This window comes from Musca autumnalis, unplaced genomic scaffold (assembly GCF_047663935.1).
Source record: "Musca autumnalis isolate F117 unplaced genomic scaffold, ASM4766393v1 scaffold_1, whole genome shotgun sequence".
In the NCBI taxonomy this organism is placed as follows: domain Eukaryota; kingdom Metazoa; phylum Arthropoda; class Insecta; order Diptera; family Muscidae; genus Musca; species Musca autumnalis.
Window position 1 is genome coordinate 283,980,748 of NW_027411644.1, and position 131,277 is coordinate 284,112,024.

The 131,277-nt window shown below is 35.8% G+C and overlaps 6 protein-coding genes, 1 long non-coding RNA gene and 1 pseudogene across 7 annotated transcripts; 4 read left to right on the forward strand and 4 right to left on the reverse strand.

Moving 5' to 3' along the window:
* Positions 1-20,674: 20,674 nt before the first annotated feature.
* LOC141391317 (heat shock protein 70) lies at positions 20,675-22,943 on the reverse strand. Its single transcript, XM_073964231.1, has one exon. The coding sequence runs from the start codon at positions 22,761-22,763 to the stop codon at positions 20,859-20,861; it is 1,905 nt and encodes a 634-aa protein (XP_073820332.1). The 5' UTR covers positions 22,764-22,943; the 3' UTR covers positions 20,675-20,858.
* A 12,428-nt stretch (positions 22,944-35,371) lies between these two features.
* LOC141391318 (heat shock protein 70-like) lies at positions 35,372-37,680 on the forward strand (annotated as a pseudogene).
* Positions 37,681-46,819: 9,139 nt separating this feature from the next.
* LOC141391319 (uncharacterized) lies at positions 46,820-47,645 on the reverse strand. Its single transcript, XR_012409619.1, has 3 exons — positions 47,578-47,645; positions 47,208-47,432; positions 46,820-47,138 (listed from the first exon to the last, which is right to left on the reverse strand). It is a non-coding gene; the product is annotated as an uncharacterized lncRNA (long non-coding RNA).
* Positions 47,646-53,285: 5,640 nt separating this feature from the next.
* LOC141389648 (LMBR1 domain-containing protein 2 homolog) lies at positions 53,286-65,199 on the forward strand. Its single transcript, XM_073961486.1, has 3 exons — positions 53,286-54,426; positions 54,502-55,030; positions 62,781-65,199. Exons 1-3 carry the CDS (start codon positions 54,256-54,258, stop codon positions 64,400-64,402), a joined length of 2,322 nt encoding a protein of 773 aa, XP_073817587.1. The 5' UTR covers positions 53,286-54,255; the 3' UTR covers positions 64,403-65,199.
* Positions 53,751-54,014, forward strand: BBIP1 (BBSome interacting protein 1). The gene has a single exon (XM_073961488.1). It carries the CDS (start codon positions 53,751-53,753, stop codon positions 54,012-54,014), a length of 264 nt encoding a protein of 87 aa, XP_073817589.1.
* An 8,116-nt stretch (positions 65,200-73,315) lies between the features above and the next one.
* On the reverse strand, positions 73,316-85,709 carry Task7 (TWIK-related acid-sensitive K[+] channel 7). The gene is made up of 4 exons (XM_073961489.1): positions 85,582-85,709; positions 77,127-77,648; positions 76,657-77,057; positions 73,316-73,967 (listed from the first exon to the last, which is right to left on the reverse strand). The coding sequence occupies exons 2-4, from the start codon at positions 77,523-77,525 to the stop codon at positions 73,691-73,693; spliced, it is 1,077 nt and encodes a 358-aa protein (XP_073817590.1). The 5' UTR covers positions 77,526-77,648; positions 85,582-85,709; the 3' UTR covers positions 73,316-73,690.
* A 321-nt stretch (positions 85,710-86,030) lies between these two features.
* Positions 86,031-87,567, forward strand: LOC141389651 (ras-related protein Rab6-like). The gene has a single exon (XM_073961490.1). It carries the CDS (start codon positions 86,031-86,033, stop codon positions 86,694-86,696), a length of 666 nt encoding a protein of 221 aa, XP_073817591.1. The 3' UTR covers positions 86,697-87,567.
* A 12,516-nt stretch (positions 87,568-100,083) lies between these two features.
* LOC141391320 (uncharacterized) lies at positions 100,084-110,259 on the reverse strand. Its single transcript, XM_073964232.1, has 4 exons — positions 110,060-110,259; positions 109,847-109,992; positions 109,114-109,785; positions 100,084-106,373 (listed from the first exon to the last, which is right to left on the reverse strand). The coding sequence occupies exons 1-4, from the start codon at positions 110,163-110,165 to the stop codon at positions 100,245-100,247; spliced, it is 7,053 nt and encodes a 2,350-aa protein (XP_073820333.1). The 5' UTR covers positions 110,166-110,259; the 3' UTR covers positions 100,084-100,244.
* Between the last annotated feature and the right edge of the window lie 21,018 nt (positions 110,260-131,277).

The following is a 131,277-nucleotide window of genomic DNA, read 5'->3' on the forward strand; positions in this document are numbered from 1 at the left end:
AGTACAATTTGGATTTGGGTGAACGGATAGAGCTGGAATACAGACATTTGGAATGAGGGTCACTGATGAAGAGTAAAAATGAAAGGTTTTTGGAAATTCGAACTGTAAGGGTACGAAAAGTACTAAATGGTACTAAATTTAGTACAATTTTGATTTCGGTGAACGGATTGAGCTGGAATACAGACATTTGGAATGAAGAGTAACAATGAACGGTTTTTGTAAATTCGAACTATAAAGGTACGAAAAGTACTAAATGGTACTAAATTTATTACAATTTGAGTTTGGGTGAACGAATAGAGCAGGAATCCTGAAATTTGGAATGAAGGTCACTGATGGAGAGTAAAAAAGAAAGGTTTTTGGAAATTCGAACCATAAGTGCACGCAGAGTATTAAATGGTACTAAATTTAGTACAATTCGGATTTGGGTGAACGGATAGAGCTGGAATCCTGAAATTTGGAATGAGGATCACCGATGAAGAGTAACAAAGAAAGGTTTTTGGAAATTCGAACTATAAGTATACGAAAAGTAATAAATGGTACTAAATTTAGTACAATTTGGGTTTGGGTGAACGAACAGAGCTGGAATCCTGAAATTTGGAATGAAGGCCACTGATGAAGAGTAAAAAAGAAAGGTTTTTGGAAATTCGAATTACAAGGGTACGAAAAGTACTAAATGGTACTAAATTTAGTACAATTTTGATTTGGGTGAACGGATTGAGCTGGAATACAGACATTTGGAACGAGGGTCACTGATGAAGAGTAACAATGAAAGGTTTTTGGAAATTCGAACTATAAGGGTACGAAAAGTACTAAATGGTACTAAATTTAGTACAATTTGGATTTGGGTGAACGGATGGAGCTAGAATCCTGAAATTTGAAAATAGGGTCCCTGGTGGAGAGTAAGAAAGAAAGGTTTTTGGAAATTCGAATTAAAAGTGCACGAAAAGTTCTAAATTGTACTAAATTTAGTACAATTTGGATTTGGGTGAACGGATTGAGCTGGAATCCTGAAATTTGTAATGAGGGTCACTGATGGAGAGTAACAAAGAAATGTTTTTAGAAATTAGAACTAAAAGTGCACGAAAAGTACTAAATGGTACTAAATTTAGTACAATTTGGATTTGGGTGAACGGATAGAGCTGGAATCCTGAAATTAGGAATTAGGATCACTGATGAAGAGTAAAAATGAAAGGTTTTTGGAATTCGAACTATTAGTGTACGAAAAGTAATAAATGGTAGTAAATTTAATACAATTTGGGTTTGGGTGAACGGATAGAGCTGGAATCTTGAAATTTGGAATAAAGGTCACTGATGGAGAGTAAAAAAGAAAGGTTTTTGGAAATTCGAATTAAAATTATACGAAAAATACTAAATGGTACTAAATATAGTACAATTTGGGTATGGGTTGACGAATAGGGCCGGAATCCTGAAATTTGGAATGGGGGTCACTCATGAAGAGTAAGAAAGATGTACCAAAGGTCGAAAAGTCCTAAATGGTAGTGAGTTTAGTATGATTTGGATTTGAAGAGCTAGAATCCTGAAATTTGGAATTAAGATTACTGTTGGAATATAGAATTGAGATATGGAGGTAGCTTTGGAAAATCGTACTAATGTGCACGAAGTAGTACTAAATGGTACGAAATTCGCTATAATTTGTATTTGCGTGAACAGATTACTGTTGGAGTGTAGGATTGAGGTAGTTTTGGAAATTCGTACTTATGGAAAAGTGCTAAATGGAACTACATTGGCTATATTTTGGGTTTAGGTGAACGGATAGAGCTGAGATATGAAAGTACATTTTGGAAAATCGTGTACGAAAAGTGCTAAATGGTACAAAATTTGGTAACTTTTGGTATTTGCTATATGGTATAGAATTTTGTACAATTTGTGATTTTGTAAAGGGTAGAACTGGAATTTTGAAATTCGGTATTAGATTAGCAATTGGTGTTTAGAGTGGAGGTAGGGAGGAGGTTTTGAAAATTCGTACTTATTTATACAAAAACTACTAAATAGTCCTCAAATGGGTTTCAGGGGAACTGGAAAACTGAATTGGGGTTAGGATATATGTTGAATATAAGGAAGTAATTTTTGAAACGTTTACATATGTGTAGGAAAAGTTTGGTAACATGTTGATACCAAAACCATTTTAAATAGTTAAGGTACTAAATTTGGTGTTGGGTGTAGGAACAAAGCTGGGATTATATAATTTAAAAATATGCTATTTGTACAAAAAAATACGAAATGGAAAAATATTTGTTATGAAGATCGCTTTAAAGTTTGAGACAAAGTTCTGAGTTTGAAAAATTGTACTGAATATTGTCCCATTGATTTGATGTTAACGCCAAGGAGTTTCTAAATAATGTACTGAAATTAAGTAGTCAAACGTGAAGTTTCTTTTCAAAAAATGTTTTTTGTCTGACCGCTTTGGTATGTAAATTTGAAAACGTGGTTCAATGCGACAATTTTGTTAACTAGAAGTTATTTACCCCCTGATATTAAAAAATCCTAAATTGAAATGCCTTCAAAAAATTTGCCGTTATATACGGTTGACATACCGGTGCACATTAAGTACAATTTTTTGTAAAGAAGTTTTCTAACCTTTCATGCCACAAATTCCGAATTTCGGTTGGAAAATGTGCAGAAGATCTTCAAAATACTCTAAACCTTCAAAATATCTCTTCTAATAAACGTGGATTGAAGTGGAGATTTTTTAAATTAAACTTCTATATCCTCTGAGTATTCAAGGTCCAACTTTAAAGAAAATTGGACAATAAACATTTGTTCTTCTTTAAAAATACACTAAGTCGAGAGGTACCGTTATATGGGGATATACGAAAACGTGGCCGAAAATTTAACGGACCTATTCGGGTTCTGGGCGAAACCGCTAAAGCTAGAACCTTGAATTGTGAATGTGCGTGATTGTTGTTGTGAAGGGGTGAGATAAAGTTTAGTGTTTGGAAATTCGTACTGGAAGAGAATGCTGTGTTAGTGAAGGGGTAAAACCAGGAGTCAAATCTGAAATTTGCAATATGATACGTAGTTTTGGAAATTCGAAATAAAAAATATGGTAGCTGTGTAGGGATGCGATACGGCAATTTTTATACCCTATACCACAATGTGGAAAAGGGTATAATAAGTTTGTTTTCCCAAAAATTCATGTAACGCCGCGAAATATTCGTCGTAGACCCCTCATGTGGTATACCAAACTTCATATCTCGACGAGATAAAGCGATTTAGCGATGTGTGTCCGTCCGTCCGTCTGTCCGTCCATTAAAAATTGTAATCAAGCTAGAGGCCGCAATTATGGACCGATTGTCACGAAATTTAGTATGGAGGTCGGGTTTGGACCAGAATAGAACTGATTAGTTTTTGGCGATGATCGTGAAATGTTAAAGGGATGAAATGGACCAAAAACAAAATTTTTGCTCGATTTTGTAGCCGCTCTGTAGGTCGCAATAATAGTCCGATCGGCGCGAAATTTTAAACGTAGTTTTGGTTTGAGATGAAGAAGTAGCGTGCAAGTCAACGGTATGATCGGATAATATTTAGCGGGTTAAATTGATCAAAACTTTTGTGTGAAAATTGGTAAAATTTCTAATGCACATCTTATAACAGCTAGCCCGGAAAGCTAGTGCACAGGGATAGTGGTATAGGGTATCACATGGTCGGCCCCGTCCGACTATAGTCTGTTCTTACTTGTTTTTTTTTAAATTCTGACTACAATCGAAAAAATATTGGTAATAAAAATAGGTCTAGGTTTGGAAATTCGAAATAAAAAATATGGTAGCTGTGTAGGGATGCGATACGGCATTTTTTTTTTTAACTTCTGACTACAATCGAAAAAATATTGGTAATAAAAATAGGTCTTAGTACAACAGAATCTCCAGTATTCACCATTCCCGTATTAAATATTGTTTATATATATTTCGTTTTCTTTCCGCATACGAAGTAGCGGGCATTTGCTAGTATATATATATAAACAATATTTAATACGGGAATGGTGAATACTGGAGATTCTGTTGTACTAAGACCTATTTTTATTACCAATATTTTTTCGATTGTAGTCAGAATTTAAAAAAAAAATTGCCGTATCGCATCCCTACACAGCTACCATATTTTTTATTTCGAATTTCCATTTCATATAGCAAATTTCAGATTTGACTCGTGGTTTTACCCCTTCACTAACACAGCATTCTCTTCCAGTACGAATTTCCAAACACTAAACTTTATCTCACCCCTTCACAACAACAATCACGCACATTCACAATTCAAGGTTCTAGCTTTTGCGGTTTCGCCCAGAACCCGAATAGGTCCGTTAAATTTTCGGCCACGTTTTCGTATATCCTCATATAACGGTACCTCTCGACTTAGGGTATTTTTAAATATATTAATTATATTGTCCAATTTTCTTTAAATTTGGACCTTGAATACTCAGAGGATATAGAAGTTTAATTTAAAAAATCTCCACTTCAATCCACGTTTATTAGAAGAGATATTTTGAAGATTTAGAGTATTTTGAAGATCTTCAGCACATTTTCCAACCGAAATTCGGAATTTGTGGCATGAAAGGTTAGAAAACTTCTTTACAAAAAATTGTACTTAATGTGCACCGGTATGTCAACCGTATATAACGGAACATTTTTTGAAGGCATTTCAATTTAGGATTTTTTAATATCAGGGGTAAATACCTTCTAGTTAACAAAATTGTCGCATTGGACCACGTTTTCAAATTTACATACCAAAGCGGTCATAACAAAAAACATTTTTTGAAAAGAAACTTCACGTTTGACTTCTTAATTTCAGTACATTATTTAGAAACTCCTTGGCGTTAACATCAAATCAATGGGGCAATATTCAGTACAATTTTTCAAACTCAGAACTTTGTCTCAAACTTTAGAGCGAACTTCATAACAAATATTTTTCCATTTCGTATTTTTTGTACAAATAGCGTATTTTTAAATTATATAATCCCAGCTTTGTTCCTACACCCAACACCAAATTTAGTACCTTAACTATTTAAAATGGTTTAGGTATCAACATGTTACCCAACTTTTCCTACACATAGGTAAACGTTTCAAAAATTACTTGCTTATATTCAACATATATCCTAACCCCAATTCAGTTTTCCAGTTTTACCAGTTCCCCTGAAACCCATTTGAGGACTATTTATTAGATTTTGTATAAATAAGTACGAATTTTCAAAACCTCCTCCCTACCTCCACTCTAAACACCAATTGTTAATCAAAATCACAAATTGTACAAAATTCTATACCATATAGCAAATACCAAAAGGTACCAAATTTTGTACCATTTAGCACTTTTCGTACACGATTTTCCAAAATGTACTTTCATATCTCAGCTCTATCCGTTCACCTAAACCCAAATTATAGCCAATGTAGTTCCATTTAGCACTTTTCCATAAGTACGTATTTCCAAAACTACCTCAATCCTAAACTCCAACAATAATCTGTTCACGCAAATACAAGTTATAGCAAATTTCGTACCATTTAGTACTACTTCGTGCACATTAGTACGATTTTCCAAAGCTACCTCTATATCTCAATTCTATATTCCAACAGTAATCTTAATTCCAAATTTCAGGATTCCAGTTCTTCAAATCCAAATCATACTAAACTCACTACCATTTAGGACTTTAAATTTGAAAACGTGGTTCAATGCGACAATTTTGTTAACTAGAAGTTATTTACCCCCTGATATTAAAAAATCCTAAATTGAAATGCCTTCAAAAAATTTGCCGTTATATACGGTTGACATACCGGTGCACATTAAGTACAATTTTTTGTAAAGAAGTTTTCTAACCTTTCATGCCACAAATTCCGAATTTCGGTTGGAAAATGTGCAGAAGATCTTCAAAATACTCTAAACCTTCAAAATATCTCTTCTAATAAACGTGGATTGAAGTGGAGATTTTTTAAATTAAACTTCTATATCCTCTGAGTATTCAAGGTCCAACTTTAAAGAAAATTGGACAATAAACATTTGTTCTTCTTTAAAAATACACTAAGTCGAGAGGTACCGTTATATGGGGATATACGAAAACGTGGCCGAAAATTTAACGGACCTATTCGGGTTCTGGGCGAAACCGCTAAAGCTAGAACCTTGAATTGTGAATGTGCGTGATTGTTGTTGTGAAGGGGTGAGATAAAGTTTAGTGTTTGGAAATTCGTACTGGAAGAGAATGCTGTGTTAGTGAAGGGGTAAAACCAGGAGTCAAATCTGAAATTTGCAATATGATACGTAGTTTTGGAAATTCGAAATAAAAAATATGGTAGCTGTGTAGGGATGCGATACGGCAATTTTTATACCCTATACCACAATGTGGAAAAGGGTATAATAAGTTTGTTTTCCCAAAAATTCATGTAACGCCGCGAAATATTCGTCGTAGACCCCTCATGTGGTATACCAAACTTCATATCTCGACGAGATAAAGCGATTTAGCGATGTGTGTCCGTCCGTCCGTCTGTCCGTCCATTAAAAATTGTAATCAAGCTAGAGGCCGCAATTATGGACCGATTGTCACGAAATTTAGTATGGAGGTCGGGTTTGGACCAGAATAGAACTGATTAGTTTTTGGCGATGATCGTGAAATGTTAAAGGGATGAAATGGACCAAAAACAAAATTTTTGCTCGATTTTGTAGCCGCTCTGTAGGTCGCAATAATAGTCCGATCGGCGCGAAATTTTAAACGTAGTTTTGGTTTGAGATGAAGAAGTAGCGTGCAAGTCAACGGTATGATCGGATAATATTTAGCGGGTTAAATTGATCAAAACTTTTGTGTGAAAATTGGTAAAATTTCTAATGCACATCTTATAACAGCTAGCCCGGAAAGCTAGTGCACAGGGATAGTGGTATAGGGTATCACATGGTCGGCCCCGTCCGACTATAGTCTGTTCTTACTTGTTTTTTTTTAAATTCTGACTACAATCGAAAAAATATTGGTAATAAAAATAGGTCTAGGTTTGGAAATTCGAAATAAAAAATATGGTAGCTGTGTAGGGATGCGATACGGCATTTTTTTTTTTAACTTCTGACTACAATCGAAAAAATATTGGTAATAAAAATAGGTCTTAGTACAACAGAATCTCCAGTATTCACCATTCCCGTATTAAATATTGTTTATATATATTTCGTTTTCTTTCCGCATACGAAGTAGCGGGCATTTGCTAGTATATATATATAAACAATATTTAATACGGGAATGGTGAATACTGGAGATTCTGTTGTACTAAGACCTATTTTTATTACCAATATTTTTTCGATTGTAGTCAGAATTTAAAAAAAAAATTGCCGTATCGCATCCCTACACAGCTACCATATTTTTTATTTCGAATTTCCATTTCATATAGCAAATTTCAGATTTGACTCGTGGTTTTACCCCTTCACTAACACAGCATTCTCTTCCAGTACGAATTTCCAAACACTAAACTTTATCTCACCCCTTCACAACAACAATCACGCACATTCACAATTCAAGGTTCTAGCTTTTGCGGTTTCGCCCAGAACCCGAATAGGTCCGTTAAATTTTCGGCCACGTTTTCGTATATCCTCATATAACGGTACCTCTCGACTTAGGGTATTTTTAAATATATTAATTATATTGTCCAATTTTCTTTAAATTTGGACCTTGAATACTCAGAGGATATAGAAGTTTAATTTAAAAAATCTCCACTTCAATCCACGTTTATTAGAAGAGATATTTTGAAGATTTAGAGTATTTTGAAGATCTTCAGCACATTTTCCAACCGAAATTCGGAATTTGTGGCATGAAAGGTTAGAAAACTTCTTTACAAAAAATTGTACTTAATGTGCACCGGTATGTCAACCGTATATAACGGAACATTTTTTGAAGGCATTTCAATTTAGGATTTTTTAATATCAGGGGTAAATACCTTCTAGTTAACAAAATTGTCGCATTGGACCACGTTTTCAAATTTACATACCAAAGCGGTCATAACAAAAAACATTTTTTGAAAAGAAACTTCACGTTTGACTTCTTAATTTCAGTACATTATTTAGAAACTCCTTGGCGTTAACATCAAATCAATGGGGCAATATTCAGTACAATTTTTCAAACTCAGAACTTTGTCTCAAACTTTAGAGCGAACTTCATAACAAATATTTTTCCATTTCGTATTTTTTGTACAAATAGCGTATTTTTAAATTATATAATCCCAGCTTTGTTCCTACACCCAACACCAAATTTAGTACCTTAACTATTTAAAATGGTTTAGGTATCAACATGTTACCCAACTTTTCCTACACATAGGTAAACGTTTCAAAAATTACTTGCTTATATTCAACATATATCCTAACCCCAATTCAGTTTTCCAGTTTTACCAGTTCCCCTGAAACCCATTTGAGGACTATTTATTAGATTTTGTATAAATAAGTACGAATTTTCAAAACCTCCTCCCTACCTCCACTCTAAACACCAATTGTTAATCAAAATCACAAATTGTACAAAATTCTATACCATATAGCAAATACCAAAAGGTACCAAATTTTGTACCATTTAGCACTTTTCGTACACGATTTTCCAAAATGTACTTTCATATCTCAGCTCTATCCGTTCACCTAAACCCAAATTATAGCCAATGTAGTTCCATTTAGCACTTTTCCATAAGTACGTATTTCCAAAACTACCTCAATCCTAAACTCCAACAATAATCTGTTCACGCAAATACAAGTTATAGCAAATTTCGTACCATTTAGTACTACTTCGTGCACATTAGTACGATTTTCCAAAGCTACCTCTATATCTCAATTCTATATTCCAACAGTAATCTTAATTCCAAATTTCAGGATTCCAGTTCTTCAAATCCAAATCATACTAAACTCACTACCATTTAGGACTTTTCGAATTTTGGTACATCTTTCTTACTCTTCATCAGTGACCCCCATTCCAAATTTCAGGATTACGGCCCTATTCGTTAACCCATACCCAAATTGTACTATATTTAGTACCATTTAGTATTTTCCGTATAATTTTAATTCGAATTTCCAAAAACCTTTCTTTTTTATTTTCCATCAGTGACCTTCATTCCAAATTTCAAGATTCCAGCTCCATCCGTTCACCCAAACCCAAATTGTACTAAATTTACTACCATTTATTACTTTTCGTACACTTATAGTTCGAATTCCAAAAACCTTTCATTTTTACTCTTCATCAGTGATCCTCATTCCAAATTTCAGGATTCCATCTCTATACGTTCACCCAAATCCAAATTGTACTAAATTTAGTACCATTTAGTACTTTTCGTGCACTTTTAGTTCTAATTTCTAAAAACCTTTCTTTGTTACTCTCCATCAGTGACCCTCGTTACAAATTTCAGGATTCCAGCTCCATCCGTTCACCCAAACCCAAATTGTACTAAATTTACTGCCATTTATTACTTTTCGTACACTTATAGTTCGAATTCCAAAAACCTTTCATTTTTACCCTTCATCAGTGATCCTCATTCCAAATTTCAGGATTCTAGCTCTATTCGTTCACCCAAACCCAAATTGTACAAAATTTAGTACCATTTATTACTTTTCGTATACTTATAGTTCGAATTCCAAAAACCTTTCATTTTTACTCTTCATCAGTGATCCTCATTCCAAATTTCAGGATTCCAGCTCTATCCGTTCACCCAAATCCGAATTGTACTAAATTTAGTACCATTTAATACTTTGCGTGCACTTATGGTTCGAATTTCCAAAAACCTTTCTTTTTTACTCTCCATCAGTGACTTTCATTCCAAATTGCAGGATTCCAGCTCTATTCGTTCCCCCAAACCCAAATTGTACTAAATTTAGTACCATTTAGTACTTTCCGTACCTTTATAGTTCGAATTTACAAAAGCCTTTCATTGTTACTCTTCATCAGTGACCCTCATTCCAAATGTCTGTATTCCAGCTCAATCCGTTCACCCAAATCAAAATTGTACTAAATTTAGTATCATTTAGTACTTTTCGTACCCTTACAGTTCGAATTTTCAAAAACCTTTCATTACTACTCTTCATCAGTGACCCTCATTCCAAATGCCTGTATTCCAGCTCTATCCGTTCACTCAAATCCAGATTGTACTAAATTTAGTACCATTTAGTACTATTCGTGCACTTATAGTTCGAATTTCCAAAAACCTTTCTTTGTTAGTCTCCACAATTGCTCCTAATTTCAAATTTCAGAATTCCAGCTCTATCCGTTCACACAAACCAAATTGTACTAAATTTAGTACCATTTAGTACTTTTCGTACCCTTGTAGTTCGAATTTCCAAAAACCCTTTGGTACATCTTTCTAACTCTCCATCAGTTACCCTCATTCCAAATTTCAGAATTCTAGCTCTTCCCGTTTGCCTAATACCAAGGGTACCATATTTAGTACCTTTTAGTACTTTTCGTACACTTCTAGGTCGAATTTCCAAAAACCCAGCCTTATCTCACCCCTACACACCAACAGCAACCTACACACAAAATTTCAAGTTTCTAGCTTCAGCCGTTTCGTCTGGGCGTTGATGAATCAGTCAGTCAATCAGTCAGTCACTCACCTCACTACTCTTTTATATAAGTTAGACCTACGAGAGCTTAGGTCTGAAAAAAAATTAAGATCGTCTAGATCCTAATTAAGATCTTCTAGATCTTGTACGCGTTACTTTGTCGAAAAGGAACGCGGACCCTTTTAAACCCGGAGTTCAATTATCAAAATTGAACTTAAGTGACACTTATCAAAAGTTTCGCCGCTCCCGAATTAAAAAACCGTTTGTTGATTTAAGACGACTTTATTCACTGACAGTTGGTAAAAGAGTGAAGTTAATGTTGTATTACGATCATAAATAGATTACAAATATTTGCTTATTTGACATTATGATTTTCCATGAAATCATGTCACTTAGCTTTTAATAATTTGTTGTTACCAAATTCTATTAAATTTGTCTGCACGCGTCGAGCATTGCATTGGTTGACCGGAAATTGCATTTCTTGGGTTTATTGAAATCGGACAGACGAAATGTTCTGCAAAGCAGTTTCATTGGGTTGGCTGCTTTTGCAACGGAAGTGTATTTTCTGATTTATTAAAATAATTAATTGGAATTTAATATTTGGGGCAGATGAATGTCTGCAATGTGCTTTTGCAACGGAAGTGTATTTTCTGATTTATTAAAATAATTAATTGGAATTTAATATTTGGGGCAGATGAATGTCTGCAATGTAGTTTAATTGGAATTGAGTTTAACAGAGTATGCAACTTTATTGTTGCTGAGCTTTAGTTTTATTAGGTAAAACAACATATTATGTGTTAACTCCTCCCCCTTTAAAAACGATTGTCCTCAATCGTTAGAAATATGGTAGGTCATCCACTTTTTGTGGCCCTGGTACTTGAACTTTGTTTTGAGTGATTGGGAGGATCTGTGTTAACCCGTGACTAGGGGCAATTGTATGAAAGACTACGTTTTGTCGTTTTTTCATGAAAAACCCAGTTATCAATAGACATATAGCAAAAATTGAAAATAGAGAGAAAATTGTATATTTGGTAACAACTGCTTCTGACTTGAGTTCATGGATGGACTTAGTATTATTAATATGCAAATGGTTTAACATTTCCAATGATAAAAGATTTATAAATTCATCTTCGACAGGCGTTTGTTGTATTGCTGGTGGATTAATTCTTGATAATGGAGCTTCTAAATTTTTGTACAATTTGTCATTAATGCGTAACGTTGCATTGTGGAATTCTATCAAAAATGTTCCATTTAAAGTCTTGTTATTTACTGTTCCACTGAAATCATTAAGAAAAATGACACCGGGTGAAATATTTTCTATCGGAGGAATATGATACGCGTTAGTTATTGGACAGGATGAATTCGATCCGTGTAGTAACGGTGGGATGCAAGTATCGTTGGAAATATTTACCAATTGGTCATTTTGACAAAATTTTACATGTTTTGTTACAACGCATTTGCTTTTTACGCCAAATATACTGTTATTATTTTTTATAATTTCATTAAACTTAGTACTTATAATTCTATTATTTCTTTTTACAGGTCTGATTAAAAAATTATGGAATATTTCTTTGCTAGTTAGAGGGATTACAATAATATATAAAAGTTTTTTCTGATTGTACAATACTTTAATTATTGCAAATTCTAGGGCTTCTTCTATTGATGTCATAGTTAGTATCTTGTTTTTATTTCGTGCGTAAGGAGTGGGAAAAAAAGGATTGGATTTAGGTATGGCTTGTGTTATTTTCCATTGTATGTCATTAACGAGGTTCCTGTATCTGTCTATGTCTATGATGTGGATAATGTAGAGGTGCAAAGAAATGCTAGGGTTCTGTAAAAAGAAATATAAAGAAGGTCTCAGTTTTTAATGTTGCTTTTATGTACTACTTTTCCTGATTCTGTAAGAATAGTTGTAGAATGGTTTTCTTTTACTATCTCTTTTTTAAATCTTGGAGACAATTTGGTCCCTAGACGCTTATGGATTTTTACATAAATTTCGTCACCTGGGTCAAATTGTTTGATTGGTTCCCAATTTTTATTATGGGTTTTAAGGTCAGCTACCTGTTTGTCTCGTAATCTTTGGATATTATCTTGTCTTGCTTTATCATACATTTCGGGGTCTATGCTAACTCGTCGTCCGAAAAATACCTCGAGTGGTCTTTGTCCTGTTGTGCTATGTATAGTATAATTGTATTCGTAAATTGCTCTGTCCAATAGTTCAAGAAACGTAGGGTATGTCCATTCAGTTCGAAGGCAACGCATAATTTCAGCTAGGGTTGAGTGAAATCGCTCAACCTGACCGTTCACGACACTCGCGTATGGTGGAGCTTTGTAGATTTCTATTTCCAATTGGTCTTGTAACATAAAAATTATTGATGCCGAATTAAAGGATTTCTCATTGTCAAAAACTATAATTTTTGGAACACCGAATAAAAATACTAATTCTCGTAAAGGTTCTCTTATATCTTCAATGGCTCTTGACTTAATAATTCTACCCTGCGCGTATTTTGAAAATTTATCCAATGCTGTGAGGACAAGTTTATTCTCCGTTTTGAAAATATCAATGTGAAGGATTTCTCCAGGATATGAAGGTATTGGTGTTTCCCTTAGTTCAGGCTTCGGTGGATGCCTGTCGTATTTGTTTTCTTTGCAAACAGTACATTGTTTTACGATCTTGTTAATTTTATTGTTCATACTGGGAAAATAATATTTTTCGAGAATCTGTATTTTATTTTCTCTGGCATTTCTATGAGCTCTTTTGTGTGTGCTTATAATTATTTCATCCTGTTGGTTACTATCTTTAATATCTTCAACTTGGAGGTTCGTAAATCTAATGCGGTATTTTGCAAAGTGCTGTGGGAAAATTTCTTGAATTTTTCCCATTAATGTCTCGGGTGCTTTGATGCCATTGAGTACAGAGGGATTTAAGTAATTTTTCAGAATTTGGATTAACTGATCAGAGGTATAATCTATTCCTGGAAGTATATGCCTGTGGATGGTTGGGAATACTATATCGAACTGATAGGAGTTTGTTGCACTAGGGTCAAAGATTATCTGATTCTTAAAAACGTTTATTGGTGCTTCGACACTATAAATAAGGTTATGTGAGGAACTATCGTCACTATGTGTCATTTCCGACATAGAATTAACTTGCGATACTTCAGGCACTCTGGATAGGGCATCTGCCACTACGTTACTTTTTCCTGGTTTATAAAAAAGCTCGTAGTCGTATTCTTCCAATATGGCTTTCCATCGCTTCATCTTGTTATTATTATTTTTATTACTGAGAGCGTAGGTGAGTGGCTGGTGGTCTGTGTATATTTTTACTTTTGCTGTTCCATATAAAAAATTCCTAAGACTGTCAAGGGCCCAGACGATAGCAAGCATTTCCTTTTCGTTCGCCGCGTAATGCTCTTCTGCCTTATGCAGAGTTCTTGATATAAAGGTAATGGGCTTGTCTCCTTGAGACAAAACTGCTCCGAGAGCATAATCTGACGCATCAGTTGTTAGCTCGAAGGGATTGTCATAATTTGGATAGCACAACAACGTATCTCTTGATAGTAGAGAATTTTTTATCTTTGTAAATGCTTCCTCCTCTTCGGTATTAAATTTTATAGAAATTTTAGACGACTGTTTTTTTGATATTCGACCCTCTTCACCTCTCAAAAGTGACGTCAGTGGTTTTGCCAATTTTGCAAAATCTCTTATAAAACGGCGATAATATCCCGCAAGGCCTAGGAAGGATCGAAGTTCTTTAATAGTTCTGGGTTGGGGAAAGTTTGCAATGGCTTCAACTTTTTTTGGGTTTGTTTTTATACCTGCCTCGGATATTATAAATCCGAGAAATTCCACTTCTTGTTTAAAAAAATGACACTTGTCCAATTGGACTTTCATATTTGCTTCTTCTAATGTTTTGAAAACATTATGAATATCACGAATATGGTCCTCTTCGGATTTGCTGTATATAACTATGTCATCGATATATACGTAGCATATTCTCCCTATATGTTCGCGGAGAATATCATCGAGAGCTCGTTGAAATATCGACGGGGCATTTTTTAAACCAAATGGTAAGCGAGTGAACTCGTATTTGCCATTATTAATAGAAAATGCAGTTTTTTCCACATCAGAGTCTTTTAACGGAATTTGATGGAAGCCGCTTTTTAAATCCAACACAGAAAAGAATTTGCTATTTCCTAACTTCCCTAAAATATCGGATATTTCAGGAATCGGATATCTATCTGAGATTGTGACAGAATTTAGTTTCCTATAGTCTATTACCATCCTGTATTGTTTATTCCCTTGGGAGTCAGGCTTTTTATCAACTATCCATACAGGTGAATTGTATGGTGATCTTGATGGTTGTATGATTCTATCGTTTAGCAACTTTTCCACTTGCATCTCGACTTCACGTTTTAATGAAGCCGGATAAGGGTAAAATTTGGTATACACTGGAGAATCATTTGATGTACGGATCTCTCCAACTACCTTAGTTGTGTAGGTTAATTTCTCGTCTGGCTCTGCGAAGAGCTTAGAGAATTTATCTATTAAGAGATTCATGGCTTCCATTTTCCTAGGGTTCATATGGTCGTCAAGTAATTTTATAGCATTTACACTTTGGCTAACATGTTGTTTAAGTCGAACCTTGGTATGCTGGCGAACGATCATATAATTTTTATTTGTGTAAATGACTGCGTCTAAGGCTTTTAGACTGTCATTACCTAGAATGCCATGGAAAGATTTTAGACTAGGCATTAAGTAGAATTTAAGTTTATCATCTAATTTGAAAAGGTTTATGTACGTGTGTGATATAATTTTTACATCGCCTGCTACAGATTTTGCGAAAAACGGAATTTTGTTTGGGATTATTTTTTTTACTAAGTCCGGTTGGATGTAATTTTTACTAGATCCTGTGTCAATTAAAATTTTTAAGATTTTTCCGCTCTCCGTTCGACATTCAAAATATGGAAGCGAAGAGCTTGTCATTCTAAAAAATGAATGTCATCAAGCTCCGAATCTGTTTCATTGTCTGGTATATTACTTTCAGAATAAGGGTCATAGGAATAGTTTTCCTGATCTTGGTCGTAATTTTGTGACGTTTCTTGTTCTGTAAAATAATCCTCATAACTAATGTTGTCGGGCTCGAACGTATCTGGTGTATCTGTATTTATATGGAATGTTCGTTGTGCCTTCGGTGGACTAACGTTATGGTTTGACGATGGATTAGGGGGTCTTTTACCGAGGAATTGATGTTGATGTGGTCTATTTGAATAATTGATTTGCTGTGAACGAATACTACGATCGACATCCATTGGTTCCGCTGGCTTTGGTGCCGTTGGGCGTGGTGGAGGCTGTTTCGGGTGGCCGAAACTTGGTGTACCAATTTTGTAATTATTGTTCATTTTAGGAAGATTATGTGGGTTAGGTATGTAGGCTATGCTTGGGTGGAACTCTTGTTTGTTCTTTTGAAAATTATATTTCTGGGTCGGAGATGTTTGATGATGGCTTTTTTTAATTGGCTGAATATTTTGATTTTGGGCATGATTAGTGCGGAATTTTTGGTTTTCCAGTTTGAGGCACAAATGAAGAGCCTGGGGTAAATCCGCAGGTTCTCTCATTCCTAGCAATCTTGGTAGATCCCCATTTAATCCTCTTACAAATGTATCGAGGGCTTTGTTTCGATAAGTTTGTGTTAGTAGACTTAGAGCCTCATTTCCAGCCTCTAATCCTCCTAGTTTGTTTAGTATCAAAGATAAATGTGAATAAACTGCCTGATAAAATTCTTGAACCGTTGAGTTTCCTTGAATTAGACCTGTCATTTGGTATTCTAACGTTGATACATCTCGTTTGTCGGCGTAGTGTAAGGTAAGGCACTTGGAAATTGCTGGCCAATCTAAAGGAGTGTTGTACGACTCTAGTGCTATGTCTGCATTACCTACAATTTTATTCCTAATTACGTTCAAAATACCATAGTATTTCGGAGTACCTTTCAGATTTTCATAGATTTTTAAAATTCTTTCCACACTTTTTCTCCAGGAGTTGAACTCTCCTGGTTTTCCCGAGAATTCCCTTAGACATTTAACAATGTCAGGGATTTTGTCTAAATCTCCTATATTGCCTAAATGTTCCGCGTCGATAGATTGGTCTACCGTGCTTGTATGAATGGCGTGCGGGTTTAACGCAGCCTGTATCTGGTTATTAACAATTTCGAGAATAAGATTTTTAAGGTCTGTCAAGTTTATTTGTCCTTCGTTCCTGTTAGGTTGTGTTGGGGGATGTGAAGGATTTGGCGGGGGGACATTTAGGATGGGTGGTCGCACTAAATTATTGGGATTTGCCATCTTGATAAGAAGCTAATTTTGCCAAGTACAAATTTAGGATATTTCACAGAGATTTTTATTGTTTATTTTAAGATGAATCGACTATTTTCTTTTTCTTATTTTTTCAGAGAGGACTTGAGATTGTATTAATTCAAATATATATGGTTTCTATTTCTATATCTATTATTGTAAATAGTAATTATATCTTACGATAATAACAGCAAAGTTGTCATCTTGGGACTGTGGGTATATAGTGGGTTTCGCTTCAATATCTCGGCTTCTTAGATTTCTTCCTTCCTTCAATATTTGGCTTATTGTGGCACTGCCTCGTTTTAATATCTCGGCTTATTAGATTTCTTTTCACTTTTTAATAGTTGGCTTATTGTGGCACTGCCTCGCTTCAATGTCTCGGCTTTTTAATATTTCGATTATTGTGGCACTTTAGATTTGTTTCCACTTTTTACTTTTTAGTTTAGGTTTTTGTTTTCAATGTTTTTGTTCCTTAAAACATTTACTTTTTTGCACTTTTTTTATTTTTACTTTTTAATAAAGGTTTTTCAATGTGTTTATTTATTAGATTTTTTTTTTCTCTTAAGTGTTCACTTTTTTGCACTTTTTGTACTTTTTAGTGAAGGTTTTGCTTTTTCAAAGTTTTTTTCTAATTATTAGATGTTTTCTTTTTAATGTTCACTATCATTTATTTTCACTGGTGAAGCGGCTTGCGTTCAACGCGTCCCTTTTCTTAAGTACTCGGGGGCCTCTTTCTTCACACTTTTTTTTTAATTTTGCTCGGGCGCCAGTTAGACCTACGAGAGCTTAGGTCTGAAAAAAAATTAAGATCGTCTAGATCCTAATTAAGATCTTCTAGATCTTGTACGCGTTACTTTGTCGAAAAGGAACGCGGACCCTTTTAAACCCGGAGTTCAATTATCAAAATTGAACTTAAGTGACACTTATCAAAAGTTTCGCCGCTCCCGAATTAAAAAACCGTTTGTTGATTTAAGACGACTTTATTCACTGACAGTTGGTAAAAGAGTGAAGTTAATGTTGTATTACGATCATAAATAGATTACAAATATTTGCTTATTTGACATTATGATTTTCCATGAAATCATGTCACTTAGCTTTTAATAATTTGTTGTTACCAAATTCTATTAAATTTGTCTGCACGCGTCGAGCATTGCATTGGTTGACCGGAAATTGCATTTCTTGGGTTTATTGAAATCGGACAGACGAAATGTTCTGCAAAGCAGTTTCATTGGGTTGGCTGCTTTTGCAACGGAAGTGTATTTTCTGATTTATTAAAATAATTAATTGGAATTTAATATTTGGGGCAGATGAATGTCTGCAATGTGCTTTTGCAACGGAAGTGTATTTTCTGATTTATTAAAATAATTAATTGGAATTTAATATTTGGGGCAGATGAATGTCTGCAATGTAGTTTAATTGGAATTGAGTTTAACAGAGTATGCAACTTTATTGTTGCTGAGCTTTAGTTTTATTAGGTAAAACAACATATTATGTGTTAACTTATATATAGATTTTGAAACTCAAAGTGAAATTTTGTGTAGAATTTTTCATCCATTGACACTTTTCACCTATACCCAAGTTTTATATTACTTCCATGTATCAACTCGAAAAAGAAGGAAAAATTTTCATAAAAAAAAAATTGGGAAATATTTTCATGTTTTTTCAGCAAAATTGATACTGATATTTTCATGATATAGAATGTAAATAGACATTTCATTTCTTTAGTGACCTATAGTGAAATTTGACGAAGAATATTTTTGTCTCTGACATCATCTCTCTAAAATTATGTTTTGTGGGACAATTTTGAATAAACTCAGATGAAGTCCGACTTTAACCCTAAAACGTGTTTTTCATTTTTAGAGATTCCTGGTGATTAGACAAGAGTTACAGATTTGTGGGCCGATTCCGTACAGCGAGGCGAGTCGTGTCGCGTTGCCAGTTGCAATTTTTCCATTACGTATGGCAAAAGTCGCACGACGACGTCAAATTTTGTCGCCGTAATGTTCATTTTCCGGCGACAACAAATTAGCCTTCGCCGTTCATTGTTACTAACGAATAAAAATAAAATAAAAAAAAATAACTTGTTGTTGGCGTTTTTTTTTTATTGTTGGACTGCAGAATTTTACATCTTTGTGTTTATTTCAGCTCTAGTCCATATTTTGTTGTATTCAAGTATTTGAATAACAACAAAATGTTTTACAGTGGATATGAAATTGATTAGTTGCGGGCGGAGGGTGGGGAATACTATAGTTTCAGTTGTCACCAAATAACTTCATCAGTTCCCTTTTCCGCCGACTCTGTATCGATAAACAGGTCAATAAGCCCATCCAGCAAATTAAACAAAATGAGAAAATTGCTGTATGGCCCTAAAGCTGATTACCCTACAATTTGAGTCGAACTAAAGAATTTCATATCCACCACTGTTTTTATGTCGTCTTTGCTTTGCAAAGAATGCGAACATATGAGTGTTGCTTCAATAAGCGGGGGTAAAACAACGAGAAAGTTGTTGTTTTTGCATTACGCATTGATCAACAAGGCCGTGCTGATGCCTATTATTGTTGTTGGCGTTTTTTTATTGTTGGACTGCAGAATTTTACATCTTTGTGTTTATTTCAGCTCTAGTCCATATTTTGTTGTATTCAAGTATTTGAATAACAACAAAATGTTTTACAGTGGATATGAAATTGATTAGTTGCGGGCGGAGGGTGGGGAATACTATAGTTTCAGTTGTCACCAAATAACTTCATCAGTTCCCTTTTCCGCCGACTCTGTATCGATAAACAGGTCAATAAGCCCATCCAGCAAATTAAACAAAATGAGAAAATTGCTGTATGGCCCTAAAGCTGATTACCCTACAATTTGAGTCGAACTAAAGAATTTCATATCCACCACTGTTTTTATGTCGTCTTTGCTTTGCAAAGAATGCGAACATATGAGTGTTGCTTCAATAAGCGGGGGTAAAACCACCCTCCGCCCGCAACTAATCAATTTCATATCCACTGTAAAACATTTTGTTGTTATTCAAATACTTGAATACAACAAAATATGGACTAGAGCTGAAATAAACACAAAGATGTAAAAAAATAACTTGTTATCGACGATTATTTCCTATCGCTGTACGTAGTGCATTTTTTAAATTTTGTCGCAGAGACGATAGACGACGCGACATGACTCGCCTCGCTGTATGGAATCGGCCCATTGGTGTATTCAATTTTGTAGAATATTCGGATTTGATACGATCACATTTTTAATGAGTTTGTGAAAGATTTTCGAAAAAAGGACAAAAAAGACCCCTTTGATGAACCGCATGAAGGGTAAAATTTTTAACAAAAATATTTCCCAAACCCTCCTAAGTAAAGTTGCCAAAGACACTATATACCTGAAATGCAAGGATTCCAAGATATCTAAACTCGAATATTTCGAAAAATTTAAAAATGGGCGGAACTTGCCCCGCCTATTTTGGTTACTTTCCGACGTAAACTTTAAAAGCGCCGATACACGTGTCTCATATTTTTAGCTCTACTTTCATAATCTACTCGATTTTCCTTGTCATTTTTTTTGTTGTCGCACAGTGTTATAAGGTAAAGTGTGAGAAGAAAAAAAAACCATCTCCCGCAAATTTAGAAGGGGGTTGCTTATGGATTATATGATTGGAGTCTTGCTCTGTTCAATTTTGAAAAAATTCCTTGCAGGTTGTAGAACTGAACATGTATAAAATATAAAATGTTTACCTCTGTCCAGACCTAAATCCAATAAACCCTTATACATATGTACATATGTATATTTTCCCAGTACATTAAATAACGAGACTTAATTAAGTTTGAAATAGATCATGCTATTTTATTTATTCATTTTTATTTTATTTTTATTTTTTGTAAAAGATATAAATTTGTTATTCTACCTATCCTATCCTAGTATTACAACTTAGGTTCTATTATGGACGTGGATGATACTTTTTACAATGGCAATGCTACTTCTTATTCTAAATTATTGTTTTGGCATTTTTATTTAGTCTACTTCTTCAACAGTGGGTCCACTTCTGCCACCACCAAAGCCGCCGGCTTGTTGGCCACACGAAGGTCCAGCTCCATGAAGTTTAGTCATGATGGGTGTGCATAGCTTGGTTAGATCCTTCATTTTGTCTTCATATTCCTCCTTTTCAGCCAAGGTATTGGCGTCGAGCCATTTAATGGTATCCTCACACGCTCTCAATGCTTCACTCTTTTCTTGTTCTGTGACCTTGTCACTGCCAGCTTGATCCAAAGCCTGTTTCACCCCAAAGACATAACTTTCCAAATTATTACGGGCGGCAATTTTACTTCTCTGCTTTTCATCTTCAGCTGCATATTTCTCGGCCTCATTGACCATACGATCAATTTCCGCCTGTGACAGACGTCCTTTGTCGTTCTTAATGGTAATATTTTTGGCATTACCCGAACTCATTTCCTTGGCCGAAACATTTAGAATACCATTGGCATCCAAATCAAATGTCACTTCAATCTGGGGTACACCACGAGGAGCTGGAGGAATACCGGACAAATCAAAGGTACCCAATCTGTTGTTATCCTTGGTCATAACACGTTCACCTTCAAACACCTGGATGGTGACACCAGTTTGATTATCCGAATAAGTGGAGAATGTCTGCGTTTGCTTGCATGGAATGCGAGTGTTGCGTTCAATAATCTTCGCCATTACACCACCAGCAGTTTCAATACCCAAGGACAATGGTGCAACATCGACCAGCAGGACATCTTGGATTTCACTGCTCTTATCACCACTGAGAATGGCAGCTTGAATGGCGGCACCATAGGCAACAGCTTCATCGGGATTAATGGACAAATTCAAGCTCTTGCCACAGAAGAATTGTTGCAGCAAATTCTGGACTTTAGGAATTCTGGTAGAACCACCAACCAAGACGATGTCATGAATATCATTCTTGTCCATTTTGGCATCGTTGAGAGCCTTCTCCACAGGCTGTAATGTTTGGCGGAAGAGATCGGCACACAGTTCCTCAAAACGGGCACGACTTACTTTCGTGTAGAAATCGATACCCTCAAACAAGGCATCTATCTCGATTGTGGCTTCAGTGCTCGATGACAATGTGCGCTTGGCTCGTTCGGCAGCAGTTCTCAGGCGGCGCAATGCTCTGGGATTCGAACGTAGATCTTTTTTGTATTTCCTCTTGAATTCGTCAGCCAAATGATTGACCAGTCGATTATCGAAATCTTCACCACCCAAGTGTGTATCACCAGCAGTTGAACGTACTTCAAAGAGAGAACCTTCGTCGATTGTAAGAATGGAGACATCAAAGGTACCACCACCCAAATCGAAGATCAATACATTGCGTTCTCCTTTCAGGTTCTTGTCGAGACCATATGCCAAAGCGGCAGCTGTGGGTTCATTGATAATTCTGAGAACATTTAAGCCTGCAATTCGTCCAGCATCTTTTGTCGCCTGTCTCTGTGAATCATTGAAGTAGGCTGGCACTGTGATGACTGCATCGCTGACTGATTTACCCAAGTAGGCTTCGGCTGTTTCCTTCATCTTTGTCAACACCATGGAACTGATTTCTTCGGGGGCAAAACGTTTCGATTCTCCCTTGAATTCCACACAAATTTTGGGTTTTCCACTGTCGCTGACCACCTTGAAGGGCCAGTGTTTGATATCTTCCATAATTTTGGGATCATCGTATTTGCGACCAATCAAACGTTTGGCATCGAAAACTGTGTTCTTTGGATTCATGGCCACTTGGTTCTTGGCTGCATCACCAATCAGCCTCTCTGTGTCTGTGAAGGCAACATAACTGGGTGTTGTGCGATTGCCCTGGTCATTGGCGATAATTTCCACTTTGCCATGTTGGAAGACACCAACGCAGGAGTATGTTGTACCCAAATCAATACCAATTGCTACCATTTTGTTTGTGTTTTGTTTCTCTGTTGCTTTTCGCGATGAAATTTAAAATTATTTTATTTTCAACTTTTAAACAAATACTTTTTTAAACTTTTCTTCTGCTGTTTGTAACGTTTATTTCACTTTTAAAAATATTCGCCTCGTAATTTTTTCTTGTTTACTCGCTTTGTGTCTACTCTTTGACTGTTTGTACTGAACTAATGCCGAAGAGAAATTCGCTGCTGCTATTTATACTGAGAATGCCTACCACAGAATTATCGAGATTCTCTTACGAGAACAGTGTGGAAATTTCTAGATAAGTTGAGAAGAGAATTGAACAATGTCGAAGAGGATATTGTGTTGTTTATTAAAATTCTCTCTTTCTTTTCACAATGGGGGCATTTAGTTGGGCGTGTGTACGTTTGTGTGCAACATGAACAGACCCATTGACAAAAGCATCTTCTTTAATCATAGATGGTCAAAATTACTCTTAAATACGTTTTAAGGGAAAAATTAAAACAGCGTTTTTGTTAGAATTTTTTTACTTTTTAAATATTTTTAAGAAACGGGTGGCATCTTAAACATTTTAAAAAACAATTTTATTAAAAACACAATAACAAAACAATCCGTAAATGTTTATTTATGTTGTTACAACGAAAAAGAGAAACAAACCACAGCAACGCTGGCGTGCGAGAAAGCCCATCTATGGCTTTAATTATTAAAGTTTAATACACCTTTTAGTATATTGTATCTCAGAGAAATACTATCTATAACAAATGTGTTCTTCTTTGACACGGCGGTGCCGATGATTTTCAGCAATTTACACACACACGACCCGAATGCACAGAAAGAGCGTACAAAAGAGAACAAATGTTTTGATTTGTTATTGTTTTATAGCTTGCGTGAATACAAACTTACTAACACACTGTTATAAGTTGCCAATATTTTGAATTTTCTCCGGTCTCTTTTTGGTCATGTCTGATCTATAATCGGGAAATTTCTTGATTGTTATTTTGTTGATTTTGTTGTTAACAATTGTTTTAGCATACCTAAGAGTGCGATTATAATAACACTTATTAACATGAGAAACATCTTCCTTATTATTTTACATAAAATGTCATACATTTTCATTATAATGATTATGAGCGCTAGAGTATAGCTATAGCGGCTTTTACATCTAACATGCTAGTATGTCTAAAAGCTGCTTAAATTCCCAAAACACATGTTTTAATGCAAGTGCAAAATGTACTTAAGTGTCATTGTCATACAAATATGTGGATTAATTTCAACATACAGCCAATCTACGCTAGAAATACACATTACGTTTTTATAAAAAAAACGTATTTGTCAATGGTTCTATTCTATGGCTAAGTACACACACACGCCAGTTGTAGAGGTAGGTCAGGTATTTCTTAAAGAGTAAACACCGACAGACTTGGGGATAGAGAATGTTCGCCCACGAGAGAGCGTATCTGCAAATAATACTTTATTTTTGTAAATTGATTTTTGAGAGTGTTTAAATTGTGGACCAGCAACTGAATCATGTTTTGTTTTGGTTTTCCGACAGCATAATAAAGCTAATCCAATTGATAAGCATAATTAACAAATGCCTCAGAAAACGTGTTGCTAATTATAAAAGTATGTATGTATGTATTTATGGACATACACGTGAGGTTAAATGTTCCACCCACTGATTCTAACCAGTGAATCACTGTTTTTATAAAAAGGGGAAGGCGCTTCTGCTCTCGCCATGTACTGCTTATTAATTATGTAAATAATTTCATGAAATTAGCCGTTCTAAAATCTAGTTCCCCACTACAGCAATTTCATAAAACTACTTTATTATGGAATTCGATATAATTTTGTGAAATTTATTTATTTATATTTAAAACAACTAACAAATTTACAAAGACAACATTGTTGTTATTGAAAATTAAATATCAAAGAAAATATTGAATAATGGGGTCGTTCTAAAAATGTTCTCTAAATCCACTAAAATAGAACAAATTTGAATCAAAATGTGAATATAAAGCATTCTGAACTGTCGTACAAGTTTAGGATGAAAATAAGTATTTTATGGTAGCAAATCTCAAAGTTTTAAATTTCTTAAGTAGACCCTATTACATTTTGAAATCCAAATTAACAAAAAAAGTAAAAATACAGGTATTACATTTGAAAACCATTACATTTTGAAAACTAAATTAACAAAAAAATTCAGCTGATTGTCACTTCTACCTTCTATAAAGGCCTGGGTACATAAGCAACCTCGCCTGTTTCATTTCTGTTATAATAAAAATAAAAGACTAAAGAAGGCCGAGCAAATTTCGAACTGGGTTGCCCTTTTCTTTTTTATTATTTTTACAGAAACAAGCAAGGCAAACAGGCGAGGCAGCTTATGTACGCAGCCCTTAAATGTGCCTTGATATCATTAATTTATGGCCTAAATGTGGAGCATGGTACTATTGCCAAGGTAGTGGTATCACACCAGCTGTTCGAATATGAATTGTCAAATCACTTCCCATGCTCCACACCATGGTTTTAAGATTGTCAAAGTTTGAGTACAATCCATGGCACAATTACCAAAGTAGTGGCATCGTAAAATTTTGAATATGTTATGTCAAAATTCTCTTTATGTTGTTGGGGAAATTATAACAAAAATAATTTTTTATAAAGGGATTTGACAATTCATATTCGAACAGCTGGCGTGATACCACTGCCTGGGTAATTGTGCCATGGGTGTGGAGTGTGGAAAATTTGTTTGATTGAAAAAACAAATGAAGCCATTTTTTTAAACTGAAGTTTGGTAGTAGTTCGAACGAATTTGAATTCAAATCGTCTTAATGAAGCAGGCCCCTTGCGCCACTCCATGCATACGTCACTGACAAAAGGATACTAGTGGAACTATACTCCTATCAGGAAACCATTTAGAAGTGACGAAAGCAAAGTACTTGATCAAAATAGTATTTGGGATTTCAGAATTAAAAATGTTGCCTATGGGCAAGATGTTCGTTTCTTAAGCCTTTGTAATATATAGTTCTATAGTTTTCTTTCAAAACCAAGAGCTGCATAGTAGTCAAGGCACATTTATGTATATAAGGTAGATGCATGAATTACAACAACTAACAAATTTACAAAAACAACATTGTTGTTATTGAAAATTAAATGTCAAAGAAAATATTGAATGAATATTAAATGTCAAGGAAATCGTTCTAAAAATTGCGTTCAAAATAATAGAAGTGCCCATACAAAACAAGGAACTGGTCAAAAACATTTTTAAACTTATCCAGTTTGGCTTATTTTGTTATTATTTAACATTAGGTATGTTCGTTTACTCAATAACAGGTCAAGTAACTTCTTGTTAACGACCAAGGTCTGTTGTATTGTACTGTAAAATGAACGAACAACGTCCCGTAATAATTTGTAAAAATTTTGAGTAAACGAACACAGATATTGTTGACATCCCAACTGTTAATTCATTAGCAGAAATGTTGCAATTTATTTTAAATTATTTGCTGTTTACGCCAACATTATAAATCGTCTTCAAATCTTTTGTTCAAAAATATTTTTAGTTGAGTATAAGTTTAAAATTGTCAATATTTTAATTGACAGTAGTACAGTCGAACTTCTCTATAACGCAGCTGTTGGGGACCGACAAATTACTACGTTATATAGAAAACTCGTTATAGAGAAATCGGGGAAAATGGTTTAATTTGACATACATACATGAGGAAAAAATAAACAAAGAAGTATTTGTATATGAATAAATTGAATTTTTGTTTGGCACTGAAATTTTCATTTGGCACAAAAATGTCATTTCATTTGATTTTGCAACTTGTTTTTATCACAAAGTATTAATAATGAGCAATGGAAGAAAGAATATGATCAAGGACATTGTGTGATACTCCAAAATGGTCTTACCATCTTCAACGATAACTGTAACTGGGAATATAAGGACAATTCCGATTCATCATCCTTCGAATCTAAACAAAAAATGCATAAACATACCGTTATCTATTATTATCTTATGCTAATACTTTTAACTTTGAAGATTATTTACTTCAATATCAGCGTCTAATTTCCGAGAAACTATGCATAATAGTCATTGAAGATGTATTATTTTATTATTATTTTTTTTTTATTATTTTAAGAGTTTTATATCTCTTTTTTAGTGCAAAACTTCAATAAACAGAGAGTTGATCAATAATTTTTTTTCTGTATATTGTGTAAACTTTATTGAAAACTAGCAAATGCCCGCTACTTCGTATGCGGAAAGAAAACGAAATATATATAAACAATATTTAATACGGGAATGGTGAATACTGGAGATTCTGTTGTACTAAGACCTATTTTTATTACCAATATTTTTTCGATTGTAGTCAGAAGTTAAAAAAAAAATGCCGTATCGCATCCCTACACAGCTACCATATTTTTTATTTCGAATTTCCAAACCTAGACCTATTTTTATTACCAATATTTTTTCGATTGTAGTCAGAATTTAAAAAAAAACAAGTAAGAACAGACTATAGTCGGACGGGGCCGACCATGTGATACCCTATACCACTATCCCTGTGCACTAGCTTTCCGGGCTAGCTGTTATAAGATGTGCATTAGAAATTTTACCAATTTTCACACAAAAGTTTTGATCAATTTAACCCGCTAAATATTATCCGATCATACCGTTGACTTGCACGCTACTTCTTCATCTCAAACCAAAACTACGTTTAAAATTTCGCGCCGATCGGACTATTATTGCGACCTACAGAGCGGCTACAAAATCGAGCAAAAATTTTGTTTTTGGTCCATTTCATCCCTTTAACATTTCACGATCATCGCCAAAAACTAATCAGTTCTATTCTGGTCCAAACCCGACCTCCATACTAAATTTCGTGACAATCGGTCCATAATTGCGGCCTCTAGCTTGATTACAATTTTTAATGGACGGACAGACGGACGGACGGACACACATCGCTAAATCGCTTTATCTCGTCGAGATATGAAGTTTGGTATACCACATGAGGGGTCTACGACGAATATTTCGCGGCGTTACATGAATTTTTGGGAAAACAAACTTATTATACCCTTTTCCACATTGTGGTATAGGGTATAAAAATTGCCGTATCGCATCCCTACACAGCTACCATATTTTTTATTTCGAATTTCCAAAACTACGTATCATATTGCAAATTTCAGATTTGACTCCTGGTTTTACCCCTTCACTAACACAGCATTCTCTTCCAGTACGAATTTCCAAACACTAAACTTTATCTCACCCCTTCACAACAACAATCACGCACATTCACAATTCAAGGTTCTAGCTTTAGCGGTTTCGCCCAGAACCCGAATAGGTCCGTTAAATTTTCGGCCACGTTTTCGTATATCCCCATATAACGGTACCTCTCGACTTAGTGTATTTTTAAAGAAGAACAAATGTTTATTGTCCAATTTTCTTTAAAGTTGGACCTTGAATACTCAGAGGATATAGAAGTTTAATTTAAAAAATCTCCACTTCAATCCACGTTTATTAGAAGAGATATTTTGAAGGTTTAGAGTATTTTGAAGATCTTCTGCACATTTTCCAACCGAAATTCGGAATTTGTGGCATGAAAGGTTAGAAAACTTCTTTACAAAAAATTGTACTTAATGTGCACCGGTATGTCAACCGTATATAACGGCAAATTTTTTGAAGGCATTTCAATTTAGGATTTTTTAATATCAGGGGGTAAATAACTTCTAGTTAACAAAATTGTCGCATTGAACCACGTTTTCAAATTTACATACCAAAGCGGTCAGACAAAAAACATTTTTTGAAAAGAAACTTCACGTTTGACTACTTAATTTCAGTACATTATTTAGAAACTCCTTGGCGTTAACATCAAATCAATGGGACAATATTCAGTACAATTTTTCAAACTCAGAACTTTGTCTCAAACTTTAAAGCGATCTTCATAACAAATATTTTTCCATTTCGTATTTTTTTGTACAAATAGCATATTTTTAAATTATATAATCCCAGCTTTGTTCCTACACCCAACACCAAATTTAGTACCTTAACTATTTAAAATGGTTTTGGTATCAACATGTTACCAAACTTTTCCTACACATATGTAAACGTTTCAAAAATTACTTCCTTATATTCAACATATATCCTAACCCCAATTCAGTTTTCCAGTTCCCCTGAAACCCATTTGAGGACTATTTAGTAGTTTTTGTATAAATAAGTACGAATTTTCAAAACCTCCTCCCTACCTCCACTCTAAACACCAATTGCTAATCTAATACCGAATTTCAAAATTCCAGTTCTACCCTTTACAAAATCACAAATTGTACAAAATTCTATACCATATAGCAAATACCAAAAGTTACCAAATTTTGTACCATTTAGCACTTTTCGTACACGATTTTCCAAAATGTACTTTCATATCTCAGCTCTATCCGTTCACCTAAACCCAAAATATAGCCAATGTAGTTCCATTTAGCACTTTTCCATAAGTACGAATTTCCAAAACTACCTCAATCCTACACTCCAACAGTAATCTGTTCACGCAAATACAAATTATAGCGAATTTCGTACCATTTAGTACTACTTCGTGCACATTAGTACGATTTTCCAAAGCTACCTCCATATCTCAATTCTATATTCCAACAGTAATCTTAATTCCAAATTTCAGGATTCTAGCTCTTCAAATCCAAATCATACTAAACTCACTACCATTTAGGACTTTTCGACCTTTGGTACATCTTTCTTACTCTTCATGAGTGACCCCCATTCCAAATTTCAGGATTCCGGCCCTATTCGTCAACCCATACCCAAATTGTACTATATTTAGTACCATTTAGTATTTTTCGTATAATTTTAATTCGAATTTCCAAAAACCTTTCTTTTTTACTCTCCATCAGTGACCTTTATTCCAAATTTCAAGATTCCAGCTCTATCCGTTCACCCAAACCCAAATTGTATTAAATTTACTACCATTTATTACTTTTCGTACACTAATAGTTCGAATTCCAAAAACCTTTCATTTTTACTCTTCATCAGTGATCCTAATTCCTAATTTCAGGATTCCAGCTCTATCCGTTCACCCAAATCCAAATTGTACTAAATTTAGTACCATTTAGTACTTTTCGTGCACTTTTAGTTCTAATTTCTAAAAACATTTCTTTGTTACTCTCCATCAGTGACCCTCATTACAAATTTCAGGATTCCAGCTCAATCCGTTCACCCAAATCCAAATTGTACTAAATTTAGTACAATTTAGAACTTTTCGTGCACTTTTAATTCGAATTTGCAAAAACCTTTCTTTCTTACTCTCCACCAGGGACCCTATTTTCAAATTTCAGGATTCTAGCTCCATCCGTTCACCCAAATCCAAATTGTACTAAATTTAGTACCATTTAGTACTTTTCGTACCCTTATAGTTCGAATTTCCAAAAACCTTTCATTGTTACTCTTCATCAGTGACCCTCGTTCCAAATGTCTGTATTCCAGCTCAATCCGTTCACCCAAATCAAAATTGTACTAAATTTAGTACCATTTAGTACTTTTCGTACCCTTGTAATTCGAATTTCCAAAAACCTTTCTTTTTTACTCTTCATCAGTGGCCTTCATTCCAAATTTCAGGATTCCAGCTCTGTTCGTTCACCCAAACCCAAATTGTACTAAATTTAGTACCATTTATTACTTTTCGTATACTTATAGTTCGAATTTCCAAAAACCTTTCTTTGTTACTCTTCATCGGTGATCCTCATTCCAAATTTCAGGATTCCAGCTCTATCCGTTCACCCAAATCCGAATTGTACTAAATTTAGTACCATTTAATACTCTGCGTGCACTTATGGTTCGAATTTCCAAAAACCTTTCTTTTTTACTCTCCATCAGTGACCTTCATTCCAAATTTCAGGATTCCTGCTCTATTCGTTCACCCAAACTCAAATTGTAATAAATTTAGTACCATTTAGTACTTTTCGTACCTTTATAGTTCGAATTTACAAAAACCGTTCATTGTTACTCTTCATTCCAAATGTCTGTATTCCAGCTCAATCCGTTCACCGAAATCAAAATTGTACTAAATTTAGTACCATTTACAGTTCGAATTTCCAAAAACCTTTCATTTTTACTCTTCATCAGTGACCCTCATTCCAAATGTCTGTATTCCAGCTCTATCCGTTCACCCAAATCCAAATTGTACTAAATTTAGTACCATTTAGTACTATTCGTGCACTTATAGTTCGAATTTCCAAAAACCTTTCTTTGTTACTCTCCACAACTTACCCTAATTTCAAATTTCAGGATTCCAGCTCTATCCGTTCACACAAATCCAAATTGTACTAAATTTAGTACCATTTAGTACTTTTCGTACCCTTGTAGTTCGAATTTCCAAAAACCCTTTGGTACATCTTTCTAGCTCTCCATCAGTTACCCTCATTCCAAATTTCAGAATTCTAGCTCTTACCGTTTGCCTAATACAAAGGGTACCATATTTAGTACCTTTTAGTACTTTTCGTACGCTTCTAGGTCGAATTTCCAAAAACCCAGCCTTATCTCACCCCTTCACACCAACAGCAACCTACACCCAAAATTTCAAGTTTCTAGCTTCAGCGGTTTCGTCTGGGCGCTGATGAATCAGTCAGTCAGTCAGTCACTCACCTCACTACTCTTTTATATATATAGACAAATTTACCAAAAATTCGTTATAGAGAGGTTATTTTGTATGAGAATTTCCACTTGAGCCTTAAAATTAATTCGTTATAAAGAAGTTTTCGTTATAGGGAAGTTCGATATAGAGGGGTTAAAATAGGAGTTCGACTGTAATTCCAATCGATTTGATGGATGTTTGAAAACAAAAGTCAATAAATCAATAAAAGTCGTTTGGAGGTAGCCAAAAAACAGGCGATTGTCTTGCAGCGATTTTCCCCATAAATCGAGCACTTATTGGGCAACTCAATGGATTTTGAAGACAAAAGCTTTAATGATTAGAGTTCTTTGACGCTATGGCTATTGTCTCGAACAATATACTGTATTTTGTATTTTGATGCTCGAGCCAAGTTTAAGCCAGTTTACATTATCCCTTTATATAAGGATCGGCAAAAAGCGTATCTATAAGGCATTTATTCCTGGACCAAATAATATTTGGAAGTCCTCAGGATGTTAACTTTATATCTTTAAAGTTTGCTTCCTAACAAAGCGTGTAGAAAAATGTATTATATCTGCCAAACATCCAAATTTTCAAATATGAACAAAATAATTGCTTTTTTGACCGATCCTTACATAAAGGGCTAATGGAAACTGACTATAATAACTTGGCTCAAAGATCATAATACACAAATTACTGGGATACCAAACATTATTTTTCGAGAAAACAGCCAAAGCATCATAGAACTCTAATCCCAATGGTTTTGTGAAAATTCGCCTTTGGTCCCCCTGTAAAGCACAGAGGAGACTCTGTTGTGGTATGGCGTTGTATGAGTGCTTCCGGTGTAGGAAATGATTAGAGTTTTGTAGTTCGCAAACGAACTAGTTCAATTGAACGACTCACCTCAAAGAACGACTGAACTAGATCACTCGAAGTCGTTCTTTATAGTTCAGTAGTTCAGTAAAAGAACGAAAGAAATGTCAGCTGTTTCAGCCGGCGTTTGCACCATACAATTTGTCTTCAAACTCTGATTTACTAACACATATGTACATACATTTGTCAGCTGTCCATCATTTTTTCACAGACAGTAGGGTTAACAAATTTTTGACATTTTTGTAAAACAAGTGAGATAATAATTGAAATGTGTTGAAAACAAAAGAACATGAACAAAAACAAAATATGTGAACGGAAAACAAAAACAAATCGACGATTTTTATTCATAATTTGACAACTGTTTTTGCAGTCGTCTAGACGCCTACGTCACACAGGCAAGTTTTGGGTTTTTGACAATTAATACATGTACTCAACTGTCCTGTCATGTGTAAACGCAGGGTAAGACAATTAAATTTTGCTAGTTTTTCTCAATCGAAGAGTGCAAATTTGTTCTTAGAAAGTCGATGGTCAGACTAGCACGATTTCAACATGGCGACGTCAAGTTTATAGGCGAGGGGTATGAAGTAGTGAAACCCGTGTACATGGTTTTCTGTGTTTGTGGTGTTGCCTCTTCTTGTTATTCGTTGCAAGTTTTTTCCTTCCATTTTCTTTCATTTTTATTTTCTCAAGCAAACGTTAACAACAAATAAACATAAAAAGATTTAATAAAAACATTTGATTAATGAAAGAGTCAACATTTAACTATTAATATTAATTTAATTATTGATGTTAATTATATTGTGTTGTTTTTTAGTTCATTTATGTTTGTTTGGTTTTTATTGGTATGAGAAACATAACAAACGCGAAGGGTAAAATAAAGAGGAGAGGCAAAAATCTGAAATTTCACGTTAACGTGTGTGGACACTAACGAAACTTGAAAAGAAACTTTAACGAAATTGGTTTCAAGAAACCTTGCTAGTCTGACCATCGACTAAGTAATATGTCTGAAAACAGAAAATATTGTGGAATTTGGATGCATTTTAAGGAAAATGAATCTAAAAGAGCGACATGCAAGTATTGCCCCACATCCTTGAGTACTGCTGGAGGGTACATTGGCAATTTAAGTAGACACATGAAGACAAAGCATCATCTTATTCCTTTGGTGATGAAAAGGCAGTAACCGCCTCTTGAAACGGCAGCAAACACACAGGACTCTCAACATCCGGAGACCGCCTCCTATGAAAAAGCTTGAAGAAATTGATAGGCAAAATGGTAGCAAAAGGTCATCATGCGCTACACATAGTTGATGAGCCAGAATTCAAAAAAAATAATAGAACTTGTGTCACACTGTCCTGGGTATACTCTACCAACGAGAAAAACACTCTCCCAATTCATTATCAACAGTTTATAGGATCTTCGGTCAACTATATGGTAATGTGCAACATTTAGAGATTTTTATTGTAAAGTGCTTGCTGAACGACGAACTGAACTACTGAACTAAAAGAACGAACTAGTTTAATCAAAAGACCTGAACTAAAAAGATCGATCAGCTAAACGAACTAGAAAGCACAACTCTAGAAATGATGTGTTTATCGAAAAAATGTTTGCATCATTGGCACTTCCACTGCATAAAGCTGGCCACAGCAGTGTCAGAAAAGCAAAAAATAAGATAATTAGTAATACCAGTAAATAATAGCAACATACATTTAAGAGCTTTCTAGAAATCATATTCATACATACACATGTATGTACATATGTACTAACTATGTGTGTATTTTTGCGTCAAAACATTTGCCGTCAAAATACAGAAGAAGAAATGCCGGCTATACTCAATACAACACAGAAAGATACAACAACAAATGTATGGCGAAATTTCGAGATACAAATCAGCCGCTCTTCCCCTTAGGTATTCTAAAAAATAAGTAGTAGTGGCAACAGCAATGGTGCACAAGAAGAGAATGCTATTTTAGGTTTTTGTATGGAAAAGAGAGTTGTAGTTAACTTTTTCGTAAAGACGCGTGCATGGCTGGGCAACAGACACTAGAGTTGTATAGTTCATGAACGAACTAGTTCAATTGAACGATTCATTGAAAATAGCGTATGAACTAGATCAGTCGATATAGTTCATTATAGTTCACTGAACTATAATCAGTCGGTGACCGTACGATCAACGAACGATTCCCAATCTAGTTCAACATTTCGTTCACAAATACATAAAGTGACGGCGTCGTCTATGTTAAGGGATGCCTTCGTAATGTGATCAGTTTGTTTATGTTTTGGATCAAGGTACATGAAATAGCTGTCCGAAAATGACGATTTCTACAAAAACATAGAGACAGAACATATTACAATATGTCGAATCGATTACCTAATGAATCTGCCTTTTTGGATAGAAAAACAGGAAAACATAAAAAGAAACACACACGCACAAAGCTTTTTCGCAATGACAATTTCTACACACATACACACACAACATACGATTTTTTTGCCAGCCACCTAAATGAAGGATGTTTTTTTTTTCTAAAATTAATTAATCTTTCTTTAAGAATGCAATAAAACTATGCAAATGTAATATTTTTTTGTGAAGTATGTAGTTAAATTATTTTAGTCTTTTGTTTGTTTGTATTTGGTGTATGTATACGTTTTCATCTAACGACCGATTAGGAGCTGGTGAACGATTTTTATCCGAATGATTGAACTGGACAGTGAACTATGAACTAGATTACTGACCTAGTTCAGTTTAAAGAGCTGAGCTATTGAACTAGATCTTTCAAATGAACTAGATTGTACAACTCTAACAGACACTCCATCCAGAAAATCCACAACAATCCTACAAAATCAAAACAAAACATTGACTGCAACAACCACCGCACACCGCAGTGTATCATGAAATTTTCAATTCAACAATACTACTGCTGTGTCAGTATCGTATAATGAGTATAGCCAGTATTTATAAGGGTGAGTAGTTCAATTCATTCTCTTCGTCATATAAACACTCTCTTCTCAACTTATCTAGAAATTTCCACACTGTTCTCGTAAGAGAATCTGGATAATTCTGTGGTAGGCATTCTCAGTATAAATAGCAGCAGCGAATTTCTCTTCGGCATTATTTCAGTACAAACAGTCAAAGAGTAAACACAAAGCGAGTAAACAAGAAAAAAATTACGAGGCGAATATTTTTAAAAGTGAAATAAACGTTACAAACAGCAGAAGAAAAGTTCAAAAAAAGTATTTGTTTAAAATTTGAAAATAAAATAATTATAAATTTCATCGTTCGCGAAAAGCAACAGAGAAACACACAAAACAAACAAAATGGTAGCAATTGGTATTGATTTGGGTACAACATACTCCTGCGTTGGTGTCTTCCAACATGGCAAAGTGGAAATTATCGCCAATGACCAGGGCAATCGCACAACACCCAGTTATGTTGCCTTCACAGACACAGAGAGGCTGATTGGTGATGCGGCCAAGAACCAAGTGGCCATGAATCCAAAGAACACAGTTTTCGATGCCAAACGTTTGATTGGTCGCAAATACGATGATCCCAAAATTATGGAAGATATCAAACACTGGCCCTTCAAGGTGGTCAGCGACAGTGGAAAACCGAAAATTTGTGTGGAATTCAAGGAGAATCGAAACGTTTTGCCCCCGAAGAAATCAGTTCCATGGTGTTGACAAAGATGAAGGAAACAGCCGAAGCCTACTTGGGTAAATCAGTCAGCGATGCAGTCATCACAGTGCCAGCCTACTTCAATGATTCACAGAGACAGGCGACAAAAGATGCTGGTCGAATTGCAGGCTTAAATGTTCTCAGAATTATCAATGAACCCACAGCTGCCGCCTTGGCCTATGGTCTCGACAAGAACCTGAAAGGAGAACGCAATGTATTGATCTTCGATTTGGGTGGTGGTACCTTCGATGTGTCCATTCTAACAATCGATGAAGGTTCTCTCTTTGAAGTACGTTCAACTGCTGGTGATACACACTTGGGTGGTGAAGATTTCGACAATCGCCTGGTCAATCATTTGGCTGACGAATTCAAGAGGAAATACAAAAAAGATCTACGTTCGAATCCCAGAGCATTGCGCCGCCTGAGAACTGCTGCCGAACGAGCCAAGCGCACATTGTCATCGAGCACTGAAGCCACAATTTGAGATAGATGCCTTGTTTGAGGGTATCGATTTCTACACGAAAGTAAGTCGTGCCCGTTTTGAGGAACTGTGTGCCGATCTCTTCCGCCAAACATTACAGCCTGTGGAGAAGGCTCTCAACGATGCCAAAATGGACAAGAATGATAATTCATGACATCGTATTGGTTGGTGGTTCTACCAGAATTCCTAAGGTCCAGAATTTGCTGCAACAATTCTTCTGTGGCAAGAGCTTGAATTTGTCCATTAATCCCGATGAAGCTGTTGCCTATGGTGCCGCCATTCAAGCTGCCATTCTCAGTGGTGATAAGAGCAGTGAAATCCAAGATGTCCTGCTGGTCGATGTGGCACCATTGTCTTTGGGTATTGAAACTGCTGGTGGTGTAATGGCGAAGATTATTGAACGCAACACTCGCATTCCATGCAAGCAAACGCAGACATTCTCCACCTATTCGGATAATCAAACTGGTGTCACCATCCAGGTGTTTGAAGGTGAACGTGTTATGACCAAGGATAACAACAGATTGGGTACCTTTGATTTGTCCGGTATTCCTCCAGCTCCTCGTGGTGTACCCCAGATTGAAGTGACATTTGATTTGGATGCCAATGGTATTCTAAATGTTTCGGCCAAGGAAATGAGTTCGGGTAATGCCAAAAATATTACCATTAAGAACGACAAAGGACGTCTGTCACAGGCGGAAATTGATCGTATGGTCAATGAGGCCGAGAAATATGCAGCTGAAGATGAAAAGCAGAGAAGTAAAATTGCCGCCCGTAATAATTTGGAAAGTTATGTCTTTGGGGTGAAACAGGCTTTGGATCAAGCTGGCAGTGACAAGGTCACAGAACAAGAAAAGAGTGAAGCATTGAGAGCGTGTGAGGATACCATTAAATGGCTCGACGCCAATACCTTGGCTGAAAAGGAGGAATATGAAGACAAAATGAAAGATCTAACCAAGCTATGCACACCCATCATGACTAAACTGCATGGAGCTGGACCTTCGTGTGGCCAACAAGCAGGCGGTTTCGGTGGTGGCAGAAGTGGACCCACCGTTGAAGAAGTAGACTAAACAAGAACAGACTGACTGATTATTCCATAAGTAGTAATTGGATAAGTTCGCACAACCATTGTACAAATTGTAACTCATTTTCATTTTAAAGCTTAAGTTCATCAGGCTAAAGTAGTTCGCATGTAGAATAAGTAGTGGAATTTTGTTAAAGATATACCTACGTGGAAGAGACAGTATTTGGAATCGAATAAAATAAATAATTATTTATTTAAAAAGTAAATGTAATGTTTTGGTTTTATTTGGGGATGACATACTGTTGGAGATAGCTCTTAGGAACAGAAGGGCTTGAAAGTAAAGTCCTCAAACTTTAAATTCTACTTCAAATATGTACTACCTATACTGAACATGAAAGCGTTCTCTTAAGATGTTTTTGAAATCTTTTTTTCGATTGTTTGAGTGGAGTATTCCCCCATTGGCTCAACTTCATTTATTACCCTCTATTACAGAGAGTAATGTTTTTCAAAACGAACTGACAGTGTTGCAAAATTTTACTGATCGCTACCAATATCATGATTTCATCCCGGCGAAGGGAATTATCAATTGGCTTCTCAGTTTTTGAAATGACGCCTTTTTAGCGAAAAACCGAACTCTTTAAGTGTCTAGTATTCTCATATGAATGAGAATCACACTCACTTTTCGGCTTTTCCAAAGAAACACCAAAATCAAAATATTTTGCAACATGTCAGCACGTATCAACTAAGAATTCTTCGAATTCTGTGAGTTGAAAAGAACACCAACACAGTTGCCTGTGAGGTTGTTTATTGGAATTTTGTTTTTATGTTTTTAACAAAGCTCCAATTCGCCCGTGCCTCGGCTGTTTTTTGTTTGTTTTGTTTATTGTTGAAGTTCAATCTCATTTTCGATTGTTTGAGTGGAGTATTCCCCCATTGGCTCAACTTCATTTATTACCCTCTATTACAGAGAGTAATGTTTTTCAAAACGAACTGACAGTGTTGCAAAATTTTACTGATCGCTACCAATATCATGATTTCATCCCGGCGAAGGGAATTATCAATTGTTTTTGAAATCTTTATCACACGTAGATCAGGTCCCCCTGCCGTTGAAATCATAAGAACAAGAAAATCACCCTTATTACGGTTGGCGTTGTCGTATCCAAAATTGCAAGCTGACGTGTCGTAACGTCTAATTGGTATTATGTATGTTTCTGAACAAAAAAGCAAAAATTTCAATTTTTAAAGAATTCTTTTTGTAACAAACATAATTAGAATTATTAGTAGATCATTTTTAAACTTTTAATTCAGAAGAAAAACTAACCCTATAGTTTTTACAATCAAAATAAGTGTTTGGCGTAGACGTTTTTGTGGTGGTTGGCGTAGTCGTTGTCGTAGGGATATTTTTTGGTACCACGTAACATTTACGACAACGACAATTTTTTTCTCATACAAAATTTAAAAAATATATATTTTTTTAATTGTAAAACTATTTGTTTGAAATCATCTTTTGAGCAAGAACTAAGAAATTTACATTGCATCAATCGTTATATGAGGACTCTAACAGATTTTCAATAGAAAGTTTGTCATCTGATAAAGACACGAAATTTATCTTATGCAAATGAATCAAAGTAGTAATATTTGTATTTATTATAGTTATTTTCCAATATATTTTAATAATCATTGCCAAAAAATTCTTTTGAAATTAATTTGTTTTTATTTTTATATGCTGTCGTTTACAAAATCGGTCACGACTCTTTCCTCGTATTTCAACGCCATACGTAATACCAATTTGTCGTGTTACGCCATACGTAATACCGATTTGTCGTATAAAAAAAAGATAAATGTTGTATTTAAACCAAGAAATGCGTTCTGGGAATTACAAATGTATTTCTTTCGATTTTTTAAGGATATAAAATGCTATAAAAGACAAAAAAATGTCGTTGTATATAATTGTTCATCATATAAAAATGTATCTTACGACTACGCCAACGTCTACGCCTACGACAACGTCTACGTCACTTGAACGTCTACGACTACGCCAACCGTAATAAGGGTGAATAATGAAGTATTGAGAGCAGGGCTGAGCACGACTGTGTGCTAGCACATGAACTTCGGAATAACCTCCTCTGGACCTTCGAACTTCGGAACAACCTCCTCTGGTCCTCCGACCCCCTCCTCCAAACTTCGGAACAATCTCCTCTGGACCTCCGCCCACCCTCCTCCGAACTTCGGAACAACCTCCTCTATAAATTTATTTGTCTATCGGGTATGTGATGAAAACCGAATCGACTCGATTTGCAGAATCGAAATGGTATATAATCGGAGCGCCGTTGATGATATTTATAGTTCTGCTTTGCAAAAGCCCCTTATTTTAATAATATTTTTAAAATCCATTTTCAATTTCATTAAAATATTCACCGAAACTAGAGATATACGATTTCGATTTATGGCGAAACGAGTCGAATCGTTTTCCATCACATACCCGTATGGCTCTGGTTGGTTCCTTCGGGCATGGACAAATAAATTTATAGACGAAGGAATACTCAATTTTGCGCCGTCAAGCTACTCAAACACAAAACTCAAAAAAGTTCGAAGACGATTTTTACGGAAAATGACAATATTTCCTTGGATAATTTTGTCTAAGGATATTGTCCCCATCAAAAACTAACCCCATGTAGCCTTTTACCAGAACAAAATATTTATTAACTTGTATTTTTTGGCATTTTATTTTGAGTTGCGTTTTCAGCATCAGGGATGCCAGATAAGTTTGGTCGAAAATCGGCACTTTTCGGGTGCCAAAATCGGTAAAAAATTTTCAAAATCGGCAAAAAATCGGCAAATTAAAAAAACATTTATTTCAGTTCAAATTATCGCTTTATTTAAAAAGCATAAGTTTAAAAAATAACATTTTAAGTACAACAAAACAATTAACAATTCATAAACCAAGGCAATAATTCAAAATATGTATGAAAATAAATGGTTTTACCATATGCATATGTAGTATATATTTATAAGTACTTGTATATATGAGATCAATATATTTTCAATTCAGTCAAGCTAAACAAAACGTATACAAATATTGTCTTAAAAGGATAATTAATAAGGTGATTGTTTTTATACCCTCAGCATTTATGCTATGAAGGGTATATAAACTTTCATACGGGCAAAATGTGCCTCATCGAAATAATGGTTTTAGACCCAAGTATGTTTGGACGAAATGTGTTTCCGACAATTTGGAGTTGATCTAGCCATGTCCGTCCGTCCGTCCGTCTGTCTCTCTGGCTGACTGGTGCGAACGATAACTCTCGAACGGATGAGCCGATTTTTTCAAAAGTTTGGCTTTCGTAATATTTTGTCCAAACTTAGTTTAACTTCGAAGATGGGCATTATCGGTCCACTCCTTCCGGTACCTCCCCCACAAAAGTTCGAAAATGTTCGGAAAATTTGTGCGCACGATAACTCTTGCAGGGAGTAACCGATTTGGTCAATACTTTGCCCATCGTAAAATGTGTACCAAGCTTAGATAATGTTTTAATATAGACTTAATCGGCCCACTCCTTCGGGTACCTCCCACACAAAATTTCGGAAAAGTTCAGTTTAGGGCCATCTCTCGAATCTCTCTGATTTTTGTTTTAGCAACTTGTATTCACTGCCCTCCATACGACGGTACAAGTTTCATTAGGGGCAAGTCCATACTTCCTGAGAAAATAGTCTGAAAGTTGCAAAAAAACTCTATGACACCGCGTGAGGTGGTTGGAGCGCAAGATAACTCTAGAACGGATCTGTCGATTCGGTCCAAAATTTGGCCTTAGTAATATTTTGTCCAAACACAGTTTAAGTTTGAAGATAAGCCATATCGGTCCACTCCTTCAGGTACCTCCACCTCAAAAGTTCAAAAATGTTCGGAAAGTTTGTTCATACGGTAACTCTTGAAGGGAGGTTCAAATATGGACTACATTTGTCCACTCCATCCGGTACCTCCCACACACAATTTCGGATAAGTTAACTTTAAGACCTGCTATCGAATCACTTTGATTTTTGTTGAAGCAACTTGCATTTGCTGCCTCAACTACGATGGTAAAAGTTTTTTAAGGGGCAAATCCACACTTCTTGAGCAAACAGCCCGAAGGTTATAAAAACCCCATATGGCACCTTATGTAGTGGCTGGAGATCCACTTCCATAATGGTCAATGTCGATCCATTCCTTTAAGTATTTCCTCCGCAAAACTTTTGCTCTTTAATCCTAATCAACATTTTTGTCGTTTTATACGCCCAAAATTTTTAAAACCCTCTAAATATATACGTTTTTTGAGAAAAAAAAAACTGTTTCAATATACACAGGCTGAGGGTATATCTCTGTCGGCCAAGCCGACTGATACTTTTTTACTTGTTTTTATTTAAATTTACTTGGCTAGAAACTCTTTCTCTTTCTGGCAAAACTAAAATATGTTTAATAAATTTGGACAAAATAGGAAATAGTGGTTCAGAATTTGCACATATTAATTCACACACTGTTTTCCAAAATTCTAGCAACTCTACGTTTTTATCTTTAAACAAATTTCTGTAATTTAAACGTGAAAGTTCGCGTGATACTTGATTTTCGTTTATGTTTATAAAGCATTCGTATTCCTTTATAATGTCGAAAAATGAATCTTCTGTGCCATTTATTATAAAACTTTGATTTACTGAACCTAGGCACTTAAGTTTATTTTCTAAATTAAACCGCTTCAAAATCTGACAACAAAGTTCAATATAAAAGTTTGTGCAGTTTTTAATTATTTCCACTAACCCACTTTTCGACAATTTCGTTTTTTGAACAATTTCCGTGGCGTATATACTGAAGTACACGTTTTGGTAATCAAGAAAATTCAAACTGTTTTTATAATATGTTAAAAAATTTTATTATTATTAATCAAACTACTCTTTACGATATAGTTGTCTTTGTTATTGTACCAAATTAGTTCTAGCAAGCACAATTTTTATACAAAACGGAAATTTTATGTGAACAAGTTGCCTTAACTAAAAATCGGCATTTTAGGGGTAAAAATCGGCAAATCGGCATTTCTATTTTTTGGACTAAAAATCGGCAAAATGCCGATAAATCGGCAAATCTGGCATCACTGTTCAGCATACTCAATTCGAACATACTCAGTGAGAGCATTCCGTCGTCTATCTTTTCATTAGTCTATGTCATTAGCATAGACTCATAGACTAATAAATTTATAGACATTTATTTGCTCTCAGCATTTATCTTCGAAATTTTCGAAAATTGGTAGATGGCGTTAGTAGTTTTACTTAAAGTTACTATAGATTTTAAACTATTTATTCTGATAAAAGACAAAATATGGTTAATCTTTGGCCAGATCTACATCCTCATATAAACAAATCCAAACAAATATTGTAATTTACCCCAAAACATTGTGCAATTGAATGAAAAGATTAGGCACTTTGCATACGGGCGACACCTACAAAAAGAGAAGACACTACAATCTCTTTGTCTATACGATTTATTAGTCTATGTCTATGATTCAGACGGGTTGGCATATCGCGGAAAAATGGACTTCCCTCATAAGTCCATCTTTGGTAAAAATTTCAAAGAAATCACAGGGCAGCGGCTAAACCCTACTTGACCCCAAAATTTCTTATAAACAGTGCAGGTGCAAAAGTCGGCTGCGCAAACTAATTTTTCATATCAATTATAAGTTTGCCCCAATAGACGGTCTTCTAACTAATAATATTGGCCAAGAAATGCAGTTGAAATTCTTTCAAATTATACATTTTGCTAGTTACATCCCGCGATCTCATGCGACATACCAAAATGTCGTTTTTTTAAAATTACATTTTATCTTAACAGTAAAAAATTAATTTTTAAAATATTTGCAATGAAAAATGCTAACTCACCTTTTTCATGCGACGAAAGTTAATATCCTTTATTTACACAAAATTTACGGAATACATAAACACAGCAAAAATGTGTATATTAATTAATATTTACAATTTTCGCACAACAAACTCCGGAGCAAGTTGAGTTTAAGCATTAAGCTCGGATAAAATTATAATTTTTTCTATATAGCCGGCCTTTGGCTGGGGATTTAAGACTTTCTGCTATGGACAGGAGCCAATCTAGGGAACGGGAACAACATTTTCTTTTAAATTAAAATTTTTCTCTAGGTAGCCAACATTTAACAAGGGAATATTCGGAACTTCGGAGGCCCATATCTCGGGAAGTATGGACGTCCGCAATAACTGTTATATATATTTGTGATCAGGGTGACGAGACCTACCTGTGACACAAATTTGGTCCCGATCCGAGCTTAATGAAAACATTCAGCTTATGCCCAAACTCCTTTAAGGAACATCAATAACACGAAGCAAAACTATACACACGCACGTACACAAGGATACAAAAAACACGGAAATTATTTGTCAAAATATAATTTTTTTAACTTCTTTTATAGATCACAAATTAAATTGTTAATTCCTATTAAGCGTTTTAATTTGTTTTTATTGAATTTAACAATTTTGGCAATTTACAACAGCGACAGGAACAGTTTGTCGAAAATCGTAACGTTTGAGCTGCGGCGGAACGATCAGCGGGGTACACACGATCAGTTTTGACTGTCGATTTTTCGGAATTATCGAGAAACTGAGAAAACGAATACTTTTCATGCATTAATTACTAAAAAATGACAAATATGGCCTGTTCCCGTACTTTATAAAGTGGTAAAAGTCGTAAAAGTTGTAAAAGTCGTAAATGATTTCCATATAAATTTTGTGTACGGGAACGCAAAATGTGTAAAAGTGGTAAAAATTGTAAAAACTTTTTAGTTCTGGAACAGAGCTATAGTTGTGATAAAAATGTCGGGTTTTTTGCAAAAATTAGTTGGTCGACTTATTTAAGACCAAAATGAATGGATAGATAAAAAACCTAACCCTCTTATGGGTACTTTACACGATATGTATTTTACATATGGGTTGTCACTTTCTATATACAAAATGTATACGCAAAGTGACAACCCATATGTAAAATACATATCGTGTAAAGTACCCATTAAGGCCTGCGTACATAAGCTGCCTTGCCTGCTTATGGGTACTGTTTGTGTAGAGCGATGGGGGGAAAGAAAGATAAATAAAACAAGCGGTATCAGTTCTTTTAATAATAAATAAATTTGCTGGTTTATTGAATGCTGTGTATATTTGTATATCTTTTCAACAATAAGTATACCTTTTTTCTATGATGCTTAGTGGCGTCAGAGGCCTTGATGGTTGCAGTGACAAAAGCAAGTGAACGCTGAGGTTCTGAGTGATCGCTGAGGATCTCATGTCTTTTACTAATACAGTTACATATAATTTAAATGAGAGTTAAATGTACTAGTGTACCAAGGTGAGCAAACCTACAACAACCACTGCCCAGCGGCGATCCGCACACTACAATATCCGTCAAGGGAGGTGTAGAGGAGATGCCAGTGCGCCAATCAGCATCCGTGATTGATCGAGCTAGGGAAGTTGAGGGACAAAGTATCTAACTTATACAGGTACTTTACACGGTATGTTTTTTACATATGAGTTGTCACTTCTCCAATACAAAATGTATATGCAAAGTGACAACTCATATGTAAAAAACATATCGTGTAAAGTACCCATTACCTTGCTTACTTCTGATAAAAGAATAAAAAAGAAAAGGGCAACCCAGTTCGAAATTTCCTCGGCCTTCTTTATTCTTTTATTTTTATTATGTCAAAAATGAAGCAGGAAAGCAAGGTTATCAGGCAGAGCAGCTTATGTACGCAGGCCTTTAGTTCAACAATAATAACCAAAAGAATAATTAGCATGTAATGCAAGGTGCCAAGAAAGTGTTTTCAAAATGTAATTGAGGTTCCAAAATACCCCATGTTTTCGGTAAATGTTATATGCCATTTAGATATGACGCCATTAGCCGGATTTAGCGCATTATCAGGTTTTATTTGCTAAATCCAGCCAAAATCTACCAGATTTCCCATACAAAAATAAATCCTCCTATTGAGTGGATTTGTTTTAAATCTGGCATAAATCCTCGTATACAACTCTGTTTTTAGCAACATGTTGCTAGAAAATACAAAAAGTTGCAAGCTGGCACAAGAAACAAGGTAGATGCATCGGTGAATTGCTACACTAAAAATAATTTAAAATGTAAAAATTTGTAAACAAGGCGGACAAATTAAATTTGTTTTGATGTACAAAGTTGATTTTAATCAACCAAGACTAATATTTATGATGTCTAAACGATAAAGTAATTCGTTTATTTATTTTAAATGGGCAAACTGCGATAAAAAATAATTTATTTGCTCTTTAGTTAGCATCATAGTACAACAAGAAAGGTAATTTCATGCTACCGTATGATTAAAATTTTTTTCAAATTTTGAATTTGAAGTACATTCATTGTCAAAGTGAATTTGACAGAAAATATTTATGTACATATGTATGTATGTGTGTACATGTTTACAAATGTCAGTATTTATTAAACTTTCATTTGATTTTTTTATTAAATAAGAAAACGGCGTAAAAATTAGCTTTCTTTGTACATCTACGATATTAATCAATCTGTTAAAAGATTCCTTATTGCTGTGATGATTCGAACAATGTCTATGCTGCGCAAAATCGACAGGGAGGCAAGCTCCGAGATAGTGGTGCTATTTCGTTAACGTGGTGCTTCACCAATAACACGGCAGCGGATTCATTGAATTGACCTGAAACCAAAAGCGTTTCGGCCAGCAGGTGCCTATGCTGCTACAACAACAATGGTGACTCGGAAGTAGCAAGTCGCTGCCCGCAGCTTTTGGGTGTTGACGAACAAACACTTTATAAAGCTATAGGCCGGTCTGTGGTATGCTATGTGACTCCAGTGTCGTATGCGAATATACGCGCTGAACAGTGGAAGAACTTTACAACTTGCCAGGTGGCTCCTCATGACACAAGTGGACCATATTCACGAGGAGACGAAGAAGGATCGCAACAATATGTCGATACACTGAGTACTTGCTTGGGTGTTGCCAACATATAGTGGGCACACTGATGTAGTTGCGCAGGCAGCACAGAGGTACAGTGGTTTTAGCCCAGTTAAGATAGATGATTTGAAATTGATGGCACAATAACCAACATAGGCACTTTATGAGGATTGGGCCCACACTCAATTTGCATTTGTTTAATTGCCCCGGTAAATCAACTGACCTATCTCCTGGACGCTGCTCCAGAGCAGTTTGCAGAACCAAATAACAGAAATGTACGAACGAACATATTTGCAACAACAAACGTGACCAAAATATAAATAAGTATAATAGATTTAAAAAGAGTAACATTTTTAATGTCTCAAGAAGCATTTATTAATAAAAATTATAAAAAATTAAAAATTAAGATCTTTTTTCATCTTCAAGGGTATGGGAATTGTATTTTTCAATTCAGTGTATTCTTAAAATAACAGTTCATTTCGATATGACTTTCGTTGGATGAAATTATTCCGCCATAGGAATAAACAAGTTCAATATACATGGACCATAAATGATTCTTTATCAGCAGTCCAGGATTAACGTGTTGTTCAGCGGTATCCATTGGGCCGTATTTAATCATTTGTTCGGATATCGATGCTTATTAGCTACTTTGGATGTCATGATTTGAACTGATAAAAACATGATTTTGTTCATCTAGCTGTTGTGATGGTGATGTTCTTGTCTGCAATCATTCTTTTCCCCTGTAGATACAATAGCGCAGTTAGATTAACAAAAAAAACAGTAGGACTGTTTGTGTCAATGGAGAATACCTGATGGTGAAATAACGAACGTGGGACCAGCCAGATGTGGGAATGGTTCTGAATGTATTTGTTGCTACTTCTGCTGGGTATTGTTCACCGGCAATTGTCACTACTGCTGTGAAGGTCTATAATTCGTTGCCAATTGTCAATATATTTTCATAATTCTATTGATTCCTGTTTGATTTTTCGAAACATAATGATACGGCATCATTCGTTGTTGTTAGTATAGAATTTCTACACGTTGCGCACGCGAGATGTATGGTCAGGAAGTTATATAAATAAAATATCGAGAGCATGAATAAATTATACTAGTTTTGCTTTTTTTAATTTTCAGAAAAATTTTTTATGTATTTGTATGTACTTCAAGAAATAAACAAACCTGTTTTGTTTTTGTTATGAAATGTCATGCCGTATTATTGTTATTCTGTATTTGACACGCTGCCGTACAGACGTACAGGGTTGTATTTATCTAAATTTGACAGATGCGACTACCTTTTATCATTCTACCATGAGTTAGCATTAGTAGCATAATGTGCTAACATTTTCAGTATTAAAGAATACATTTGTAATTTGACGTATGTTTTTTGAGACGAATCATGGCACAATAAACCAGGTAGTGGCATCGTAAAATTTTGAATATGTTATGTCAAAACTTTCTTTATGTTGTTGGGGAAATTACAACAAAAATATTTTTTTTATAAAGGGATTTGACTTTTCATATTCGATCAGCTGGTGTGATACCACTACCTGGTAGTTCTGCCATGAGACGAATTCAATTTACAAAAAATTCTTTTGACGTTTCACATTCGTTCAGATGGGCTGATGCATCTACCTTGGTAATTGTGCTATGAACAAAAATCAGCTGACTGCCATTTAAATCCTTCAAAATGTATATCTAAATCATGGTATAAGAATAAAGGTAGTTCCATGCTAACATCTGATTTAAATTTTTTTCAATTTTTGATTTTAAAGTACATTCATTGTCACTCTGAATTTGACACAGAATGCTTACATGCAAATGTATGTGTTTACATGTATACATAAGTTTGTTTGTATGTAAGTGCAAATGTCAATTTTTTTAATTTTGATTTGATTCTTTAAATTGAAGTGAAAAATTGTTTACAAATCAGATTTTCCCGGTCGTCAAAAAGAGCAAAAGACAAATAGATATTAAAAAGTCTGATATTGATGTACCCTTCACTGTTTGAAGAAATCATCCCAAATATGAAGAAATACCTCTTTGCTGATGGTTATGTTGTTTACCCTACCAACCTGGAATGATTGAGACAAACATCGATCTGTTCTGTGTATTCTGGCTGCGTTATTTGACGGGCCCACCTACAAGAATCTGTCGTCCGCCAGAAACTAGAAAACACAAGAAATTTGGTAAAACCAGTAAGGAATGCAAGCCCCTTACAGCTGCTCCGTTCTTGTCAACGAGATTTTCGGAGTAGAAACCCAAGTTTTGGATGACGTCAAGGAACACTTACACAAAGCGGTTAAGCATTGTTTCAATAGTGTGTGACTAAACTGTATCTAACAAATTTAAAAAAGTGAAACATCATTTGTAATTTTTAAGATCTTTTTATTAATAAAAAGTAACTAAAAAGAACTAGATCTTTATATCTATATAACAAGGGATGCTCAAGGCGATAACTCCCAAACAGGTACTTCATCGACATCGTGTGTTGACGGAGCGGTAAAATCTGTGCCTCATCATGAAGATGGTCCGCCGGTGACGTGAGGAGTACCCTTTGCAGAGGCTGCATTCTACCAGGTTTGAATATTCTTTCACTGCGCAAACATTTGCATAACACGCTGGTGCCGCATAACTTACCACAAACCGGTCTTTTGGCTGCCGGCCAGCAACTTGAGGATCTTGTTCCTACGTCTGATCTTATCGCAAATAGGTTATACCCAATATTTGGATTAGTTAGTGGTAGGAATCAGTACACCATCGACCGATATGTTCAGTTTGAACCTTATACCAGCCGTCCAAGTGGTGAACAGTGCGGCAGCGGATTTAGTGGTCCGCCATCAATGAATTGTAAACAGAAACTCAGTTTTGGTAAATGCCAATCATTGTTCCACAGCATCTATAAGAGAGGGATTGTTGAGACTAGGATGTCTAAAAGTGTTTTTTCATAAGGGCGCCTTACCAGTCAGAGCATCAGTTTAATTATTCAATATTTCTTGTTTTACAAATACAAACAAAAAAATAACAAACAACTTTATTTTGTTTTTATTATGAAATGTCATGCCGTATTTGACACGCTGCCGTACGGACAAACAGGGTTGTATTTATCCAAATTTGACAGATGCGACTACCTTCTATTATTCTACCATGATCTAAATGCAATGAGATTTGTACTGGATTCATTAAATCCAGTCGAGGATTTATGGCTAGTCTAAATCATGGTATAATAAGAAAGGTATGGCAGAGCTCACAGCTGATTACAATTTTTTTTCTGTTAGTGACCGACTTGTGTCAAACCCATTTTGATGTTTTGTTTGGATTGTTCACATTATGACACATTTCAAAGAGTAAATAATTTCACACATACATTTTCATTTGAAACAAAAATAATTTTAATCGAAATAAAAATAAATTGGTCAAAAAAGATGCGAGAAATGATTTCATTTTAATGATTTCAATATTCCTAGTTACTTCATGAATTCCCCATAATAGCGTAAAGGGAATATATTAAAAGTGAAATGGACCGCTGAACATTTCATGAAATAAAGGACGAAAAGGTCACTAAGCCCTGTCGGTCTGGCTGGATCGCGCGATAAATCTCGAACAGATCGAACGATTCGGTCAAAAAATTTGCCCTCGTAAACGTTGTCCAAATTTAGATCAAGTTTAAAAATATTAATGCACATCCTCGGGTACCTGCCCCACAAAAGTTCAAAATTGTTCACAAAAATAGTGCCCATCCCTGTCACGATCTCTCGAAGAATGTAACGTATTTGGTCCATACTTTTTATATCGTAATATTTTTACTAGAGGTACATCAGTTTGGAATATGGACTATATCTGTCCACCTCCCACACAAAAAAATGGAAAAATACAGTTTAGGACGTGCTCTCGAATCCTTTCGATTTTTGTTGGAACTGATTGTTTCGGGGTCCTGAGAAAATAGGTCGAAACTGTAAAAATCCCTACGATCATCATGTGTAGCGACTGGTGCGCGCAACAACTTTAGAACAAGTTACTGCGTAGCTCTAAACTTTGCATATCATAACATTTCTGACAATCGAAGACAAAGTTGGAAGGTGGTGCTTATGAGTCCACACCTTCCGTAACCTTCCAAACAAAAATTAGACATTTTTGTTAAGTGCAGCTCATGGGTTGTTCTAGGATCTTTTGCACATTTTTCCAAAGCTACTCCTTGTGCTTTTTTAGTAGCGATATTATTTTATTCATGGGTAAGCTCATGCTTCAGATTTGGGCAGTCCTTTCCGCGGTGCAATGTTATGCACGCCTGAAAGCCACATTTCTGTGTTTTTGCTTAGATTCAAACTCGGCGACAAGAAGAATGTGTCCTGATACTTCCGCTTACAGTATCTATACTTTTTTGACCTTGTTGACCTCTTATAAAACAATAGGCCGGTCTCTGATAAGCTATTAGTGCTACGTAGTGGAAGAATATTAAAACCTGCCAAAGCTTTTCTCGGTGCATCAGCACAAGAGGATGTTGAAGATGTAGTACCTGTTTGGTTGCTTCCGCTGTGAGCATTCATGCAACGATTTAGTCTGCAGTTTACCAGCACCTGGTCACGTCAAGAGATATTCATGAGATCCAAAGGTATAAGTGAGAACCCCTAGATCAAGTAACCTATCAGGCAGGCTTGAATAGCGTTCACAATAATACAGTCGCGAAGACAATAAAGAGTTACAATGTAAATGCCGTACATGGGGACAACACCCACCCATCGCAGTAGAAGAACGCCAGCATCCGCCTCAATTCGTATTGGGCCCGAATCGATGCAACGATACCCATCACATGCATTTGTTTAGCTTTTGAGTCTGGATACGGATGGGAAGCGGAACCAGACAACTGAAATAATACCCGAACGACCATATTTGTTTTTCTGTACAACGCTCATATTATTTTTTAAACATTTTATTCATTTTGAAAATTGAATATTATATGAAACAAAAATAAACAAAAACAAAAATTGAAGTTTGTCACCATTGACAATTTTGAAAGAATGCGGGCATAGGTGTAGGGTTGATTTTCTATGGCTTTTTCGAACCTGTTCTACCTTTCTTATTCTACCATGGTCTAAATGAGCTATTAGAAAACCATGACATTTTATGAATTTTATTCTTACCCCCCGTTTACACATGCAAGTGGCAGTTCGAAAAACACAAATACACTCACACATATTCATTGCCACACCAACTAACGACCTCACTGCCGACAAAATTTTCTTGTCAGTAATCAATGTAAGTGCTTTGAAAGTAACTTCAATTTTTTTCCGAACGTCTACACATGCAAGTGTCAGTTCGAAAAAAATGAAGTTTCGACTATAATATGTATACACAACTGTCTGTAAGTTACTTGCATGTGTAATCATTGGGTTAACAAGGATTAATTGCTAACAAGTATCAACAATATAAGGCATGGAATATCCCCACTAGGAGGGTTACTATATGAACCAAGGGGGTACCAGATCATATTGCATGTAAGCAATGTCCTGTTTTAGTTCACCAGGATGGACTTCCATCAATTACAATAAATATTGCCTACAGAATAGCTTGATCAGTAGGGTTGCCAGATCGACAAAAAAAGTACCAGGTCTTATTAACAGTAAAAGGGACCAACTAGGCCCACAACCACAGCCTACAAGTGGTTCATTCAACTCAAAATTCATTAAGAGATAAGAATATATCATGAAACAGTCGAAAATAGCACATTTGGAGACTAATATTCCCAAGAAATTTGTGGGGTACAGATTTCTACAATTTTCGCAAATGCTTACTATGACCTACTGGTGATATTTCGTGTACTGTGAAGTAATACTTTGACAAAAATTTCTAATGGTCCCGGCACATACGGTCCGTTGTGCGTCGCGTCACGCGTTAAGAACAACAACCACATGAAAAAATGTAAGTGATGCCAAGTTTGTTCATGAAGTTTTCATGTGGTTGTTGTAACGCGACGCTCAACGCGCTGTATGTGCAGAGGCCTTAAGTGACGGGGAAATAATGCTACAGTGTTACCATGGTATACCATCAAAGCCAAAAAACTTACGGGAATTCCTCAATCTGGCTGTTAATAGATAAAATTGGATGTCTATAGCAAGCTCAGTATAATTTAGCAATATCTTCCATATGCATTTCTAACCGATTTTTGTACTTCTTAGTTATATTTTGGTTTGTTTTAGTGAATATCCTTATCCCTAAATTAAATTTCAGTTAAATAAACCACTTTTAAGATCTAATTGTGGGCCAAGGAGGTCCAGTTTACTCTTATTCAGAATGCCGCTCTGAGAACCGCAACAGGGTGCCTCATCATGCCTCAGTGTCTCATCTACATGAGGAGACAAATATTCTTCCAGTACAGCAACAGCATGGCATGCTTTGGCTGCAATTCTTGCTCGGGTGTTACCGTAAGAGTCATCCTTATATGGTGGTTATGTCAGGAGGAATCTTCATGATCGAGAAAGTGAGGACCAATGTTACAAGAGAGAATCCCTTGATCAACAAGCCTATCAAGCAGGATCAAATAGTATTCACACAGACGCAGTCGCAGATTCTATAAACAACTATCGTGTGAATGCGGTCCTCGAAGAACATCCCCTATCGCAACTGAGGAGGGTCAGCTGCAACAAAAAAAACTAGAGCAGTTTTGGCTCAACAACGCTCGGGGTGGTGCAGAAGTGTGAATTCCTATAAAAAAAGATGCATCAATCCCTACTTTGGTAATCGTTCCATAGATAAAATTTAAAAGAAAATCGAACCCTCCCAGATTCTACGATAATAAATTTCCAATTACCTTTATTGGCAGCATTTTGTTTTTTTTTTAGCTAGATTGGCAGCACTCTTGAGTTAACAAATCAAACTTTGGAACCCTAATTAGAATAGTAGAACAACAAAAACGAAACAAAGTGATTAGAGTGATATGATACGTATCGGAAAATATAAATGAATAAAAATTATTAAAAAATTAAAAATAAGTCCTTTCTAATCAGTTCTGGAAGAGAAATACAACAATTACAATATGAATTCAAATACGTTAAAATAAATCGGATAACGAAGCAATAAATCTGTAATTTTGTCACACGTTGTATAGAAAGAGAGACAGACAAGGCAGAAAAAAGTCAAAAAATACACCCCCCACAAAGAAATAAGAACACTTCACTTTTGATTACAACAAAAACAACATTTAATATAAAGGACTTATTGGCTGGTTGTTGTTTGGTGACTGTTTGTTAGGTGGTGGTGGTTGTGCGTGTGGAGTCAAAAAAAGAAGGCAACAAAATCAAAGATCAACGTTGAAGTTCTTTGTTGTTGGCGACTTCTGTGTTAGCCGCCTTTTGATTATGACGACAAAAAAAACCAATGCCAACGTAGAAATCAATAACACCAGATCTGAGGATTTGTATAGCAAAGAAAAGATTGAATTAATAGTACCTACAACTGGAAAATTATATTTCGAACATAAACCAGAGCTGGTATTTTGTAAGCCACATTTAATGCCATTGAAATCTCAGGCGCTGGAACGCTTGGAGGAAATGCAACGTGATACTGCAAGGCAGTTGCAAGAGAAACGTTTAAGAGGCTCACATAAAACGAAGAAGAACTAAGGAAGAACTTTGGCAGCAGTCAGACAGCACTACATACACCACCCACCCACGCATATAACGCACGCACTATTGGCTATAATTCGCCATAATAATTCTGTATTTCACCTGGATTGGATAATTCACCTCCCCCTACTTCAAACTATACAAGGGCGGGCAGCAAAAAAATCACACACGAATTAGCAAACAAATCACGTAATCATTGCTAAAGATAGCCTTTGAGTGTGGAAACGAGTGATTAATTATGACTTATTTATTACCTTTTGCCATATGTTTAGCCTTGTGCTTGGCCGGCTTTTCATTACATCGTTATGGTAATATACCACGACAACACATAATTGTAACACTTTCCGTTTTGATGGCTTGGTGTTTTTCCTTTTTGATTGTATTCACAATACCTTTGGATGTAACATCGGTAAGTTTTCTTTATTTAGAAAACAAAAAAGAAATTTGTCAAAGAAACGTAATAAACCCTAAACTTATTTTCCAGACATTGTATAGGCAGTGTGTGCAAGAACACAATATCACAACAATAACAACATTAGCAGCAACGTCTGCCACCACAATACCCGCAGGCCATACTGTCACAATACATGCTCATCAGCAACATTCGTTGAAACACAATGAGTCATCCGTCTTGTCAGCAACAGCATCATCTTCAATTGCTGCCGCCTTGACATCACGGACAACAACAGAATGTCAACAACCTTGGGGAATGATACCCGAAGAAGTATTTCCTAATTTATGGCGTATTATATATTGGACTTCACAATTCCTAACATGGTTAATAATGCCCCTAATGCAGTCATATTTGAAGGCAGGAGATTTCACCATAAAGGGCAAACTGAAATCGGCTCTAATTGAAAATGCCATCTATTATGGTTCATATCTGTTTATATGTGGAATTTTGTTGATCTATATTGCCGCCAAAGGAGTCTCATTGGATTGGCAAAAGCTTAAGGCTATAGCATCATCAGCCTCTAATACATGGGGTCTGTTTTTGTTGGTGTTGTTGTTAGGTAAGAAAAAAAAAATTAAAAAGTAAAAACCCTTGAATGAATTTGAGCATGAATGATCTTGAAATTATACCCAAACTCCATATTCGAATTTGATTCGCGATGCATTCTAAAAAAGTAAACAAAACGTGGAATTTTAACGTATTTTTTCCAAGAAGAAAATAATTGTTTTCCAAGCAACGGCAGGCCACAAAACTTGGATTTTTTTTTTTCAAGCAACAGCGAGCGTACCACAAAACGTGGGTTCTTTAAAGAATTTTTTCCATGGACCGACCGACCACAAAACGTGGATTTTTTAAAGAATTTTTTCCAAGCAATAGCTGACCACAAAAGGTGGATTTTTAAAAAAAATTTACTTGGACCGGCATACCACAAAACATGGATTTTAAAATAGATTTTCAAGCCGTATACTACAAAACGTGGATTTTTTAAAGAATATTTTCCATGGACCGACAGACCAAAAACATGGATTGCTTAAAGAATTTTTCCATGAATCGACCGACCACAAAACGTGGATTTTTTAAAGAATTTTATCCAAGCAATAGCTGACCACAAAAGGTGGATTTTTAAAGAATTTTTCCTTGGACCGGCAGAGTACAAAACATGGATTTTTTTAAGAATTTTTTCCAAGCAACAGGAGGCCACAATACTTGGATTTTTAAACAATTTTTTCCATGAACCGCCAGACCACAAATCGTGGATTTTTTTTAAAGAATTTTTTCCATGGACAGGCAGACCACAACACGTGAATTTTCTAAATAACTTCTGCCTAGGACCAACAGAGAACTAAACGTTGATTTTTTAAACAAATTTTTCCATGGAACGGACAACCGACCACTAAACGTGGATTTTTTAAACAAATTTTTCCATGGAACGGCCAACAGACCACTAAACGTGGATTTTTTAAACAAATGTTTCCATGGAACGGCCAACAGACCACAAAACGTGGATTTTTTAAAGAATTTTTTCCATGGACCGGCCAACAGACCACTAAACGTGGATTTTTTAAACAAATTTTTCCATGGACTGGCCAACAGACCACTAAACGTGGATTTTTTAAACAAATTTTTCCATGGACTGGCCAACAGACCACTAAACGTGGATTTTTTAAACAAAATTTTCCATGGACCGGCCAACAGACCACTAAACTTGGATTTTTTAAACAAAATTTTCCATGGACCGGCCAACAGACCACTAAACGTGGATTTTTTAAACAAAATTTTCCATGGACCGGCCAACAGACCACTAAACGTGGATTTTTTAAACAAAATTTTCCATGGACCGGCCAACAGACCACTAAACGTGGATTTTTTAAACAAGATTTTCCATGGACCTGCCAACCGACCACTAAACGTGGATTTTTTAAACAAAATTTTCCATGGACCGACCAACAGACCACTAAACGTGGATTTTTTAAACAAAATTTTCCATGGACCGGCCAACAGACCACCAAACGTGGATTTTTTAAATAAAATTTTCCATGGACCGCCCAACAGACCACTAAACGTGGATTTTTTAAACAAAATTTTCCATGGACCGGCCAACAGACCACTAAACGTGAATTTTTTAAACAAAATTTTCCATGGACCGGCCAACAGACCACTAAACGTGGATTTTTTAAACAAAATTTTCCATGGACCGGCCAACAGACCACTAAACGTGGATTTTTTAAACAAAATTTTCCATGGACCGGCCAACAGACCACTAAACGTGGATTTTTTAAACAAAATTTTCCATGGACCGGCCAACAGACCACTAAACGTGGATTTTTTAAACAAAATTTTCCATGGACCGGCCAACAGACCACTAAACGTGGATTTTTTAAACAAAATTTTCCATGGACCGGCCAACAGACCACTAAACGTGGATTTTTTAAACAAAATTTTCCATGGACCGGCCAACAGACCACTAAACGTGGATTTTTTAAACAAAATTTTCCATGGACCGGCCAACAGACCACTAAACGTGGATTTTTTAAACAAAATTTTCCATGGACCGGCCAACAGACCACTAAACGTGGATTTTTTAAACAAAATTTTCCATGGACCGGCCAACAGACCACTAAACGTGGATTTTTTAAACAAAATTTTCCATGGACCGGCCAACAGACCACTAAACGTGGATTTTTTAAACAAAATTTTCCATGGACCGGCCAACAGACCACTAAACGTGGATTTTTTAAACAAAATTTTCCATGGACCGGCCAACAGACCACTAAACGTGCTTTAAACAAAATTTTCTATGGACCGGCCAACAGACCACTAAACGTGCTTTAAACAAAATTTTCCATGGACCGGCCAACAGACCACTAAACGTGCTTTAAACAAAATTTTCCATGGACCGGCCAACAGACCACTAAACGTGGATTTTTTAAACAAAATTTTCCATGGACCGGCCAACAGACCACTAAACGTGGATTTTTTAAACAAGATTTTCCATGGACCTGCCAACCGACCACTTCTTCTTCTTCTTTATTTGCCTATTCGTTTTACGAATTTATGGTGATCAATGCAGTTACATAAAATGTATTACAGTATGTACGGTATATATATATATGTATTTATAAGTTGTTGATTATTTCAGCAAATGATTGTCGATTTCTGCACTCGCTGAGTAGAATTGCAACATCATTTATACCGGTCCATTCCTGAATATTGTTTATCCAAGACTTCTCTTTTCTTCCCCTGGACTGTCTTCCCTCTATTTTGCATCGGATAATGTTTTGGAGTAGTTTGTATTTGTTGTTTCGCATGATGTGTCCAAGATATGCTGTTTTTCGTTTCTTTATTGTACGTATAAGCTCTTTTTCTTGATGTATTCTTTGCAGCACTTCATCGTTCGTTACAAACTTGGTCCATGGTATTTTTAGAATTCGTCTGTAGGTCCACATCTCGAAAGCTTCAAGCTTCTTCATGTCGGCTGCCTTCAAGGTCCACATTTCGACTCCATATAGCAAAACTGACCATACATATGTTTTCAGGTATCTTAATTTTGACTTTATATTGATATCATGACTCACAAAAATTTTCTTGTATTTTATGAAAGCTTCTCTCGCCATTTCAATTCTGCTCCTTATTTCGTTTGAAATGCTCCACTTGTCATTTATTGTGGCACCAAGGTATTTAAAACTATGTACTCTTTCCACGTCGATATTTTTTATTTTTAAAGGCGTTTGATTACCCATACTCTCTTTGGAAATAACCATGTACTTAGTTTTTTTAATGTTTATCTTTAAACCGTAGCTTTCACTGCGTGCTGCCAGTCTATGTAGTAGGTATTGCAGTCCTGCAAAGCTATCAGCTAGTATGGTTGTGTCGTCTGCATATCTAATATTGTTGAGAAAAGTACCATTTATAAGAATTCCTTTTTTGATATCGTTGATTGATTCTTGGAATATTCTTTCGGAGTAGACATTGAACAATAGGGGGGATAATATGCATCCTTGTCTCACACCTTTAGATATTACTATGTCTTCTGTACATTCTCCATTTACATCCACATGTGCAGTCTGGTGCCAATACAAGCTTTTTATGCATCGAATTTCATTCTGTCCAATACCAATGGACGTTAGAATCTCTATCAATTTATCATGTTGTACTGTGTCAAAAGCCTTCTCGTAATCGATAAAGCATATGTATACAACTTTTTGAACAGTTTTGCATTTTTGGACTAGGATTTGTAGGGATGAAAGAGCTTCACGTGTTCCCATGCCTTCTTTAAAACCAAATTGGGATGCACCCATAGCTTTCTCACACTTCTCATATATTCGCCCATGAATTATTTTAAGAAAAATCTTCAAAGCATGGCTCATTAAGCTGATAAGTCTATAGTCACTGCAGTGTTTCGGTTGGTTTTTCTTTGGAATCGTTATAAACGTTGATCTCAGCCAATCAGTTGGGTATTCTCCGGTCTCATATATGTAGTTGAATAGCTTGATCAGGATATTAATGTTATCTCCTTCTATTAACTTTAGTATTTCCGATGGAATCTCGTCAGGACCACATGCTTTTTTAACTTTTAAGGATTTTATCGCTGACTCAATTTCTTGCTTGGTTATAGATGTTCCTTCTGGCGGTTCATTTCTCATCATCTCATAGGTAGATCGGTTCTGGTCGGTAAACAGGAGCTTTATGTAATCTTTCCATATTGCCATCTTTTCCGATATATCAAAAATAGGTTCATTTTCATTATTGTATAGAATTTTTGGTATTGATTTGTGGTATACGCCTGCCATTTCTTTGATTTTCTTGTGAAGATTGAAATCGTCATTTAACTGTTGCAATCTTTCAATCTCCTGGCATTGTCTGTTTATGAGATTATTTTTCGCATTTCTGATTGCAGATTGTATTTCTCTATTTAATTCGTAGTATATTTCGTAGTTTCGATTTTTATGTTTTCGACGTTCCTCCATCAGATCCAGTATCTCCTTTGTCATCCATTCATTCTTTTGTGGTTTTTTCATGATTCCTAGATTATTGTCCGCTATGGATTTTAGCGTATTTTTAACAGAATTCCACATCTGTTCACTATCTGTAGCTTCAATTCTTCTAAATTCTTGATCAATGATCTCTTTCATTCTGGTCTTAACTCTTGGTTCCTCCAGTTTTCCAGTATTGAGTTTTCCACGTATTGTTCTCTTTGGGTGTCTCTTCAATTTTGCTCGTATTTTTGTCATTAACAGGATATGGTCCGATGGAACATCTGCCCCTGGATATGTGGATGTTTTCATTACAAACGAAGAAAAGCGTTTATTGATCAATATATAATCTATTTGGTTTCTTATTATATTTGTTGGTTTGTCTAGGGGGGATTTCCAGGTATACAATCTTCTTTTTGGCAGGCAGAACATTGTATTTGTAATTTTAAACCCATATTCCTGACAGAATTGAATAAGTCTGTCACCTCTATCATTTCTCTCGCCTAGTCCAAATTTGCCTGTTATGCCTGGTACAATATCTTGTCCAACTTTGGCATTAAAGTCTCCTTGGATGATATTTATATCATGGGGTTTTGTCATATTTATTAAGTATTTTACATCTTCGTAAAAATCTTCGACTTCTTCTTTACCCTTGTCTGCAGTGGGCGCATATATTTGTATAATATTTAGTTTTAAGGGTTTTGTTTCTAACTTTATAAGCATTGCTCTATCAGATTTTGGTATGAATCCTGTTACGCATTGCGCTATGTGGCTTTTCAAAATGACACCTACTCCGTTTCTATGATTTCTATTTAGGTTTCCTGAGTGAAATACTTTGACATTTTGAGATACAAATTCTCCATTATCAGGCCACCACGTTTCGCAAACTCCAAGTATGTCAATATTCATTCTGTTCATCTCGTTAATGGTGTTAGCTAATTTTCCAGATTCATATAGACTTCGCACATTCCAAGTACCAATATTCAGGTTATTTTTTGTTTTACCTCCGGGGATTCTTAGCACCCTCGTTTGGCCGGAGACTGAGGGCCGTTCATTATTTATGTTCATAAATTGCATGATTATCATGGGATAATACTCCAGGGGTTTCCCGTTGCCATCTGAAGGGTTTATAGTTTCCGTCTACATATTCAGCCGCTCCTCCTGGAATTCAGACGCTGTTTGCTGCCGCCAACTGTTGATCAGACGCTGCCTTTGTTTTCCTTTTTTTCTTTGGTACGCCCCGCATATTTTATTTTTGCGGTACCCGCCATATCTGATGAGCGTTCCCCTATCCACCACCTGGGGAGGCGTCCGATGGGAGAAAAAAATGGAAAAAAATAACTCCGCACGGAAAAACCGACCACTAAACGTGGATTTTTTAAACAAAATTTTCCATGGACCGCCCAACAGACCACTAAACGTGGATTTTTTAAACAAAATTTTCCATGGACCGGCCAACAGACCACCAAACGTGGATTTTTTAAATAAAATTTTCCATGGACCGCCCAACAGACCACTAAACGTGGATTTTTTAAACAAAATTTTCCATGGACCGGCCAACAGACCACTAAACGTGGATTTTTTAAACAAAATTTTCCATGGACCGGCCAACAGACCACTAAACGTGAATTTTTTAAACAAAATTTTCCATGGACCGGCCAACAGACCACTAAACGTGGATTTTTTAAACAAAATTTTCAATGGACCGGCCAACAGACCACTAAACGTGGATTTTTTAAACAAATTTTTCCATGGATCGGCCAACAGACCACTAAACGTGGATTTTTTAAACAAAATTTTCCATGGACCGGCCAACAGACCACTAAACGTGGATTTTTTAAACAAAATTTTCCATGGACCGGCCAACAGACCACTAAACGTGGATTTTTTAAACAAAATTTTCCATGGACCGGCCAACAGACCACTAAACGTGGATTTTTTAAACAAAATTTTCCATGGACCGGCCAACAGACCACTAAACGTGCTTTAAACAAAATTTTCTATGGACCGGCCAACAGACCACTAAACGTGCTTTAAACAAAGTTTTCCATGGACCGGCCAACAGACCACTAAACGTGCTTTAAACAAAATTGTCCATGGACCGGCCAACAGACCACTAAACGTGCTTTAAACAAAATTTTCCATGGACCGGCCAACAGACCACTAAACGTGGATTTTTTAAACAAAATGTTCCATGGACCGGCCAACAGACCACTAAACGTGGATTTTTTTAACAAATTTTTCCATGGACTGGCCAACAGACCACTAAACGTGGATTTTTTAAACAAAATTTTGCATGGACCGGCCACCAGACCACAAAACGTGGATTTTTTAAACAAAATTTTCCATGAACCGGCCACAGACCACTAAACGTGGATTTTTTAAACAAAATTTTCCATGGACCGGCCAACAGACCACTAAACGTGGATTTTTTAAACAAAATTTTCCATGGACCGCCCAACAGACCACTAAACGTGGATTTTTTAAATAATTTTTCGTAGGACCAACAGACCACAAAACGCAGATTTTTTAAACAATTTTTTCTATGGACCGACAGACCACAAAACGCAGATTTTTTAAATAATTTTTTCTATAGACCGGCAGACCACAAAACCCAGATTTTTTAAACAATTTTTTCTATGGACCGACAGACCACAAAACGCAGATTTTTTAAATAATTTTTCTATGGACCGACAGACCACAAAACGTGGATTTTTTAAAATAATTTTTTCCATGGATTTTTAAATAATTTTTTCCTAAGACTAACAGACCACAAAACTTGGATTTTTAAATAATTTTTTCCATGGATTTTTAAATAATTTTTTCCTAAGACTAACAGACCACAAAACGTGGATTTTTAAATAATTTTTTCCTAAGACTAACAGACCACAAAACGTGGATTTTTAAATAATTTTTTCCTAAGACCAACAGACCAAAAAACGAGGATTTTTTTGAATAATTTTTCCCTAGGAATTTTTTATATATTTTTTCCAAGGACCAACAGACGACAAAACGTGGTTTAAAATGTCCACGTTTTATTCCTAGGACCGATTTCTTGTTGAGGGACCGGTGCTAAGTCCATTAAGGTTCTCTGAAACTGAGGGTATTTAGCTGTCGGCAAAGCCTATTGATACTTTTTACTTGTTAGTATTCAGATCTTTTGATCGCTAAGAACTGATTCGATTAAATTCAGCCGCCAAGCAACTCATCTTAAAAAATGTGTACCTCTCGATTAGAAAAGTATATTTTTAGAAAATTTTTGCTTGAAAACGTCTTAAAACAGTTCATCCCGCAAGAAACCAAAAACAAACTAATTGTCTCTTCTTAAAATTTCAGGTTATGCCCTGGTTGAAGTTCCACGCTCATTATGGAATAATGCAAAACCAGGATTCACCCTACAATATGCCTATTTCAAAGCAGCAAAATTAAGTGCTGACAAAGCTGAGGCTGAAGAAAATGTCGATGATGTTTTAGAATCCTTGCAGGGTATTGCCCGCTCCGTACCCAATAATCATGAACTGCGTGAGTGCGTGGAGACAATTTTAAGAAAAGTACCAACTGAGCTGCAAGAAAGAGCTGCACGTAATTATTCACGTGGCGGTAATGGTGGTGGTACCTCAACTATTGTACCCTCGGAAAAAGCCTTGGTACGCATTCATAGACAAGTGATAAAATCCCTGCAAACATTGCAGCGCACAGAGGCCTTATGGAGTGTACAAGTCGAAAAGGTGTTATATTTGGAAGATGTCTCACGAAATATGCACTCATCGGATAGACGTTTTAAATCGGAGTTCACAAAGTCCCGTTCCCAACTGGGTAGATTTTTCTATTCCCCAACATTGCACTGGTATTGGGCATGTCTGCTACGCAGTCCATTGCTAAAGTTTTTGTGTGTGGTAACAGCCATAATGTCCGGTATGGTTGTGTGGAGCGAGCTGACGTTCTTTCAACGTAGACCGGTCCTGTCGATATTTGCCAATGTCATAAATGTGGCTAAGCATGGCTATGATTTCTTTACCATAGAAGTATTTTCAATGATTGTTCTGTGCTACCTCTTCTATTGTACTTATTCAACGATTCTGAGGATACGTTTCCTGAATCTCTACTATTTGGCACCACATCATCAGACCAATGAGCATAGTTTGATATTCAGTGGAATGTTGCTGTGTCGTCTGACACCACCCATGTGTTTGAATTTCCTGGGTTTGATACACATGGATTCCCACATTATCAAGGAGCGGGTAATGGAGACGTACTACACCCAAATCATGGGCCACATGGATGTTATTGGCATCATATCGAATGGTTTCAACATTTACTTTCCCATGTGTATGTTGGCCTTTTGTTTGGCAACATGGTTCAGCTTGGGTTCGCGGGCCCTAAATGCCATGGGCTTTCAACAGTTTTTGCAAAACGAAACAATTGCCACGGAATTGGTACAAGAGGGTAAGGATTTAATTGCCCGTGAAAAGAGAAGGCGGCAAAGGGCAGAGGAGGCCATGAATCGTCGCCGGGAGTTTTCACGTAACAATGAGGCCATAACGGCAAATATTTATGTCAATAAATATGGCAATTTGAATGCCAATAGCAATACATCTTCATCTGCGACAGGTGGTGGTGTCGGTCGTTTGGGCTCAAATGTACCCTCTGATGATTTAATAAGGAATGGTGATAATTTACGTTATGACACTTTACCCAGATCTTTATCCGATGAGCTCAAAGAACGTTTTGGGGTAAGCACTGAAGCCCATGTGGCCTTTAAGGGCCAGCAACAATCATCATCCAGATCATCCGGTTTGCCAGATGAAATAAGCAGCCGTTTTGGCAGAACTCAAGTACAACCACCATCAACCAGTCATTATCGTTTGGAATTTGGTGACTATGAAGAAGATGATTTTATGGCAACATCGGGATCAAATCGCATAGAACCCCCAAGAGGTCTATTTGACGATGTATAAAGGAAAAAAAAGCAAAGGAATTTACATTTGCTCTCTCTATATCTCTCTGAACGTTAGCTCAGCTATCCAACTAAATTTATTAGTCACAAGTAATGCAGCCTATCTCTAGTTAAATATTATCAAACACACAAACACATGCGCTGTTTTAGAAGAAGGAACAACCAACTCATTGCCCACAGTAGCACCACTTTAAATTGATGGCCTTATCGTTTTTTCGTTTCGTTTCGTTACGTTTGCTTTGTTTTGTTTATGTGGTTGCTGCCATCTCGCCATTATGATCGATCATTTGATTTAAGCATATAATAACAACAACAAGAACAACAAATATATTTATATGTAAGTAGTTTTTTAAGCATTTAAAATTTGTAGAAATTGCATTATTGAATTAGTTATTATTAATGTAAGCAAACCAGTAAGCACTTCTTACTTTGGATTTATGCCTCATAGCATATAATTTTATTCATTATTTATTTATTGCTTCATTTTTAATTCTATATTAAGATATTTAATTTTATTTTGTTGGGTTTGTTCGATAATTGAAATTTGAGTGACAGGGAAGTTCCTATAATCGAAAGCTTCCCGGGAAATCCTCATTCCCTCAGCAAACCCTTTTGTTTTTGTTTTCTTCAACGATACGTTTTTGTTTCTCCCCATTTCATTTGTTTCAAAGGCAGTTTTTTTAGTTACTTTAAAAGGACAGTATAGAGTTTTATATACAAATAAAAAATAAATATATTTATGGAACACAATTTGTTTAAGTATATAGAATATTTGAAATAAATGATTCATATAATCTATCATTATGATTTATTTTTGTTGAAAGAGTTTATTTAATCCATTCTTAACTACATATGTCTTTTTGTAGAAGAACACCAGGTCTTGAGCAGGTGATTTTTTGAAAGAATTTTTTCCAAGGATCAGCAGATCACTAAACGTGGATTTTTTAAAGATTTCTTTTCCAATCACAAAACGTGAATTTTTTAAAGATTTTTTCCAATCAAGAGCAGACAACAAAACGTGGATTTTTTAAAGAATTTTTCTTTGGACCGGAAGACCACAAAACGTGAATTTTTTAAAGAATTTTTCTTTGGACCGGCGGACCACAAAACGTGGATTTTTTAAAGAATTTTTTCTATGGACCCGCAGACCACAAAACGTGGATTTTTTAAAGAATTTTTTCTATGGGCCGGCAGACCACAAAACGTGGATTTTTTAAAGAATTTTTTCCATGGACCGGCAGACCACAAAACGTGGATTTTTTAAAGAATTTTTTCCATGGACCGGCAGACCACAAAACGTGGATTTTTAAAGAATTTTTTCCATGGACCGGCAGACCACAAAACGTGGATTTTTTAAAGAATTTTTTCCATGGACCGGCAGACCACAAAACGTGGATTTTTTAAAGAATTTTTTTCCATGGACCGGCAGACCACAAAACGTGGATTTTTAAAGAATTTTTTCCATGGACCGGCAGACCACAAAACGTGGATTTTTTAAAGAATTTTTTCCATGGACCGGCAGACCTCAAACGTGGATTTTTTAAAGAATTTTTTCCATGGACCGGCAGACCACAAAACATGGATTTTTTAAAGAATTTTTTCCATGGACCGGCAGACCACAAAACATGGATTTTTTAAAGAATTTTTTTTACGTGGACCTGCAGACCACAAAACGTGGATTTTTTAAAGAATTTTTTCTATGGACCTGCAGACCACAAAACGTGGATTTTTTAAAGAATTTTTTCTATGGACCGGCAGACCACAAAACGTGGATTTTTTAAAGAATTTTTTTCCATGGACCGGCAGACCACAAAACGTGGATTTTTTTAAGAATTTTTTCTATGGACCGGGAGACCACAAAACGTGGATTTTTTAAAGAATTTTTTCCATGGACCGGCAGACCACAAAACGTGGATTTTTTAAAGAATTTTTTCCATGGACCGGCAGACCACAAAACGTGGATTTTTTAAAGAATTTTTTCTATGGACCTGCAGACCACAAAACGTGGATTTTTTAAAGAATTTTTTCTATGGATCGGCAGACCACAAAACGTGGATTTTTTAAAGAATTTTTTCCATGGACCGGCAGACCACAAAACGTGGATTTTTTAAAGAATTTTTTCCATGGACCGGCAGACCACAAAACGTGGATTTTTTAAAGAATTTTTTTCCATGGACCGGCAGACCACAAAACATGGATTTTTTAAAGAATTTTTTTACGTGGACCTGCAGACCACAAAACGTGGATTTTTTAAAGAATTTTTTCTATGGACCGGCAGACCACAAAACGTGGATTTTTAAAGAATTTTTTCCATGGACCGGCAGACCACAAAACGTGGATTTTTTAAAGAATTTTTTCCATGGACCGGCAGACCACAAAACGTGGATTTTTTAAAGAATTTTTTTCCATGGACCGGCAGACCACAAAACATGGATTTTTTAAAGAATTTTTTTACGTGGACCTGCAGACCACAAAACGTGGATTTTTTAAAGAATTTTTTTCCATGGACCGGCAGACCACAAAACGTGGATTTTTTTAAGAATTTTTTCTATGGACCGGGAGACCACAAAACGTGGATTTTTTAAAGAATTTTTTCCATGGACCGGCAGACCACAAAACGTGGATTTTTTAAAGAATTTTTTCCATGGACCGGCAGACCACAAAACGTGGATTTTTTAAAGAATTTTTTCTATGGACCTGCAGACCACAAAACGTGGATTTTTTAAAGAATTTTTTCTATGGATCGGCAGACCACAAAACGTGGATTTTTTAAAGAATTTTTTCCATGGACCGGCAGACCACAAAACGTGGATTTTTTAAAGAATTTTTTCCATGGACCGGCAGACCACAAAACGTGGATTTTTTAAAGAATTTTTTCCATGGACCGGCAGACCACAAAACGTGGATTTTTTAAAGAATTTTTTCCATGGACCGGCAGACCACAAAACGTGGATTTTTTAAAGAATTTTTTCCATGGACCGGCAGACCACAAAACGTGGATTTTTTAAAGAATTTTTTCCATGGACCGGCAGACCACAAAACGTGGATTTTTTAAAGAATTTTTTCCATGGACCGGCAGACCACAAAACGTGGATTTTTTAAAGAATTTTTTCCATGGACCGGCAGACCACAAAACGTGGATTTTTTAAAGAATTTTTTCCATGGACCGGCAGACCACAAAACATGGATTTTTTAAAGAATTTTTTCTATGGACCGGCAGACCACAAAACGTGGATTTTTTTTAAGATTTTTTTTCCGTGGACCTGCAGACCACAAAACGTGGATTTTTTTAAAGAATTTTTTCCGTGGACCTGCAGACCACAAAACGTGGATTTTTTTAAACAATTTTTTCCGTGGACCTGCAGACCACAAAGCGTGGATTTTTTAAAGAATTTTTTCCGTGGACCTGCAGACCACAAAACGTGGATTTTTTTAAACAATTTTTTCCGTGGACCTGCAGACCACAAAGCGTGGATTTTTTAAAGAATTTTTTCCGTGGACCTGCAGACCACAAAACGTGGATTTTTTTAAACAATTTTTTCCGTGGACCTGCAGACCACAAAGCGTGGATTTTTTAAACAATTTTTTCCGTGGACCTGCAGACCACAAAACGTGGATTTTTTAAAGAATTTTTTCCGTGGACCTGCAGACCACAAAACGTGGATTTTTTAAAGAATTTTTTCCGTGGTCCTGCAGACCACAAAACGTGGATTTTTTAAAGAATTTTTTTCCGTGGTCCTGCAGACCACAAAACGTGGATTTTTTAAAGAATTTTTTTCCGTGGACCTGCAGACCACAAAACGTGGATTTTTTAAAGAATTTTTTCTATGGACCAGCAGGTCACAAATCGTGGATTTTTTAAAAAATTTTTTCTATGGACCGGCAGACCACAAAATGTGGATTTTTTAAAGAATTTTTCTATGGACCGGCAGGTCACAAATCGTGGATTTTTTAAAGAATTTTTTTCCATGGACCGGCAGACCACAAAACGTGGATTTTTTAAAGAATTTTTTCCATGGACCGGCAGACCACAAAACGTGGATTTTTTAAAGAATTTTTTCCATGGACCGGCAGACCACAAAACGTGGATTTTTTAAAGAATTTTTTCCATGGACCGGCAGACCACAAAACGTGGATTTTTTAAAGAATTTTTTCCATGGACCGGCAGACCACAAAACGTGGATTTTTTAAAGAATTTTTTCCATGGACCGGCAGACCACAAAACGTGGATTTTTTAAAGAATTTTTTCTATGGACCGGCAGACCACAAAACGTGGATTTTTTAAAGAATTTTTTCCATGGACCGGCAGACCACAAAACGTGGATTTTTTAAAGAATTTTTTTCCATGGACCGGCAGACCACAAAACATGGATTTTTTAAAGAATTTTTTTACGTGGACCTGCAGACCACAAAACGTGGATTTTTTAAAGAAATTTTTCTATGGACCGGCAGACCACAAAACGTGGATTTTTAAAGAATTTTTTCCATGGACCGGAAGACCACAAAACGTGGATTTTTTAAAGAATTTTTTTCTATGTACCGGCAGATCACAAAACATGGATTTTTTAAAGAATTTTTTTCTATGGAACGGCAGACCACAAAACGTGGATTTTTTAAAGAATTTTTTCTATGGACCGGCAGACCACAAAACGTGGATTTTTTAAAGAATTTTTTCTATGGAACGGCAGACCACAAAACGTGGATTTTTTAAAGAATTTTTTCTATGGAATGGCAGATCACAAAACGTGGATTTTTTAAAGAATTTTTTCTATGGACCGGCAGACCACAAAACGTGGATTTTTTAAAGAATTTTTTCTATGGACCGGCAGACCACAAAACGTGAATTTTTTAAAGAATTTTTTCTATGGAACGGCAGACCACAAAACGTGGATTTTTTAAAGAATTTTTTCTATGGAACGGCAGACCACAAAACGTGGATTTTTTAAAGAATTTTTATACCCTCAGCATTTAGGCTAAAGAGGGTATTTACACTTTGATACGACCAAAAATGTGCCTCATCGAAATAATGGTTTTAGACCCCAAGTATGTTTGTACGATATCCGTTTCAGACAATTTTGAGTAGATCTAGCAATGTCCGTCCGTCTGTCTGTCTGTCCGTCTGTCTGTCTGTCTGGCTGGCTGGTGCGCACGATAACTCTCGAACGGATCAATCGATTCGGTTCAAATTTTGGGTATCGAAATATTTTGTCCAGATTCGATTTAAGTTCGAAGATGGGTCATATAGGTACACTCCTTCAGCTACCTCCCCCACAAATGTTCCAAAATTCTCGCAAAACTTGTGCGCACGATAACTCTTGTAGGGAATAACCGATTTCGTCCATACTTTGCACATCGTCTAATTTCTACCAAACTTAGATGAGGTTCCAATATGGACTCAATCGGTCCACTCCTTCGGGTACCTCCCACACAAAATTTCGGAAAAGTTCAGTTTAGGACCTGGTCTCGAATCGCTTTGATTTTTGTTTACGCAAGTTGTATTCGCTGTCCTCTATACGACGCTGTAAGTTTCATTAGGGGCAAGTCCATACTTCCTGAGGAAATAGCCTGAAAGTTACAAAAAGCCCTATGACACCGTGTGTAATGGTTGGAGCGCAAGATAACCCTCGAACGGATCTGCCGATTCGGACCAAAATTTGGCGTTCGTAATATTTTGTCCAATCTTAGTTCAAGTTCAAAGATGGATTATATCGGTCCACTCCTTCCGGTACCTCCCCCACAAAAGTTCGAAAATGTTCGGAAAATTTGTGCGTACGATAACTCTTGAAGGAAGTTACCGATTTGGTCATTACTTTGCACATTATGAAATTTCTACCAGACTTAGATGAGGTTCCAATATGGACTCAATCGATAAACTCCTTCGAGTACCTCCCACACAAAATTTCGGAAAAGTTCAGTTTAGGACCTGCTCACGAATCGCCTTGGTTTTTGTTGTAACATCTTGTATTCACTGTCCCCTATACGAAGGTACAAGTTTCCTCAGGGGCAAGTCCATACTTCCTGAAAAATAGCCTGGAAGTTGAAAAACAAACCCTATGACACCATGTTTATGGGTGGAAGCGCAAGATAATTCTCGAACAGAAATGCCGATTCCGTCCAAAATTTGGCCTTCGTAATTTTGTTTCCAAATTTAGTTTAAGTTCGTAGATAAGCCATATCGGTCCACTCCTTTAGGTACCTACCCCACAAAAGTTCAAAAATATTCGGAAAAATTGTGCGCACGATAACTCTTGATGGGAGTGACCGATTTGGTCCATACTTTACACATTCTCATAATATCTACCAGATATAGATCAGGTTCGAATATGGACTATATTTGTCCACTCCATCGCGTACCTCCCACACAAAATTTTGGATAAGTTCACTTTAAGACCTGCTATTGAATCACTTTGATTTTTGTTGAAGCAACTTACATTCGCTGCCTCAATTACGATGGTAAAAGTTGTTTCAGGGGCAAGTCCATACTTCTTGAGAAAACAGCCCGAAGGGTGTAAAAACCCCCTATGGCAGCCCATGATCTATGTCGGTCTATTCCTTTAAGTACCTTTTCCGCAAAATTTTTGAACTTTAATCTTAATCAACATTTTTGTCGGTTCATACGACCAAAATTTTGAAACCCCCTAAATACAAATTTTTTTGTGAAAAAAGTGTTTAAATTTGCACAGGCTGAGGGTATATCTCTGTCGGCAAAGCCGACTGATACTTTTTTACTTGTTTCTATGGACCGGCAGACCACAAAACTTGGATTTTTTAAATAACTTTTTCTATGGACCGGCAAACCACAAAACTTGGATTTTTTAAATAACTTTTTCTATGGACCGGTGGACCACAATATGTGGATTTTTTAAAGATTTTTTCCATAAACCGGCAGACCACAAAACGTGGATTTTTAAAGAATTTTTTCTATGGTCCGGCAGACCACAAAACGTGGATTTTTAAAGATTTTTTTCTATGGTCCGGCAGACCACAAAACGTCGATTTTTAAAGAATTTTTTCTATGGTCCGGCAGACCACAAAACGTGGATTTTTAAAGAATTTTTTCTATGGTCCGGCAGACCACAAAACGTGGATTTTTAAAGAATTTTTTCTATGGTCCGGCAGACCACAAAACGTGGATTTTTAAAGAATTTTTTCTATGGTCCGGCAGACCACAAAACGTGGATTTTTAAAGATTTTTTTCTATGGACCTGCAGACCACAAAACGTGGATTTTTTATAGAATTTTTTTCTATGGACCGGCAGACCACAAAACTTGGATTTTTTAAAGAATTTTTTCTATGGACCGGCAGACCACAAAACTTGGATTTTTTAAAGAATTTTTTCTATGGACCGGCAGACCACAAAACGTGGATTTTTTAAAGAATCTTTTCTATGGACCGGCAGACCACAAAACGTGGATTTTTTAAAGATTTTTTTCTATGGACCGGTAGACCACAAAACTTGGATTTTTTAAAGAATTTTTTCTATGGACCCGCAGACCACAAAACGTGGATTTTTTAAAGATTTATTTCCAAGCAACAGCAGACCACAAAACGTGGATTTTTAAAGATTTTTTTCCAAGCAACAGCAGACCACAAAACGTGGATTTTTAAAGATTTTTTTCCAAGCAACAGCAGACCACAAAACGTGGATTTTTAAAGATTTTTTTTCAAGCAACAGCAGACCACAAAACGTGGATTTTTAAAGAATTTTTCCAAGTATCCAGAAGCTGGATTTTTTTAAAGAATTTTTCCAAGTATCCAAAACGTGGATTTTTTTAAAGAATTTTTTTCCTAGCAACAGCAGACCACAAAACGTGGATTTTTAAAGAATTTTTCCAAGTATCCAAAACGTGGATTTTTTAAAGAATTTTTTCTATGGACCGGCAGACCACAAAACGTGGACCGGTGGACCACAATATGTGGATTTTTTAAAGATTTTTCCATGAACCGGCAGACCACAAAACGTGGTTTTTTTAAAGAATTTTTTCTATGGACCGGCAGACCACAAAACGTGGATTTTTAAAGAATTTTTTCTATGGACCGGCAGACCACAAAACGTGGATTTTTAAAGAATTTTTTCTATGGACCGGCAGACCACAAAACGTGGATTTTTAAAGAATTTTTTCTATGGACCGGCAGACCACAAAACGTGGATTTTTAAAGAATTTTTTCTATGGACCGGCAGACCACAAAACGTGGATTTTTAAAGAATTTTTTCTATGGACCGGCAGACCACAAAACGTGGATTTTTAAAGAATTTTTTCTATGGACCGGCAGACCACAAAACGTGGATTTTTAAAGAATTTTTTCTATGGACCGGCAGACCACAAAACGTGGATTTTTAAAGAATTTTTTCTATGGACCGGCAGACCACAAAACGTGGATTTTTAAAGAATTTTTTCTATGGACCGGCAGACCACAAAACGTGGATTTTTAAAGAATTTTTTCTATGGACCGGCAGACCACAAAACGTGGATTTTTAAAGAATTGTGTGACACACTGCACCTTTTCATCTGCCCTGCCAATCCTACTCAACTAACTCCAGCGGATCTGTGGTTACAATCAATCGAAGCAGCCACATTCCTAGAACTGGAGATAGACCCAAAGCCAGATTAATCAGAAGAAGGAACATAGAAACATATAAAATACTCTTACAACAACAAGTAAAGAGCACGATAAGCAATTTGGCCAAAAGTTTACTCATTCTGAAATTTCTTCCAAACGTATATCAAGGAGGTCTATGAATATCAGACAACAGCTTCAGGTACCCCCCTCACAAAAGTACCAAATTTTCCTTAAGTGCAGTTTAAGGACTGTTCGAGGATTGTTTCGAAATTTCCATTGAAGATATTCCTTACAATTCTGATTACAAGCCCATGCTTCCGGACATAATGAAAAAAGTCTCTCCAAATGTTACACTTTAAATTAAGTTTCTTCTTTATTATATCTCTTTAATGTCAGGATGTAGTACATATTTGTGGAAGAATACAAGACAAGGTAAAGGGTTTTTGGATATTCTATTTTCTTCTTCTTTGGGTTAACTAATTATTTTGTTGTAATTTGTTTTATTTTGTTTTTTTTTCGCTCTCCTTTTTTGACTTTGGCGCCTATTTAAGAAGAATAACTCATAAAACTGGGACTATCTGAAGAATATTTCAATATACGATAACCAAGACATTCTGACGATTTGGAGGTTTCATTTTTGGCACAACAATTCAAATAACAATGAGACGATGCTGACATACGGCGGCCATAACAATCACATTCAGCCAACTGCGGCATGGATTGATATCAAACTGAGGCCCGCTTCAAACTGATGGTACTGGCAATAATATCGGTTGGCCGAAAGTCAGGATCGGCGAAGGTTTCATGATTCATACAGCGGGTGCCGCCCAAACAGGTGCACGAACATATCGAAGCAGTTTCATCATACTCCGTCATATAATTGGAACTATTTAGCAGCTTGCCATGTATGTTATAACTGTGTTCTGTATCGAAAGTTACCGGTAGATTGGCTGCTGCTAAATTTTGGGCATCCTGTTCATCACGTTTGGCATCTTCAGCTTGCCTGGAAGAGAAAGGAACGTCTTTTTATTAAAGCGAATTATAAACGTATTTTGTAAACAAAAGGCCTATGTGAGGACTTCCTTTAGATAGAAGACCCCTATGAGGGCTTCCATAATCAGTCTTCTGTAGACCCTTCCTGAAAGGGTTAGACCCTTTTGGAAAGAAGGCGGGCTTCTATAGACCCTTTCTGAAAGAGAGGGTGCTTCTCTAGACCCATTCTGAAAGAGAAGGTTGTTCTATAGACCCTTTCTGAAAGAATGGGTGCTTCTGTAAACCCTTTCTAAAAGAAAGGGTGTTTCTATAGACACTTTCTGAAAGAAGGGACGCTTCCATGGCGCCTTTATGAAAGAGAGGGTGGTTCTCCAGACACATTCTGAAAGAGAGGGTGCTTCTATAGATCCTTTCTGAAAGAATGGGTGCTTCTATAGACCCTTTCTGAAAGAATGGGTGCTTCTGTAGACACTTTCTGAAAGAAAGAGTGCTTCTATAGACCCTGTCTGAAAGAAGAACGCTTCCATGGACTCTTTATGAAAGAGAGGGTGGTTCTCTAGACCCATTCTGAAAGAGAGGGTGCTTCTATAGATCCTTTCTGAAAGAATGGGTCCTTCTGTATACACTTTCTGAAAGAAAGGGCGCTTCTATAGACCCTTTCTGAAAGAATGGGTGCTTCTGTAGACACTTTCTGAAAGAAAGGGTGCTTCTATAGACCCTTTCTGAAAGAAGGGACGCTTCCATGGCGCCTTTATGAAAGAGAGGGTGGTTCTCTAGACCCATTCTGAAAGAGAGGGTGCTTCTATAGATCCTTTCTGAAAGAATGGGTACTTCTATAGACCCTTTCTGAACGAATGGGTTTTTCTGTAGACACTTTCTGAAAGAAAGGGTGCTTCTATAGACCCTTTCTGAAAGAAAGGGTTCTTTTATAGACCCTTTCTGAAAGAAAGAGTGCTTCTATAGACCCTTTCTGAAAGAATGGGTGCTTCTGTAGACACTTTCTGAAAGAAAGGGTGCTTCTATAGACCCTTTCTGAAAGAAAGGGTGCTTCTATAGACCCTTTCTGAAAGAAAGGGTTCTTTTATAGACCCTTTCTGAAAGAAAGAGTGCTTCTGTAGACCCTTTCTGAAAGAAAGAGTGCTTCTGTAGACCCTTTCTGAAAGAAGGGACGTTCCATGACGCCTTTATGAAAGAGAGGGTGGTTCTCTAGACCCATTCTGAAAGAGAGGGTGTTTCTATAGACACTTTCTGAAAGATAGGTTTAATCTATAGACCATTTCTGAAAGAAAGGGTGCTTTTATAGGCCCTTTTTAAAATAAAGAGTGCTTCTATAGACCCTTTCTAAAAGAAAAGGGTGCTTCTGTAGACACTTTCTGAAAGAAAGGGTGCTTCTATAGACCCTTTCTGAAAGAAAGGGTTCTTTTATAGACCCTTTCTGAAAGAAAGAGTGCTTCTATAGACCCTTTCTGAAAGAAGGGACGCTTCCATGGCGCCTTTATGAAAGAGAGAGTGGTTCTCTAGACCCATTCTGAAAGAGAGGGTGTTTCTATAGACACTTTCTGAAAGATAGGTTTATTCTATAGACCCTTTTTAAAATAAAGAGTGCTTCTATAGACCCTTTTTAAAAGAAAAGGGTGCTTCTATGGACCTTTTCTAAAAGAAAAGGGTGCTTTTATATACCCTTTCTAAACGAAAGGATGATCTATAGACCCTTTTTAAAAGAAAGGGTGCTTCTATAGACCCTTTTTAAAAGAAAGGGTGCTTCTATGGACCCTTTCTGAAAGAAAGGGTGCTTCTATGGACCCTTTCTGAAAGAAAGGGTGCTTCTATAGACCCTTTCAAAAAGAAAGGCCGCTTCTATAGACCCTTTCAAAAAGAAAGGCCGCTTCTATAGACCCTTTCTAAAAGGAAGGGTGCTTCTATAGACCCTTTCAAAAAGAAAGGGTACCTCTATAGACCCTTTCTAAAAGAAACGGTGTTTATATAGTCCCTTTTTAAGATGAAGGGTGCTTCTATAGACCCTTTCTAAATAAAAGGGTGCTTCTATAGACTCTTTCTAAATAAAAGGGTGCTACTATAGACCCTTTCTAAATAAAAGGGTGCTTCTATATACCCTTTCTCAAAGTAAGGGTGCATCTGTAGACCATTTTTAAAAGAAAGGCTGCTTCTATAGACCCTTTCTAAATAAAAGGGTGCTTCTATAGACCCTTTCTCAAAGTAAGGGTGCATCTATAGACCCTTTCTAAAAGAAAGGGTGCTTCTATAGACCCTTTCTAAAAGAAAGGGTGCTTCTGTATACCCTTTCTAAATAAAAGGGTGCTTCCATAGACCCTTTCTAAATAAAAGGGTGCTTCTATAGACCCTTTCTAAATAAAAGGGTGCTTCTATAGACCCTTTCTAAATAAAAGGGTGCTTCTATAGACCCTTACTCAAAGTAAGGGTGCATCTATAGACCCTTTCTCAAAGTAAGGGTGCATCTATAGACCCTTTCTAAATAAAAGGGTGCTTCTATAGACCCTTTCTAAATAAAAGGGTGCTTCTATAGACCCTTTCTCAAAGTAAGGGTGCATCTATAGACCCTTTCTAAAAGTAAGGGTGCTTCTATACCCTTATGAGGTCTTCTATAGATAAAATACCCTTTCTAGATAAAAGGCCTTTGCGAGGTCATTACATACAGAATATTGCCACATTCAACTTACATTGTCATAAAACGCAGCACCAGCAAATTAATACTAGCCGCCACCACAGCCAAACCGAAGAGGATGAAAACCAAACTCAATGCCACATAGCCGGGTTTATTCATAAGGGCCTGATCATTCTGCAACGCCACATAATCTCCAAATCCAATTGTGGTCAGGGTTACAAAACAATAATAGAAACTATCAAAATAGCTCCAACCTTCATAACGGGAAAACACGGCAGCTCCTGTGGTAATAATTATCGACGATAACATTCCCGTGGCCAACATCAGATTCATTTCAGTTGCCTCCGTGTGACTGCAGTGCATATAACGTTTGGCCCGTCTAATGATGACCGAGGCAAATTTATTTAAACGTTCACCAATCGATTGGAACATGACCAGGCCCAAAGGTATACCAACCTGTAAACAGAAGAAGAGTAGAAAAATGATACCTCATGTGGTGGTGGCTTTTTTTGTTCTCCTACTCACCATTGCATAGGCCATACAAAACGCCTTACCGCCAATGGTAACCGGTGTCGAATGGCCATAACCAATCATAGCCAGTACCACAGTGGCAAAATAAAATGCCCCCGCAAATTTCCATTGGGGACCGGCTTTATGCGGTTTATTTTCAATTATCACAATTTCCATCATACGAAAATCCTCTGCCGTTACATTGTATTTTTTCATGAAGTTATTTTTCACTGCTTGTAGGAAATCCCAACGTTTCGATTCAAAATCCGATTCCAAACTATCGAAAACAGCTGCTCCAATTAACAAATACGTAAAGGTACATACCACCAATGAAAGCGTCCTAACATTCTGACGCTTCATACTGCACTGTGTCACAAGCTCAACAATATATTTGCGATAGGATTCAATAAGCATTCAATAGCTTTTGATGCGGGTGGGTCTTCTTTTTCTATGGAATATTTCTTTTTTGGAAGACAATGCTAGCTATTCCTTGGAAGTTACATGGAAATGCAGTTTCACTACTTCTAATCGAAGAATCTAAGGATTCTACACGCACACAAAAAATATTTTGTATACGGTGTGTATTGGCTTGTGTTGTTTTTGTTTTTTCTGCAAGTGCTCGACTGACGTTTATCTTAAAAAAATCAATACTAACCTAGTGTCCTTTTCTCATCCTCTCTGTTTGTAACCAAAAAAAAGGACATGAAAATGAAATGTCAAAAACTGTAAAATCCTTTTGTACTGCGCAGACTCATTTTGTGTCAATAGCTCTCAGAAGTCATCCAATATATTGGATGTGATAATTGTTTAAATTGTTTAAAAGATATTAAATTCAGAATAACTAATAAAATATTTGATTTAAATGATTTCACAGAGTCTTTAGACCGGAAATCAAACAAATTATTTTGAGAATAGATTTTATTTTATTTTTACATGGCAACATTGGCGAAATCAGTCGTATGAACTTGCAATGCTGCAACAAAATATTTGAATATGGCAACATTGCTGCACATGATATGATTACAGTAGAGGCTAACCCATAGATCCTTTGTATTATTTTAGAATAAATTGTATATTCCCATCGACAATTTTGTTAAGATATCAGAAGAATCACCCTTTCTTTCAGAAAGGGTCTATAGAAGCACGCTTTTTTCAGAAAGGGTCTATATAAGCACGCTTTCTTTCAGAAAGGGTCTATAGAAGCACGCTTTCTTTCAGAAAGGCTCTATAAAAGCACGCTTTTTTCAGAAAGGGTCTATATAAGCACGCTTTCTTTCAGAAAGGGTCTATAGAAGCACGCTTTCTTTCAGAAAGGCTCTATAAAAGCACGCTTTTTTCAGAAAGGGTCTATATAAGCACGCTTTCTTTCAGAAAGGGTCTATAGAAGCACGCTTTCTTTCAGAAAGGCTCTATAAAAGCACGCTTTTTTTCAGAAAGGGTCTATATAAGCACGCTTTCTTTCAGAAAGGGTCTATAGAAGCACCCTTTCATTCAGAAAGCGTCTATAGAAGCACCCTTTCATTCAGAAAGGGTCTATAGAAGCACCCTTTCATACAGAAAGGGTCTATAGAGGCACCCTTTCATTCAGAAAGGGTCTATAGAAGCACCCTTTCATTCAGAAAGGGTCTATAGAAGCACCCTTTCATTCAGAAAGGGTCTATAGAAGCACCCTTTCATTCAGAAAGGGTCTATAGAAGCACCCTTTCATTCAGAAAGGGTCTATAGAAGCACCCTTTCATTCAGAAAGGGTCTATAGAAGCACCCTTTCATTCAGAAAGGGTCTATAGAAGCACCCTTTCATTCAGAAAGGGTCTATAGAAGCACCCTTTCATTCAGAAAGGGTCTATAGAAGCACCCTTTCATTCAGAAAGGGTCTATAGAAGCACCCTTTCATTCAGAAAGGGTCTATAGAAGCACCCTTTCATTCAGAAAGGGTCTATAGAAGCACCCTTTCATTCAGAAAGGGTCTATAGAAGCACCCTTTCATTCAGAAAGGGTCTATAGAAGCACCCTTTCATTCAGAAAGGGTCTATAGAAGCACCGTTTCATTCAGAAAGGGTCTATACAAGCACCCTTTCATTCAGAAAGGGTCTATAGAAGCACCCTTTCATTCAGAAAGGGTCTATAGAAGCACCCTTTCATTCAGAAAGGGTCTATAGAAGCACCCTTTCATTCAGAAAGGGTCTATAGAAGCACCCTTTCATTCAGAAAGGGTCTATAGAAGCACCCTTTCATTCAGAAAGGGTCTATAGAAGCACCCTTTCATTCAGAAAGGGTGTATAGAAGCACCCTTTCATTCAGAAAGGGTGTATAGAAGCACCCTTTCATTCAGAAAGGGTCTATAGAAGCACCCTTTCACTCAGAAAGAGTCTATAGAAGCACCCTTTCATTCAGAAAGGGTCTATAGAAGCACCCTTTCATTGAGAAAGGGTCTATAGAAGCACCCTTTCATTGAGAAAGGGTCTATAGAAGCACCCTTTCATTGAGAAAGGGTCTATAGAAGCACCCTTTCATTGAGAAAGGGTCTATAGAAGCACCCTTTCATTGAGAAAGGGTCTATAGAAGCACCCTTTCATTCAGAAAGGGGCTATAGAAGCACCCTTTCATTGAGAAAGGGTCTATAGAAGCACCCTTTCATTCAGAAAGGTTCTATAGAAGCACCCTTTCATTCAGAAAGGGTCTATAGAAGCACCCTTTCATTAAGAAAGGGGCTATAGAAGCACCCTTTCAATGAGAAAGGGTCTATAGAAGCACCCTTTCATTCAGAAAGGGTCTATAGAAGGACCCTTTCATTTAGAAAAGGTCTATAGAAGCACCCTTTCATTCAGAAAGGGTCTATAGAAGCACCCTTTCATTCAGAAAGGGTCTATAGAAGCACCCTTTCACTCAGAAAGGGTCTATAGAAGCACCCTTTCATTCAGAAAGGGTCTATAGAAGCACCCTTTCATTCAGAAAGGGTCTATAGAAGGACCCTTTCATTTAGAAAAGGTCTATAGAAGCACCCTTTCATTCAGAAAGGGTCTATAGAAGCACCCTTTCATTCAGAAAGGGTCTATAGAAGCACCCTTTCATTCAGAAAGGGTCTATAGAAGCACCCTTTCATTCAGAAAGGGTCTATAGAAGGACCCTTTCATTCAGAGAGGGTCTATAGAAGGACCCTTTCATTTAGAAAGGGTCTATAGAAGCACACTTTCATTCAGAAAGGGTCTATAGAAGCACCCTTTCACTCAGAAAGGGTCTATAGAAGCACCCTTTCATTCAGAAAGGGTCTATAGAAGCACAATTTCATTCAGAAAGGGTCTATAGAAGAACCCTTTCATTTAGAAAGGGTCTATAGAAGCACCCTTTCATTCAGAAAGGGTCTATAGAAGCACCCTTTCATTCAGAAAGGGTCTATAGAAGCACCCTTTCATTCAGAAAGGGTCTATAGAAGCACGCTTTCTTTCAGAAAGGGTCTATAGAAGCACCCTTTCTTTCAGAAAGGGTCTATAGAAGCACCCTTTTATTCAGAAAGGGTCTATAGTAGCACCCTTTTATTCAGAAAGGGTGTATAGGAGCACCCTTTTATTCAGAAAGGGTCTATAGGAGCACCCTTTTATTCAGAAAGGGTGTATAGGAGCACCCTTTTATTCAGAAAGGGTCTATAGGAGCACCCTTTTATTTAGAAAGGCTCTATAAAAAGCACCCTTTCTTATAGGAAGGGTCTATAGAAGCAACCTTTCTTGTAGAAAGGGTCTATAGAAGCACCCTTTCTTTTAGAAAGGGTCTATAGAAGCACCCTTTGTTTTAGAAAGGGTCTATAGAAGCACCCTTTCTTTTAGAAAGGGTCTATAGAAGCACCCTTTCTTTCAGAAATGGTCTATAGAAGCACCCTTCCTTTCAGAGTGGGACTATTGAAGCAACTTGCTTTCAGAATGTATCTATAGAAGCACCCTTTCTTTTAGAAAGGGTATATAGTAGCACTCTTGCTTTCAAAAAAGTTCTATATAAGCACCATTTCTATCAGGAAGGGTCTAGGGTGGCAAGGATGCCAGCAAAGTTGAATCGTACAGATCGATTTTGCATGTAGCAAAAAATCTTGAGATTCAGAAATAGCTACGCAGTTGCCGATTTTCAGCATGGGTTCTGTAAGCAGCACAGCAATGCAACAGCGCTACACGCCATCTCCACACATATTACCCGGGGACTCGGTCACAACAAGCCGTGTAATAGAACCGTGAAGGTGGCGCTTGACTTATCAAAAGTCTTTATCAAAAGTCTTCGAACAGACTACCCTCCAGCCAAGTTTGAAACGTTGGATAATCCTTCATACTTGGAATTCAGGATCACTAAGTAGCCACCGTGGTGCAATGGGTGCCACCGTGGTGCAATGGTATGCACACCCGCCTTGCACGCTAAAGGTCGTGGGTTCGATTCCCCTGCCAGTCAACATCAAACACTTTTCAACGGTGGCAAAATACCCCTCAGTAATGGTGGCGACATTTTCTGAGTATTTCAGCCTTGTACAACTTCTCTACAAGTGGTGTCTTAAGACACGCCGTTCGGACTCGGCTATAAACAGTAGGTCCCATATCATAGAGGTAATATGAATCGGGGTGCACTCGTTGATATGAGAGAAGTCTCCCCTGTCCCGCCTGGGATGTTTGTGGAACAATTATTATTATTATTATAAGTAGAGTGAAACAGGTAGGTCTCCAAGGTGGGGTGATATCTCTGCCACTGTTTAACCTCTACCTCTCCTGTATTTCACCCCCTCCAGACGGCATTGAGATAATAAGGTATGCGGATGATTGATCTTGCCGTCCAGTAGCTTCTCTGATGTCTATTGTGAAAGACTGAACTCCTGTTTGTTCGATCATACCACATTTTTCCGCGTGAGGAACATGAAAATATCCTCGGCTAAATTTACCGCCACTCTTTTCAAGAGGGTTGAATGTTCTGGGCGATGGTAAAAGAAATCCAGCCACTAACTACCGCAAGATATTCGACAGTATGTTCACGTCGTCGGCGCATGCCACAGCTATCTGCGACAAATTGAAAACAAGGTCCTCAAGTCTCTAGCCGGCAGCACTTGGGGTTGGCAAGATATGCGACACTAGTTCTATCCGTGAACATAAGTGCAACACCCTTAAAAAATATTCAATCAATCTGCTTTCAAAACTGCAAAAGGGTGTCTCCTCATGTCTTCAGTGTAACATCTACATGAGGAGACAAAGATTCTTCCAGTACAACAACAAAATGGCATACTTTCTTTGCAGTACTTGCTCGGCTGTTACAGTGAGAGCCATCCAAACCACCATATCGTGGATAGGATCCCCTAACCGAACCATGCCAGGAGGGATCTTCATGATCTAGAAAGAGAGGTCCAACGTTATAAGAGAGAACGAGCAGGTTTAAATAGCATTCCCACAAATGCAGTCTCAGATGCCTTAAACAACTATTGTGTGAGTGCGGGCCCCGGAGAACATCCCCCATTCATAGCAGCTGAGGAGCGTCCGCTGTAACGACAATGTAAAGAAATTGTGTAGCGGTCTGAATTCCTATAGAGCAATGATCGATGACACCGTGCAAAACATCTGCCCAACATGCGCCACAGGCCCGCACGACACACTGCGGACACACACCTTTTGAACTGCCCTGCCAAACCTACTCAAATAACTCGAGTAGATCCTAGGTTAATGTCACAGCATCAGCCAATTTCCTAGAACTGGAGATGGCCCCAAATTCTATCAATCTAGGGACAAATAGGCCATTTAGATATCCAAGACAAATAGGTCATTTAGATATGACTTCATTAGCCGAATTTAGCGCATTATGAGGTTTTATTTGCTAAATACGGCCATAATCTACCAGATTTACCATACAAAAATAAATCCTCGGATGGAGTGGATTTGTTTTTAATCCTGCTATACAACTCTGTTTTTTGCAACATGTTGCTAGAAAAGTACCAAAAGTTGCAAGTATTAGGTGTGTCTTTTTACATACTAAATGTTGCTGAAACATTTTTTCAGCAACTTTTCCTTTACACAACTGTCATCTTTTGCTAAATGTCAAATGTGATTGGCAAGCCAAATAACAAAAACAGAAATTAGAAGAAGGAAATGAAAAAAAAATCAAATAAAGAGTTTGTACTGCATTTATTAAATCCAATGGAGGATTTATGAATAGTCTAAATCAGGCATAATCCCAGCAAAAATTCGGATCCTTTAGTCATTACGTAACCCATTACAAAGTAATGTAAACAAGCTTCTTTTCGCATTAAAAGTAATCTGAAAAGTAACGGGTTAGTTCTTAAAAAATGTACAAGGCAAACCTACTTACTTTACTCCTCACTGAGTAATGAGGACGGTGGTACAGTGTGTGTGTGTCCGACTACAAATCCTAGGGTTGTGTGTTCAACGCTCACCATCGGCACGCGAGTTTTTTTTAATTAAAAAATAACAGTTCGTGGTGCACATGTGCACTGCAGATTTAAGTTCTTAAGCAACCCTTGATATTTGTGTGCGTGGCACAGTGTGTAGTGTCTTTGGCTAGAAATCAGAGGGTTCGTAGGATCAGCTCGGGCAGACAGCGAAATAAAATAAAATTAAGAAGTGTGATGAAATTAAAAACAATTTCTCTACATCAACTGTTCTAAAAATATAATTTTTCACCTTACTTACCAACTTCTAGTGACCACAGAATAACTAGTTATTCTAGTGGTCATAAAATAAGTAGAAACTGAGTGCGAAATGCCCTTGTAAAAATAATGGGGAAGAAAGTGGGTTTGTAAGTTTTTACGGCTGCCAAAAATCCCTTACAAAACCCATGATTTTGGGAGGACTTTTTTGCTGGGAATATTTTAATAGGCCGGATTTAACACATTATTAGGAATTATTTGCTAAATCCGGCGATAATCTACCAGATTTTCCATACAAAAATAAATCCTCGTATTGAGTGGATTTGTTTTAAATCCGGCATAAATCCTCGTATACAACTCTGTTTTTGCAACATGTTGCTAGAAAATACAAAATTTGCAAGCTGGCAACAGAAACAAGGTAGATGCATCGGTGAATTGCTACAACAAAAATAATTTAATTGGATTAATCGAGCTAATATGGCCTAAGGAGTTTTGTATTGAAAAATGAATTCTAGCGAAATACCACACACTCAACCATTACGCTACGATCGTTTCGCCTGGTGGTTTAAGCCAGGCTCATCAGGCGTATTTGAATGCTAATGGTTAGAAGACAAAGGCTGATTTTGATAACTTCTATTTATACAAACATTTTTACAATTTTTTGTAATTATGAAGTATTTATGGAAGTCTTTTTCTTTATCAAGTCACCCTAGTGTCTTGTCTAGGAATCATTTTCTCAATACATACACATATACAATCGAAGGGGGGTTTCCTTCATGAATTGTAATGCCTTCAGTTTTTGAAGATATGATACATTGGCATCATGTCGACTAGTTTGTTGATATGATACATTGGCAGTGGCTTAGAACGCTGAGATCTCGACAACATTGTCTGTTTGTTGGAGAGAACCCAGGTTCAAACCTCAGCCGGGGCAGCCGGGCTCTGCTGTGAAGATTTTTATTTATTATTGTCTGTTTAGGACGAAGGCCATTATTTATGAAATAAAAATCTTCACAGCAGAGCCCGGCTGCCCCGGCTGAGGTTTGTTATCGCTCACAGCCTGTGTAGATGCTAACACGTTGTGAACAACAACAAATTTACGCTCATTGAGAGCACAAGAGAGACCCAAAAATGTTCTCTGCCTCACTCTGGCTTAGATCGTATAGTGAGGGCGCCCACTGAGTTGTTTTTGCATTTGCTTCTCTCTCTCACATACAGTGTAATTGAATGAATACAAACAAAAACATAATGTGGTTGTTGCTTTTTTCACTCATACGTTCATACATGTCTTCGCTTTGGTTGTATTTCTGTGGTCGTCGCTGATCTAAATGCAATGAGATTTGTACTGGATTTATTAAATCCAGTTGAGGATTTATGGCTAGTCTAAATGAGCTATAACGTTGTTTAATACCCTAGACAGACGGCAGCGTTAATTTGCATTAACTGCCTTAATTCAAATTAATTCGTGCACTATCCATATTCTTAATGCACAAAATCAAAGGGAATTAAATCTGAATTTAGGTATTTCAAATGGCAATGCTGTAAAAGAGAGCCCATATTCATGTAGGAGTGAGAGCATATTCATGCTCTGAGACACAATTTGCATTGCAAACAACAACAAAACAGTTGTTTACCAGCAAACAGCTGTTTCGTAAATGCAGAAACTGTCTGTCAGTTTAAAATATAATGCCCATCTTAATGCAAATTAACGTTGCCGTCTGTCTAGGGTATTAGTCTGATTCACATTGCTACGTTTTCCATTTATATGGCCCACACTGTACTATGTCATTGCCATACAAAAATTATTTTGTGTCATTGTTGTTCTCACGCAAACAACAACACCCTACTTACCGTTACTCGAATGTCCTCGAAGAGACATACAGATGTTTGTTCCTTTAACCACCACTTTTGATGGTGCCGTAACAACCCAAACAGTGTTGCCATATGGAATATGATGGAAACTTCTTTCTTCCCTTATCCTTTTGTATTCCTTGTACTCGCTCGTTTCTTTTTTCGTTGTGTATGGTTATTCATATTTTATACATTCGCCCAGCAAGAAGTAATACTAAACTAAACGTAAGAGGTCAGCAAACTCCTCCTTGTTGGGAAAAATCTATAAGTGAGCTAGCAGCAAAAGAAAAAAATATAAAAAAACGCAAAAACGGATAAAGTTTTTTTTCTTACTCCAAAAATTTTAATTTCCACGTGAAGTAAAAAGATTTTTGGAGAGAAGAAGTTGCAAAACACAGATTATTAATTTTTTTCGGTGGAAAAGAAGACAAAAGAAAAACTAAAACAACATGTCACCAAATCCCCACTCACCATTGCCCCAGGCAACTATGTCATCTGGTGATTTTGGCAATCCCTTGCGTAAATTCAAATTGGTATTCCTGGGGGAACAGAGTGTTGGTAAGACATCGTTAATCACTCGTTTCATGTATGACTCGTTCGACAACACCTATCAGGCCACCATTGGTATTGATTTTCTCTCGAAGACAATGTATTTGGAAGATCGCACGGTGCGTCTACAGCTGTGGGATACGGCAGGTCAGGAACGTTTTCGTTCATTGATACCCTCCTACATAAGGGATTCCACAGTGGCCGTGGTGGTCTATGACATTACCAATACCAATTCATTTTATCAAACTTCCAAGTGGATCGATGATGTGCGCACCGAAAGGGGTAGTGATGTCATAATAATGTTGGTTGGAAATAAAACCGATTTGGCTGACAAACGTTTGGTCTCCACCGAAGAGGGTGAACGCAAGGCCAAGGAATTGAATGTTATGTTTATTGAGACAAGTGCCAAGTCGGGTTATAATGTCAAGTTGTTGTTCCGACGTGTGGCTGCAGCCTTGCCGGGCATGGATTCAGCAGCCGATAATAAGCCATCGGATGCCATGCAGGATATACAGTTGGGACAACAGAATGAACAAAAGGATCCTGAGGGTGGATGTGCCTGTTAAATAAAAGAAATGAAAGAAAACCCCAAAAGAAAAACACAACAACTTCGTAAATCAATTAAGTAATAGAAGAAGAAAAACAACAACAACAACAACTAAAAATATTTATAATATTATTGTTTCTTTACACATTTGCTGTGATGGATGGATGAAGGATGGATGATGAAGAAATTTGCTAAGGAGGTTTTCGAGAGAACTACTGCAACTGCAACGAAGTAAAAATGCCTATTTGGAACGTGTTTAATATCTAAACTCTCGTGCCTCCACATAAAATTGGAAATATTTGAACACTAGTCGTCAAAACTTAGCCGCCGTTTTAGTTTTCCACACAAAACAAATTTAAGAAGAAAAAAAGAAACTGCTTCAAAATACCACATCAATATATCAAATTTATTATCCAAAACCAAAATATCTATTTAAGAAAATGTAGATGTTGAATCAGTAACACAAAACGCAAAACTATTGGGTGGAGAGGAAGAAAGTTTATAATAATGATGATGAAATATCACCGAAAGCTAAAATGGTAATTGGATTGGAAATAGCCTTTGTTTTTTGAATTTTGGAAAACGCTTTTTAATGCAATGAAAACTGAGCGACAAACGGCACACTGGGGACAAGTTCTGTTTTCTGTTTCTTTCATTTATTTCACACACAAATGGCTAAAATAGTTTTCTAAAAACACAAAACGAAAGGCTAATGCAAAATTTAGATGCTATTCAAAAGTAATATTTCATTTATTATAAATCAAAAAACCAACAAAAAAAACTTAAAAGGGAAAGAAGAAAAGCTAAAGAAAATAAAAAAAACTAAAATAAATTTGCAAACTTAAATTCAATTTCAAATAAAAATACACATTTTATGAAAACCTTAAAAATACGTGTTGGAATTTATTTATGAAAGTAGTAAGGTGGGGGTAGTGGTGGAGAAGACTTTGTTCACAATGATGGTGGTGATGATAGAGAATGGAAACGCCTTGTTTATGATTAATCTCCCAGCAAACCAATCGTACCGACATCGTAACGAAATCGGAACGAAATTCGGACGATCCGTCCAATATCTGATCCGAAATCGTAACGATATCTTAACGAAAGTTGTATGAAGTGGTTGACATAATTTCGGAACGAAATGTCGGAGCGATATCGGATCGATTTCGTAACGAAATCCGAAGAAAATCCTTGGTAAATTCGGAAAAGAAATTTCTTTCCGACATTCGTTTCGAAATCCGAACGAAATCGGTACAAAATCTAAACTATTTCTTCTCAGAAAAATCGTTTAGAAATCGGAACGAAATCTGAACGACTTTGCTCCCGAAATTGTTCAGACGTGTCGGACATCAGACATTTGGTTTGCTGGGCTGTTGTACGTGTGAAGGAGTATGGGTATGAGATCAAATATGTAGTAGTGTCACCTTACACGCACACAAACTATATTTGGAGATGATAACATTTGTAAAGCGGTCGGCCGACGTGTTGGATAAAACAGATGACATTTGGAATATAGTGTCACCTGTGATCCTGACGAAATTACCAATTCGCAGTGGTATCTGCCATTGCCCAAAAATACATTAAAACGTTGTTTCAAAAATATCATCATTAACTGCTATAGCACCAGTGTTTTAAATAAGTTCAGGGGAAGCCTCATTTCAGTCGTGTGGTGAACAGTGGATTTAGCGACACACAGTGGTTCGGAATCGTTTTTCCTGGTAAAAATTCTGTAACTTTTGAACGGATATACCGTCGGACCTCGATTATCCGTGATGGTCGGGACCGGAGGCATAGTATTGGGCAATAACAATAAGGTATGCAATTATTATTATGGGGGTTATCATGAATGAAATTTCCCCGTGAGTTTTGTCTTTCCGCCGTTGCAACTTAAGGGAGAAAGTGAAAAAATTCACGGGGAATTGCCTTTCATGATAACCCCCTATATTTAACAAATAATCCACCAAGTTTTAGAAGGATACATCATAATCATTATCAGATTCATCTGAATTGACTTTGCCCCATAGTTTTCTTGTGTAATACGGAAGAATTTCCACTTTTCTTTCGTTCACCTTTTGTTTGCTTAATCCAATTAAGTGGAATGTGTGCTTTTACTCCCGGATAATGAAGTTTTTTATAATGAGAAATAGAGGAAATGGAAAAAATACCAACATTTCTTTTTTATCCCGGATAATGGAGGTTCCCGGATAATCGATTCACGGATAATCAAGGTTCAACTGTAGATATTTCCTTTAGGCTATGGAGGGTATATACACTTTGATACGATGAAAATGTGCCTCATCGAAATAATGGTTTTTGACTCCAAGTATGTTTGGACGAAATGTGTTTCAGACAATTTGGAGTCGATCTAGCCATGTCCGTCCGTCTGTCTGTCCTGCTGGCTGGAGCGCACGATAACTCTCGAACGGATGAACCGATTCAGTTCAAATTTTGGCTTTCGTAATATTTTGCCCAAACTTAGTTTAAGTTCGAAGATGAGCTGCATCGGTCCACTCCTTCCGGTACCTCCCCCACATAAGTTCGTAAATGTTCGGAAAGTTTGTGCGCACGATAACTCTTGAAGGGAGTTTCCGATTTGGTCCATACTTTGTCTAGCGTAAACTTTCTATTAGAGTAATATGAGGTTCCAATATGGTCTCAATAGGTCCACTCCTTCGGGTACCTTCCACACAAAATTTCGGAAAAGTTCAGTTTAGGGCCATCTCTCGAATCGCTTTGATTTTTGTTTTAGCAATTTGTATTCACTGCCCTCCATACGACGATACAAGTTTCATCAGGGGCAAGTCCATACTTCCTGAGAAAATAGCATGAAAGTTGCAAAAAAAAAACCCTATGACACCGTTTGAGGTGGTTGGAGCGCAAGATAACTCTCGAACGGATCTGCCGGTTCGGTCCAACATTTGGCCTTAGTAATATTTTGTCCAAACATAGTTTGACTTTGAAGCACCTTCAGGTACCTCCCCCACAAAAGTTCAAAAGTGATCGTAAAAATTGTTCGTACGTTAACTCTTGAAGGGAGTGGCCGAATTGGTCTATACTTTACACATCCTAATATATCTACCAGATATAGATCAGGTTCAAATATGGACTATATTTGTCCACTCCATCCGGTACCTCCCACACAAAATTTCGGATAAGTTCACTTTAAGACCTGATATCGAAACACTTTGATTTTTGTTGAAGCAACTTGCATTCGCTGCCTCAATTACGATGGTAAACGTTTTTTCAGGGGCAAGTCCATACTTCTTGAGAAAACAGCACGAAGAGTGTAAAAACCCCCTATGGCGCCATATGTTGTGGCTGGAGATCCACTTCCATAACGGTCAATGTCGATCCATTCCTCTTAGTATCTCCTCCGCAAAACTTTTGATCTTTAATCCTAATCAACATTTTTGTCGGTTCAAACGCCCAACATTTTTAACACCCCCCAAAATACATATGTACGTATTTTGGGAAAAAATTGTTTCAATATACTCAGGCTGAGGGTATATGTCCGACTGATACGTTTTTACTTGTTATTATAGACTTTTACAAAATTGTCCAACTTTGTCCGAAATTCTGACACCGGGAATATCTTCAGAAAAGGGTTCTGAATCAACTACATAGTATACCAAGGTGCGATTTTTTGCGTTTTTTGAGTTATATGATTTTTTTTAGAATTAGTTTTTTAATTTTTGATTTGGTGAAAAATATATTAAACACAAAAAAAAGCATCCGATTTGAACTAAAAATAAATTTTCTTTAAAAATATATTCACCATGTGTTTTAAAAATGTACAGAGGTGTCGTGGTCAACATTTTTGTTAATTATATCTGTAATACGTTCCACCTAGGCATCATGATTGCGCGGTTTATCTGTTTCTTTTAAAAAAAAATATTTATAAAGATCTCTTCGCGAATCAATATTTTAAATATATCAATGTTTATAAAAATTTTTGACGGATCAATATTATAGTTCATTATAACCTTTTTTATGGTTTTAACCGCGTTCATTAGGTTGGAATGAATAAAATAGGTAAAATAAGAATAGGTGGTAGAAACAACAAAATTTGTTCGTTATATCTGCCGTTCGCTAAAACCGTGTTCGTCTATAATATTCTTATTAAAGTTTACTTTTAAATATTATATATTAACATATTTAAAAAAGAGTGCTTAAATTCGTCGCTATCCGCTTGTGCTTATAAACTGTAAATCCTAACAAATTGTAAGAAATTCTACTCGCGGGGTGACAATTTTTGTTCGTTATATGCCCGTAATTTCTACGCGTAGTTATCTATGAGTTCATAGATATCCCCTGTGTAAGCAAAATTTCATAATTTCAATCCATAGGTAACGTTACCGGGTCGAAAACGGCCGAGTTACTTACACCAAGGATTTGCCTGTTTGATCGTTGCCAATGTGTTGACAATTGTAAAACACTTATATGTGGCAATGTTTTTACGAAATCATGAATGAAAATCACCAATGTTACCACATGTTTTCAAAATTTACACGCCTCGGTAATTGGCACGTATAAATTACTAAACGCGTAGGTAAAGATAACTAATAGGTAGCTACCTGCCAGGTTACCTATGGCTAGAAATTACGGACAATAATCGTGCTCATTTTAAGAAGTTAAATGTGTGTACAAATATTAAAAAAAAACTTTGGGAACATAAAACTTTGTTCGTTATAAACGTAGTTTCTTATAACAGATTTTTGCTATATCCGAATTATACTGTATAATTCTTTGTTTTAGCTTTCTTTTGCATATAAAGAATTAATTTTTTTTAAAAAGCCCATAAGTCCACCGCTATTAACCCAGATAAAGCCACTGGTCGTTTCTTCTTCTTCTTCTTTATTTGCCAACCCGTATTCGGGTGTTAGCGATCATACAATTATGTGTTACATTGTTAACAATTCAATATGCATGTATATGTATATATGATTTATTATATTATAGAGAGGTTCCTATTCTTTGCGGCATTCAGGAGGTTTCTTTCGTCTTGTAGACCCGTCCATTCTTGGATGTTTCTTATCCATGATGTTTCTTTTCTGCCTCTCGGTCTTCTTCCCTCTATAGTTGTTTGAATAATGGCTTGGAGCAGCTTATATTTTTCATTACGCATTACATGTCCTAAGTAGGATGTTTTTCGGCTTTTTATATTGCGTATAACTTCTCGTTCGACATTCATCCGTCGTAGCACTTCTTCATTTGAAATGCGGTCTGTCCAGCGAATTTTTAGGATACGGCGATAAATCCACATTTCAAAAGAATTAATTCGTTTTTCGTCTGCTAGCTTTAGCGTCCAGGTTTCGGCAGAGTATAATAATACTGAAAATATGTAGCATCTGGCAAAACGTATTTTTGTTGATAGACTTATATCATGGCTGGTCAGCGTTCTCTTATATTTAGAAAATGCGTTTCTCGCTGCTTCAATTCGACATTTGATTTCGCTTGACATATCCCATTGTTCGTTTATCTGTACTCCTAGATATTTGTATGTTCTTACTCTTTCTATTTGTGTGTTATTTATTATCATTGGTACATTACTATCCACATGTTTTCTGCTGACAATCATATATTTTGTTTTTCTTATGTTGATTTTTAACCCATATTTTTCACTAGTCTTCATAAGTGCATCTACTAGTCGTTGTAATCCTGCTAAGCTGCTTGCCAGTAATGTGGTGTCATCAGCGTAGCGAATGTTATTGATGAGGATATTGTTTATACTAATACCAATGTTCTTGGAAGCTATTGATTCTTGAAATATTTTTTCTGAATATAGATTGAACAGAAGTGGTGACAAAATACATCCTTGCCTTACACCCTTTGAAATTGGGATATTGTCAGATAATTCACCATCCACTTTAATTTTTGATACTTGTTTCCAGTATAGATTTTGAATACATCTTTTATCGCATTCTTCTAGTCCAATATCCGTTAAAATATTCATTAGTTTATCGTGTTTCACGCTATCAAATGCTTTCTCGTAATCCACGAAGCAAAGAAATACGTCCTTTTGAACTTCGCGGCATTTTTGTACTAGAACCTGAACTGCAAGCAATGCTTCCCGGGTACCCATGCTTTCTCTGAATCCAAATTGTGTCTTACCCATATGCATCTCGCATAATGGGTATATTCGTCGGTGTATTATTTTTAAAAAGATTTTTAAAGCATGGCTCATAAGGCTAATTAGTCTGAAATCGCCGCACGAATTCGCATTATTTTTCTTAGGTATGGTTACAAATGTCGATTCCAGCCAGTCTTGAGGGTATTGTCCTGTAGAGTAAATTTGATTGAATATTCTCAATATTAATTGTATATTTCTTCCTTCTATTAATTTGAGTACTTCGGTGGGTATTTTATCCGGACCCGTTGCTTTTTTGTCTTTCATGGATTTTATAGTTGATTTTAATTCCTCCTCCGTAATGGATCTTATCGTTACACCGCTTTGATGTTCTATATTTTGTAGTTGTGTTCGACTTTCGTCTGTGAAAAGAGCTTTTATATACAGTGGCACAGGAAAGTATACATACACCCTACAAAAATGCAGTTTAGGCTAAATCGTTGGGTTTTTTACAGTAACAACTGCACTGTGTGGCTCCTTGGTGACGAAATAACCATAACTACACAAATTTATTTTAATCTAATACGTATATTTAATACAATTAAAGAAATTCAATTTTCACAACACAGAAAAGTATACATACACCCCAAGGAAATACGAGTATTATCGTAAAGTTTATGGAATTAGTAGCAAAATTTATACATTTTTTAGTTTTGGCGAATGTCTCTGGGTGTCTGAGATATATTTTAGAGAAAAGACAATCATTTTTGGGGGTCAAATGCCGTTACTTAGGGTCAAATTTCCTATATACCTCGTTAAAGCTGACCCTTGCTTAATTTTGTGCGTTTTTAGGTATTGTACTTTATAAAAAGCACAAAATTCGTATCAGATGGCAAATCTTGAGACCCTAGAAAGCTTTGAAGTTGTTTTTGTGCATAATATACCTTCCTGAACGCCGATAAATGCACGTTTTCCCTCAGATTTCTCAGGAAGTGAATAGATTCCGCGGAATTCTCGGTGCAAATTACATATAGAAGGCCTTGAATTGCCTTGTAACATTGTCGGATACAATGCTTGGGCATCAATTGACTCAGAAATGTACAATTATACGAAACGTTTCGCGCCTATAGTGACGGTAATGATCATAATACGAAAACAACGTTGTTCACAGTACAAATTTCATGGTTTTTTGGTAGTGCTTATATTTTGTTGCTTTAGAAGCTTTGGGAACAGGTTTGTAACAAAATATGTCACATTTCTGATTCAATTAATGCCCAAGGATTGTATCAGACCATATTGCAAAGCAATTCAATGCATTTTGTATGTAATTTGCGCCAGGAATTCCGCGGAATAGATTAACTTCCTGAGAAATTTGAGGAAAAACGTGCATTAATCGACGTCCAGGATGGAATATTTTGCTCAATAACAACTCCAAAGCTTTCTTGGGTCTCAAGATTTGCAATCTGAAACTAATTTTGTGCTTTTTATAAAGTACAATACCTAAAAACGCAAAAAATTAAGGAAGGGTCAGCTTTAACGAGGCATATATGAAATTTGACCCTAAGTAACGGCATTTGACCCCCAAAAATTATTTTCTTTTCTCTAAAATATATCTCACACACCCAGAGACATTCGCCAAAACTAAAAAATGTATAAATTTTGCTACTAATTCCATAAATTTTACGATAATACTCGTATTTCCTTGGGGTGTATGTATACTTTTCTGTGTTGTGAAAATAGAATTTCTTTAATTGTTTTAATATACGTATTAGATTAAAATATATTTCTGTAATTATGGTTATTTTGTCACCAAGGAGCCACACAGTGCAGTTGTTACTGTAAAAAACCCAACGATTTAGCCTAAACTGCATTTTTGTAGGGTGTATGTATTCTTTCCTGTGCCACTGTATGTTTCCCAGAGTTTTTTCTTATCCGCAATTTCATAATGGGCTATATTATTCTCATCAAAGAGAAATGTGGACGATCTTCTGGAATATATCCCGGATGCCTCTTCCAATTTTTTATGGAGATTGAAATCGTCGTGGAGATTTTGTAATCTTTCAATTTCCTGGCATTGTTTTTGTATTTGTGAATTTTTTGCAGCCCGAGTTGCGATTTTTATTTCCTGATTTATTTCCCAGTATTTTTCATAATTTATGTTCTTGTATTTTCTTCTTTCTTTGCGTAGAGCTCGTATTTCGTCTGTTATCCATGCCTTTTCTCTATTAGACGCTGAAGTACCTAACATATTTATAGTTATATTGTTGATGAATCCTTTAACATCATCCCATATATTTTCGCTATCTTCTACGATGTTATTCAATTCCGCGTTTAGTCAGGTTTTTATCGAGTGTCTCGTTAATTCATCATTAAGTCTATCAAAATTAACTTTCTTCTGCGGTTTTTTCTTTCGTGTGATTGCCAGTTTTATGTGTATTTTGCAAAGTAAAAGGATATGATCTGAGGGAACGTCAGCGCCAGGATATGTGGAACATTTGCTCACACAGGAAGCATATCTCTTATTTATTAAGATGTAATCTATTTGGTTTCTCACAATATTTTCACTGTTATCTTGTGGCGACTTCCAAGTATACAAACGCCTCGGATGGAGGCAAAACAGCGTATTAGTAACTTTGTATTTATACTCTTGGCAGAATTGAATTAATCTCTCGCCTCTTTCGTTTCGTTTACCTAAACCAAATTTTCCTGTTACATCAGTTGTTTCTTCCTTCCCAACTTTTGCATTAAAATCTCCCTGGATTATTGTAATTTCGTGTTGTTTCGTCATTGGTCGTTTAAACGCCACAAAAATGGTTGCAAAAATTGACGTAATACTCTGTTTTTTTTTTTCGAAGATTTTTGTGGTTTTTTTGTTTTGCATTTTGTTATAGTATTGTCTGTTATCTGTCATTTGACCTACGCATTTCCACGCAATTGGCCTAAAACCCAAGCTACTCAAAAAAATCGACTTTTTTGTAATTTTCGACTTTTGATGAAAAAATTAAATATGCGATAAAAATTTTATCATAAATATTAGAATCATATAAAGTCAGGGATTTCTTAGCAATATAGTAAGAGTATTTTCTCAATCAAAAACCAAGGGATTGGCATGTACGGATACACCAATATTACCCTCCAAAGTTTTTGGCACTTTTAAAAGAAGGCCCGATTGCAGGAAAACTATACGTTTTAGAGAGAAAGGTTATTTATTTAAAAATGCTTAAAAAGTCTCAAAGATATAATTTTCATAGACAATTTTAAGTTTTCTCGCAAAAAAATTCTCAGCGCTAAGTGGGTTAATTTTTGCCTCAAAAAGAGGCCAAATTACCTATAGTGCAATGTATGAAAGAAAAACTAACTCCAAAGCAATGAAAAAGTTATTCAATTTTAAGCAAAATAAATAAAAAACAAGTAAAAAGTATCAGTTGGCTTTGCCGACAGATATACATATGGTAAATTTCAAATTTCCTTTACAATTACATAGAAAAAAAAATTAAAAACTTTTTTGGCGAGCACATCCGCCATTTTTGGTACATGGGTTATGAAAAAAATCGTGGTTTCAAATCTGTTCGCGTTCACAAAATTGAATGCTGCACTCAAAAGTTATATGCGGTTTTACTCTCTTGTAAAGAAAAAATATTTAAAAATTCCTATTGTGTTGTAATAAGAACATGTATATATGAATCGTTAGCAGCATTTGATATCTATCCGTAGATGCTAAAATAGTTGCTAAATTTATTTTTATTTTCGCGGAAAATCAAAAAAATATTGAAGAAATCTTGGAATAAATTTTATTTATTCTAAATCAGAGTCCAAAAAATCTCTAAAAAAATAATTTAAAAATACGTACAGAATCTAGACAACGCGTAGAAAAATATGAGACCAAAATTTTAACGATAGTATTTATAACTGCCATATTACAGCAACAACGAAAGACGAAAACTTATTGTTGGAATATTATTTCAAAAATATATTTTTTTGTTTACTACGAAAAATAGAAAAAACATTTTTGGGAGTTATTCTACTATTTCCCTAAATTTCGATGCAAGGACTGACGGACATCGCTGAAACTTCTTCAGGGAAAATGCGATGACAAACCCGAATGTGTATTTGCTTACTTTGATAACCTATAGGATTATGAAATAGAAAGTAATATTGAAATTACAACCAAAGAAAAAACATAAAAGTTAAAAAAACGTATAATTCGCGAATTCGTTAAAATCAGTTAAGACGCATGTGCTTTTCAGATACAGCGAGTGCATATCTATCAATATGTAGCGATTTTTCCACATTTCATTCAGCGACCAAAGTGTGCCGTCAGCTGCATCTTACTGTTAAAAAATACTTTATGTGGGTAAAAATTGCGCGATGTACATACGATTATAAGGCGCATCCGATTTCAGTGACCGCCTATAACAAATACGTCATTATAACAAATTTTAAACAAATTCGTCAAGAACCGCGGATGTGCTACCAAATTCTATTTTATACGAATATTACTCCAGAATCCCGGTAATTTATGCCACACGGTTTTGGAAAATAATATAATCGCGTATAAAGGATTCCATTTATGTAAAAATAACCAAAGAAAATCGCGGTTCAATGCGCGGAATCATCAAAATATAATTTTGCAGAATTTCCTACTCTCAATGTATCTATAATCGCCGTTTTAGTGGATGGATTTGAAAGCAGAGGGGTTCATTAGATCCGGCGCGTAAAAAAACTAAAATCACGCAGGGTTCAAGGGTACCTGAGTCACAGTTGTTAATTTTGAAGGCAAAAAATAGGTTTTTAAAGAAAATGTACGCACCAAAATTTCGACTTTGGACTCCTATTACTAGGGAGCTGTATGAAGCACACTCATGAGATATACATCAAACGACGTGGAATCACGAGTTCTACAATCCAATAAATAACTTGGGTAATTATCTGGTTGCGCCCTCCAATTATAAGAACAATTTAAAAAACCCGGATTTCAAAACTTCAAAATGTCAGCATCGATTTTAGGGGGATGCAGTGTATATATCGAAAAGTCATGCATTAGAACCATGTTGCCCAAGGGGTATTCTTCAATTCTTTCTTTGAGCGCAGGTCCGCATTTTCCGTGGTTTAACCAGAAATCAAGAAAGAACACAAAAAAACTTGTAAACTTCAACACATTTTCACCCATTTTTTAATATTACCACCAACACAGCTTCCACATAAATTATTTGTTATGGTTCATTTTAAGCGACCCCGGCTAAAACGCTTCAATTAATATAAATATATTCATATTGTATAAAATATATTGACAGTTCGCGACTTATTAAATGGTGAACCTCAACTTCAACGATTGTAAAACATTTTTGAATATTACCATATACCCTCAGCCTATGTGAATTGGGACTTTCATCTACGGACAGATCGAATGTATTTAGGGTCTTTTCAGAATTTTGTGGCACTTTTTGGACATTTGAACTTGCCGATAAAAATGTGGATTAGGATTAAAGTTCAAAAGTTTTGCGGAGGAAGGAATGCACCGACATAGTACATTACGGAAGTAGATCTTATTTTGAGAGTCATATCTTTTCGATAGATATCGCACCCACTAGTCATTTCAGTGCAAGTATACTTGTGCTCCGAAATCCACAGAATTTCACGAAATCCTGAAATACACCTCGTTGTCGTTTTTGATTTCAAACATATCACAATAATCAAGGTAGATAAATATGTGCAGCTGATCGAACATGAACTTTCAAAATAAGTTTTTGCACATTTAATTTGCCGTTAAAAATATACGATAATATAGAAATTTACTGCTTTATTTCGAAATTCATAGTAAAATTTTATGTCACATTTTCTGTGTATAATACTAACAAATGTACAAAAAATATTTTATCGTTATAGCATCAAAATTATTGATAATTTTGATTGATAAATGTGTTCCAGAACTGCAATAATCAACAAATTTTTACTATTTTTTCGATAACATAAGGGAAATATTGTTATCGTAGTAAAGTTTTGTAGATTCTTGAAGGTTCTGGAACAGTTGTATTCCAGAACCTGCAAAATACTGGAGCAGAATAAAATTTTCTGCTATACAAATTTGGCCGAGTAGAAACTAGCAGCTTGTTTGCTGTCATCATAGACTAATAAAAGAATAGACAGAGAAATTGTAGTGTGCTTGTTTTTTGTAGATGGCGCCCATCCATTCAATATGCTCATGATATCCTGAAGTTGTCACTCAAATATGTCGTGTAGTAGCTCCATAGACAAAATAATCTATAGATAGAGAATTTTAATGTGTTTATTTTTTATAGATGTTGCCCTTCCACTCAATATGTTCTCGACATGCTATGATTTTCGCTCAAATATGTCGTGTAGTATCTCAATGTTAAAAAAAATTACCACTAACGCCATCTAACTATTACAGAGCATACTAAGTAACATGCTGAGAACAATTCTTCGTCTACACCTTCATTAGTCTATGTCTACACCTTCATTAGTCTATGCTGTCATCTGATTACCTTATACGTTTATTTTGACATTTCTGCTAGAGTTTATGCAATTGTATAGGAAAGTATATTTTGACATTTCGCTCATTTGCTAATTTTAACACGAAAAAAGTACAGGAACACAATGAACACAAAAATTAACATTGTAACAAAGTAATTTATTTGTTTTAACTTTTTTACAAATTTAAAATGTTTGTTGCATAAAGGCCTGGATACATAAGTTGCCTCGCCTGATTGCCTTGCTTTCCTGCTTCATTTCTGACATAATAAAAATAAAAAAGGCCGAAAAAATTTCTAACTGGGTTGCCCTTTTCTTTATTATTCTTTTATCAGAAACAAGCAAGGCAGCTTATGTAGCTAGGCCTTTAAGGTGCGAACAGAATGAGAAATTCATGCTTATCCAAGCCTAAATTTAAGTACAAGAATAACGAAATGCAAGATCACATTTTAATTAGGTAGTACTTGGCCATTCGGCTTTTACATGAAATCAAGCGTGAAGCTAGCAACAAAGTTCATTGTATTTTAACCTTCGCCATCTACCTTGTTTATTGTGATCACGTCTGCGTAATCACGAAACGATGGCTAATGTAAAACAAGCATGAAAATAGATTATCATGCTTAAGGTAGAAACACAATGACTTTTGTTGATTGCTTCACGCTCAAGTTTATGTAAATGAATAAAGGCCAGGTACTACCTAATTCGAATGCGATTTTGGATTTCTTTATTCTTGTACATAAATTCAGGCTCGGATAAGCGTGAATTTCTCAATCTGTTCGCACCTTTACTTCTTAAGATTGGCCTTTAACTTCCCATATCCCCAAAGAGAATTCAACCATAGCCATAGTTTGCATTTCTACATTTCACTTTTTTATTTAAAATTTCTTCTCATACAAAATTTAACTTAAAATTAATGAATAACACATTAACATATTTGTTTGTTTCAGTCCTTTGTTCGTTATCGTCCTTTGTTCGTTCATTGTCCTTTTTCCTTATTTGGTATTAAGTTTACATAACATTTTCATCATTGTGATAAATCATGACATCCTTTAATATGATATTGGATAGTTGCCCAACATTTTCAATATTTACCATTCCACCACAGTCCAAAGGGTATATCAAGGGCAAATTATCTAAAATAAGAGAATCCATACCAAGGTGTGTAGGTTGTCGGCTGATCAACTTATTTCCTTCGACTGGTGTAATGATAACCATTATTTGCATAGGCAGACCCTCAACACGACCCCGAGGCAATAGAAGACGATGTGGCATTAACGTAGTTTGTCCCACAATGGAATCAATGGTTAAATCAATATTACCCTCTATGGCTCGCATAACACGTTCATAAATGTCTCTATATAAAGTAACATCCCGTCCGGTCCAGTTGATGTCGAGGGAATTGCGTGAGATTACATTACGCCCTTGCCGCAAATCAACATCGAAAATGTCAAGAACTAAAGCATTTCGGCGTTGTTCTTCAATGGTCATTAAGGCATGTAATTTGGGTATTAGAAGTGTGCGAATGATGACATGTTGTTGGCGTTCCGATGTTATGTCAATGTTAATGGTAAATGCTTTGTGATTGAGGCGTGGCGTGAGACCAATAATATTTTTTCCATTACGCAGTGTGTTGCTCAAATCAAGGGGGGTTTCTTCTACAAATGTGCGCAGCTCATCAATTTTTAGGTTATTTATGGTTACGGAGTCTCGTGCAATTTCTTCTATCTTGCATTCGTATGGGATTTCAAGTTGTTGGGTTTGTTGTTGTTCTATTGTGTTAATGATTTGTTGTAATACTGTTGCGATCATGGGGTTGTCAAGGAGGTTGGATATTTCAATGTTGGGCATTAATTTGGAAATTTGTATAATTTGTTGTAAAACTTCATTTAGTATAACTTGATTTATCTGCTGCGTTCGTAAGTAATCAGGTAGTTGTTTTTGGTTGTTGATAGCTGACAATTTTTGTTCCAGACGTAGGGATATTTCTTGCATTACACCTTCCATTGCATCTACGTTGTTTGTAATTTCCGCCATGTTGTTTGTCATACCTATATTTTGTTGCATCAAGTTTATCCTTCCCATGTTGTTCATCATTAGCTTGTTGTCTTTTTGGTGGATCATATAAATTCTGTTAATTTTATCAATCATATCGATAGAGTCCGTTTGACCTATATTCTTTATCATACTTTGCAGTATGTCCATTTTGTTTGTTATTATCAGGGTATCGATAACATCCATTATGGTCAAAATATCCAGTTTTATATTGATATCCATGTTATCCAACATACTTATTCTTCTCTCCAGAGGTATTCGGTTTAAAATATTAATTTGATCAATTAACAACATCCTTTCCTTTACGCTGTTTATTCGCAATCTCATTATCGCTATCATTTTGCCATTCATATTCAAGGTCTTCATAATGTCTGTAGTTCTGATCATATCTAGTATTTTAATTACATCAACATTCTGTAACATTATCAATTTTATCATTATATCCATTCTCTCCATTATTACATATTGTTCCATTGTCCTCATATTTTTCAAAATCCCAACAATCTCCAAAATATCATTATTGTTTATCATACCGATATCGATAATTTTTCTCAATTTGTTTATAAATGGGATTCTCTCATTCATATTTATGCCCAATATATCAGTGATCACTGTAAGATCCATTCCGTTCCTCACATTCATAGTATTGATTATATTAATCCTGCCAATCGAGTTCATTTGATTCACATTCTTAATTACAATCACATTCCGCAACATATCGAATTGATTCATTTCGATCAGGTTATCGATAACATCCATTATGGTGATAATTTCAATTTTAATTTTCTTATCAATGCTCTCGATCAAGTTTATTCTCTCCATTAGGGGCATTTGGTTAAACGTATTTAGTTTTTCGACTAAAACTATTCTTTCTTTGCCATTTAGTTTAACCATTTTCTTTATCATATCAATGGTTTTTTTGTTGTTTATGCCCTTAATTATATTACTTGTTTTTATCATGTCCATCATTTTCATTACATCCACATTTTGGATCATAATCAATTTTAGCATCATATCAATTTTATTCGCCAATACAACTTTATCCATGTTTTGCAAATTTTTCAGAATAGCAACAACTTCCATTATATCTACTTCATTGATCATTCCAATATCGATCATTTTCATTAGTTTTTCATTCAATAGAGTTCTCTCATTCATTGGCAAAATGTCTATGAACATTGAAAGATCTACCTTGTCAACCCTATACCTTCTATTGTTGCTGGTCATATCCATCATGGTGTTTATTTTATCAACATTTTTCATGTCAACAATATTGCGCAACAAAACCAAATCGTTCTTTAACATCATGTTATCGATAATATTCATAATTGTCATGATATACCTTTTCATTCTCACATCCATGTTTTCCATTATGTTCATTCTTTCTATTAGTGACATGCGGTTCATCACATTGATTTGATCAATTAATGACATTCTTTCCCTTATACTTATCGTGTTAATCGTCTGCATCATTTCCTTATCAATGTTCAATCGTTTCATAACATCTCCGGTTGCCATTAGATCCAAAATTTTCACAACATTTACATTCCGGAGCATAATCAATTTTAAGGACATATCGATTTTATTTGCCATTATACCTTTATCCAATGTTCTTAAAGTTTTCAGAATATCGATAAATTCGTTTATATCAATTTCATTCATCATTCCCATATTAATTAACTTTTTCATTTGGTCCCTCAATAGGATTCTCTCATTCTTAGGCAACATATCAATGATCATTGCAAGATCTGAATTGTTAATTATTTGATCAACATTGCGCATGTCAAAAATATTGCGCAACATAACCATATCGTCCATTAACAACATGTTATCGATAACATTCATTATTGTTATTATACTCTCTTTCATTCTCACATCCATGTTCTCCATAATGTTGATTCTTTCCATTAGGGGGGTTTGGTTTATCACATTGATTTGATCAATTAATGTCATTCTTTCTCTCATGCTCATATCAATATTCAGTCGCCCTCCAGTTGTTATTACGTCCATCATTCTCACCAAATCCACATTCTGGAGCATAATTAATTTCAGCATCACATCAATTTGAGTTACAATTTGTGTTGCAGTAATATTTCGATGCAACATTGCCAACTTTTTGATTACTTCCACAATTTCTATGATATCCATTCGGGTCATTATGCCAATATCAATCATTTTTCTCATTTTATTTACCAAACGGCTACGGGTATTGTTGTCAAGATCCAATAAATCAGTTATCATTAATATATCCACATTATCCTTTGTAATCATGGTATTTCCAGACTTCATTCCAATATTCCGTAGAATATCGATATTACCCATTTCCATTATTATATCGATAACATTAATAATTGTCATTATACCCTCTTTCATTGTCACGTCGATGTTCTCCACCATGTTCATTCTTTCCATTAGGGGGGTTCGATTTAAAACATTGATTTGATCAATTAATGTCATTCTTTCCCTCAAGCTCATCATCTTGATGTTCCGCGTTATATCCACATCAATGTTCAATTGCTTTAAAACATATCCGTTTGTCATTAGATCCATTATTCTCACCAAATCTACATTTTGTAGCATAATTAAGTTCAGCATCAAATCAATTTTAGTTACGATTTGAGATGCTGTAATATTTTTTTGCAACATTGTCAACTTTGTGATAACTTCCACTATTTCCATGATATCCATTCTGGTCATCAAGCCCACATCAAGCATTCTCCTCATTTTATTTATCAAACGACTGCGGGTGTAGATATCAATATCCAACAAATCAGTTATCATTGAAATATCCACGTTGTCTATTGTCCTCATGGTATTTCCAAACTTCATTTCTATATTCCGCAAAATATTGATTTTACCGATTTCCATTATTATATCGATAACATTCATTATTGTCATTATACCCTCTTTCATTCTCACATACATGCTCTCCATCATGTTGATTCTATCCATTAGGGGGGTTCGGTTTAGCACATTGATTTGATCAATTAATGTCATTCTTTCATGCATGCTCATCATCTTGATGTTCCGCAACAAATACATATCAATATTCAGCCTCTCGATTTCATCTCCCGTTACCATTAGATCAATAATTTTCATCACATCTACATTCTGGATCATAATTAGTTTCAGCATCACATCAATTTTAGTTACAATTTGTGTTGCAGTAATATTTCTTTGCAGCATTGTTATTTTTTTGATTACTTCCACAATTTCTATGATATCCATTCGGGTCATTATGCCCATATCAATCATTTTCCTCATTTTATTTACCAAACGGCTACGGGTATTGTTGTCAAGATCCAATAAATCAGTTATCATTGATATATCCACATTATCCATTGTAATCATGGTATTTCCATACTTTATTCCAATATTCCGTAGAATATCGATATTACCCATTTCCATTATTATATCGATAACATTAATAATTGTCATTATACCCTCTTTCATTCTCACGTCGATGTTCTCCACCATGTTCATTCTTTCCATTAGGGGGATTCGGTTTATTACATTGATTTGATCAATTAATGCCATTCTTTCCCTCAAGCTCATTATCTTGATGTTCTGCGTGATATACACATCAATGTTCAATTGCTTTAAGACATCACCGTTTGTCACTAGATCCATTATTCTCACCAAATCTACATTTTGCAGCATAATCAATTTCAGCATCACATCAATTTTAGTTACCATTTGTGTTGCTGTAATATTTCGTTGCAACATTGCCGCCTTTTTGATAAATTTCACTATTTCCATGATATCCGTTCTGGTCATCAAGCCCACATCAAGCATTCTCCTCATTTTATTAATCAAACGACTGCGGGTATTGATATCAAGATCCAATAAATCAGTTATCATTAAAATATCTACATTATCTGTTGTCGTTATGGTTTTTCCACTTTTCAATTCCATATTCCGTAAAATATCGATGTTACCCATTTCCATTAGTATATCGATAACATCCACCATTGTCATTATACCCTCTTTTATTCTCACGTCGGTGTTCTCTACCATGTTCATTCTTTCCATTAGGGGGGTTCGGTTTAACACATTGATTTGATCAATTAATGTAATTCTTTCCCTCAAGTTCATCGTCTTGATGTTCTGCGTGTTATACACATCAATGTTCAATTGCTTTAAGACATCTCCGTTTGTCATTAGATCCATTATTCTCACCAAATCTACATTTTGCAGCATAATTAATTTCAGCATCACATCAATTTTAGTTACCATTTGAGATGCTGTTATATCTCTTTGCAACATTGCCAACTTTTTGATAACTTCCACTATTTCCATGATATCCATTCTGGTCATCAAGCCCATATCAAGCATTCTCCTCAGTTTATTCAACAAACGACTGCGGGTATTGATGTCAAGATCCAACAAATCAGTAATAATGGTTTCTAAGGTATTCTCAGACATCTTGTCCACGTTCGACATCCCACCATTGTGATCCATTAACATGATACTATCGATAACATCCATAATGTTTATGATCTGCATTTTCATTCTCACCTCCATGTTCTCCATCGCATTCATTGCTTCCCTTAAGGGCATTCGATTTAGGATATTAACTTGATCAATAATTTCCATTCTGTCGTCAATGTTCATAATGTCGATAATTTTCCTTACATCCACATTCTTGAGCATAATCAGCTTTAACAAAACTTCGATTTTATACACCCTACCTATTTCAGAAACCATGCCAACATCACGACGCATTACATCAAGTATTTCATTGATATCTTCTCGGTTTATTATACCCATTTGCATCATCATGCTTAGTTTGTTTTGAATCAATATTTTATCCTCTCGATTCACATCCAGGAGATCCAATATCTTTATCACTTCCATGTTATCATCAATCACATTTGTATTATCGATTTTTTGTAGGGAAATCCTTTCAATATTTAATCGTGCCAAAATTTGTTTTAAATGATGTATAACTAATTGTCCTAGGTGTATTTTTTGATTGTCTTCCGCCACATTTGCTAGGATGCTTCGAGGAGCTCTCTGTTGGGGCATAAGGATATCTGTTAAACGCATACGCGATTTTCCAATAAGCTTATCAGTTACTTGTTGCTGTTTATAAAAAGAAGAAAAAATATATTAATTCAATTGCCCACATGCATTTTTTGTCGATAGCAACAATATATGTAAATATTCTACTCGATAACATTAGTTTCTATAGAAATGATTGAGGATAAAATTTTTTTATATTGAAATTCTTGCCAATAAAAGAATTTCTGTAGGAATAATTGAAGATTAAAGATAATTTCTGATGAAATAATTGTCGGTAACATAATTTTTATAGAAATTCTTGTCGATAACAAGATTTTCTATAGAAATTCTTGTCGATAACAAGATTTTCTATCGAAATTCTTGTCGATAATAAGATTTTCTATAGAAATTATTATCGATTACAAAATTTTCTATAGAAATTCTTGTCGATTACAAGTTTCTCTTTAGAAATTCTTGTCGATATCACGATTTTCTATAACAAATTTTGTCGATAACAAGATTTTCTATAGAAATTCTTGTCGATAACAAGATTTTCTATAAAAATTCTTGTCGATAACAAAGTTTTCTATAGAAATTCTTGTCGACAACAAGATTTTCTATAGAAATACTTGTCGATAACAAGATTTTCTATAGAAATTCTTGTCGATAACAAGATTTTCTATAGAAATTCTTGTCGATAACAAGATTTTCTATAGAAATTCTTGTCGATAACAAGATTTTCTATAGAAATTCTTGTCGATAACAAGATTTTCTATAGAAATTCGTGCCGATAACAAGATTTTCTATAGAAATTCGTGCCGATAACAAGATTTTCTATAGAAATTCGTGTCGATAACAAGATTTTCTATAGCAAGTATTGTCGATAACAAGATTTTCTATGGCAATTCTTGTCGATAACAAGATTTTCTATAGAAATTCATGTCGATAACAAGATTTTCTATAGAAATTCTTGTCGATAACAAGATTTTCTATAGAAATTCTTGTCGATAACAAGATTTTCTTTAGAAATTCTTGTCGATTACAAAACTTTCTATAGAAATTCTTATCGATAACAAGATTTTCTATAGAAATTCTTGTCGATAACAAGATTTTCTATCGAAATTCTTCTCGATAACAAGATTTTCTATAGAAATTCTTGCCGATAAGAAGATTTTCTATAGAAATTCTTGTCGATAACAAGATTTTCTAGAAAAATTCCTGTCGAATACAAAACTTTCTATAAAAATAACAAGATTTTCTTTAAAAATTCTAGTCGATAACAAGATTTTCTATGAAAATTATTGTCGATTATAAGATTTTCTATGAAAATTATTGTCGATTACAAAATTTTCTATAAAAATTCTTGTCGATAGCAAAATTTTCTATAGAAATTCTTGCCGATAACAAGATTTTCTAGAAAAATTCTTCTCGATAACAAGATTTTCTTTAGAAATTCTTGTCGATTACAAAATTTTCTATAGAAATTCTTGTCGATAACAAGATTTTCTTTAAAAATTGTCGATAACAAGATTTTCTAGAAAAATTCTTGTCGATAACAAGATTTTCTAGAAAAATTCTTGTCGATAACAAGATTTTCTTTAAAAATTCTTGTCGATAACAAGATTTTCTATGAAAATTATTGTCGATTACAAGATTTTCTATGAAAATTATTGTCGATTACAAAATATTCTATAAAAATTCTTGTCTATAGCAAAATGTTCTATAAAAATTCTTGCCGATAACAAGATTTTCTATAGAAATTATTGTCGATTATAAAATTTTCTATAGAAATTCTTGTCGATAACAGGATTTTCTATAGAAATTCTTGTCGATAACAATATTTTCTATCGAAATTCTTGTCGATAACAAGATTTTCTATAGAAATTCTTGCCGATAAGAAGATTTTCTATAGAAATTCTTGTCGATAACAAGATTTTCTATAAAAATTCTTGTCGACAACAAGATTTTCTATAGAAATTCTTGTCGATAACAATATTTTCTATAGAAATTCTTGTCGATAATAAGATTTACTATAGAAATTCCTGTCGATAACAAGATTTTCTATAGAAATTCTTGTCGATAACAAGATTTTCTATAGAAATTCTTGTCGATAACAAGATTTTCTATAGAAATTATTGTCGATAACAAGATTTTCTATAGAAATTATTGTCGATAATAAGACGATAACAATATTTTCTATTCTTGTCGATAACAAGATTTTCTATAGAAATTCTTGTCGATAACAAAATTCTCTATAGAAATTACTGTCGATAACAAGATTTTCTATAAAAATTCTAGCCGATAACAAGATTTTCTATAGCAAGTATTGTCGATAACAAGATTTTCTATAGCAAGTATTGTCGATAACAAGATTTTCTATAGAAATTATTGTCGATAACAAAATTTTCTACAGAAATTATTGTCGATTACAAAATTTTCTATAGAAATTCTTGTCGATAACAAGATTTTCTATAGAAATTCTTGTCGATAACTAGATTTCCTATAGAAATTCTTGTCGATAACAAGATTTTCCATGGAAATTCTTGTCGATAACAAGATTTTCTATAGAAATTCTTGTCGATAACAAGATTTTCTATAGAAATTCTTGTCGATAACAAGATTTTCTATAGAAATTCTTGTTTATAACAAGATTTCCTATAAAAATTCTTGTCGATAACAAGATTTTCTTTACAGATATTTGTCGATAACAAGATTTTCTATAGAAATTCATGTCGAAAACAAGATTTCCTTTAGAAATTCTTGACGATAACAGCAAATTGGAAATAAATTCTTAGAGATATATGTTCTTCTAACAACCTACCGTTTGATCGTTGGCAATCACAATATCTTCACTTGTGTGATTGATGATTAGTTCATCGATGAGAATATTAAGGAAAGCTCTCAAACCAAAATCTTCGGAAATAAGACCCTTGATATCAGTTCTTGGACTAATCGAAATATCCATTTGATTTCTATCTCCAAGTCGATTTTGAAGCGACAATTGGTGGTGAACATCACGCCACGGCATCCACAATTGGTCTCTATCTACAACCACTGATCCTTGGTTGTTACGTACAGTCATGTCTCTAGTATCAATAATATCCAAGATATTGGGACGTGAAGAAGCCAAATTTCTTTGCATCACTCGATCACTACTTTCGACATTTTCCACGGAACGTATTATGGAGTTCTTATTGATATATGTTTGTGGTAGAATTTCATACAAGGCTGGTACAATCAACATTTGGGTATCATGGCGATCTTCCAAAGCCAGTGTCAATGCATTTACAAATAATACAGGATTAATTGTTTGACGTGCCAAAATGGCCAGACGTTGTAACATTTCAAAGTCACGGCATCGAACAAAGAGACGATATAAGCCAATTAATTGGCGTAAATGCATTTCATTGGTAATGGAGAATGACATATTGCGTTGCAACATGCGATTATCGCGAATCAGCTCAAGCATCAGTTGCATGTCGTTGTCGAGAGGCTTTCGGGAAAAAGGACTTCTATTAATATCTTATTCTCACACTTTTACACTCGTTACTTACTCCCACATATATATTTTCATCAATTATATCCTCTTTTGAGATCTCCTTAATGTCCTGCATTGGTAGTTCGATTTGTTTTAACACATCCAAAATGAACTTTTGACGAAGTAATTCATCTCGAGTCATTGTATAAAGATGCCCAATAACTGAATATAGGATACAAGTTAGTCAAGGACTTTTTATTTATATGTACTTCTTTTTCCAAATCCTTACCATTTCGTTTGCCTACAACCTGCTGCACATTTATTGGTGGCCTCTGGACAATTACTCTGCCTGCCGCCAAACCGGCCAAGCATAAAAGTATTATTGAAATCTTCATTGTCTTCAAATGAGGACAAATTTTTTCATTAGTTTTTTAAGGATGTCTTCAATATACTGACCACTCAAACAATGGAAAGTCTCGACGTGACTGTGATTTGATCAAACATCAGTTTGATTTTTATACTCTTTGCGTGCAGGCCTATGTTTGTGACGTTATCATATCTCCACTGCAGGTCATATTGATGCCCAGTGATAGCAAAATCATTTCTTTTTTTCTTAATTTTTCCTATAATATTTAATTGCCTCTTTATTTGCTAATAAATTTTTTTTGCAACATATTAAATAAGACAAACATTCACCTTAACAGACATTATCTGCAATCCTCAAATTTAAATGACGTTGTTGTTGCTTTTTACAAGGTTTTATGACTATGGCTCGGTTCAAAAGTTGATAAGGTCACTGATCACTCCATCTTTTGTATTGGGATGACGTTATATTTTAAAATTATGGCGAAAATCCCTTGCAGCCATGGTAAACAAAAATGTAATACTACATAGTCCCAATTTACATTAGGCGAGTTTACTTGCGGCAATTGGCAGTTTGCAGGTGAGAGAGGGTGCTGAGAGGCAAAGGGTTACCATATGCCTCACCTCTCTCTCCTACAAAATGACAATTGCCGCAAGTGAACTCGCCCAATGTAAATTGGGACATACCGTAAAATTTGGAAAACTGTCAGTTATGGTATGGGGTTGTATATTAAGTAGTTACGTTGGTAACATCCAGATTTTAGAGGAAACAATGACTGACGAGGTTTATTTGTGATACAAATACACCAAAGTCATTGAAACCCCAGTCCAAAGTCTGGATTTAACCCCATCGACTATTCATGGCTACACCTGAAGAAAAAAGTCGGGAATAGATCGCCCACTAACTGGAGGGACTAAATAAAATGCATTAATGGCAAAAAATACCATTGACATATGACTTTCCGAAACTTATTTATTAAATTCAGAGACGTTTACCAGCTGTTATTGATGTCCAAGGTGGGCAGACGAAACATTGAAACCAACTTTACGAAAAATACCGTGAAAGACTGAAAAGCTCTGAAGTTTGCAATTCTTTAGTTGACAGTACAAATAATGAGTTGTTCTCATTTTTATTAATTTTAAGAGAATTTTTAGTGAAATTTAGCTATTTTTTATTGTAATTTATTAATAAACATATCGTCTGCTCCGTCGGAAAAGGTCGTAAGTCAACTTTTTTTGGAAATCGCGTTTTTTTTACAGGATGATAGTACAAGTCAAAACACGTCGTATGATACAAAGAAAATGGTATTATGTCGCGTTTTTCTATATGCTTTGCCCTTGTCGGAAAAGGTCGTAAGTCCACAAAACGTACAAATTTGAGTACGAAAAGGTCGTAAGTCCACAGGAAAATGTATACTTTAAAAGAATACTACAGCTAATGTAGTTCAGATATAATATTTAACGTCATCCATGGTTGGGGCACAATGTAACGAACTAGCCTACACCTTTGGATGATAATCGGATGATATTTGGCGGAGCCTGTGGACCAAACTTTAGAAGAAAAATGTGATAAATTCTATATTGCAACGAAAATTTACATTTGAAATCTATTTTCCCCTATAAGCGAACTGATTATGAAAGATGGACTTCTGGCCTTTTCATTGATACAAATTGGGATGCTGTATGTGTTCAAATACCTCATATATTGAAAAATTTGTAAAAAAAATCAAAATATTTACTGTTTTTACTGTCGTATATCTTACTTAACTGTATCAACTGGTAATTTGTGGTTTCTCTAGGGACATTTATTCACATAACAAGATTAGTTTGTATTCTGAATTCAATAAAGTAGTACCTTCTAAGTGCAATGTTTATATTATTAAATGATTCTAAAATAATAATTGATTGAAATGTTATTAAACTAAGAAGACATCATGGTTTTTGCTATCAAAGAACAGTATGCATTTGGAATGGAATTAGACGATGGTGTCATGGGTCTAGTTCCCTTTGGTTTTCACGGTGATTCTGAAAGCTCTGATGATAAACTTCCTGAACGAAGGAAGACATTACATGCTGAAGATTCTACATGGTTTGCAGACAAAAAACAAAAGATGCAGGGAGATGGGTCAGAAATACTTGGGAAGACAAAAAAGAACACTATTTGGGATTACAATGTAGCTAAGAAACCACGTACATTAACGGAATTAATCATGAAATTTAATTGAAGGAAAAGGTCGTAAGGCAAAAATACAAGGTAGTAAGTACAACGTGTCATGTTTTATATTAAATATTAGCCGAACCGGTCCAGGTTGCTGGCCCTTGAAACAGTTAATGTTATCTGTTCTTATGTCAATTTCTTTTTGCATCGCAAATTAGTTGGGATATGCAAGTCACTATCAATAACAAAAACGTCTTTAAATTTGGCCAGGCCAAACTTGTTATACCCTCCACCATGAGTTGTATTAAATTTTACTACAATTAGTTTCCTTTCGTTTATGAAGTAGACTAAATACAAAATTTCAGCAATTTGGGTAAACCAATGAGGCTAACTTTCAAAATACCGAAATTCGGGAGGCACCGTTCTACCCCAAACGAAGAATAAATACCAAATTTCAGCCATTTCGGAGGAATATTGAGGCCACACCTTCAAAATACCGGAAATCGGGAGGTACCGTTCTATGGGGGCTATATGAAGGCGTCAATACCAAACATCCTAGAAGTAATAGCAGCTTCTATACCAAATCACGAAGATCTATCTTAAAAATTGTATCTTAATTTCAAAAGACGGACAGACGGTCATGGTTATACCGACCTAGAATTTTACTCTGATCAAGAATATATATAATAAATAGGGTCTCCGCTGAATATATCGATATGTTACAAACTGAATGACAAATTTAATTATTGTTCGTAAGTTTTATATATAGCGCATTTAAAAAATATGGCACAGGTGTAACCCGCTCCTCCGAAATTCATCAAACATATAGCCTACTTCCACCAAGGGACATCCCTATGCATAATCTGAAAATTACATGGAATAAGTACTTAGGGTCGGAGATTCAACAACCGTTGCCTCGCAAATTATTTTCTGACCGATACTTTCATAACTTTTGCAAAAAAGCGTTTTTTAAAAAATAGGGCCAGCCCCCTTCCCCCTTCAAAATTCAAAAAAATATAGAGCCTATTTTCACTCCGTTTGTTCCTTGTATATTCTCTGAAATTTTCAAAAAAATCGGTTCATCCGTTTTGAGTCTATGCGGAACATACAAACATACACACATTGTCTTTTATATATAAGATTTCACCCAAAAGTTTTGGTCCATTAAACTCGCTAATAATTATCTCATCACCATGTTAAACTGCAAGCTTATTCTTTGTCTTAAACTCAAATCATTTTTAAAATTTCGCTCCGATCGGAATATTACTGCGATCTACAGGACAGCTACAAAGTCGGGTAAAAATTGTGTGCTTGGTCCATTTCAAACCTTTCGATCATAACCAACATCTAATGGGGTCACTTCTGGTCGGAACCCAACCTCTCCACAAAATTTCGTGACGATCGGTCCAAAATTGAGGCCTGGAGTTTTATTACAATTGTTAATGGATGGACGGACACACATAGATAGATCGCTTTATCTCGTCAAGATATGAAAAAATGGCAAGGGGGGAGGGTCAACGACGAATACTTTGCGATGTTACACGAATATTGGACAAAACAAACTTATAATACCCTTTCCACATTGTTTTGTAAAGTATAAATATTTTATTTTAAAAACGTCCGTAAATTGTAGGAAAAGGTCGTAAGTCCCTACAAAAATACAAAACTGTACAAGGAAAAGGTCGTAAGTCCAAAGACATCCAATTATCTCCCAAACGCGACGGAATTTTATCAAACAAAGTACAGGTATTGAAGCGGAATAAATAAACGAAGAATTCTGCCCTTACCACCATAATAAAATCTTTAATACAGAAACCACTGGAATGTTTTTCTTCCTCCTGAAAAATTTATTGAGAGGGACTTACGACCTTTTCCGACGGAGCAGACGATATATAAGAATTACCCCTAATAGCTATATTACATTACGTGTATTTCATGTGTATGTTTTGAATTTGTTTGTCCTCGTGTAATTCTTTGTGTGTGCGAAAAATGACATTTTATAAATGATTTATATTTTTGCTATTACACCAGTATATGTTTTTTGTGTGACATAACCTATAAATGTAAACAAATCCGTTATCAAATCGATTCTTTAAGAAATTATTTCTTTCAGCAAATTTTGCAAATGTCTGCTTTCATCAAAATAAACAAATCAGCTGTTTTCTATTTATTGTACATACAAAAATAGGAAGGGCTCTAAAACGAAAAAGTTACACATGGGTTCACACATCATTTTGATAGATGAAATTTTTTATGTGGATCACACTATTGGTTTGTTCCAGAACCTGCAAGAAGCTACTACTTTTTACTACGATAACATTTTTTCCTTTATGTAATCGAAAAAAATAGTAAAAATTAGTAGATTCTTGCAGTACTGGAACAGACCATATGTGTACAACATGTAGATGTAAAAAAATCCAAAACATACACATGAAATACACGAAATGTAATATAGCTATACGTTTTTTTTTTTGTTATAGTTTGGATTTACCGAACAGATTTATAGTGTTCCGGTTAACTTAAAGTTAAAAGTATAGAGTGAATTTCAAGGAAGAGCTTCTTGGCATTAACTTTCCATGTAAAAATTATATTTGTAATGTCTCCAAATTGGCTTATTTTGGTTTTCATACCCTCAGCCTTTAGGCTAAGCAGGGTATATACACTTTGATACGATGAAAATGTGCCTCATCGGTTTTAGACCCCAAGTATGTTTGGACGAAATGTGTTTCAGACAATTTGGAGTCGATCTAGCCATGTCCGTCCGTCTCTCGAACGGATGAACCGATTCGGTTAAAATTTTGGCTTTCGTAATATTTTGCCCAAACTTAGTTTAAGTTCGAAAATGAGCTACATCGATCCACTCCTTCCGGTACCTCCCCCACAAAAGTTCGAAAGTGTTCGGAAAGTTTGTGCGCACGATAACTCTTGAAGGGAGTGACCGATTTGGTCCATACTTTGTATAGCGTAAACTTTCTACCAGAATAATATGAGGTTCCAATATGGTCTCAATAGGTCCACTCCTTCTGGTACCTCCCACACAAAATTTCGAAAAAGTTCAGTTTAGGGCCATCTCTCGAATCGCTTTGATTTTTGTTTTAGCAACTTGTATTCACTGCCCTCCATACGACAAGTTTCATCAGGGGCAAGTCCATACTTCCTGAGAAAATAGCATGAAACTTGCAAAAAAACCCCTATGACACCGTGTGAGGTGGTTGGATCGAAAGATAACTCTCGAACGGATCTGCCGATTCGGTCCAAAATATGTCCTTAGTAATATTTTGTCCAAACATAGTTGAAGTTTGAACATAACTCGGTCGGTCCACTCCTTCAGGTACCTCCCCCACAAAATTTCAAACATGTTCGGAAAAATTGTTCGTACGGTAACTCTTGAAGGGAGTGGCCGAATTGGTCTATACTTTACACGTCCTAATATATCTACCAGATATAGATCAGGTTGAAATATGGGCTATATTTGTCCACTCCATCCGTTACCTCCCACACAAAATTAAGACCTGATATCGAATCACTTCGATTTTTGTTCAAGCAACTTGCATTCGCTGTCTCAATTACGATGGCAAAAGTTTTTTTAGTGGCAAGTCCATACTTCTTGAGCAAACAGCCCGAAGAGCGTAAAAACCCCCTATGTTCGCTCTTATAATTATGTACACGAATTAACCCGTTCATACGACATGGTACATAATTCATAGCAACATGATTCATATTTTCATACTTTTTATTTACTGATTTTAAAGAAAGTTTCGTCCAAAAAACGAGTAAATTAATTGATATGAACTGAAAAACTATTTGTTCTTCTTTCAGATGTCTACTTAATATTTAATTATATTATTTTCATTCATCTTTTCTCTTTTTCTCACAATTTTGATGTTTTCAGCACATTTTTTAATTTTTCTATTTTCAAAATTAACAAGAGAGAGACCTGCCAAAATAACCTTTTGGTATACAGACTTTCTGGAAGGAATTTGATTTTTGTTTCTAAATTTGTACGCGAATTTGAAACGATGGACAAGAAATGCAACTGCAATAAAAGAAAAGAGAATATTTGCTATGATTTGAATGTATACTAGTCGTTAAACCGTTTACTTTTTATTCATGTTTTGCAGTTTTTCTACAAATGTTTGGGTTTTTAATGAATTTTAAATTTTATATTTTTTCTGTCATAATTAATTTATTTCGATAAATTCTCTTATTTGTTAGAGATGGGACATATTTTATCGTCGTTTTGAGAGTAATTTAAATTGAACAATGCACACAAATCGTTGTTCGTTCTCAAAATGTTGTATTGGAAATGAAGTAATTGTATCGTAATTTGGGGTCGAACAACGAATAGAGAGCGAATTACCGCCAGTCTGAACAAGGCATTAGTTAAAAATTGGTAATAATGTTGGTTTTGCAAGAATTAAGTTGACTAACTGTATGCTGTATGCTGTATGCTGGGTACACACAATCAGTTTTAACTGTCAGTTTTGCTCAAATAATCGGTTGCTTGCCAGTGTGGCCGTTCATTTTTGTCAGTCATCAGCATGGCGGAATAAGAAGGTGTTACATCGATAACATTAATCGGGCCATTTACCACACCAAACGTCAAAATATCCCATTACGGTGAATTGCTTGTTTACCTTTTGTATGTAATTTTATTCACAATAATGTATTTTGACAACTAATGTGATAATCAGCTGTTTTTGCCGTTGTACCTGTATTATTGTGTCATGGTCATCAGGCAACCACAAAATATGTTGATGTTGCTGGACAGTTTGACAGTTATCGATATTTCCGACAAATCGACAGTCAAAACTGATCGTGAGTACCCCGCTTTAAATAATTGATCTGTTCCAGAATTGCAAGAATCTACAATTTTTACTATTTTTCCCGATAACATAAAGGAAAAAATGTTATCGTAGTAAAGAATAGTAGATTCTTGCAGGTTCTGGAACAGAGCAAATGTAAATAAAATATGGCGGCATTATGGGCCAAGTACATACGGTCCGTTGTGCGACGCGTTGCGCGTTGAAAACAACCACCTGAAAAATATGTAAGTGATGCCAAGTTCTTGAAGTTTTCATGTGGTTGTTGTAACGCAACGCTCAACGCGCCGTATGTGCAGCGGCCTTTAGGGATAAGTAAGTAGAGTATCGATTAATCGAAAAGTCCAAACATCGAAGTCGACTTTTGACGGATAATCTATATTAGATTTTATACCACGTTTGCACTTTGTATTGGTTAAAAAAAATTGCCACAATAGGTGTGTCTTTTTACGTGATATTTTGTAATAATTATTACGAAATGTTACTAAACGCTGTCTTTTTACACAAAACTTCAGTAAAAGAGAGCGAAGTGACAGTTGTTTGCTGAGAAATTGCTAAAAGTTGCTGAAAGAATTTTTCCCAGCAACATTTAGCAAGTTCGATCAGCTGTTTTTTAATCATCTGATAATGGTCAGCTGCTCAATGTTTATCTTATTTTTGTGGAAAAACACGATAAATATTACGACTCAACTATATTTATTGATTATTTTATTAATATATCAATTATTTTTTTTTTTCAATTAGCTTAAAATTGAAGATCTTTTTCATTGCTTTGGAGATAGTTTTTCTTTCATGCATTGGCTTCAATGTTTTTGTTTTTGGTTATCAACTGTTATCTTGCTAAATGCTGTCTTTTTACTTTTTTCTCTATTTTCGTATCAAAGAGTTAAATCTCTTTTACTCTCTGAAAAGAAGTTACTGAATAATTATTACTGAAAAAGTAAAAAAGACACAACTAATATAACAGCTTTGTTCCTTTAGTCCCAATTTACATTGGGCGAGTTTACTTGCGGCAATTGTCATTTTGTAGGAGAGAGAGGTGAGGCATATGGTAACCCTTTGCCTCTCAGCACCCTCTCTCACCTACAAACTGACAATTGCCGCAAGTAATCTCGCCTAATGTAAATTGGGACTTACTTTTTTAATAGTAAATAAAATATAGCATGGTTTAATTAAAAAGGTTAGCTAAAGCTATCTGCCAATTTAAATTTTTTCTTTCGAGTGTTCCTAAAACTTCAAAAAACTATATACACAATCTGTGTATGTGTGTGCTGTTTGAAAAATATGTCAAACAATTTTAAAATCAATCGAATTCAATGATTTTTTAAATTGTTTTAGGAACATTTGCATTGAAGAAATTCTTCAGCTTTGCATTAAAACAATCATTTCATCATGTCCACAATTCGATTATGTGGAGAAACTTTGACACTTCATTCATTTTTCGCGTTTTTTATAAAATACTCAAAAAATGTATTGAAAACAAACCCACTTGTTGGTTTTGTGTTTAGTAATTTTGACGTTTTAGGAATTCAGGAAAAACCAGGGTTCTATAATTTGTTTTCATCTAGATCTACCTCTTTACTTATACCGTGAAATATAGCGTATGAGTATTACATACATGCATGTTCAATATTGAACATACGCCATCATTAAACTATCTGTTTCTTGGTCTGTTCCAGAACTGCAAGAATCTACTAATTTTTACTATTTTTTCCGATAACATAAAGGAAAAAATGTTATCGTAGTAAAAAATAGTAGCTTCTTGCAGATTCTGGAAAAGAGCATCTATTTCCCTTTGTCTCTTGAAAATGCTATAAAATTTTCATAAATAGGCGTGAACCGATTTGAAAATAACCAAAAAGGCCGTAAATCTTGCAAATTCAAATCAATATTTGCAGCAGTCAATAAATAAATTAAAATTATACACAAATGTCAAGAGATAATTAAAATGAGCCATAAATCATTTAAATATATTTTCGTAAATTATTGAAGCTGTCCATAACATTCATACACATACGATGAATGTACAGTCGGTTTTGTTAGATTACCATGCTTAAACCACAGTTTATACAGTTGGACACTAAGCCCAGTTGATTGTTATGTTTGCTGTCAAAAACATTATTGTGATTTAAAATACAAAGAAAATTAAATCACAATAATAGGGGTGTCTTTTTACTTACTAAATGTTGCTGCAACATTTTTTTCAGCAACTTTTCCTTTATACAACGGTCAAAATCTGCAAAATTAGTAATAATTATTACTAATTATCACGTAAAAAGACACAGCTAATGTAATATCTATTATGTTTGTTGTCAAAAGTTGTTAACAGAACTCTGAATGGCCGACCTTCTATAGGCCTTGGCTTAACCCTGCGTTTACACATGACAGGACAGTTGAGTTCATGTATAAATTGTCAAAATTCCAAAACTTGCTTGTGTGACGTAGGCATCCAGACAACTGCAAAAACAGTTGTAAAATTATGAATAAAAATCGTCGATTTCTTTTTGTTTTCCGTTCACATATTTTGTTCTTATTCGTGTTCTTCTGTTTTCAACACATTTGAATTATTATCTCACACATTTTTACAAAAAACGTCAAAAACTTGTTAACCCTACTGGCTCTGAAAAACTGATGGACAGCTGGGAGACAGCCGACAAATGTATGTATGTGTTAGTAAATCAGAGTTGTATTTGAAGACAAACTGTCTGGTGTAAACGCCTAGTAAACTTTATTGTATGAATAATAGGGTGACCCAAAAAAATGAAAATAAAAAAAAAATAAATAGGGGGTAGGCCTTTAATTTTTGTTTCTTTTTTTGTGTCACCCCATTTATTGTTCAATAGATGAACAAATTTGAGCAGTTCGTTTTCGTGGCTAAAAACCAATCCTGAAATGAAAGTGGAAAACCTCAACTATACAACAATGCAAAGTAGGTTGTTGTTGTTGTAACAGTGTTTAATATTATGTTCTCTTCTCTTCAATCTGGCTCTGAGTCTATCTCCAGTTCCAGGAAAGTGGCTGCTTCGATGGGATGTAACCACAGATCCACTGGAGTTAGATGAGTAGGTTTAGCGGGGTAGTTGAAAAGGTGTTTTGCGTCGTGCGGGCCCATGCCGCATACTGGGTAGATGTCTTGCACGGCGCGGTCGATTTCCGCCCAATAAGAATTTAGGCGACTGTAATATCCCGAGCGTAATTAAGCCAACACTACTCTGGTTTGTCGTGGCTATGACGCTCCTTAGCTGCGGTAGATGGGGGATGTGCTCCGATGACTGCATTCACACAATAAAGGCCTGCGTACATAAGCTGCCTTGCCTGCTTACCTTGCTTACTTCTGATAAAAGAATAAAAAAGAAAAGGGCAACCCAGTTCTAAATTTCCTCGGCCTTCTTTATTCTTTTATTTTTATTATGTCAGAAATGAAGCAGGAAAGCAAGGCAATCAGGCAGAGCAGCTTATGTACGCAGGCCTTAATTGCTTATGGTCTTAGCAACTGTGTTCGTGTGAATGCTGTTCAAACCTGCCTGATATGCCTGTTGATGTAGAGGTTCTCTCCTATATTGTTGGACCGTCGTCTCTAGAGCATTAATATCCTTCTTGATATGCATGGGTGTATCGGTGGTCAGCAGATGGTGATTGGGATGTCTCTCACGGTAACACCCGAGCAAGTACTGCAACGATAGCATCTCATTATGTTGCCGTACTGGAAGAATCTTTGCCTCCTCATGTAGATGGTCCACTGTAGATTTGAGGAGGCACCCTGTTGCTGTTCTCAGGGCGGCGTTCTAACAAATTTGAATCTTATCCCACTGTGTGTCACATAAATTCGGGGACCAAACTGGCGCCGCATAGCTTACCACAGACCGGCCTATCGCTTTATACGTGGTCAACAATGTTTCTTTATCTGCACCCCAAGTGCTGCCGGCTAGGGAGTTGAGGACCTTGTTCCTACTTTTAAGTTTGTCGCAGATAGCAGTGGCGTGCGCGCAAGACTTTAAAGTAGTGTCGAATTTGACCCCTACAATTTTGGGACAGTTTGTGGTCGGAATTCTGCTACCGTCGACCACGACATTCAATTCTCTTCCAAACTGCGCTGTCCATGTGGTGAACAGAGTGGCTGTAGATTTTGTGGCAGAAATCTGCATATTCCTCGCGTGGAAAAAGGTGGTAAGATCGGTTAAATAGGAGTTCAGTCTCTAACAGATGTCATCAGGTACCTGACGCCAGGATCGTGCAATCATCCGCATACGTTACGATCTCGATGCCGTCTGGAGGGGGCGGACTGGCGTCCACACATATAGTTGACTATTCAACGTTTAAAGCTTGGCCGGAGGGTTGTCGGTTCAATGTCCTCAACCAGCGTAGAGTGTCTGACAGTATCAAAGGCTTTTGATGAGTCAAGCGTCACCATCACTGTTCTATCACACGGCGGTCTCTGCTTGAGTCCTTGACAAATATATGTGGAGATGGCGTGCAGCTCTGTTGTCGTGCTGTGCTGCTTACTGAATCCATGCTGTACGGTTCACTTTTGCTATCATCCTTGCCTGGCTTCCGTAGCGGGACCAGCCTGTCCATTTTCCAGACTTCGGGAACAATGAGGGTGGCTAGCGACAAGTTGAGAACTTTAGTGAGATACTTCACTCATCCAGCTGCTTCAGCATTACCATGGAGATTCCATCAGAGCCCAATGCTTTGGATGATTTAGCGTTCCTGATGGCATTCGCAACATCATCCATTGTAAACTGTGGTGGTTCATCCTCGGCAAGAAGAGATCTGATGCGACGTAATACTTTCCTCTTCGCCATGTCACTCTCGGGGTGCTCCACAAACTGTCGATTGAAGTAACTTGCACACCTCTTCGGGTCAGTCAACGTAACGTCGTCAAACGTGACAGAGATTCTATCTTCCATCCTTTCATGGTTTGAGAGTAACTTAACCGTTGCAAACAATTCACTTATACCGGCTCCAATGTTGCAACTCTTCAGATGATTTAACCACTTGTTCCGCTTATGTTCGCTGACCAGCCTGTTAACTTCCCGTGTCAGCTCTCTGACTCTGGGGTCATTGGGATTGGCTCGATGAAGGTCATAACGTTCATTTGCTAATTCCGTCGCATCTGCTGGGATATGGTGAGCGGCTGCAGCAGTGATAATGTCTCGGAACGTCCTTTCCGCTACCCGAACATCAGAAGGATTGGTGAATTCTCTGAAACTCGGCCAATCAGCTTTCTTATGATTGACGAATGTGCGTCGTTCAGCGGTGATGAAATCGGGTGGTATGCTAATGGGGACAATTATGGGGAGATGGTCTGATCCAAGGGAAACGACGAGCTATCAATCTGCTCAGCCAGCGCGGTACCAGATGATTATGACCTTCCAAAAGCGGGCTAATGTCAGGGTCGTAATCTGAGATACAGCTATTTCTCGGAGCGACTCTATCTCGGCAGTTGTACGGGTCATTAGAGACAGGCGAGATAGGTCTGATGCAATAGAAAAGCTGATCCCCTACCTCCACTTCTGGTGCAATCCTTCCTTAATACGTTGTCACCATCACAACGTTGTCAGCTAAATTTGTTGTTGAGCTTCTGGTGCAATCCTTCCTTAATACGTTGTCACCATCACACCGTTGTCAGCTAAATTTGTTGTTGAGCTTGGTTTCTTGCACCGCCGCGACCTTAATGTTCTTCCGACTCATGAAATCTACTATTTCCTCGATCTTACTTCGGAGTCCATTGCAATTAAATTGCAAAAAGGATGAATTTTCTGAGATTGGGACAACAACGGCTGGTGTTAAAGGCTGCGTGTGCGGTTGCTGTCGAGGGGACTGCGGGCGAGTTTCATAATCTGACGACGAGGGAGTTTCGTCATCCGATAACGACTCACTGGAGACTGTATTCACGCAGCAGTCGTAGTCCCTCACGGGGACAAGTCCAGAGCAACCCCTTAGATGCACCCACGCCTGACATCTATTGCATCTCACCGAAGCTTGGATATGGCATTCCGGGATATGCTACTGCCAACGCAGAAAAACGAAACAAAAACAAACACATGCAATCCCACGGCAGCGGGTTCTTTCGTACCGGATTGACTCAGCGTTCCGGCCAGCAGCTGCCACGTCAGTGTACATGTGTTTGTATGTAAAGTAGGTTGGCGTAGGTTGTCAAAGAATGGATATATCACAATATTCGATAATACATCCGGTTTTCCCATTTTTGGAAATCACGCAATTTTGATCGGAAATGTTAGGGGTTGTTGGGAATCCAAAAGAGGAAGAAATCTATAGACTTTGGTGATGTTCGGATAAGATTCAGAAGTCAGAATTGGCAAAAAACGTACATATACATCTGCTCCAAATAATCGATACACCTTGTACATTTTTCTTGAAATTTAGAGTTAGAGGATGTGGAGTCCTTAGAGGACTAAACATTTTTCACCTAAAATTGTTCAAATATTTTTTTCATCATTTCGCATTTGGATTCCTATTTTTGATGATTTTATTGCATTTAACATTATTTCCCTACAGAATGCGAACATTGTGGTAAAGTACCAGCTACTAGCCCATTGTGATATTTTAAAATTAATAAAACTTTATGATTTCGGATTATAACTGAAGTGATCAGTTGTATATGGAGGAAAATTCAACGTTTTATTGTCCTAAATCCCACTTTTCCATTTTTGGATTTGTATTGACGAATATTCCAGCATTGTTTGGGTGCATTTCAACGAAAGTTTCCTATATGAATGAAGATGTTCCGAGCTTTAAATTGATCCCAATTGCGTTACCAAAAGAGGCAAGTACTAGAAATGTAGAAAAGACGCTCAGATATCTCAATTTCCAATTTGTGGAATTTTATTTCCAATGCAGATACCTCCGCTGGACATATTCCAAAAATGTGTTGGCATTGAAGGTAAAATATCAGAGTTATTGCAAAATGCGCTAAGATATCCCAATTTTAATATTTTGAAGTATTTATTTTAATGGCAAATACCTCTGCTTCTCTTCTTCTCCTGCAAAACGTTCTATCAGTTCCAAATATATTGTCGACAATCTAGGCCAGGATGGATGACAACTTTAGTATCTCCATAAAAGAAAAATCTTATGCAGTGAAAACCTTAGAAGTTGTGGTGTAGTGTATCACATAGTCGGTCGCGACAAAAAATGTTCGATGACAAATCGTGTGTTGAATCATGGGTGCAAGTGACATGTCATAGGTGAAAATTTAGGTGAATCACCAATGACATACAAGGGAGTGACACACACTTTCACCAATTCATTGTCATGACTTCTTGCACCAGTTCATTGTAATGGCTTCTTGCACCAGTTCATTGCCATGGCTTCTTGCACCAATGCTTTGGATCCGGATTTTCGCCAATCAATTTGTATGTAATTTTCAAAATTATATATTATATTAATCTGCAATATTATATTTATCTCTTCCTACGGCTGCAAGATATTTCTTTCAACTTGGGGTTCCGTTTTTCCAATATTCGATAAATTATGTGTCAATCTCTTAACCAAACTCATCATTTGGGAAATCTAGTATAAATTTGAATTCTGTTATGTTTTGTGATATCATATTGAACTTGGTTTTTCCATTGGAGTTTTGTTCTTCCCTCGGGTGGCGTAACGTCAAATGGCTCGTATTAATATACCGGTGGCATCATTATCCATCTGTTGGCATGGCCCAGCCATGGTTTATAAACCGGGTTTCTTTCATACTTCTTTTTATATCCACAAAACGAAACAGATCATATTGTTCCATGAGCCGAACTAAGAATATATTTCCAAACGCACCGACCTTCTACTTTCCTTCTCTAATTTTGGATGTCATGTTTTGTGATATCATATTCAATTTGCCTTTCAATTGGAGTTTTGTTCGGGTCGCATAACGTCAAATGGCTCGTATTCATTTGCCGGTGGCATCTTTATCCATCCTGTTAACATGGCCCAGCCAACCCAATAATGGCAGCTTGATATGTTTTACTATATCGGTCGGCTTGTGGTGCTCGTGGTTTATAGACCGGGTCTTTTTCATACTTCTTTTTAATATCCACAAAACGAAACAGGTTTCCAAACACAAAATATATTTTTCCTTTGTTTTATATCAATTTACGTTGTATTTTTAATTAAAATATATACAGTTTGCCACTATCGGTCACTTTCATCTGACTTTTATTTTCATTTTAACAATTACTTCTGCAAGTACACAATTATTCGGGTACATGAGTATTTGATCATTTATTGTGCGGGTACTTATCATTTTATTTAAACTCATGACAATATTATTACAAAGATCGGATCTTTCACCACTTCAATTTCACTAATGAAAATTCAATGAAAAAGATCGGATCTTTCACGACTCCTTTCGCACTCATGCAAAAGAACTAGTGAAATCATGATTTCACATGGAATCACTTCCATTTAATTTTGCTGGGGACTATAGCCTTTGCTCACTTGTTAATATTAACATAATATATAAATACGCTAACCGGCTAATAAAAAATATATATAATATGTAGCTGGTATCCGCGGTTTTTACGGGTGGGAATGAGTGGTGTTGGGAACATTCTTAAAAAAAAATTATTTGGTACAGGTTAGCAGACGATTTTTTAAAGATTTTTAAAAAAATGGACACACCACTTTTGGTATAAATGATCGTGTAAATCATGCAATTAAAAGCATCTATATACATACATATGTTTAAAACAAGTAAAAAAGTATCAGTCGGCTTTGCCGACAGAGATATACCCTCAGCCTGTGTATATTGAAACAATTTTTCCCCAAAAAACGTATGTATTTAGGGCGTTTTAAAAGTTTTTGGCGTTTGAACCGACAAAAATGTTGATTAGGATTAAAGATCAAAAGTTTTGCGGAGGAGATACTAAAAGGAATGGATCGACATTGATCATTATGGAAGTGGATCTCCAGTCACTACATATGGTGCCTATGGGGTTTTTACACCCTTCGGGCTGTTTTCTCAAGAAGTATGGACTTGCCCCTGAAAAAAAACTTTTACCATCGTAATTGAGGCAGCGAATGCAAGTTGCTTCAACCAAAATAAACGTGATTCGATATCAGGTCTTAAAGTGAACTTATCCGAAATTTTGTGTGGGAGGTACCGGATGGAGTAGACAAATATAGTCCATATTTGAACCTGATCTATATCAGGAAGATATATTAGGATGTGTAAAATATGGACCAATTCGGTCACTCCCTTCAAGAGTTATCGTACGAAAAATTTTTCCGAACATTTTTAAACTTTTGTGGGGGAGGTATCTGAAGGAGTGGACCGATATGGCTTATCTTCGAAATTAAACTATTTTTGGACAAAATATTACTAAGGCTAAATGTAGGACCGAACCGGCAGATCCGTTCTAGAGTTATCTTGCGCTCCAACCACCTCACACGGTGTCATAGGGGTTTTTTGCAACTTTCATGCTATTTTCTCAGGAAGTATGGACTTGCCCCTAATGAAACTTGTAACGTCGTATTGGGGACAGTGAATACAAGTTGCTAAAACAAAAATCAAAGCGATTCGAGAGATGACCCTAAACTGAACTTTTCCAAAATTTTGTGTGAGAGGTACCCGAAGGAGTGGACCGATTGAGTCCATATTGAAACCTTATCTAAGTCTGGTACACGTTTCAGGATGTGCAAAGTAAGGACCAAATCGGTTACTCCCTTCAAGAGATATCGTGCGCACAAATTTTCGGAACATTTTCGAACTTTTGTGTGGGAGGTACCGGAAGGAGTGGACCGATATAGCCCATCTTCGAACTTAAACTAAGTTTGGGCAAAATATTACGAAAGCCAATATTTGAATCGAATCGGTTCATCCGTTCGGGAGTTATCGTGCGCTCCAGCCAGCCAGACAGGCAGACAGACAGACAGACGGACGGACATTGCTCAATCGACTCCAAATTGTCTGAAACACATTTCGTCCAAACATACTTGGGGTCTAAAACCATTATTTCGATGAGGCACATTTTGCCCGTATGAAAGTGTATATGGTAAATTTCAAATTTCCTTTACAATTCCATCAAGAAAAAATTAAAAAAAATTTTTGCAAGCACATTCACGATTTTTGGTACATGGGTTAAGAAAAAAATTGTGGTAAAAAATCTGTTCGCGTTCACAAAATTGGATGCTGCGCCCAAAAGTTATGGGGGGTTTTATTCCCTTATAAAGAAAAAATATTTAAAAATTCCCTTTGTGTTGTAATACCAAAATGTATATATAAATCGGTAACAACATTTAATATCTATCCGTAGACGCCTAAATATTTGCTAAATTTATTTTCATTTTCGCGGAAAATCAAAAAATAATAAAGGAATCTTGGAGTAAATTTTATTTATTCTAACTCAGAGTCCATAAAAATCTCTAAAAAAATAAATTAAAAATACGTACAGAATCAAGACAATGTCCAGAAAAATGTGAGTCCAAAATTTTATAGATAAGGATTTTAAATTGCATATTGCAGCTACAACAAAAGACAAAAGTTTATTGTTGGAACATTATTTCAAGGATATATTTTTTGGTTTAATACGAAAAATTTGAGAACATTGTTTGGGAGTTATTCTACTATTTCGCTAAATTTCCAAACAAAACCTGAATTATTTTGCTAAAACCTCTTCAGGGAAAATAGTTTATCATGGTGAAAGTATATTTACTTAGTGTGATAAGCAATAGAATTAGGAAATAAAGAGTGATATTGATATTACAATCAAAGAAAAAACATACAAGTTAAAAGCCGTACAACGCGCGAAATAGTTAAAATCAGTTGAGGCGCATGTGTTTTTCGCATAGAGCGAGTGCATCTCTGTCAATATGTTTGCATTTTTCCATGTTTCATTCAGCGACCAAAGTGTGCCATCAGTTGCATCTTACTACACCACAATGCTTCCTGTGGGTAAAAATAACGCGATGTTCATATGATTACAAGGCGCATCCGATTTCAGTGACCCCCTGTTAAAAATACGTCAATAAGACAAATTTTATACCGATTCGTCAAGAACCGCGGATGTGCTACCTGATTCTATTTTTGGTTAAATACGAATACTACTCACGAATCTCTGTAATTTATGACACACCTTTTGGACAAATATTATAATCGCGTATAAAGGATTCCATTAATGTAAAAAATTTTAAGGGAAATCGCGGTTTAGTATGCGGATTAGTCAAAATAAAATTTTGCTTATTTTCCTATTTTCAGGGTATATATATCAGCGGTTTTAGTGGATGGATTCGATCGCGGTAGGGCTCATTAAATCCGGCGCGGAAAAAAACTAAAATCACGCGGGGTTCAAGGGTACCTGAGTCACAGTTGTAAATTTTGAAGCCAAAAAATAGGTTTTTAAAGAAAATGTACGCACCAAAAATTCGACTTTGGACTCCTATTACTAGGGAGCTGTACGGAGCACACTCATGAGATAAACATCAAACGACGTAGAATCACGAGTTCTACAATCCAATAAATAGTTTAGGTCATTATCTGGTTGCGCCCTCCAATTATAAGAAAAATTCAAAAAACCCCGATCTCAAAACTTTAAAATGTCAGCATCGATTTAAGGGGGATGCACTGTATATATCGAGAAGTCATACATAAGAACCATGTTGCCCAATGGGTATTCTTCAATTCTTTCTTAGAGCTCAGGTCTGAATTTTCTGTGGTTTGACCTGAAATCAAGAAAGAACACAAAAAAACTTGTAAACTTCAACACATTTTTACCCATTTTTTAATATTACCACCAACACAGCTTCCACGTAAATTATTTGTTATGGTTCATATTATGCGACCCCGGCTAAAACACTTCAATTAATATAAATATATCCATATTGTATAAAATATATTGACAGTTCGCGACTTATTAAATGGTGAACCTCAACTTCAACGATTGTAAAACATTTTTGAATATTACCATATACCCTCGTTAGCATAAATGCTGAGGGTATAAATATGTATGTGTGCAAGTGGAAAGGGCAAAACAAATGAAAAATAACGTCATAAAATAATTACAGATTACAATTGTAAAATAAAAACATTGTTTTCAACAAGAAGAAGTGATGCAAATCACCGAAAGAATATTATGGTAAGTATTTCGATCAAAATGAAACGTTGACCCAAGAAATAATTAGCACGTGAGGTATGCACATTTTTTGCACATACATGTATGTACAGTCAACCAATAAAGTTTACATGCACCCTATAAATCTCGAGTTTTAAGGGCAAGGAAACATACAATTTCATATCCCCAATAAACAAAATTAAATACAACACAAATATATTCCATAATACAAATAACAGAAAATTCTATAAAAATTAAAAAAAAAATAATAAAATAATAGTAATATTGGGGGAAAATGTACATGGGCGAATATTGCGCAAAGACTTGTTTCTGTGTCCCGACTCATTTAAGGTTAAAATATTGAAAACGTTTTAATTCTTAGGAACGGAATAAGTAAAACAAAATGTGAAAAAATAGTTTCAAGGTGCAAATACTCATTACCGTGTCGTGTCCCCTCAAAAATCACTGATATTCTTTAATATTTCAAAATATTTTATATATATGAAGTACGCCTAGTTATTCTACGAACAAGAACGAACAAAGTCTATTTTAATTTCAAAAATATAATTTTATTTTTTAAATTATGATTTTGAGACATTTTAGTCGTCATGTATCTTAAATTTAAGTGTCAAAGCCCTTAATATAGTCATAACTTTTTATATAAAAAATAACTTTCCTGAATAATAAAGATTCTTCTTCTTTATTTGCAAATTCGTTTTCCGAATATTAGCGACCAATACAATTTAGTTACATTTGAAAATTGTACATAATTTGATTTCATAAATTATTTATTAAATCCGCAAATCCTTCTCTGTGTCTCGCCATGCTGAATAAGTTTGTCTCATCTCGAATACCAGTCCATTCTTTGATGTTATCAAGCCATGTTAATTCCTTCCTTCCTCTAATCGGGTTTCCTTCAATTTTTATGCGGGTTATGTTTGTAATAATTTATATTTTTGGTTCCTCATGATATGTCCCAAATACGCAGTTTTTCTCCTTTTTATGTTTGATATTAGCTCTCTTTCGCAATGCATTTTCTCAATACTTCAGCATTTGAAACATGGGCAGTCCAAGGAATTTTAAGTATCCGCCTATATATCCATATTTCAAAAGCTTCTAGCTTTTTAATGTCAGTAGATTTTACGGTCCATACTTCCAATGCGTACAGTAGGACTGACCAGACATATGCTTTAATAAATCGAGTTTTCGTGTCAAGATTAACGTCATTGCTGGTAAAAACTCTCTTGTACTTCAAAAATGCATCCCTCGCCAATTCTATTCGGCATCTTATTTCCTTCGACGAGTCCCATTGCTCGGTAATTGTGGCTCCGAGATATTTAAAACTCTTAACTCTCTCTACGTTTAAATTATGAATTTTTAATACTGAGTTATTATGTCCTTGCTTTTTGCTTATAACCATAAACTTGGTTTTCTGGATATTAATGTTTAGGCCATACTTTTCACTACAAGTTGCGAGGGTAGCCACAAGTTTCTGAAGTTGAGATATGCTATGTGCCATTAAGGTTGTGTCATCAGCATATCTAATGTTGTTTAAAATCGAACCGCTTATATTTATATCATATAGAAGTCTGTTGACCGATTCTTGAAATATTTGTTCGGAGTAAATATTGAAAAGCAAGGGAGACAGTATACATTCCTGTCTGACTCCTTTGGATATAGGTACACATTCTGTCATTTCTCCGTTCACCTCGATTTGAGCAATCTGATGCCAGTAAAGGCTCTTTATACATTGAATTTCTTTCTGCTGTATGTTTAAAGTTTTCAGAATATCTATCAGTTTAAAGATTATATTAAAAGATTAACACCTTATAGATTAACACCGTCTTTATAGACGACCTTAAAGTCGTCTTTATAGACGACCTTAAAGTCCTCTTAATAGACGACCTTTTCCCCTTGTGTCTTAAAAACAACTAACAAATTACAACTAATAAATTAGTAATACATTTAGATCTAACCTCGTACAGGAAAATGTAGATTAGAGCGCCGAACAATCCTACTCTGGCTAAAGTGTTTGTCTCTACGGACATGTGGCGATTTCATCACACATCTTCTCAACCTAACCTAAAGGGGATACGAT

Coding starts and splice junctions, on each gene's coding strand:
- LOC141391317 (XM_073964231.1), bottom strand. CDS start 22,763: ATGGTAGCAATTGGTATTGATTTGGGTACAACATACTCCTGCGTTGGT.
- BBIP1 (XM_073961488.1), top strand. CDS start 53,751: ATGACGACAAAAAAAACCAATGCCAACGTAGAAATCAATAACACCAGA.
- LOC141389648 (XM_073961486.1), top strand. CDS start 54,256: ATGACTTATTTATTACCTTTTGCCATATGTTTAGCCTTGTGCTTGGCC. Junction 54,427..54,501: donor TACCTTTGGATGTAACATCG/GTAAGTTTTCTT, acceptor CTTATTTTCCAG/ACATTGTATAGGCAGTGTGT. Junction 55,031..62,780: donor TTTGTTGGTGTTGTTGTTAG/GTAAGAAAAAAA, acceptor TTAAAATTTCAG/GTTATGCCCTGGTTGAAGTT.
- Task7 (XM_073961489.1), bottom strand. CDS start 77,525: ATGCTTATTGAATCCTATCGCAAATATATTGTTGAGCTTGTGACACAG. Junction 77,058..77,126: donor TTTGTATGGCCTATGCAATG/GTGAGTAGGAGA, acceptor TTCTGTTTACAG/GTTGGTATACCTTTGGGCCT. Junction 73,968..76,656: donor GTGCTGCGTTTTATGACAAT/GTAAGTTGAATG, acceptor TTTCTCTTCCAG/GCAAGCTGAAGATGCCAAAC.
- LOC141389651 (XM_073961490.1), top strand. CDS start 86,031: ATGTCACCAAATCCCCACTCACCATTGCCCCAGGCAACTATGTCATCT.
- LOC141391320 (XM_073964232.1), bottom strand. CDS start 110,165: ATGAAGATTTCAATAATACTTTTATGCTTGGCCGGTTTGGCGGCAGGC. Junction 109,993..110,059: donor GGTTGTAGGCAAACGAAATG/GTAAGGATTTGG, acceptor TCCTATATTCAG/TTATTGGGCATCTTTATACA. Junction 106,374..109,113: donor TGATTGCCAACGATCAAACG/GTAGGTTGTTAG, acceptor TTTTATAAACAG/CAACAAGTAACTGATAAGCT.